General features: G+C 39.5%; 1 protein-coding gene across 2 annotated transcripts; it reads left to right on the forward strand.

Moving 5' to 3' along the window:
* The first annotated feature begins 13,404 nt into the window (after positions 1–13,404).
* On the forward strand, positions 13,405–95,971 carry GALNT1 (polypeptide N-acetylgalactosaminyltransferase 1). 2 transcript variants are annotated; one of them, XM_056484655.1, is made up of 13 exons: positions 13,405–13,602; positions 37,515–37,689; positions 52,945–53,173; positions 59,378–59,552; positions 72,769–72,935; positions 78,576–78,783; positions 80,279–80,449; positions 81,910–82,027; positions 82,980–83,160; positions 90,223–90,362; positions 91,292–91,390; positions 92,152–92,286; positions 94,619–95,971. In XM_056484655.1, the coding sequence occupies exons 3-13, from the start codon at positions 53,035–53,037 to the stop codon at positions 94,763–94,765; spliced, it is 1,680 nt and encodes a 559-aa protein (XP_056340630.1). In that variant the 5' UTR covers positions 13,405–13,602; positions 37,515–37,689; positions 52,945–53,034; the 3' UTR covers positions 94,766–95,971. The 2 variants fall into 2 exon arrangements, with proteins under 2 accessions (XP_056340630.1, XP_056340631.1); XM_056484656.1 differs by having other exon boundaries at positions 13,453–13,602; positions 37,520–37,689.
* Positions 95,972–144,179: the final 48,208 nt, after the last annotated feature.

The following is a 144,179-nucleotide window of genomic DNA, read 5'->3' on the forward strand; positions in this document are numbered from 1 at the left end:
GCAAGATGTAAGCGTTTTCCTGCAGATCATAATCCTTTATAATTTTAAGGTTTAAATTCTTAAATTTTGCCAGAATGTTAATGTACCTAGTCCCAAAGCAATGGTCAATATCCACTTTCCCACTTTCACGTGATTCTGATTGTTTAAAATTGTACATGAGGTTGAAAAGAGGGAATTTTGCTACCTGATATCTGATACCATGCATAGAAGAAATAAGCTTGGTTGGATGGGCTTTGCATTTTGCATTGTTTGAAGTTTTTTTCCTTTATTGGTGATCTTGAAATATCTACTGCTTTAAAATATGTAACTCCTGCATCAGCAGGGACACCATAGTCTTGTCTGCGTGATTTCTGTTTGGATGGAGCAAGGCCTGGTCTGGAAGCAGAGGAAAACTCTCCATTGACCATAGCAGGAGAATTAGCTAGAATTCCTGCAGAAAGAGGAGTAAGTTCACTTAAGGAGATGCTATTTCTCTAAAACTGGAAGTGGGAGCTCTGATGTCGTATGAGAAGGAAGTTGCAACCTGTGTGAAAGACTTCATTTCTAACTGCCCCCTTGCTTCATTGTCTTATGAATTCTTATTCCAATATGTGCCATACAGCAGTGATAGATTAGATTGGAATAAATATATGTATAAATAGAGACTTCAGTATTATGTTATTGGAAGTCGCATACCCAGACACAATTATGTATTAAAAAAAAAAGATAGCACATCTATATATACGCATATATAGAGGTATGAGTGAGTGTGCATAAGAAGACAACAGAGAGCTCTCCTATATTGTTAAAGCTTTGCTATGGAGTACAGTAAGTGAGTACATGCCTCCTCTTTTGCATAATTATTCTCCCAGTCTCAAGGGGAAGTTTTGTATCTTACATCTGCAATATGAAACTGATCTCACAAATACTCAGCCCAGAAGTGTTCATTTAATCTTGGAAGTAGTCCCACTGAATTTAATGAGCCCTTAGATGGTAAATTCTTAGGGCTCTTATTTTCCTTTGTGCCTTATTCAATGGTAAGAACAATCTCCATTAGCTTTTACATTAGCTTCTACTGTTACTTACAGCAAAAGGCTTTTAGGTTTTGGCTTGAAAATGTTAATTGAAACACAGAGGCACAAAAACTCTGAGGCAAACCACAACAATTAAATTAAAATTATTCCAAAATCACATTTAAAGAATCTGATTTGGCCCTCTGAAATTTCAAAAGCTATGTTTTTGAGTGCTGCTCCAGGAGCCATCTCATTTTGCCGTCTTTGTGGCTTTTGAGAGAGGAAGTATTACAGACCTTGGATGGGAAGATTCCAGCCTACTGACGAATGTTGATAGTCAAGGTAACTTTGGCTTCTCTGCAGCTGGGAGGAAGTGTAGAAGATCACAGTTTTTGTTAACTCTGATGCTGGCAGCCAAAGATACCTGCTTTTACCCATCAGAGTCCTCTGAATTCCATTCCAGCTAGCAACATTCTTCCAAGTGACTGCACCGGCCCTGGATGAGTCTTCTTTTCTTCATGCTTCCCAAATCACATGTGTGCAATAAGTTTTCTTCAGGCTGAGTTGGCTCAGTAGAATTGCTGTGGTCTGACCATATATTTATTAATAAGCTGTATGTAAAGCACAAGCTCATTCTAGATAATTGACACCTTTTTTTTTTTTTTTTTTTTTTTTTTTTTTTTCCCCTTCCCAGATGCTTTCAATCTTTGCTTTCAGAGCAGGGGGTAATTCAACCTTGCCAGCAGAGAATTTCTAAAACTTTGCAATTTTGTAAACTTTGTAAACTTTTTCATACAGTTAGAGCAGCATTTCTAGTCTAGCAGTGTAAAACTATGTCCCACAACAACCAGACCTTGGTTATGAGGCTGCAGTGCATGACCATATTCCTTTAGGACCATGCTTTGAAAGAATTAATGGGAAATTGTGCATTGTTTCTTAGGTTTCTTTCTTTGTCTTGAGGGTTACTCCGCTAGCATCTGCTATCTTGTCCTTTGAGAAAAAAGAGTAGGATAGGAAATGGGAGGAAGGGGGAGCAGTAATAAATACAAATATAAGCAATAAAGCCATTATGTTAGGAGAAAATTAGGTTAAATGAGTTGGTTTGTGTATTGGTTTTTACTTTAAATCTGTATTTGAAAGGCACATTATTTACTGTATTGGTTTTTATGTTAAAAAATGGTATTCTGGCTCAACAGTGCTGTCAAGAAGTACAATATGTCCCACCTCATTAAGTACTATATTTTCCCCTCCATCTGTCTAGAACAGCAGGAAAACTTGTTTTCAAATAGAAAAATAATCAGTTATGTCCATTTCCATTCTTTACCTCAGTGTGTGTGTATGTCCAAAAATTTGTTTGAATTTGAACAGGGAAGTGTCTCTAGATCAACAATCCTAATAATGACACTATTCAGAAGATTTATTTAGTAGCAAGATGATCAACTATGAGAGCCCAAACAAAAAAAAAAGTCACAGACTGCTTTGGGTTGGAAGGCACTTTAAAGATCAGCTAGTTCCCACCCCTGTGCCATAGGCAGAGACACCTTCCATTAGAGCAGGTTACTTTTACTGGACACATGAGGGAAGGCAAATCTGCCCATTTAATAAAAATAGAAAGTCTGGTTGACTGAGAGCATAGGTGAAAGAAATTTAGAAAGGGAGGTATTTCCTGCTCCATTTGAATAAGTAGCCAGGAGTTCATCACTGTTTGGATATTAGAAGCAGCACAGCACTTGTGCCTAAAAAAAGTGTGTTTTACATGAAAGCAAATAACTGTGCCATATACAGGAGAGTACCCTGGAGGTTTTTTAAATCATTACAGACAGTACTGTTGAGATTAAGGGCCTGATCTGCCAAAACAAAAGGGTAATACTGGCCACTTGCAGCAGCAAGCTGCAGGTGCTAGCTTTACTACTGGAACTAAGAGAAAAACAGCTCCAAAAGCCATGAAGAAAAGGCAATAGCAAAAATTTCAAAACATGGCCTATGTTTTTAGGTAATTGCTTTCACCACAATTCAGCTGTTGGGAATTCCAGTGTTCTTCAGATTAAAGTGATTTTCCTCATGGGACTCCTATCTGTGCCATCTCCTTATTCCCTGCTGCAGCCACTCACAGGTCCTGCAAGAAATCAATTTTAAGCCTGTATTGTCTTTCTGAAGAATACTTCCAAAGACTGAATGAGGAGCTCTGATAAAACCTTTCGCTTTCAGAGGCCTCAGATCATCCTGATAATGTTCAGCTAGTTTGAGAAGTGATACTGATTGAACAAAACAGCATTAACTTCAAAAGGTCACTCCTTTGCAAAGTCAGGGAGAGTGGCCATCGGCAGAAGTTGGCTGCAGATGAGCTGAAGTCCTACATCAAAGGTTGGGTAGAAAATTGTATTTTGCACCTGAGGTAATTACCAGAGGATACCACAGTGTAACTTTGTGAAAGAGTATTGTTTGCAATAAAAAAGTAATTTTTAAGAAGTAAATAAATACAGGTTTAGACAATGGCAAATAGGCTAGAATAATTTATTCTCTCAATCCTAAAATATTTACATCCTATTTCTGTTGTAGACACAAAAGGTAAGAGACCCCAGTGAGTTAACAAAAGAAGTAAGCATGCAAATCAATTTCAGACAAGAGACATAAGTTACAAATTTGCTGCTGGATGATGTTTAACAATTTGAGAGTAATGAAAGGAATTTTCAGGAAGAATAATTTACGTGTTCTGGGTTATGCGTGTGCTGAGGGTGATGTCATACCCTGAAAGAATAACTATGCAGACCATAAATAGTCTTTCAGCTAGAGATTTAACACTTACATTGGAACATGGGAATGTATTTTAGAAGAAAATGTTATTCTCTTTATCCAAAGGAGACTTAAAATCATAAGCTAAGTTTTATCATTAAAACTCTGCTACACAGTGATACATTGTAATGAAAAGTGAGATGCATGTAACAAAATAGAAGCGTGACTTAATAATGTAGCCCAGGAATTGGAGGCAGGGTGAGACCTTGAATCCTTTTGGCACCATGCCATCGACTTGCTTTGCAGCCTGAGGCGAGACCCGAGTTTGCCTCCTGAGAAGCAGGGAGGGAGGTCACAGGGTTGCACCCCGCCCTACAGGGTCACATGCAGTATGGTTAGGATTCAGTGTGGTGCCTCCTGGTCTTGCTGCAAGTGTAGCTGTCTGTCTAGAAGGGAATAAGGCACTTGCATCTGCAAAAGCTGAGAGCCTCAGGTTAAAAGCTGGGGGATGTGAATGTTTACTCAGCTAGAGCCTGCACTAACCAGTGCCAGTGCTCCCAATACTTAATAAAACTCAGATCTTGTGTACATTCAGATGAGTAGCAAAGCTAGACTTTGTTTAAATGCAAAGGTACAATTTTAAAACTGTACTTTAGAAATGATAATATTGTGCTTACTCCTGACTCTGATGATTAGCCCCAGAACTAATGCAGGACAACTGGGATGCAGTTAATAACCCCGAGCAGGTACTATTTTACCTTCCATGGCCACAGCCCATGCTGCATCATTCTGTTGACTGCATCAGACTGACAAGTTCACATAAAGGTTGTTGGATTTTGAAACGGTTCAAAAAGAAAAGGTCATATTCCTGCACTGTCTTTGACTTTCTTCCATTGTCTCTTTTCCATAGCAAGTTTCACTATCCCACTGGGACTTGTGGTACTTGGGCATTGTCTTAAGCACTTTATCTAAGCTCTCTGGAAATACCTACTTACTGAGCTGTACTTACACACATCTGCTCACTTATACTGGAAAGCTCATAGACTTTTCCCTCTTGCATTATGGGAAGCTGTCTCAGAAATGGCACTCTGGAGAGTTAAGCCTTTTTCTGGAAAAGACTGGAGGAAAAGAAAGGTATGAAAATAGATTCATATAGAATTAAATACATTAGTGGTGCTCTGTTGATTCTAGACTATATGCTCAATCTTTTTCTCATAATTTTCTAAAAGTATAGCTCACTGCTTGCACAGCCTCCATGTTTGTTACATTTGAGGAAAAGATCTTTCTTACTATCCACTTCTGCTAGAATTTCTGATATATAATTTTTAAGTATGATATATAGCTATTTATAATTTCTGAAAATAATGTGGTCTATTTTTAATTTAGTGTCATATTTATCTGGGGGATATAGGAGAGGTTTCTGTGGGTGTACTGTGTAATAGGAATAAAAACATAGCCTTTCTCTTGGATTAACAAGATTACTCTCCAGGTAGAACTATTTTCATCACGTAAAGGATGAGTTAACAAAGGCAGGCAAGCTGCAAGGTGGGAAGAAGCACATCAGGCAAATCTTCCTTATTTTGTCAGTGCCAAGCAATGCTGCTTTGGCTGTGGCAGCTGCTGTAGCTCTAGGGCTGCAACAGCAGCTGCCAAGTTCTGCCTTGAGGTGCTGGATTTTTTTTTCTCTAATCCCTCCATCCTGGGCTTGTGCTCAGCCACAGTGCACTCTGTTCCTGTACAGAATTTAAGAATTGGACAGTAAGCATCAAAATATCTCCAGGTGGAGGGATTTTCATCCACCTTGTCTAAAAGTGCAAGCTTGGAAGGGAGGCAGTGAATGTACAAAGATCAAAGATCATTACTACACAGCAAGACAGAAGGAAACATGTTAGCATGCCCTTATCACCTGAGCCAAATATTCTATACTTGTATATACTTTGATATTGTGGGGTAGCAGGATTTAATAATGAGAACGTAGCAGTAAAAATTTAGACATCTTCCTAATTCTTGAAAATTGTTAACAAAGAAATCTGAGTGATGAGTTATTTCTTGGTTACACAGAAAAACATCTTTATACCTTGAATAAATTATTTGACCCACGTAGATACCATCCACTGTTTCCAGAAATCAAGCCCCTAGGGAAGGTATGTGATATACCATGGTCTAGGAATTATCAAAATGGAGAAACTGAATTAAGACATAGATGTGGGTTTTGTATTTTGCTTTTGCCAGCAGCTTGCTTGTCTACAAAGTTCACCTGCAGCAATTGCATATGTCAGTACAATTCAATTAGGCATGTACTTCAGGAGAGACCTAGCTAAGGATCCTCTTCAGGGTCATTGCATCTGCAGACTCCTACAGGTTGTAGAAAACAAGTGAACTGCAAATTGTATTGAAAAGAGAAAGGAAACCCAAGTTCAGATGGAAGCTGAGGAGGTGTCACCATGTGTTTGTAGTGGCCTTTGTAATCTTTTCCAGGGTACTTATTTCGAGAGATGTCAGAGAGGATACATAGTTAGACACACCTTTGGTCTGTCCCAAACCATCCATTGGTGCAGGTGTAACTCATTTGCAATGCCATTTAGGTAAATGGTACATGTAATGAAATAATTGAATTGCTGTGGGTATTAATAATTTAAAAAACCCAGTTGAGAAATCAAACTGGAATCTACATTAGGGGTGGAGTACTTTACTGAAAATAACACGTTGGAATGCTAGTCAGTGCACAGTTTAGGAATACCAGACTAATGGAAAACTTATGCATCTTAAGGGCTTCTACCTGAAAAGTGAGTGGTAAGTAGTGTATTTTTATCACATCAGTCCAGTTCCTTTATCTGCCAGTAATTTCTTCTGATGCTTGTAACAAAGAAAAAGGGGAAATTTTCCTGCTTTCATCTGCTCCTTGTGCTTAACAAGCCATATATATAACAAATAGTGTTTTTCTAACACAACTGTTTATTAAGTTCCAATCATTGCCTTCACTAGAAAGCTGCTGAAGGCAAATGGACTATTCAGTTGTCACTGAAGGCATAATTTAATGATGCAGTGTATCTCTACACTGATGAATTCTGCCTTTTTATTCTGCTTAATCTATGATGTGTGAAGCAGACGGTAACTTTGCCTTGCAGACCTGTCTGTAGGAAGTCCATTTCCTCTCCTTTGCTCTTCTGTATGTGATAAACAGAGCCTATTTATTAAAGGAGCCATCAAGGCACAAAGAAGCCTCGGGTGCTGCTTTTGCAGTCCCTTTTCAGAAGGTACCTTCTCCTTCAAACAACTGGTTTCCAAGTGGCCTCATGCATTCCCTACGAAATTACCTTGTCTCATTTTTGGCAAAAAATTATACTGCTGACCCACTGTGTGAATAGCGATTGTAAATAGTGAAGGATAGATGGAAGCATTTGGGTGAGAAATCTGTGACAGGCTTTTATGTGGAAACATTTAGTATCTGCTCACTTTAATCGCTTATTATTTTTAAGTCAGTGACAAAAACATCCTGCTGAAATAGGAGCACTGGGATCCCCATCTGCAAGGAGAGCTGCTGGTGTTAGACAGACCTTACTATACTCTAGATGAGACAGTGTATCAGGCAAACATATTACTTGCTAGTTTTAGTGTTGTTTTTTAAGACTGCTCTTGAGAAGTTGCTTTAGCCAGGCTTATGAACTTTCATATGGTGGCATAAAATTATATCTTGTCTTTGTTTATCCATAACATAAAGTTATTGTGGTAAAAAATAAAATAGAGACTTCATCTTTTAGAAGTTTACTGTACCTTTATGTTGCCCTCAGGCTGCCTCTATTTTTCTTGGGAGAAGGCACATTCATATTTCTTCCAGAATGGGACTACTTTGTAAAGGCTGAAGGTGTTTGTGATAAATCTTCAGTCCTTTTGGTCGCATGTATATTTGAATGAAATCTAATAGTTATTTTTCTTTTGTCTTTTGAACAGCCACATTTTTTAGCTGTGGATTAAGTGTTTTGTAATATATTGAAACATTGCTGTGACAGTAATGTCCTAGAAATACAGGACTCAACTTTTTTTTCCTGTTACAGAACTTAAAAATAAGTAGCAAAACAAATTGTCACATATGGAATAACAACAGGCTGTGTAAGAGTGATGAACATGTTCCAGGTTTAATATAGATAGAAATGGAAGCACTTTCATACCTGCCAGAACTTTTTAACAATGTTTTGAAACTGGTTTTTACATTCTTTGAAATGTTTATATCTAGAAGCAACCTCCTATTTTTGCAAACTTTGTTCAAATCCTCTTGGACCTCTGTCAGCCAGGCTGACGAACATACCAACATGCTCTGATGTTGCCTGAAAGCTCGTTTTCACCACAGAATGGGTTTGCTTGAAAGGGATCACAGTGAATTGTCTGGTTCAACCTTGCAGCTCAAGCAGGGTCATCCTAGAGCACACAGCATGGGATTGTGTCCAGATAGTTATTGAATATCTCCAGTAAGGAAGACTCCAGCCTCTATGGGTAACTTATTCAATAGGATGGTGAAAAAAATAATTAAAAATTAAGGACCAGTATGTGAGAAACTATCCTCCAATGAGGAACTAACAGTCTGAAGATGTTATCCTCTGGTGGTTTCCTCCAGTAGGCCCAATAGGAAAGGTATAGTTTCAGTCAAGATGGGTTTTAGGAATATTGTCCAAAAAAATTTGCAAAAGTCACCACCAGCGTGCTCTTTTATCAAAAGCTTTCCTTAATGATTCATAGTCTCCTGCAACTCTGACCCTACCGTGATACAATATTGCCACAAAGATGTCAGGAGCACTGTGTCTGCTATGCAGCTTGCACATGATGCCAAATGATTTAATAATTATTGGTCTGTCAAACCCACATGATATCTTAAGGGCTAGGCTTACTCAGTCCAGTTTTGCAGGTTGAGTCTCACTGGTTTTCTGTCCTTAATTTTCTCCTCAGGTACAGGACAGTATCCTAGTTCCAGTCCAATATAGGGGAAGGAATTCTGTGAAGGAGATCTGTTCTCTGTCTAGTCCTTCCCAGCAAAGGATCAAAGCAGAGAAGGGCTGTGCAGTCATGGGCTCAGGGAGCATTTGTGGGAAGTGACAGTGCAGGGACCTTTGCACTCCTCACCTTGGGAGGTGAGACTGTTCTTACACTCCCTCTGGGTGTCAGCACAAATCCCAGCTTCTCCCTCCTTCCATCCTTAGAAGTTGCATGAAATCAGATCCAGCTGGGAGGTAGGACTGGGTTCATGAAGGACAGACAAGTTCTTGTGATGCCCTCTCTTTCTTTTTGCCATTTGCTCCAAAGGATGTTTTAATTGATATCAAGAAAAATTCATTCAGTACAGCCATTGTTCTTTTAGAGCAAATCAATGATTTGACTGAGGAGTACAGAGATTACCTCCTCCTGTTGTTTGGTTTTGATCAAAGGAGATTTACCCACCTTTATTCACTGCATGTCATGGGAACAAATGGAGGGCATAATGCACTCTGCTCGTGCTCAGGCTCAAGGGGGGGAAAAAAAAAAAAAAAAAAAAAAAAAAAAAAAAAAAAAAGGAGGTTGCATTTAGAAGATTGAAGCAAGGGATTCTAGAGTAGAAGCTGTGTATGATTGCCTCTCAGATGGTGCTCCATTTCAGGAAAAGTGGTGAAAGGACATCTGTTGGCAAATTGCCTTTTTTGGGTTATTGAAAGTAGCAAGTTGAAAAACAGAGCAGATGAGGATGTGTGGAATCCCAACTGACCATAAGAAATCAGATTGGACTCTTTAAAAGAAAACTGATTACCAGACATATTAAACTTTAATCTTATTTGCAGTTAGTAGCCCCAAAGAGAATGCTTTGTTGGAGACCTTCCAAGAACAGCTATTTCATACAGTTTATAAAGCAAAGACAATGCAATGGAAATAATGCAAATATAGTTCAACTTTTGCTGTAATGAAATTAGTTTATGACACCCTTTGTAACAACCTCAACAACAAGTGCATATTTCCTCATTGGTAATTAGCTCTGGTGAGACAAACTCTTCCCCAAATTTGATGTGAAGACAGTATTTACATATTTCTTGCTTTTGACAAAGCGAACTGTATCTGGCACATAAGTATACTTTTTATTTCTGAGGTTTCTAAGCACCATCTAAATACTGAATGAGTGCAAAATGACCTCCATTAAGGTACTGCCTATTTGCATTCAGTTCAAATGGGATGCTGCCTCAGATGCAGCAAACTGCCAAACCCTGGTGCTGTAACCTCCTTCAGCTAGGGAATATTTTAATCCCAGTTCTATGAGGATTCTTTGGCAAGGCTACTTCTGGCTGTTGTCCCCAGGACACTAAGTCATGCTGCTGATGTGAATTATAGTTACATGTGCCTTGCAGTGGGGTCTGCTCACTGATGCCTCCAATTACCTTGTAGGTAGCCTGAACTTCAGTTCCTTGCCTGGCAGCTTTGGCATTTGTCATGGTCAGTTCACTCCCATGCAGCAGTAGGTAGGCTGCAGATATAGGATGGAGACCTGTGCAGGGAACTGTGCCTGTTAGTGCCTGGTGTAGTACAAATTACACAGAGGGGCTCCTCTACTGTTTTCCTTAGACCTGGTACTTTGTGCGGTTCATGGCACAGCTTGGGTAAATGTAACCAAAGTAACAAAAATACTCAAAGTTTTTTCTTTTGCTTCCCTCCAAGCAATTCTGCAGTATTTTATGTATGTTAGAGGAATTTGAGAGTCTCATGAAATCAAAAGACTAGCATTGACTACCATCACAAATATTTTAAAAAGGTATTTATTTGTTCTCATGACATAATGATGTACATGATGTAAAAGATGCCTCCAGTGGTAATTTTACAAAGTTGACTTAGTATTACTCCACAATCCATAAACCTGAATCTCAGTATAATTCTCTAAATACAAATGCCTTAAACTTAGCCCTTAAATTATAGACTACATTTTTGAATGTTCACTTACTCCAAAATTGCATTTTTTTACTTACAGAGTTTAGTAAATTCATGTCACTTCTGAAAGTGTCTCTGGCTGTATCCAGACATCTCACATTGACTTTTTCTTTCCATGAGATTAATAACATTTTTGCTAAGTAAGTTTCCTGGACTTGGCTGCAATGCAATAGAATAGATAATTGAGGTGTCATAAAGAAATTCCACCAGAGAAACTTGGGATACATCCTATGGCATCAGCAATCATAACAGAACAAGTTAAATCAAGTTGAATCAATCATAACACAATGTATCTGCTTGCATACAACAGATCATAAAAAAATAGTGTAAATTTAAAACACTTTTTTCTTTTTTTAATAGGAAAGCCTGATACTTCTTGTATTATCTGTCTGTGTATAAGCACACACATATTTAGAGCTCAGCCTATAAATGCTAAATGAAAATGAATGCAGCCTGACAGCTCTGTGTGCATTACCCCTCACAGGGAAGCTACCTGTCACAGTACAGACACTGCCTGTGGATGTAGCAGCTGAGCAATACAGCAAAGCTCAAACATTTAAGTTGTTTAAGCACACAAGCAATCCTATTCAGCTTATGGAAGGTGAACATATGTGAGAGCCCTCCACTGGGTGAAGAATGCCTCCTTGTCCTACTGTTTATGCATTGGCTACCTTGGTATTTTCACAGGAATGTTTACTCTGTCACCTGACTACGTCTTCTCCCTTTTTTTTTTTTTTTTTTTTTTTTTTTTTTTTTTTTTTTAATTCAAGGTATTTCAGTCAATATTAGTCAAATCCCCTTTTAGTCAAATCCTCAGTGCATCCTGGTCTTCTCAGGAATCCATCCTGCACTTTTGACACTTCCCTAGTGAGGGGAGAAAAGGCAGATGGACTTGAAGCACAACCTCTGTGCTTCTGCCTGCACTCTGCTGCTTAAAGAGGCTGGGCCTGAAATAGCTTCAAAGTATTCACCAAAATCTATGGAGAAACAGAGTCCTGTATGCTGCCTCACAAACTAAGTAGTCATCCTTAGTAGATGTGTACATCAGGATTCTGAACTCGCTGGTTTTATCTGAAGAAAAAGCACCCTAAATGAATGGCTGGAAAAACTTAAGTGCCTTTAAAAAAGTCTAAGTTACTTTGGAGGGCAGGAAGAGCAACTAGCACCTGTAAATGTTGCAAAGAAAATAAAAAATAATTCTTAGGGTTAGATAAAATGAAATCACCATAGAGCAACTTCAAGTGTGTTGTGAATAAAGGGCTAGGACCAGCCAGTGACTGAACTGAAAGGTCTTTAAAGGGAGAAATAAATGGAAGCACCAGCAAAATTCCCCAAAAAATTATGAGGCATTGGTATGATGTGTTCAGCATTCACCTAACTTTGCACACTTTTCTTTTTTTCCTTTCTCTGTTGAAGTTCTACTTTGAATATAGGGTTTCTGCCAAGAAACTTGTTAAAAATGTTTATAATGAGCACAGCATGGTTTTTGGATTCTGTAAACAAATACCTCTTTAAAGTTATACATCATTTCAGAGACAAGATTCACTCCTCAAGGAAACCCAATGTTTTCTTCACTGAAACTTTGCGAGTTAGACTTTCTAAAGGGAACATACAAACTTTGATCTACAAACTTTAAAAAACTGATTTTAAGACTAGGGAGAAGATAAAACACTTCACAGAATTCAAGTGTCAGAATATATCTTGGTGTGTGTGTGTGTGAAGTAGTTGTATGGAACAATCTTAGAACACAAACGCGGTCCTAGGGCACATAGATAACATGATGCTTCCTTGCCCAGAGACCACTACTAAGAAGAGGCTTGTTGCAGCCTAATGATCCAATGGAACATTTGTTTCAGCTATGCGTCCCAACATCGCTGCTGGGGCACCACGTCGGCGGCACACAAGCTGTGCCAAAGCCACCCGTGGCCCAGCAAGGAGCTGGCACTGCTGCTGACCCCCATCACAAGGCACAGGAAGGACGAGCCGCTGCCACGCGGTCCCCGCTCGTCCTCACCGACCAGACCTACTTTTGAAGCACACGTAAAGCGCGGGTGCAGCAGGTGCCAGCGCAGCAGGGATGACACAGGAAAGCACCACACCTGCTCACCGGCTACAAAGCCTGCACGCCACGGAGAGCCGCCGCCCGGCTGGCAGCCACGCACCCGCAGCCCGCAGGGACCCCCGGCTCGGTACGTGCTGCACTAGAGCCCGCCGGAGCTCGGGGCAGGCGGGCACCGAGGGCGCCGCCGGCTGTGCCGCACCGAGGTGGGCGGCGGCTCCCGCCCGGGTACCGACATCCCGGCACGGCGACCCCCGCACATCCGGGGCAGCGGCGGGGCGGAGCGGGGCCGCGCGGGGCGGTCGCCGCCCCTTCCCTGATCCCGCCTCTCCGCGCCGCCGCCGCCGCCGCCGGCGATGGAGACGCGGCGCTGAGCGGGGCTCGGGCGGCAGCGGTGGTGCGCGGGAGAGCGGGCGGGGGCGCCGCCGCCGGCGGCAGCAGCGGGAGCGGCGGGGCGCGGGGCATGCGGAGCGGGCGCTGCCGGGGGGCTGCAGCTGCGGGCTCCGAGGCGCCGAGGGAGGCGGCGGCTCCTCCGCGGGGCTCCGAGTGAGCGCGCCGCTGCGCCCGGAGCGCGGCTCCCGGCAGCCGCAGGAAGAGCGCGGCCGAGGCGGCGGCGGCGCGGTGCTGCTCCCCGGCCGCGGAGCGAGGCGGCGGGCGGAGGCGCCGGCTCCCCGCGGCCGTAGCGGCAGCCCGGCAGCGCAGCGGCCGCCGCGGCGAGCGGGCGGAGCGCGGCTCGTCCCCGTCCCCGCCGCCGCCCGGAGGATTTACCCTGCGGGACTCTTCTGCTCGGGCGCCCGGTGACAGGCGCGGCAGCGGCGGGGCTGGCGGAGCCCCTCGCCTCGCCCCGACGTCCGCCCGGCGGCCGCGGAGAGGAGGGCCGAGGTGAGTGCGGGCTCCGGGCGCCTCGGGTTCCGCTTCCCCCCGCCCCGCTCCCGGCCGCGCTGGGCTCGGGGGAAGGGAAGCGCCAAGTTCAGGCAGCGCCGGGCTTCTCCCCTCTCCAGCCGCCTCCTGCGGGAGAGCCGCCGCCTCCGAGCGGGGTGACCGCGGCGGGGGACGGGCACGCACAGCCCGCGGCTGCCTTCCGGCGGCTCCCCGAGGTGCTCCTGCCGGGGACAGGGTCCTGCGGTGGGGACGTCCTGGTGCTGCTTCCCGGGCTCGGGAGCTGCTGTGTGTCTGCAGCCTCCGGTAGCGTGGCTCTGTGTCTGTGTGTGTGTGTGTGTGTGTGTGTGTGCAGGGGGGAGTACCAGGGCAGCATCGTCGGCTCTACCTCTTCGCCGCTGTCACACCGAGTTCGTTCAGTTGGTGTTTATTACGTAACATGTGACTAATATGTTAGACTTTATCTTCTGGGCTCGGGATCAGCCTTATTTTACTGCATTTTAATTCATAAAGCTGAAGAGAGTCGGGGAAGCTCTCGTTCTAATTGGTTGCCTAATGGAACTTGGTTTTCATGTGACTTTAGCCATGTTAACAGAGGGTTACTACCTCCTTCCACCCTAGGAAAGCAGAAGTGTGTGTCTTCTGCCCCCTCTTCCTCCGCCCCCCTTATATTATTAAGCATAGGCAAGTTTCTTTAGGTCCCGCTTGTTTTAGTAGATTCTGGAACCTGCCGCTTCGTGAACTTACAGCGTGAGATACTGAAATAGAAACTGGTTTTGTGCGGCAGCTGCTGAGAGAAATAACTTTTATGGCGATGAACAGGAGTGAAGCGGCCCCTTCGGTTTATATAAATGATGTTGGCACTACATGAACTGTAAATGAACGTAGCCAACAGCTGTGCAAACCAAAACTATGTAACTAACCATGTATTATTATACACTGCTGCTCTCAAATTCATTCCTTTGCAAAGATATTGAAGATCATGCTACCCTGAGCACTTGGAACACCACAGAACTCGTTTTTCTTGTAAATACAAAGAATTACTTTATCTTGAAGAAAGCATTTCACTTTCTAGTGCCAGCTTCATCGTTTTCTGTGGCTTGGAATCGTGTCTGTGTCCTCCTGTGATGCTGGCCTTTTTTTAAGTGGTATTGCTAGCACTTTGAATTTGTTTGCTGCATTTTTCAGGCTTACCTGTGAAACAGGAATGTAAGCCTGAGACAATTATTGTCAGTAGGGAAATTGTGGTAGCATGGTCATCCTCAGAAAAATGATACAAATGTTACTGGGCAAGGACACCATACACAAGTCACCCTTGAGATCAAGGTGATAAGGACAGCACATGGGCTATTACTGGATGATGTCTGTCTGTTCAGAACTGTAAGCTGCATGAATGAGTCTACCTAATTCTTAGAGGAGTAGGACAATTCAAAGACAGTCATGAAAATACTTTGAAAACACCATGTGACAGTTATTTTTTAGCCTAGTGGTGAGGTGGTACTGTTTCACTTTTATACAAAGATTTACTCTTCTCCCTCATCATCTCAAAGTGAATTTGTTCAAATGAGTTCAGGGGTAAGCTATACAGAAAAAGAATGGAGGTAATTTAGAATAAATTTCAATACCAAATTGCTGCTTTAGGGAAATAGTATCCTGCTGTCCTTTCATTGTTGCATATGTGTTGATAAGCTTTATGTTAGCTGTAAGCTTGTTAAATATTTTTCTTTATTCTATCACAAAAGGAGTGTAATCTTTGTCTCTGGTCTGAGAACAAAAAGTAGCTCCAGGGACACTCATCTAAAAATAAAGTACTTCCAAATACTTAAATCTTTTAAGTGCAATTTGCACCATGTTTTGTTCAAGAGATGTGTTTTGTACTTAACCAATCACTTAATTAAGAATTTTGGAGTTCCTTTATCTGTCTTAAATTACAACCAAAAATATGTGGTGCTGTCCTTCAGGCCAAGTTATAGTGCATCATTTGCACAATTTCAGTGTTGCTCTTTAATTTTTAAAGTTTGTTTGGAAAGAGGGGGTTTTGGTGCCCCCTCCCCCTTTGAAGGGTCGACATGTTGATTTTAGTATTGAAATTGTGACACTGGAGTTTATCTGGAGTTCAACTGGATGAATGGCTTATGACAGCTATAAGAGGTGTTAAAGAAGGCAAATGTTGGATTTCTGTGATGGTATGTGTCTTGCACCAATACTTAATAGAATAGGCTTGGATCATTACATGGGATGTTCTTCATCCCAGTCAAATTTTTCTGTCCTTTGAATATTGACAGATTCTTTATTATAAAGATGCACTAGACATAAGTGAATTTTCAGTTATGTATTGTATCAAAAGAGAGTATCTCTGGATTGTATACTTCCTGATTTGCTGAGCAGCATCTTAATTTTTGAGGTGTAAATTATTTTCCTTCTGTTTACCTTTAGTCTTCTTATAACTGTGTTTTTCCATGTTTTGTCTTCTGAACCTTTTTGTTGGATTTCTAATTCTTTACCTAATTTAATGCTGCAGCAGCCTTTTTCAGGTCATTAAGAATGAAGCACTAGTTTTATATGAAGGCACTTTTGCTAGTGCTTGCCACTGCTGCTTTTGAATCTTGATACTTTTAATTATCAGCAGCAATGTTCTCATATTGAGCTGAGATCTTCCCTGAGTTCCACAGGGATGCTTGTAATCCTCTTGTTTGTACTGGGCCTACTTAATTTAGAAGGTTGCTGACCATACTAGTAATTATTTAACTTTCAGTGGCTCTTCTTCTGCATTTATTAACGTTGACTTTTATGTGCAAGCATATTACCTGCCCATCATGGTTGATTAGCTTCCAGTTGGTTACATTTTTTGACTTGACTAACCTATATAACTATTAAGTTTTCTACTTTTTTTTTTTTTTTTTAGCTCAGTTTTTGGGGCCTTTAAATGTTGCTAGCTTTATGGATCCTTGAAGCATCCTGCTGTTAACCTTTTGCCGTGTTGAAGTTTGATTCCATATTCCTAGTTCAAACTTTCTCTTTCCTAGCTAGGAATAAAATAATTAAAGGAAAATATAACTGAAATCTTGAAAATGTATCTGCAGTGAAATCATGGCTTGTACTCAACTGTTAGCACCAGGTCTATTCCTGACAGAAGTACTCTAAATTTAGCATCCCCAAATAAAATGTTTTAACTGCTTGCTTGTCATAAAAGCACTTTGACACCATCTTCCACTAATTCTGGCAGAGCATTTTTTCCCCTTTACAGTCTTTCTAGAGAGCTTAATCCATTATGTGAAATCAGCCCATTGTAAAAATCAATGGAATTGATATACTTTTAGCTAATGTATTAAAGAGCTGGCTAACTGCTCTATTATTCACTTTTTGATTACTTAAATACAGTTTTGCAGTATGAAATATGAAGGTTCTTTAGGGGCATTTACTTTTGGCTAAATGGGAAGCTTGTGACTTTGAGCACTGCATAAATTATCTCATACACGTGCTGTTGTAGTAATTCCCAACTCATGGAGGCATTCTTACCATTGGGTTCACATAAAGGTCTTTTTATAAGCCACAAAAGAGAATTAGCTTGAATTCTGAAGCCCTGCACTATACATGCTACTGATGAGTGATGTTTTGTAGTTCCTAACAGGAAAAGTGATTTTGATTCCTCCTGTCTTTGACCAGTGGAACTGAACAGTCAGCATGGAAAAGGTGTGTTTAGCTCATAACCTCAGCTGTCACTGAAAGCAAATGTGCTTGGAGACTTGGTTAGTTGAGAAGAGGTACCCTTGGCAAGTTGGTCTTCATAAACTGTCTTTTGATACCATTTACCAACCTTGTTCTTGTGATCCTGAGCTTTATTTCCAATGAATAAAAAGCTCTACCACAGCATTTTTTTTTTTTTTTATGAATTTACTTCAAAATAGCTTTCTTTCCTTTTTCCCAAAGTATTTCATTTTGGTATTGGAGCGGTCAGTTTCATTTCTTCGGTATTAAAAAGTTATCCTCAAGAGTAAAAGCTTTCTAAGGGTGTCTTTTTGCTGGAATCAGTGTTCAATGACCACAGCAACTCTCATCGATGGTTTCAGCTCAGTTTCTCCTCTGTCAGACTGTCATTTAAGAGAGATATATAGGTAGGAATTTGAGCACTGCTTGTGTTGTGTTGCTGTTCTGTGTAATCTGATGGTCCTCAAGACATTTGTGTTTGTTTCCTGTGAGATGTACTGCTAGAGAAGAACAGTAAAAAGCAGCAGCAGTTTGCTGCTGTGGACATTCAGACTCTGTGACTGGCTCATGTAAAGCTGCTGTGAAATTCATCCTTAGTTAAGGAGGGAAGTGTTTTCATACTTCTTTTTTTTCATGTGCCATGCTGGTATCAACTTTCAGAAACTTTACTCTTTTAGAAAACTTATCCAAAAGATAAGCCAGTTGAGTGTTTTGCTGTCTAGTTGAAAGAACGTTAGCATCCTTTGGAGGCAGAATGTGTGAACTGCTCTTTTTTTCCTTAATTCTCATCTTGCTTTATAAGACTTTGTCCTGTAAATGGCAAGCCAGTGTTGTATTGTAAATTTTTTGGAAAATTTTACTTTGTTTTCACTAGTTCTAATATTGGTTAAGCTGTGCAAGTGGTAGAATCTCTAAGAATTATGTTTTTAATGGGTTTTCTTAGTGTGGATGAAATCTTAGTGTTTCTTGTACAAATAATATTTCTTTGTAATGGGATGCAGTACTATTTTCATGTTTAGTTCTAATATATCTTCCTGTAACAGAGTTCCTGATGTGTAAATGAAGTCATACAGCAAAATTTGTCATCCTGGTTATGTGGAACAATTGAGTCAGAATGATTTTGAGCATTGAAGTTGCTTGTGAAAACAGGCAAGTGAGAGGGTATGTCATGTTCTTTGACTTTTTATTTTTACAGTAGAACAGACCCCAAAGTTTCAGCTGGTGCTTCCTGTCAGCCACAGGAATGATGAAAATAACAGACCATGTACAAATCTCTCAATAAGTAGTTTGACAGGAGGCAGAAATACTGGTCTGATTTTACAGGCACCACATGACAAAGGCCAACAGAACCTGAAGAACTTGAATCCCAATCTGTTTATTTTTCCATAGCCACAGGTCATTGTTATCTTATCTCCTTTTCATGCCTTTTAAACCTGCACTCAGTATGCTAGCAGTGCTTTAGTGCAAATTGTGAAGGATAACCAGAATTATGCTGACAATTAAATGGAAGATGATAATGCCAGGATTCTTCCAGGGAGAAGGAAATATATTTTGGGTTGGGCTTTTGGCTTTGGTTTGGTTTTATTTTTTTTTTTTTTTGGTTTTTTTTTAAGTTTTGTTTGCTTGTTTTGTTTAGGGTTTTTTTAATTTGTTTTCAAATGTCTGTGAGGAGCAAACCAGCGGATGGGAATACTGGTAACAGATTGGAATCAATTATCAGTATATATAGAGAGATTTAAAAGTTCTTACTCTACATGCCTGAATGGTGAAACTGACTGAAAAACAGAAAAATTGATCAAATGACTGTGGATGTCTATAAAGACAAAGAGGTATTTAGTATTGGTCTGAATTGCAGTATATGCTGAGTTGGAGAGGATTTACAATGATCTTTGAGTCCAACTCCTGCCCCTGCACAGGACCATCCCCAAGAGTCACACCATGTGCCTGAGAGCATTGTCCAGACACTTCTAGAACCTGTCAGGCTGGTTGACCACTCCTGGGGAGTCCAGGCACTTCCAGTGCCTGACCACTCTCTGTGTGAAGAATCTTTTCCTCATGTCCAACCCAAACCTCCCCAGACAGAGCTTCAGGCCATTCCCTTGGGTCCTGTCACTGTCACCACAGAGAAGAGAGCAGTGTCTGCCCCTTCTCTTCCCCTCACAAGAGGAACTCAGTCTCCTGAGCAGACCAAGTGACCTCAGCTCATTTTGCTTCCCCTCAAGACCTTTCACCTTCTTTGTTGTCCTTGTTGTCCTCCTTTGGACATTCTCTAATAGTTTAATGTCTTTTCTATATTGTGGCACCCAAAACTGCACACAGTGTTCAAGGTGAGGCTGCCCAAGAGCAGGACAATCCCCTCCCTTGACCAGATGTCTCCACAATAGTGTTCAAAATGAGTTTGACTACCATGGGCAGGGTGAGCAAGGACTGAGATCAAGCTTAAAGCTGCCTCTCACCCCAACCACAGGTGGGTAACAAGTAGATGTCATATCATGAGGTCAGCTCTTCACTTTGCTAAAAACAAACCACATGTACAATAGGCTTCCAAATCTTCTGATGACCCAAATGCATATTAGTTGTGGGTGAAAAAATAAGATTGATCATAGTTGTCTTTTCACTCGGTGACATTCATCAGTTTGATTACCACTATGAATAATTTAGCATTAAGAACAGCCCAGGCTCTTATGTGCATATCCTGTTCATTATGTTTCTGTGTTAAATACATTCAGTTGAGAACATTCACTGATGGAGCACTTTTAAAGTATCTTTAAGGACTCATTTAGGTTAAAATTAAACTAATGGATTTATTTAATTTTCAGTTCATTATGTACTCAGGGTAATTGGGATTGATACACTTTTCAAACACAGAAGCTGAAACCTAATTTTAGGTGCAAACCCTAGCTTTTACTATTGTTTCCAGACAATACTTCTGTTAGGAATTATTTCTGTTTCTCCTGATTGGAATGTTAATTTGGATGTCCGGTTTGTGAGTTTGCCATAAAGAAACTAAGTATTCATTTTCACATAACTTGTTTTTTTCAGATGACTTTGTGGTTTTAAAGGCTACTGTCTATAGTGTCATGTGGATGAACCAAATATCTGCTGTCTTTATCTCTGAGTAATGGTTGAAGATAGCACACCAGAACAGCCCTGCTCCAAAGAGATACTTGAATGGCAGCTCTACTTAGAATAGCAAAGAAAACCCCCACCCCTGCTAGCAGTGTGTAATTTTGTTCACCCCTTTTCCGATATACTCTTGCAATTTTTTCTTCAGGACTTGCTGAAGTTTCAGAAAGCAAAATACTTAAATCAGTAATAGTTTAGTAAACTTGTTTTGTTTTCAAATTCTCAAGATAGTGTGGATCCATACACATCATGCAACAAATATTAAACTTCCCAGCATGCAGCAGAGGTGCTATGATTTAAATACACTTATTTGAAATATGTATTTCAAGAAAAAAGAAACTCATCCCTTAAGGCCCTTTGTCTGCAAAGAATGGTTTTAAAGTTGAAGAACTTTTTTCAGGCTGATGTTTAAATATTTGATTTTAAGGCTTGTTTTTGTGAACTGAAAGTCTCAGAAATGGCATGAAAAATACAAAGCTGTTCAATAACTTTAGGGAGTAGGAAAGCACAGTACCACCTCCATGAGCCTTAATGCAGGTCAAAAATACAGTATTTGTTCCCTCTTAGAATCTTTGAAAAGCCTTCAGGTTCTTACTGGACTTTTTCCTTGCTCTAGAGCTATGTGTGTATAAGCAGGGTTACAGAAATGATAGGAAAGTCCACTAAATTAAACATACATTTGCTTCAGACTTTGCTTTAGTCTAATTATCCGTCCTCTTAGGATAGCAGCTTGGTAACCTTTTGGAAATGTGGTCTGAGGTAGCTGTGAGAACACAATTCCAAGCTGCTCAGTGGTCTCTTTCCTGTGACTTCTACTGTGGTTTAATTGGGCACTGAAGTGAACAGGGAGCACAATGTGGCATGAAGGATGCTCAGGAATTCTTCATTCTTTGTCAAGTTCCCTGCTAAAAGAGAACAGAGTGGGGCAGCTGCAGATGTGTTAGATGGCATACTCATAAAAAACATTTTAGTTGTTAGTTTGGGGTTTTTTCAGCATCAGATTGGTTTTACATGTGGTACCACAGGTTTTATGAACGTTAGACTAAAATAATTTAAAATTGTATAGATCAACATCACCCTTGAGGACAGCTTAGCCTACACAGAGTTCCAGAAGTAAATGACTGATAATCTAACGTTCAAAACAACTGATATGATGAGAGCTTAAAATTATTCTCAGTATAGCTTTAGAAAAAATAGTGTTCATTATAGGTTTTGTGTGCTCTAAAATATGTATTTGATGTTTGGCTGTGAATAGATTCATTGAATTGCTGGGAGCTGCATTAATATTTTATCAAGTCTAAAGCTGTATTTTGGTAGTTAAAATACTACTTGGTTGTACAAAATGTTAAAAAAGAGAAAAGCATTGGTACCATGACTGTCCAGTAACACTAACAGACTTCTGCAGAAAATATTAAGCAATCCATCAACTCCTATGAAAGTGCAGTTGGAAGGTACTTAAATGTGGTACATCAGCCATCTGAAGAAAATCTTAATTTGGGTATTTGAAAGGCATGTGGTATAGCCTTTTTTTTTATTACAAGTTCATATGCCCTTTCATAACATTATTATCATTATTCTGCTATGGTGGCATGTCATCAAATGAAAAAGAGTGTTTAAAAACCATGAAGAATTCTAGGAGTCTAGTGAGCAACCAGAGCTGCTTAAAACATTTTGAAGCAATTGATACATTATGTATGCAGACTCAGCACAAAAGTTTTTTTCTCTAGCAAACTATACTTGCCAATTTCTATATCTAATTTTGTGCTGCAGTTCTAAATCATAAAATCTTTATACCTGCAGTAGTTAATTTAAAAAAAAATATGGTAACCAATGCCCACAGGAAACAAAGTAATCTTGGGTATTGAATTTGTTAAATCTTTTAAAAAAGAAACCCTATAAAAACCATTAAACCAACCCTCTTGTTGCTAGACATTATTTATTTTCTTTCCTTTCTTCCTCGTGTTTCTTTCTTCTGGTTGCTTTTGGATCTTGCAGAGCTGTCAAATCACATCTTTTATTCTGTCTTTCCATGTCCAGGAAAACTAATCACTCTTCTGCAAGCAGTTAATGCTTGAAATCTGCTGTGTGCAAGAAACCAATTGACCAAATCTCTGCTGGGATCTGATTCATGAAAGTACAACAATATGTAATTTTCTTGCTTTGGATCATATCAAAGCTTTCTTATGCAGTTTTAGGCTATTATGACTATTCATTCTTTCCTCCAAATTGTGCTTTCCCAAACACAGTAGGAGCTTCTAAGAGCTTGAAACAATGGTTTCTCTATATTTTGCAAGTGTTATGTATATTTGAGAGGCATCTAAGGACTTCTTTTTAAACCACATTTTCCTCTGTATGGAAAACTTCATAAAACATCTTGCTTTCTGCCAGGAAAACAATGCCTTTTATTTGTTTTTTTATAGCATACCTCAGTTATTTGCAGTAGAGTTGAGTAGCAATGAGTTGTGGTCACTAGTTTGCACTGATCTGCTAGTTTGGATCACGAGCATTTTTAATCAAAGAATCCACAATGGAGTGACTTTTAAGGTGAACAGATTTCCTTTATGACCAATTCTGTGCAGAAGAGTTAAATACCATGCACATCAGGCACTTATTTCCAAATCAAAAGTCTGACCTTGCAATTTTCATAGCTAAATTTTCAACTGCATGGCTGTAAAAATATTTGGAACCAACGTTCTTACAACCAAACCATCTTTTACTGCACAGGCTAATGGAATTATGTTTCACTACTGCTTCTGTCAGCAGGGATGAGCTTTATGGTGTATTTCTATGGAGAAAACCCAAGAGGAATTTCTAAGAGACTGTTTGCTTCTTCATTTGTCACTTGTGAAATGCTGGCTAATTGTTAGTTTAAAACAGTTTATATCAATTGTAAATTGTATATATTGTAGCACACCACCTTAAGTTTCCATGATTTGTGATTTCTCCTTTTCTTCCATTTGTATGGATATGTGATGAGTGGTTGGGTGTAATCATTAATTTTATTCAGAAGAATGTGGTAATAATTCAAGAATGAGAGTGGAGAAATGTATGCAAAGGAAGTAAAAATAATAGAAATTGCTAGTAATTTGGGGTTTTTGGTACATGGTTTCACATTTCTTAGAGATCTGGCTGTCTGAAAGTGAAGCTCAGTGTTTTCCAGAAAATCATCATTTTTAGTGTAACTCAAGTGTTTAAATTTAAAAAAAAAAAAGGAAATTACCTCAAAGTCAGCTAACTGAGAATGTTCATTTTACTGTGCTGGTGCTTGGAGACTATCCAGAAAAGATGTAAGGTTTTTTATTTTCTTTTACATGTAAGTTATTGAATAATTTAATTTACTAGAGATATTTCAATGTAGTTTGAAAAACTTAATAAGTTTCTTTAGGTTTTAACCATTTATCCAACTATTACATAAAAGGTAGACTAGGATATGTCAGGGAAGAGAGACAGGTTTTAAGACCAAAGTGAAGACTGGTGTATTTGAAGTAGATTCAATTCTAATTATTGTCAGGCTTATTGAAGAGGAAATCATCACAATGGCCTAACTGACAAATAGTGTGTTTCAAATTTCCATACCCAAGTCTTGCATTTTGAGGAAAGGAGTTTAGCTCTTTGGTGGTGGCTGGAACTGGAGAAGTTTAGCCAGTCTTATGCATACTTCTGGAAAAGGAAGATAATTCTTCAATAAGGGATTTGTTTCAGATGGAGGGGTATAAAGCCAGAAATATTTATAAAAACTTGAATGTTTATGGAGCAACATAAAAGAAAAGCCTCCAAGCTTGTGAAGTCAACTGTGAGTAGACTAGGGAAATTTTAAAACACTTCTGTGTTAAAACTGTGTATTTGTCTGAAAATCTTTGTATCCACTGTGAATGAAGGTTTGTGGAGGAAATATTGTTTTCTGTTCAGCTTCAAAAAGACAGCTTAAGATGTATACATATTTTTATTTTTTTTAAATTCCTTTTTTGAGAGAGGAAAGTTAAGGATGAAACTTTAATTCACAAAATTGAATACACTAAACTTAAAAACTTTTGGCTTTGCCTGGATATGTATGGATCAAATATCCAGACTTAAGTGATGGGAGGGGCATTTCCCTGGGTGTACCACCACTGGCTGGGATTCTGTTCCCTGCCTACAGTTTGTCTGTCTGGTTTCTGGTCCTGTGTAAAATGTGGTGACATTGGCATGTGGTAGTCCTAAATTTAATAGTTTTTACTTGAAGATTGCCTCAGGCAACAAAAATAATTTTGGCTGGAGAGGAGGAGTTGCCTTTTTGAGACAGTTTGATCTTCTGCTCTGTTCACTCTTAGCCCTCCCTCATTCTTACCCTCTGTCCCCACCACCTTCCTGTTCCAATTTGTAGATGGCAAAAATCCCCAAAATACAAATTGACACAATTTTGGAGAAAATTGAAGAAAGGCAACTCAACAAAACCTGTTGTTTTCTAGCCTGCCAGTTCAGCAGTAAGCCTTGCTTTTGACTGGCCAGATGGAATACCTGAACCTTGGAACAAACCCTAGCATCTGATGCCCCTTGATGATTTGTAATTAAGAGACATAGGGAAGATGCCATTGTGAAAGGAATGGACATTTTGCAGGTGGAGGAATAAAGGAGAGCTTGTAAGGGGCAGCAGCAGCAGCGAGGTGCTGAGGTTATTGTTGTCTGTGGAAGATAAACCCAAAGTTCTGCTTTCCTCAAGGCAGGATAAATTGTTTTAATAAGATCTCTTTGCAGGTAGACCATGATTTATTTCTAAGCATCGGCATTCTGTCAGTCTTTTTATTTGTTTGTTTGTTTGGTTTTTTAGTTAGTTTGTTTGTTTTTTCTTTTTTCTTTCCCCACTGTGTTGTGGCTGGTACTGCAGCTGGTCTTTTTAAATTATAAAACAAGTATCCAGCTGCTGCTCCAGGGTAATTTATTAGAAGGGCATAGTGGTAAAAGTTAAACCACTCTGCTTACAGTAATGAATGGTTGATCATGTTTCTTCTGCCTGAAACAAAGTTTCCACAGTTTGCTGAGGAACTGTTTGGTCTGAATTTATGGGAAAAATTATTTTCATATATTTTATTCATAATGGGAATAGTTGAAAAAGCTACCTGTACAAGAGACAATTAACTGATGAAGTGACTATTTTTTAACTATGGCATCTCCTGTTCTCTCTGTTGGAGAGTGGGGTGAGAACATTAATAAAACAACTTTCTGAATTTCAAAAATTAAATGAAGGAACTTTTAAATTCAGTTAGTTGTTGGATATTTAGTTATGACCTTATTTCTTTGGTTGACATGTTTCCTACTCTGTAAAAATAGTGTCATAGCAACTATTAAGACTGCTTATATTGCAAATAATAGAAACAGTATTCTTGACTCTCTGAATGAATGCTAGTAGCTGATATGATTTTAAAGACTTGACTGTTACTAAATTTTAGTTTAAGAATGGACATATTTTTAACATTGCTGTGGCCTTTCATTCCAGTTTTTACCTGAATTATCTGCTTTTATGCAATATATAGTAACAATTTTCTTGGCACAAACCAGTGTAATCAGGAAAGGAGTTGGTTGCTTCAAGCCTTTAAATTACTAGAGCCTAAGAAAAAATGTAGGTTGTCTTAAGGTGCATTGTAACTATTTTTTGATCTCTTGGTAATGGTATCTGAGTTATATGTTTATCTTGGTCTTTCTAACAGGGATTACACTGCATGTTAGGAAAAAAATTCCAAATTGCACATAATGTAAAACATCCTGCTATACTCAAATTTCCTGTTGTTCTGATGATGTTCATGAGTCACTGACATACTTTTCAAAACATTATAAGTAAATCACTGGGTCATGATATTGAAAAACTGTACTGTTGGCTCCTCAGCTTGGAATTATTTCACTGAGTATATACCCTGTAAATAGTTAAAGGCTAGGCCTCTGCTTAAAAAAATCATCCAAAATCTGACAATGAGACATTGCTTTATGGAAAACTATTGCAGAAGTAGATTGCCTTAAAGAGCAAATATTTGAGATTGGAGAGAATTGGGTTTGGATGGCATGAGTGTTGCTACCAAGCATCTTTTAGCAGATAAAAATAGTTTGCATTGTGTCAGAATTAGGCAAGTGTTCATCAGGGGCTCAAAATAAAGGCAGACAGGTACTGGGCAACATAAGCCCTATAGGAAAAGGGAACAGAAAAGTTACAAGAAAGAATAAAATGTGTTGCTCTAGAATATAACAAAATATATCAATGGCTAAATAATACTTCACTATTTCTTTTGTCAAATAGTCATGTTATGGAGGTATAGCAAGGTAATTAGTAAAAGAAATGGCAAATCCAGAAGTGTGAAGGGAATGTGGAAGTGTTGACTGGGGACAATTTACCTATTGACAGGTAAAAGTTTTGACTAGCATGGTTTGCCTGTCTAGGCACAATTTCACATAGGAAAAGATCATTTTGACCTTCTTCCTTCCTACCCCTCTTGACTCTGACAAGGGCAAAATTTGCTCTTGACATAGGGTTTAGTTTCCTGGAAAATACTAGTGGGATCTTTTCAAGATCTGGGATGGTTTTATGTGCCCCAGTAAAGTATAAAATATGCATGTTTCCTGTTTTCATTTACAGCATAGGGCACATCAATATAGTACTGGGATGTGTTGGAATAATTTTTGGGGAGCTGGGAAAGGCAGTATATGTATATGGATAAGACATGATGTCTCTTGAGCAAAAAGATACATGGTACTCCAAACCATGGGCCATATATAAGGAGTTAGATGTACATGTTCTTTAAATACTTGTAATTTTCTTTTACATTCATGTCCTGAAGATAACACTGAGCAATAAGTCTTTTACAAACATTTTGCCATATTCATTCTTGATGAATAAGCAGAATGTCATTATGGTTTGGAAAATCAAATTTAATTTTCCATTCTGTATGTAATTTTCCCATTAATATGGAAGGTTGATAAGGCTTTTGCTGAAAGGATTGTATTTAAGTCATCATATTTTTATTTAGGGTTTATTTAGAACTTGCTTTCTGGAAGTGTGCAAGACTTTTTGCTACAAATCTGAGAGCAATGCTGACAAATCACTGGTTTGAGCATTCTTGGTCTGTAGAACATTTCAGCTTGCAAAGCAAATGCCCATTCTCAGCATTTGCTATTCTTTTGAAGCTGATGAAGCACTTGAACTACTACTTATAAGTTGATTCTTCTTAATTTTATCTCGAAGTATTTTGAAGCTACATGTTCATTTCTTATCATGGGAACCCAGCTCAGGTATTTTGACAAATGGATGGTCTTCTCTTTTGGTGGGAGCCTCACAGGGAGGAATTTGTAAGCCTGAGGTTTTCAGTTGCAGAAGAATGTTTTAGAAATGCTGTTCGAGCTGGCACTGCCTTCTCTAGTTTAATTACTAGTGATGAGTTGAATTTGAGTCTTTAAATAGCACATTTCCTAACCTATACAAAATAGTTAGTTGATACTTTCCACCCAACCCAGTATGAGGAGTCATTTGCAAAGCATATAACTTTGTCAAACAGCTGAGCTGAGAGCTGAATGAGCTGGGAGGCTTTGTTTTGGTCTGTCATGAGGTTGGCAGAAGTGTTGAGAGCTCCCTGCTTCTTTTGCTGCATGACAAGTTAAACATCTTGGAAAAAGTGGTTTAAGACAGTATAATGCTTCCAAACTTTTTTTCCCATGTGACTAAAGGAATAAAAATAATTCAGTGTTGACTGAGGAAAAGTAGTACAATATCTTTCTTATTGTTTTTCATTTTTTCTTATTGTTTTTCATATTTTTAAAAGGTACCTTCTTTCATTTTGATGCTTGCTGAAATGTTCTTAAGCATAGCAGACCCACTTATAAAATAACAAGTTCTGATTTTCAGTATCCTGACATTCTCTTCAGTGTAGCAGGGGCCTAGCAGTATTTTAGCTTAAGTAATTTTGGTTTTAGGGGCTGATTAGAAACATAAACATTCTGCATGTGTTCATGTTGCTACCTAGCTTTTCATGTACTCTAGAATGAGCCTCTATATAGAAGATTACTGTTTAATCTTTTTCTGGAATATTCAAGCAAGAATTATTCCTCAACCCTGAATCAGTCAGATGTTTAGAGAAGCAACTCATGTCTTTCCAGTTATTGAAAATGCTAAATGGCCAAATGCATATCTGAATAACTGATAGAGATTTCCAGTAATGAAAGTTTCTCATTCCCTGAAGCATTCTGCCAAATACCAGATTAATAATTCTTTCCTCATGATGTTATGATGTAATTAACAGTGTTTGTGACCCAGCTGCTAAAGAGCTGGCAAAATTGAGGTGGAAAACTGATAGAGAATAGCTGAAAAATACTACAGAATTGGAGAAAATAGAAGATATAGTTATAATTAAGATATAATAGGCGTGTTGAGATTTAGTGTAAGAACAGTGGCAACTCTCAAAATTTAAGAATTAGGTTCTTAACTTCATATGTCTGCCCCTGCTGCTGAAGTAAAGTCTTTTCCTGAGGATTCTTTCCCTTCTTTAGGCAAGTATTGTGAAATAGATTGCAAAAATGTCTCGATTGCGGTATATTTCCGTGCTGAATTAGCTCTAATCTGTACTCAACTGTGACGTTTCCAGAAAGGAGTGTGGGGATAGAGCAAATGCTTGGGGAATAGGGGTGTTATTATGCAGTCCTTGAGCTGCAGTGCTGATTTTCAGCATTTTTTTTTTTTTTTTTTTTCTTTCTCACTTTTTTAAGCATGATATATATGAAAACTGCATACCTTGTTTCCTGAATACCGAGGTATCTTTTGGGTTCGTGCTTGTAAAAAGAAAGATGCTGCAAACAGCTGACTGACTCAGCAATTAGTAAATCAAATGAAGTGGGGATATTTCTAGGAAGAAACCTGAAGGTTTGCAGCATGATTTGGGAAGCTGTGGGCTGGATTGCTGCATTGCCAAAGGCTGCATTAAAACAGCAGTGCTTTTTTTAGAAGAGCTAATTCATTGGGTTATTGTCGCAGTTTCCTCATCCTTGTTTTGACAGTGTTAATGGCTCTCAGGATGCTGCTTCAACCACCTGAAAGTAGCTACTGACTTTACAAAAAAAGGACAAGAAAAAAATTGGGATCTGTATTACTAACTCAATCCATTGTTTTGGAAACTTGATCACGTAATGTTTCCTGTGTTCCTCCATGGTAAACAAAACTTCCTGAATTAGGGACCATTATCTCACCTGAAGCCAGAAAAAGTTTGCCTGCTTTATTGTAGGAAGAAGAAAGGAATATTTTGTTGCTGCTGTTGTTTGAAGTGATCTTGCTACTCTTGCAAGTGAGAAATGATAGTCATTTGTCAGCTCAGCCAAATTTCAGATACTGTTGCAAGCAGCAGAGCTTTGCCTGGAGGCAGATGCATATATCCGAAACTAGAATTTCTGTGGGAGGGTTAGTATTTGTGCATGAAGACATATGCTCAGCCAAGCAGTTTGTTGGTTTGAGTATATTTTCTCCTGTTGACACTGACAGACAGTCTTACTGAAAAGCTTTAAATCTGGCAGAAGGCAGAAAACCATTCCCTCTTCTCTATTTATTTCCCTCACCACAAAATTTTGTTTTTAAATAGAACATTAATATTTCCAAAGGGCTCAGTCCCTAGGCCAGACTTGATTATTTTCTTTTTCCTAGGGGAGGTTGTCTGTATTACTTCTGTGCCCTGGGGTAACTTTTTTTCTGAAGGTTTACTTTTGTGTACTGTAAACTTAACTGTTCCCTGAGTTAAAGTCCTCCTAATAAACAATGTGTTATTTTGGACTTTGGAGTTATGATACGCTTGCTCACCTCTTAAACAGCTGTCTCTGCTGGGAGCTAATATTGTACTGTGTGATAATGTAAGACTTAGTAAAAGCTTGTGGACAAGAAGACAATTTTTTCATTTTCCTCTTTGATTAACAAGTGCTAATTACATAGTGCAAGGAACTACTTCCTGTTAGATTTGTGAGGGGGTTTTTATAGCTTCATTTGGTTCCTAAGTTGGTAAATATATAAACAGCCTTTTTTAGCTCTGTGTACAGCCATAGATGATTTAATTTAGAAATCTAGTGTTTATATTTCTTTTGCAATGAAGTTATAGAGCTGAATAGATGTGGCCTGTCTCATGCCAGAGTGCTGCAAGAAATGATTTCTCAGTGTCCAAAGACACATAATTAGATGTTGTGGAGCAGTGGTTTTACTTTGGGAATTTTCTACCACTTAGCACTTTGTTTATTATCTTTGTGAGAAAATATTAATACCATGGATGCCCTTTGCATTGTGTAAATGTGACATTTGCTTTTGCAGATTTACCGGTTGATTTATTTCAAGTACTGCCTCTTGTGAATGGCAAGTCTTTGGATCTTGCTTGGTTACCTCCCCCTCCCACTTTTCTCACTCTAAGTAATGTGCTATAATTCCTGCTATAACACTCTGTGTGTGTGAACTCAGAAAATCTAATCCTTTGATTGGAAGTAGAACAATTCTGTAGTTCTCTTTCTCTGCATATAGGATAGGGCTGCTGTAAGTTTATTGTCCTGCTGTTGTTAACACTTGCAAACTGATTTCTTGGCCCGTGGAAGGCAGAGGTTGTGGTCTTTTAAGCACCATTAAAACAGTGTATTTGAATATCTGTAACTTTGCATCCCTCTGATCATCTCTGAGGTAGTGGGAAATATTTGTAGTTATTTCACTCTGTAGTTCCATTAGTAATTATCAGTGGAAATGAATATAATGGGTATGGGAATTACTGATATACATTCTTTTCCCTGAACTGTTCTCTTATGCCAGCCACACCCATAAGCTTTACTACTGTCTGGGTGTTTTGCATCAGATCAGAGAGGTTACAGATTATTCATTTCAATATTGACCTAGAATAAAACAGGCAGCTCTCCTGAAGCCCTCTGCATGCTGTTGAAAAGAGCATTGATCATAGGGCATGCAATTTTACAGAATGTAAAATTTATGAGGGCAGCTGTCATTGATTTTAATGTAGTTATGTATTTAGCTATTTTGCATTCATTATTAAGTAGGATGTTTTTACTCTGTAGGTCTGGAAGCATTTAGTCTTTTCTCATGAGTTAGGGAAGACTAGAAAATGTTAAAGCCCCGTCTTTCTCAGCTGAAGGGACCCCTGTTAATACATTTGCCAGTGTTAATATTAATTTTTCCAGCAAAGAGCAGTACTATGAAAATGGAAAGGGAGCCATATTTCTAAAAACTAAGTGAGGAATTTCCCATTGTTTACATGGCCATGCAGATGCACACAGGTATGGGCAGCTGGGGTTACTGCTGGTTTGTACCTGGAGGGGCTGATGCTTCTGCCTGGCTGCTGCTGCTTGGTCCAGGGCTGTTGCTATGCTTGTGTTTTTGGAGGAAGGTGACTTGATCTGTTAGAGTAAGTGATAACCATCTGATGTCTCCTAAGCTTCTTGTGACTTGTGGTGAGGAGTTGCTGGTGAGGTCCAAAGTCAGTGCTCTTTACACAGGAAATGTGTTGTCTGTAGTGCTGGGGATGTGCCTCTGCTGCTGGTCCCACCTGAGCTCTTCCCAGCAAGGGGTGAGAGGACGAGACTGGAGTTGAAATTGGATAGGAAGGTGAGGTTTTTTGAGCAAAGTATAGCTCAGTCTTTATGTTTTCATAGCCTATTACAATGGAAACATCACTGGAAAACTACACTACCCACTCTTTATAAACAAACAATGCAGACAAAAAACTTTAGTTGACACAAGCATTAATTTTTTTTGACTTCTGGATTCCTTCATAGTGAATGTTTTGTTAATGGAAGGAGCTGAGAGGTGTCTAATGCATTTTTCACTGTGGCTCACATCCTCCATCCACACCAGTGCTGGTTGCTTTGCATACTTGTGAAACAATGAGGGTAGTGTTTCCTGGTGGCTGAAGAGAAGGTGCAGAGGGTGTCTGCCAGCTCTCAGCAGTCAACACATAACTCTTTGTTGATAGTCCCACTGGAGGCAAGCATGCCTGGATTGATGCTCTGTGCTCCTACTTAAAGCTGATGTAAGTTAGTGCTATCAAAATAAACTGGTTTTGCTGATTGCCTTGCTAATGTTTTTGAATCGTGATAGTAAAAAAAGATTTCTGTCATCTTCACAAACCTGCAGCGCTTTTCCTGATTTGTGAATAATTTGGGTTTTTGTCTTTTATTTTTTCTTTTTTTTTTTTTTTTTTTTCCTTTCCTTTCCTTTCCTTTCCTTTCTCTTTTGGTGTGTTGAACAATCCTGTGTAAGTAGTTTGAATTATGAAAAAGCTATTTCTTACAGTCCAAAGCGATTTAATAATAATTGTGAATATGACAGTATGCACTTCACTGGTGAGAGCAGTATTGTATTTTTTTTTTTTTTCTGTTTTTTTTCCAGCAGTGTAGTACTCTCAAGCAACATGAAAATGAGCTTTTCAGTAGTCTTGATCCTGGTTGTACAGTTTGGGGTCCATTTTACAGTTGACTTCCAAAAATCATATTTAACTCAAAGTACCTCTGTGGGTTCAATCACTCTTGGTCCCTTTCATACACTGCTTGTGTTGTTTTGAGTCCCTGTCCCTGTGGGCAGCAGGAGGGCTGTGAGAGGAAGGTGCTGCTGCATTGTTTGCATGGCTGAGTGTGCTGCTGAATCATTGCTTGGTTGGTGAACAGCCTGCTAGTGAAGGCCAAGAAAAGTAATGACACACTTTAGATGTCAGTCTGATCAAAGCAACTGTTACCTTGACAGGTTTTTCCTAAGGTTTGGGGAGATAATATGATAACAGTGTGTATGTAACAGCTGTTAAACATAATACTTGTCTGTATGGTTTTGCTGATACTAATATAAATGATGGCTATGATTTTTTTTTTTCTGACAAATTGAATGCAGGAAAAAAAATAATCTTTGGATTGCACCATTAAGAAAGATTTACTCAAAAGATTTTTATTTTTCCTTGCTATTTTTCTGTATAAGATAAGGCCATGGAGACTTATGGAACAAAACTGTGGTTGTTTTGTTGTACACTCTGGGTGTTTTTACATATTTTTGGTCACTTCAAGAATAACAGGAAGATGATGTGGTTTCTCAGTGTTACAAATCTGTTTTCTTCAGAGTTTAATGGCACCCTAATAATTTAATGCTTTTCTGTTCAGTCTCTTTCACTGATTATTCTGACCTTGTGCAGGGTCATACCACTGTATTGGGCTGGAAGGAAAAAAAGTTGATGCAATGGAGTTGGCTCTGTATTTTATGGCATATGCATGATTTTGTGTGTGTGGGGAGGTGTTTCACTGAATACAGAAGAAGTTGCACAGACTAGAAAGGCATGGCTAAAAAATCATGCAGTCAGTCTGTGTTATATTTAGGAAGAGGTGAGAGTGGTAAGTGGAGTGTGACAAGTAGGGATAGCTGTTTCATTGGGCATAGATAGCTCTGCATGATTGTTGCTGTTTTTAACATTAAATGTGTCAGGAGGAAGTTCTGTGCATAATAGGAATGGAAATATTGAGACTATTCAGTATAGCCACTTACCTGAATATGAGACAGTTATATTTTGCACTTTACAAACACTGAGGCTGTGAATATGGTCAGCATATTACACTGACTGGCTAAAATTTGTTTTAGCTGTTGCTGTTTTAGTTGTTGCTAAGTAGGACTTACTCCAAGGCAAGGAACTTGCCATACCACAAAACATCATGCCCAGTATATAAGCAGGGGGCGCAGGGGATGGGGAATTGGCCTGGGATACAAGTGCAGGTTGTGGGGAGTGTTTTTGTTGATGGATGAGAAGCTCAGCATGCCCCAGCCGTGTGCACTCACAGCCCAGAAGGATGACCATGCCCTGGGCTGCATCCAAAGCAGCATGGGCAGCAGGGCAGGGGGATGGGGGATCCTGCCCCTCTGCTCTGCTCTGCCCTGGTGAGACCCACCTGCAGTGCAGTGTCCAGCTCTGGGGTCCCAGCACAGACAGCATGTGCACCTGCTGGAGGGACACCAGGATGGTCACAGGGCTGGAGCATGTCTCCTGTGCAGACAGGCTGGGAGATTTGGGGCCGTTCTGCCTGGAGGACAGAGGGCTCCAGGGAGACCTTAGACCTTCCTGTACCTAAAGGGAGCTAAAAGAGAGCTGAGGAGGGACTTTTTACAAGGACAGATAATTACAGGACAGTGGGTAATGGCTTTAAACTGAAAGAGAGTAGATACAGGTTAGATATAAAAATGAGTTTATTGTGAGGGTGTTGAGGCATGAGAACAGGTTGCCCAGAGATATTATGGATGCCCAATCCCTGGAAGTACTCAAGGGCAGATTGGATGGGGCTTTCAGCAACCTGATCTGGTGGAAGGTGTCCCTGCCTGGATATCTCTAAGGTTCCTTCCAATCCAAACCATTCTATGATTCTGTGAAGATCAGAAATGCATAATGAAGGCAATGTAATATCCTCTATAACAGGAAGCTTGTGGACTGCAGAAAGCCACTTGTGATACTGTTACAGAGCAAGCTAAGGAAATATGGCCTAGTTTAAAAACCTATTTTAGGATGTGTGTAAACTCATTAGGTTAACAGTAGCCAAAGGTTTTTTCACTAGTTCTTTTTGAGCAAGGAAAGCATATTTTATGGGATTTTGTATAATTGTTTCAGCTAACTGTTCTTGTTCATACTGGTAATTAGTATATGGGTATGTAATCTAAAGACAAGATGTGTTTGGGAATAAGTGCAGCTACACAAAGGTGGGGTGGCAATTCAGAAAAATCTTAAATGTTGGAAAGGTAGCCTGGGAGAATAGGATTTGATTTAGAGCAGTAAGTGGAATGCATTATATTTAGGTCAAAATAAAATGAAGAACATCTGTTAAATTCCTCCTTCCACCCCATTCCTCACCATGGATTATAAAATGAGAGCTGACATGCAGTATGGTTGAGAAAGAAGAGGTGTGTGTATGTATTGGCATGACTAATTGGTGGTGTAATCTGGAGGACATGGAGTTGAACCTTTTGCTTTGTTCTGTGTTGTGAAATTCAAATACTGTATCTGTTTTGACCATTGTACTTCAAGAAAGATATAGGCACACTTAATTTGCCTCAGGAGAGTAATGACTGATGATTTAGGAAAGGTGCTATGTGCAGAAGGAATGATTGAATTGGCATTTTTGTAACCCAAAGAAGAGATCAAGGGAAATCATAAGCTTTTAAGTGTGTGGAAGCTCACTACAAATAAGTGAACATCTGCCCTTGGTAGCTGTGCCTTGCTTACTAATGGCAGTACGAGCCATTCCCTGTGTGTCCTCCTCTCATTGTTTGGCTTTTGTTTTGTGTTTTATAAGGACTGTTTCTAGTCAGTGTCTGGACAGCACTGAACAAAGAGCCTGAATCTTAGAATCCTTTGAAGAAATATATAAGTAGGCAAAATCACTACAGGAGGGATCTTCATCTAACCAGACAGATATAGAGAGAGATACTTCTGTTAAACTTTAGAGCAGACAGAAGGAAATTTGCTCCCAGATTTGCCAGCCACTTGGCCAATAACAGACCTGTTTCCCTATTGGTAAAAATGTGTTCTTCACCCACCTCTGTAAGGCACCAGAGTTTTAGTGAAATGCTACACAAAAGGCTAATTTAACATAAGCAACACTCATCTTTTTTTTTTTTTTTTTTGTTTGTATTGCATGTTACAGTGGAGTTTGTAGAGCCTTGTCAGATATATAATGGAAATCTTTTTGACCTCTTGAAGGCAACAGCTAATTTGGTTTGATAAAGGAGGTTGGGTCTCTTCAGAATTGTCATAATCTCTTAAATTAACATGTTCAGAACAAACATGACTTATGTTAGGTTTCCTGCTGGATGTAGCATGAATCATATTTTTCTGGCCCTTTGAAACTTCCTTATTTTTTCAGATTTAGTGAAAATTGGTATAATTTTGAGATCTTTAGCCAGTTTCTATTAATAATCAGACTTTAAGCCAAGACATTTTCCCCTTCTGTTTTGGTATGAAAAAAAAGGGAAACTGCCAAGTATTAGACTTATTTTACTCGCTTCAGTATTGGGGTAATAATTAATAATTATTATTATTGACAAACACATTTTCTATCACTGCCAACCATACTGTCATGTTACCATGCTATCAGCATATTTTTTTTTCTCCCTTGTACAAAGTTTTTAATCAGTTTTTACAGATACCTAGAGGTAACAGTTTAAACAGGCAGAGCTAGAAACTTGAGTAACTTAGTAGATATAGTAGGGCAAGTGCAAGATACAAGCTTGAATATTTATGGCAAATATTGCCTAAGTGTAGACAAATTTCAATTGCATTAAAAATTGAACAAATCCCTCTTGAATGTTAAGACACATTCTTTACTTTTCAGCAGCTTAGAATTTCCTTCAGACATTGCTGTATTAACTGGGCAAAGGCAGAGATTTGAAGGAATTCATTCAGTACTGCTAAAGTTCTAACGAATAAGGCTTGGAAAGGCTCAGGCATCATTTTTCAGGTGTCACTTTTTTTTTCTAGAAGTGAAAAGACGTTGCTTCTTAAGTGGCAAGTCTGTTACTTGTAATAACACCTTTTTTTGCAAAAGCTGTCATTATAAATGCTAATGTTTAACTTGTGGGTGAGAGATGAAAGAATGTAAAACCCCCTACGTCTATAAACTAGAATATGTATAGGAAGATTTAGTCCAAGAGAGTGATCATCTGGGGAGCTGCTCATGTGAATGTGTGCTGTTTTTTGAGGAGGCTGTTTTCTTGCCTTTTTGAGAACAATTCATAGTTTGTTGTGCTAAGTATTCATGATTGGATAGAGGACGACATATATAGAACTCAAAAATAGATAACAACTTATTTGGGAGGACAGGCAGTCCTCCCACTTAAATCATATCATCTGGAAGGCTAAAAAATGTTGATGACTTGTTCCACCTCTCCACTCTTCCCTGCATATGTTGTTTTCCTCACAAGCACAGTTCACTGCCTCTTTTTAGAAACAGTCTTTGACTCTTTCTCTCTTGCATGGGATTTTAGATTTTGAAATCTTATATGGGAAACTTTCCTCCCCTTCCACCTCAAGCTCTGCCAGAACTGAGCTAGGAACTTATCTGGATTTCTGTTTTTCCTCTAGGACAGCCTTGAGACCTTGCTGGTGGAATCCCTCTTTCACTTCTCCGTGCATGTTGGAATGGCCTAGGCCAGTCTGCTGCTTTATGGTTCCTGCCACAGGTGCTCTGCAGCAATGTGTCAGGATTCTGCCACCAGTGCTAGTGGACCATCCAGATGGCTGTAAACCTGCAGAAGAGGTGAGTACAAAGTGTGTTCCAGGCTGCTTTGGTCAGGTCTGCCTGCTTTGGGCGCGTTTCAGAGCAAAGGGATCACTTAATGACTGCGGGTGTGCTTTGTCACTGGACTGTGCTGGGTTTGTGTGGAAAGGTTTGCTGGTGACTTGGTTATAGAGGTGTCTGCTCTGGGAAGCTGCTGGAGACTTCCCCTGTGTCCAGTTCCAGTGGAACCAGTGCCAGCCATCCCCCAGAGGAGCCTGCCCCTGGCCAGAGGTAGAGTCTCTGGGGTACTGTGTAGGGAACCCATGCTAGACCAGCTGTTCCTGAAGGACTGCACCCTATGGAAGGGACCCATGCTGCAGCAGCTCGTCAAGGACTCATGGCTTCTCATGGGAAGGACTCAGGTTGGAGAAGTTTGTCAAGGGCTGCTTCCTGTGGGAGCAGGGGAGGAGTGTGAGTAATCTTCCCTCTGTGGAGGAAGGAGAGGCAGAGCCAGGATGTGATGAACTGAGTGTAACCCTCATTCCCTGTTCCCCTGTGCTGCTAGGGGGAGGAGAATGTTGAGAAAACTGGGAGTAAAGTTGAGCCTGGGAAGGTGGGAGGAAAATTTTTTAAACATTTGGTTTTATTTCTCATCCTACTCTGATTTTATTGGTAATAATCTGAGCTTGGTTTCCCTGTCTTGAGTCTTGAGTTTTGCCTGTGATGGTGAGAGATTTCTCCCTGCCCTTTTCTTGACCCACAAACCCTTTGTTATATTTTCTTTCCCTTGTCCAGCTGAAGAGGGATGGGACAGTGACTTTGGTGGGCACCTGGAATCCAGCCAGGGTCAATACTCTGCATGCATATTCCATATTTTACTGTTCCTTCAGCATCCTGTTGGACCAGTTCAGTTTTCTGCAGCTATTAAACAAATATCCGTAAGAATCCCTTTAGATACTAGTGCAGACCTAATTAAACTGTTACTGTGGTTCTCTCTGAGTATTGGGAAGTATAGTATCCAAGGGGATTAAGGACCTTATTATTAGTTTTCCTAAATTCACCTTTACCCTCTCAGTATATCTTGAAAAGAGTTATTTACTCCAGTGAACTGGAATTCAGATCAACTTTCCATCCAGATGACCTAAGAAAGCCTGACTTTTATTCTGTGTTTACACCAAACACAGTACCCTTAAAGCATCCTTGTCAGACATAAAAAGTTGATTTATTAAACTACCACTGTGCAGTCATTGGCTGTGCAGTGAGGTGTTAAACAACTGAGTATTCTTGAAGCCTCCACTGTGCGTGCATCTCCTACGCTTTTTTTAAGCTTGATTGAAGCAAGATGGAGAACCAAAGTTGAATGGGATGGACAGGCAAAGATGTGGTATGACAGGTCCATTTCCTTTGGCAGAAAAGTTTAACTGTACTTGGAATAATTGCTATTGACCTTTTGTGCTAATTTTTCATCCCAATTTTTTTCTTTCCTGAGTCCTATTGGCAGTTTTCACAGATTAGTTTTCACAGACTGAGTTCTGAATGACATTTTGGGTCCAATTCTGAAGTTCAGGTTCAGCATGGTAAAGTGGGAAAAGTGTGTTTCATGTTTGAGTGAGTCCTTTTCCAGTCAATGTCAGAAGATCTAACATGTAGTCTTAAACTCAGTCCTCGAAAGGTGTAATTGGAACAAGTATCAGTATCAGAGGAGAGGAAAAAGCATATCCAAAATTGCTGCCTAATACTCTTTAGTAGTAGAGGCTGCTAAGAAAAAAATCTAGGGTTAGAAAGAAAAGTAAAGCATTTTTTTTCATACTTTTGGCCACTCAAGTGGTTCACTGCTTTTTTTCATGGTAGCCCAATCACCTCTTTTGTGGTTGCTGACTAATGTTGACTTTAATGAGATCACAGATTTGAGTAGAAATAACTTCATTTGGGGAGAATACCTGATTGGTCTGAGTCTGCACTGAGAGACTGATGTGGCTAAATAAACACAATTGTTCTTGATTATTTTTTGGTTGTGTCAGTTCTCTGATTGTTTCTTTATTGCTGTGTAGATATTTGCTGGCAGAGCAGAAGGCTGGCATGTTGGAGTAGCAGCTACTTACACAGTAATAGTGTGCTGATAGATCTTGAACCATGGCTTCTAATGTCTACCCTCTCTTCTTGTAAAGATTCTTTCAGAGCTTTCAGAGAAGATGAAAATCTTTCAGAAAAGATATTGAAGAGTAATTTTAAATGTCTTGGAGAACAGAATTTTGGAAAATGTTCTAAAAATCATTTTTAAAAAGATGATTTAATTTAAATATTGACAGTGATTTTATTTCTCAAATTCAGTGATTTTCAATTAATATACAGTTGAATTTTCAAAACAGTTCCATCATACTCCTTTCTTTAATATTTTCTGACAGATTGACGTTTTTTATGGTGACCTGTTTGTCTCTTGGCTTCTAGTCAGGAATTAATTTTGAATTGTAAAAAGGTTCAAGTTTTATATCTTCAAAAATCATTTGATGTCAAATTAAATACACTAGCTGTTTTTTCATGAAGTGCCTGACAGTTTCTGGGGAAAAAAAAAAGCAAAGTAAAAAGCATGAAAGTATTTGAAGAAATCTGAGCAATTCACAGAAGTCTGATGCATACCTGCAATACTGAATGTTCTGCTGATTGTTTTCCCCATGTAACCATGCTGAAAATTGTTATTCATCACACTTATATATAACTGGGGAAACAAGTGAACTCTTCCACAAAAGAATCTTTCTGCCTTAGATTGCATATCACACTCTTCAGATTTCTCTGGACTGATGTACAGTGCAACAAATCAAAATTATTTGCTTTTTTACCTTACTGATGCATTTTCTACATCTTGATATGGCTATTTTATTTGAATTTGTCAAACTAGGATGAAAATTTACAAGTTAGGCCAGATGAAAAACATGTTTTGGAATCACTAGCTTTAAGAGTATAGTCTTGAAATTTAATGTCTGGGTGAATCTACCATTTTTCTTTCTAAGGAATACTTAAGAAACAAAAAGAATTATTTAAGAAATAAATTTCAGCAACATTTGAAAAGTATTTAGTACAGAACAATGTCGCATTTTGTTTTGAAAATGACCTTGTTGAAATAATTTCCATGGTCTAAGTGAAAAATATTCTAAAGTTTTATTGATTTTTGTTTTTCTAGCATTTTCCTCCCATAAATAAACTCTCAAAGCATGGTGAGTTTCTTCTTTTTTTAAAAAAGTGCAGATTTTTGAGGCTGTTAACAAAATAAGACTTTTGTTTCTGTAGAACTCGATTTATCTTTTCCCTCATGCTACTTTTGACCAAATGTGAACTTGAATGTAAATTTTTATATTTTTCAATGAAGTTGAAATATGGGAAATTTCTCAAATTTGTGTTGTCAGTGATCTCTGAAAAGACAGAATTAAGAAAAACTGCATCCAAACCAAGTGAGTCTAAGGGAGAAAGGAAGGGATGGATGTGAGGAATCTTCAGTGCAATAGTGTGTGCATTAATTAAGGACAGAACAGTTGTTAGCAGCAGAAGTTACCTGCTGAGCACACAGCTTTGTGATGTGAGAGCAGGCTCATTGGGGAGTGTATGCTTAAAAGCTGTATGGCCTTTCTCTAGAAATACAACCTTTTTGCTCTCTAGGTAGACTTTTTATTTCCCTAGAGATCTAAAACAAAGGAGCATGGGTTTTTAGGAGAAACATTGCAAAAATTTCATGTATCCCAAAATTTTCTTTTTTTCTCTGTATCTGATATTTTCTTTCTAGAGAAAGATAAATATGCATATTTTGTTTTGGGTTTATTTTTTGTGTGTGTGGTTTTTTTGTTTTGTTTTTGAGGTTTTTTTTGTTGCTAGACTTTGTGAATGGAGATCTAATCTTTTCTCTATATTTCAAAAACTGTTTAGCCCTGCAAAAAACTGCTGACTTATTTTGATTAGAATTTGGGTGTTTCCCTAGACATGATGAGGTGTGGTACTTTTTTGATTTTTATTTTAAACTATCTGCAGTGGCACTTTTAAAGGAATGGGATGTAGAACTTGTTACAATTCTTTGCCATTTTTCATTCTAATTGCAATATCATTCTTCATTTTCTTGCAATAGTAGAGCCCACTGTGAGTTAGGTGATTGTCACCAGTATGTTTTCAAATGATATATCCCAGTTCTTCAAGTCTTAGTGACAATAGTCACATGTGTTATCCTTTCAGCAGTTTTAAACTTGGTATCTACCTGTATTTGATTTTTATCAAGTTCTGCTGTTACTCTGGGCAGAATTCAGCCAGCTTCTCTATGATAAAAACCCTATAGCCCCAGCATGTATGATGAATTTTTCTTTACCTGTGCTTTTTTCAAAGCTTTTCTTCTAAAACACTATTTTGGATATTTTCCACATATTGTGAAGGCAGAGAAAAAATGTTTCTCAAAGTCATTAGGTATTTCTTCAATTTTCCCTGCTGGATTTTTAATCTCTAGTAGAAAGTTTTCAGGATTAGATGTTTCTGCACTTACTCACATAAGGATGATTTAATCTATTGACTGCAATTTACCCAATGTTTCCAGAAGTCTCTTATATAATATTTTTTTCTCTAGTTAGTTGACTCTACTTTTCTTTAAATCAAATTATTGCCCATTAGTGATTCATCCTTAATGATGGCCATTTGCCTATGTAATTTTCTGCCATCTCTAAAAGTGTTTGAAGAATTAATGAACAATTTTATTCCACTCTAGCTTGTGTCTTTGATACATACCTAAAAAATAATCAGAAGCTTTATGGCGATTTAATGTTTTTGAACATTGAGTCTTAGCTTGAAAGATGTAATAATTTCTTACAACCTACAAGGAAGGTGTCAAGGATGTCTTGTATAAGATTTTTTCACTGGGTTGTTCAGAGCCTGCATAGGCTTTTGTCTATGAAAAATATGTAGCTAGTTTTGTGATGGTGAATTCACCTGACCTTCAAGTAGTGAAAGATTTCTCCTTGAAGTTTGTAATTCTTTCATACTGACACCTGAGTTTCTAGTTTTCTTCTCTTCTAACTTAATAGCAGAATAGAGAGTAAATTTGAAATTCTTTTGTCTGTGTTCATTGCTGTTTTCAAGAAGAATTTGCTTATTTCCTCAAAATACTTCAAAAGCAAATGCTGCCTGACATTTTTGAGTGTTGACATGTGCAGACTGAAGAGTATAATCTGCAGAAAATTCTATTATTTGACACATTTGTTTGAAGAGTGACCTATTGATAAGGATAGTATCCATTTTAGCTCAGTCTCATCTGGTAAATTCTGAGTTTGCTGTTAGACATTTGAATGCAGAACTTTAAAATGATTTTGGAAGATAATTTGATTTTCTGAACCCTGCAGAAACATTGTAAAGGAAGATGGAAAATATGAGCATTGAGAATATGAAACAGCTTACTGTGGTTTTACTTCCACATAGTCTAATCTAGTGCATATGATTTCTTAAAGACGCTTTCTCACAATATGAAATTTTTTACAGAAAGAATTTTAACTTTAAAAGAAGCCCTATCAGGTAACCTGTTCTACTTACAGCTCATCTGGCACCTGCCAAGTTATTTAAAATAGATTTTGGAAATGTGTGGGTTCTTGACTATTAGAAATTCTTGACTGCTTGCATGCTATGTTTCTTAGGCAGCCTATGCCTTGCAAGGCCCTGTGATGCTGCTTTTGGCTTCATGCTGTGTTGCATCCTGTCACAAGACTGAGTACCTAAAACATGTGGAGGACATGTGGAGGTGTTTATAGCTGTCCCTTGCAGACAGCTAATAGTGTACTAATAGCCTGGTCTCTGCTGCTCTGACACTACTCCACTGCAATATAGATTTTGGTAGTTCACCTTTTAATTTCTTAAAATACCATTTAGATCCAATAGGGAGCCTAAAATTACTTAGTTTTAAGCTGTTTCTTCTGAGTAATGGTAAACTTGCACAGTCTGTACCTCGCATGACAAATTGTTTTTCTTGAGGAAATGCAGGTCCTCACCTAGAGCACCTGTGTTGATGTGACCTCAATTTTTCTCTAAAAGTCCTGTGGTGTTGGGGTTCAAAGACCAGCTAACACAGCTCTTCAGGGAGTTATTAAACTGGAGTCAGTTTATAGCTCTGGGATGCTGATCGGCAGGAGTGTTGCTGTGCTGGAAAAGCTAAGTGCTGGGTCACCATCTGTAAATCTTCCAAAAAGAAAAACTATTCCAGTGGTTCTTGTCCACTTCAGCCTTCTAGGCTGCTGTGAAGGGTAGCAGAAGGCTCAAATAGGTCTTTCTGATGCATCTTCAGCCGTTAATTATTGCATGTCAAGAGTTTATGAGCTCAGTGTTTAAATCACCTCTTGCTGCTGTTAACAACAAAAGCTTTTCACTCATGAATTGCTCATTGTCTTCATGCTGCCTCTGATACTCAGTGATGAAAATACTGCCTGTATTCCCAGCTGGCTGTTTCTCTAAGTCAAGCACCCTCAGTAGCCCTCCCAGAGTGTGTGCAGAGTAGCTATGGCTTGGAAGAGGAATGTTTGCTCTCTGTCAACATCTGAGGTGTCAGTAACCCAATTTAAGACTGCAGTTGTTTCAGGAAAAGAAATAACTGTCTTTTGGCTTATAAATCTGCTTTCCAAAAAGGATTGCCTATTCTGCACCTGTCACAAGAGGCAATTCTGCTGTTCAGTCTAAGAGGGAAAAGATTTGAATAGTAGTGATTTGAACTTACTTGCCAGGGCTTTAATAGCCAATAACTTAATGCCCATGCAAACACCTACTTCTCTTTGCTTCAGGGTGTTATTTATCTGTGTATTCATTTTCTTATGTGTTGCAGTTAACCTGGGCTGATGATGTACTCCAAATATTTGAAGCAGTTCTGTAAAAATATTTATAGTTCTTTTTTTTTTTTTTTTACAGGATTGGCAGTATTAAGTAATGTATTCTGATTTCTCACTGGACATAATGGAAGTATATTTTAAATTTTAGAGCATTTGAGGGAATGGGAATGTGTGAAGAATCCTTGAATGAGATGTCTGGTTTTAGATAATTTTTATTCAACCTGTAGAACAACAGAGAAATGAAGTTGTTGCATCAGACATTTGAAATCTACTTGAAAGTCATAGAATAGACATCTAGTGAATCTCAGCTGGTTACATGACAGCAGTAGTCTTTGTACTTTTATTGTGTTCTTAATTTCCAAATTTTAGCTATCCCCTTGAGCTCTTTTCAATATTTATAGTGATATTCTGATAGGGAATATTTCATCTCCCTTCTGGATCAATTTATTCCGTTTTTGCATAGCAAAAATTGCTGTGAAAAAAAGAATGTAAATCCAAAGTCTGTGCATTGAATTGGTTTGAACTTTTATTATTTGATTAAAATATTGTTCATCTGGTCCTTTGAAATCTTGCCCACTGCAGTTTCTTCCTGCAAGCAAGACAGGGTTTTCTTAAAGTCAATCCAAAGAGGTCTGACTATAGCTAGGAAAACGTGTAAATTAGGTGATGTCAAAGGCTTTCATTTGAGCAATTGTGTAAATAATCTTTTGTTCCATTCTCCAAAATGCTGTATTGAGGAATTTGGCATGTTTCCAAACTCATTTGAGAAACCATTAAGCACTGATTTGCGAAATTATAAACTGTTTTCAGAAGTTCAATGAATATAGTTATTTCTGAAAACTATAAGTACCAAAATAGCATTGTATATTCAATTAACTTTTTTGCATTAACTGAAATAATTTGTTTTAAAAGCAAACTTTTTAAAACCATTTTTTTTTCCAATTAAGAAATGTTATTTCTTTACTATGTAGAAATATTTAGATCTAATCATAAAAGTTAACAGGTTAAGTAAAGACTACTTGGGTGAGGAAGTCCCCTGCAACCCAAAGTATTTGATGATTCTGTGATTCCAGAGAGAATCAGAGGTTCAGGTACACAGTCAAATAGCTGTAAACACAGCTGTAAACACTTTGACAGTTGTAGTTGGAGTGCATAACTGTTGTTCCATTTTTGGTATTGCTTTTCTATGTGATGAGAGATTTTAACCTCACAAGAGCTTTTACTTTTGTAAGTATAATGATGCATTCTGTTAATTTGTAGTAAAGGAGGTATGAACCAATAGGTTCTGCCTTTCTGTATGAAGTTCATCCTTGTTTGTCAACTGTAGCCATCTACTTCTCTGTTTGTTATTCTGCCTTTATTCCAAGACCCACCATTGTTAGAAATATAATTGATATCTTTGTTCAAATGATCAATTAAAAAACTGACTTAGGAATTTAAAAATTGTTTCTGAGTTAAAAGTGTAGTCTTCCTACATGGAGCAAGAATAGACATTTATTTTACTGACCTACATTTCTCAGATTTTTCTGAAGTGCAGGTTTGCTTTTAATGAATTGTTTTCATACTGTTCAGACTAGTATGATCTGCTTTCTCTCATCACCTCCTTAGAACTTACTTGCTGAATTGTACTGAGCAGATGAATACTAAAACCTTTCAAAATCCATCAAATGAGCATAGCTCCATGAAATATTCTTCTCTTACATTAACTTCTGAGAAGAAGAGTACTGGCTTCCTCAAACTCTTTAGTATTATTTTGCCTGTAGAAATTACTTTGTGTTACTGGGAAAAAAAATGAAGAATAACCTCTTTTCCACAGGTGATGGGCTGACCTAATTTAAACAGCTTTTTATCTCTTGCTTTCATGGCATTGAAAAGTAGTGCTTTGTTTATCCTCAAACTGACCTGTTTACTGATGTTCTGATGGTAATGAACTTTCTGCAAATAAGCACTAGAACCAATTTAGAGCATGGGCAAGTCAAAAAGAAAACCAAACCACATCAGCCCTGTAGTTCTGAAACCTGACTGTTGTGTTGGCATCACTTCTCTTTTCAAATATGGATGTAACCAATGGGATTGGCCTCATTAATAGTTCAGATATAGAGACTTGTAGACATCACTCACAACAATTTGAATTGGCTTAATTTTTAGATGTTTGCTCAAAAATCCATATACATGCCTTATGTTACCATACAATATGCCAGTTTTTCTCCCTCATTGCTAAGTAGACTGAGAAGCTGAAAATTCAGTTTTGTGTAGGCCATCAATCTTTCCTTAGATGCTATTGAGTTAATAATTTTCTATTTGGTTTAAATTGATATTAATAGCTTAAACATAGCAAATGTTGTGTCAGGATTTTGATGAGCCCTTATTTTGTGCCAGCTTCTGTTTATTCATAACTGAAATTCTGGAAAACAAACTTTACATCAGCTTTGTCTGGTTACGTGCTGCATCCAGTGTAGAATCCTGATTTAGCTGAATAATGGCAATGAATTCCTTTGTCAAGTCTGCTACAAAGTCATATTGAAGACTGATCACTGGTATAAACAGAGATAAAGTTGATCCAAAGATAAAAATGACTGACTGTTTGTATGCTGTACTGAAAAAGAGTGAATTTTCTTTCCCATGCCAACTGTGTTTGTAAAAGAGGTTGTTAAGTGAAACAATGCTCTTTATGTGAGCAGCAATTTTAAAGATGACCTTTTCCTATGGTGTCAGATGTATCACAGATTTTGTCACAGGGAAGAAAAATTCACTTGACCTTCAGAAGTAACAAGACTTGAATGTACCCATTTTTCCTCTTTTCACTTTATTCTTGATAAAGTACAGCCTTTGTTCCTACCATTTCCAAGGTGTTTTTAATACCCTTATTTCTTCCACAGTATAAGGGTTTTGTAATCTATAATCCAGTGTTTTGAAGGGATGAAAAATACTTGATATTGCAAAAATCTTCAATTCTATTACATTTCTCTGTAGGTAAATGCAATTATTAAGTCTATGCATTTGTGGCATTATTTCTGTGGTTGCTAGGCTGGTTTATAGATGCAGTTGACTTTCTTTACCATAAGAACACACTGCTGATTCATTTTGAATTTGCTCTTGAGCTCCAAAGGTTTCTTCCTTCCTAGCATGGTGATACCCAGCCTATATAAATGATAATAGTAGAATATTAAGATGGTTTGGGTTGGAAGGACCTTCAAAAGTTGTATTCTAATTCCAAGCCCCTGCTATAGGCAGGGATGCCATCAGCTCGATCAAGTTGCTCAGGGCCTCATTCAACCTGACCTTTAAGAACAGGAATTTGAACTTTTTAGTTACTGAATTGTTGAGGTTTTAACCTGCCTGCTTTTCTAGCTTTTGGATCTCCCTTGAACTGGCCACCCAGACCCATTCCTGCATGTTGTTTCAGGGTATTGTCTGCATGCTCCAGCTCAGCTGGGTGTCACCAGCAGCCTTGCTGAGCCTATTTTCAATCCTATCCCTCAGTTTCTGAGTAAAGACAAGTACCAGCTCCAGTTTTGGCCTCAGACAGCTGCCACCAGTGGTTGTCTGTCAGCTGGACTTTGTATGGCTGGTCAGAACCCATAAAGCCTGGTGGTCCAGCTAGCAGTCCACCCCCCTGGTAGCCCACTTCTTTAGATTAAATCTCATTAAGCTCTGAAAAAGTACTCTGGAAGACTGTCACAGTCCCTGTTGACATTAAACACAAAAACCATTCACTGCTTTTCCCTTGTTTGCCAAACCAGTGCTCACCTTGAAGTGAGCTGCCAAATTGTTCAACTATGGTATGGCTTTGGTGTATCCTTTTTGGTTTTTGTGTTGTGCTGATCTGGTTAGGTTTGAGTTTGCTTTATTTTGCTGTTTGTTTTTTGATTTGGGTTTTTGGGGTTTTGTGTGTTTGTATGTAAGATTTCTTACATAATCTTTGCAAGGATTGAAGTGAGACTAACTTAGCAGATGATTCTCCAGATTCTGGAGGATAAAAAGAGGATAACTTTTTTCTTAATCTTGAGGACTGGGAAGCTCTGGATCACCATTTCAGACCTTTCACAGACGACAGAGAGTGGCCCTGCAGTAAGATCAGCCTGTTCCTTCAGCACTCTCAGATGCCACCTTTCTGGTACCATGAAATTGCACCTGTCCAAGTGGTTTAATAGATCCCTGACCCAGGCTGTGTGTCCTGCATGTGAAGTTTCACTCTTGCAGACTCTGCCACTAGGTTCCAATAACAAAGGAGATGGAAAAGGCTCTGGGTATCTTAGCCTTTGTCGTGGCAAGCACTGGGTCAGCATTGTTCTCAGCCTATTTTTTATTGTTATTTTTTATTTTTTATTTTTTTAATCCTTAAGGTGCCATTCTTGTTGCTGCTTTTGCTTTGTACCAATTTGTACTCCTGGATTATCTGAGAAGATCCTCACATGCTCAGGAAATGTAACTCTGGCACATCCATCAGTCTTCCAGCAGCATCCCAGGCAGTATCATTGTTCTGGAAGGGCACATCCTCAGGCTTTCCTTCTGTTGCCACAAGTTGCTAATTTCCTGGATTTGTCTTTCTCAGCCCCTGTCTTGGGAGTCTCTATCCACTTATCCTTTGAGTGCAGTGCTTTGCTGTCTCTTCTGTTTTTGCATCGTGGGGCTCAGACTGGTGGCACTCCAAGGTCTCAGTCGAGATGCATCCACCTGCTGTTTGTCCTTGCTCCCTTTGCTCCATAGCCTCTTCCACTGAGAAAGCAGCACTCAGGAAGAGTGTTCCTCCTGTGGTTGAGGCCACCATCACCTCTCCAGCAGCAGAGGGAGGAACCAAGCACACAGCCCAAGCCCTGGATGGCAGAGCCTCTTCCCAGAGCTCTGGGTCAAGGCTCTGGAATGCTAAGAGCTGTTGCTTCCTTTGAGTTTCTGAGCCCCTCTGCTTCCCTGCTGTGCTGGAGAAGGAGACAGAGGGTGTGCTGTCATAGAAGCAGGGTAAAAATGCAGTGTAATTTAGGAGATGCTAGGCTGCCCAAGGGAATGAGAGCCTTCATCTAAAGGTACAGGGAAGGGCCTTATCGATGGAAAACTGCGTGTTGAACTTTCACATCGCTGTCTTTTCATCACTTCCCCGAACCCTCAAAGGAGTCAAAGGGTTCATAAACTGTCTTTTTGACATTTCACTACACTGACAAAGGAATTTTCTTTTGTTAGATGTACTGCCAGGCCATGGATTCTAAATAGAATGAAATAGTCGGTATTTTTATGAACGTCGGTCTAGTTTGTGGTTCTCCTGGTGTCTTGCTAATTTGAGGACCCCAAAGCACTGTGCTCCTGTGTGTTTTATGCTGTTTTACAGCCTGTGATGTCTCACAAGTCTGAACTTAAAGAAGTGTGAAGTTAAAATAATTGCTAGTTTTCTTTCAAAACAAGTATTTTATTAGCATTTGTGTTCTTCAAGTACAAGCAGAGTGCTGAAAGTGTGACTTGATTCTTTGCCAAATCATTTCTATGGTGTCCCAGTCTGGACCAAAAGAAACCGATTGTATGAAGAGTTTAAGGGCAGTCATGCACTATGTCAGAGAAATTTTGTCTGTATACAGTATTTGTTTCTGCCAGTGGTTGATATGCATATCTAGGGCAGAGAACAGGGGAAACTGGAATGATACTTCCTTGCTGTATTCTCCTGGAATGCAGTGACTTGAAGCTCACAGTCAGGGACTGCCCAAAGTAGGGATAAGGACTTGGTGTTTAATAGCTGATGAAGAGACTTGCAGCACAGGCAGGTATGGTGGCAGGCAGCTCCCCTGGATGGGTACACACTGTAGGGAATGCATTCCTTTTCTGACTTTTAACCTTTTGCTGCTAAATTTGCTTGATTTCTGCCAATACAAGAAGAAGGAGTAAAAGGCAACAGTCGATCTCTATTTACCATCTCCATACAGCTTTTGATTTTATAGACCTGCCACTTGATTTAGGTTACATCATTTCCAGCCAGGAAAAATGCTGCTTTTATCTTATAATGAAGCTGTTCTTTGCTGTATTCATTCTTTTGCACTTCTCAGTTGTTCCTTCTAATCCCTCTATATCCTTTTTGAAACGACAAGACTGGATGTTGACACAGCACTCAAGATGAGAAAGCAGATACTGTGTAATGGAATAGGGATGGTTTGGTTTCTGTTTTCTATATAGTAGTCTGTAACAGATTTATTTTTCTTTCACTGCTGCTGCTGATTTTGCAGAACTTCATAGTACAACTCTCAGGATCCAGAGTTCAGGTCTATCCTCCAGTCTATTTAAAAAAAAAAAAAGACCAACAAAAACCAACCAAAAAACCCCCAACCAAACAGCCCCTGAGATTTTTTCATAATGTATGTCACTTAATGTTTCATTGTGATCATTTAATCTGTTATTTTATAATCAAGCTGTTAGTTACAGATACTTCCTAATACAGTTCCTAATTTTTTGCAGTCATCCCTGTACACCAAAACTATAGAGATGCAAGCTGGGATCCCAAACAAAATTCATTCTTGGCATTTGATGTGCACCTATGCAGGAAGCTTTGTGCAAGTGGAAGGCCACAGGGTCCTGTGTTGCTTTGCCATCCAAATCTGTATGACTTCAGTGTAAAGGGGTGCAAAGAAAAAATAAGCTGTATTTAGAAAAAGGGTGTCATGGTATTTTCCCTTAGAAGGGTGGGGGGAGGCAGGGGTCAAATTATGGCAATGCAATACTAAAGGAAGTGCAGTCTTAGTGATGCAGGCTTTTAATGAGGTTTTTGCATAGTCACAGGTGATGTGCTTTAACCCCAGCTGGCATCCAAGCCCCATGCAGCAGCCACTCACTCACTCCCCACCACCCCAATGGGATGGAGGAGAGAATGGGAGGAATGAAAATGAAAAATGAGTGGAGCTAAAGCAAAAGCTGCACAAACAAATAAAACAAAACTAGGAGTTAATTCACCATTTCCCATGGACAAGCAGATGTTCAGCTATCCCCAGGAAAGCAGGGCTCCATCACATGCAATGATTACTTGGAAAGACAAAAGCCATCACTCCAAACATCCCCTCCTTCTTTTTTCTTACCTGAGCTTTATATGCTGAGCTTTATATGATTCCAAATGACTTTATATGAGTCCAACTGACTTTTGTGTCAGTTGAGATCAGCTGTCCCTGCTGTGTCCTCTCCCAGCCTCCTCAGTGGGGGGGTGGGATGAAGAGCAGAAAAAGCCTCAACTGTGTGTAAGCCCTGATCAGCAGTGACAAAAACATCCCTGAATTATCAATGCTGTTTCCAGCACAAGTCCAAAACATGACTTCTACTGATTGCTGTGAAGGAAATTAACTCTACCTCAGTTCAAACCAGCACAAAGGCTTGTGATTAAAGTTCTCCTTTTAATAAATTCCTCAGTTTTCACTGAAAGCATGCAAGTAAAACTTAGTGTATGTAATTTGTAGAATCCTAGCACGTCTTTGAAGTCTCCTTATTTTATTCCCTTCATTTTTTGTGTGAAGAGTGTCTACAATTCTGGTTTTGACTAGTATGGTGTTCCCACTGGTAAACATTTCAGGAGTACATTGACTTGAAATATGTCAGTGGTAGTTAAAAAATAATTAAAAATTAAACCCCTCCATATTTTTTAGCATGAGGAAGCTCAAAGCTGTTCTTGATTCTGCCCTACCAGTTGTGGAAATATGCAGTCTTTGTAATGAAATCTGTAATTTGAGTAGGGCAAAGGAGAGTTTCAAAGGTTGGCATTCTAAAATTGTAATGTGTACACACTGAAAAATGTATAAAGGTTTGCTCTATAATAAAACATTAAGCTGGTAAAGGCAGTTTAAATGTCAGAATTGCTAGCTTAAGCTTTGAATACCTATTAAATTGTCATGGTGGCTTATGGGTACTTTGTTAGCCTTGCCTACTGTTTAATTTTACCAAAAGAGTTTTTATTTTTGGTTTGCTGAAAGTAAAGCCTTTGTCTGTGTGATGAATGTGTAATATGCCATTAGTCCCTGTGCAAAATCCTGCATTTGTAGCCAGCATTCCTAGTGATGGACCCAGAATGTCAGTGTGTGCTACATGGGAGAAGCATGAGAAATATTAGCCATGGAATTCACACAGTAGAGATGGACACCCTACTTCTCAAGATTCCTGGTTTTCATTCATTTAGGTTGTCCTGGCTTCCAGAGGATCCAGTTTCTTCTAGTGTCATGAGCCACCTTCTTTTCCAGTGGTTCAGCAGAGGACTCTGTTTTGGTCACTCATTTTAACGTTTCAGGTGATGAATGTTAACATAATAAAGGACTGGAATAATGCTGCTATAATTGACCCCGTTCCCTTATTTCACTGAAGTGCATAGAGCATTCATTTTCTTGCAAACATCATAAGGTAACTGAATTGTTACCTTTAAAATGGAGTTAAAATTTCTTGTAGCATTTTGTCCTAAGGTAAATTTTGTGACTTCTTTTTCTTTCTTTTTTTTTTTTTTTTTTTCCAGATATAGAACGTCGTCTCTCAAACTGGACTAAAAAAAGCTATTGATATTTTTATTTATACTTTTTTATTTTTGTATTTGACTTAAAGTGCCATGAAAAAATTTGCATATTGCAAGGTGGTCCTTGCCACCTCTTTGGTTTGGGTTCTTCTGGATATGTTTCTATTGCTGTACTTCAGTGAATGCAATAAATGTGATGAGAAAAAGGAACGAGGCCTGCCAGCTGGAGATGGTAAGTTTCCTGCTTGAGTATTCTTTAAATTATGCTCCTTTAAAATTGCACTACTTTTAAAGTTTTGAGATATTTTTTTCCTCAACAATGTAGCATTGTGTCAGCATTTAGGTGTCCACAGAATGTTTTGTGTTTCTTTGAATGACTAGGGAATGACCATGTTGCCTGAGGTGTATGTGGCATACTTAAAATACTTATGATGAAGAATTTTAAGCACTAATGTGTATGAAATAACCCTAAAAAACTATGCAACAAGAAGTTCAGCAGTGTAAGCCATGTTAATGCAGTCTAAAGCATTTTTTAAATTTCCATGAGTGTGAAAGCAAAGGCATTATTAACTTAATTAGGCCTGCTAGTAAACCAAGCCAGTAGCTAAGCTTACTTGTCTGCCTGCCCCTGCAAAAAAAGACTTCAACTAACCAAATTGAAAAACACCCCCTTCTCCACAACCCACTGAATCCAAAATTTGGACAAAGACTATAGCAATAAGGCACAGTAAATATTGTAATGAGGTTTATGATAATAGAATGAACTTGGATGTAAAAGTGACAAATAGGAGCACATTCTTGTGTACATAACTTTTAAGTGAGTGCTGTATTATTCAGTACTAAAGGTTTTCAGAGAAGCTTTCAGTTTTGTTATTGCCATCTTAGTCTTTGAATACCAATTAGATGAGCTGAGTGTGGGATTGTTTTGTTTTGGGTTTTTTTGACAGCACTACTATTGATGTTGCCAACTTTATTTTTAGGAATTCAGCATAGTTGGTCACATGGGAGGAAGAATTGGTGCAGGGAGATTTCTCATCCCTGCAATGTCTCAGCATGTGCATTTAGAACTGCAGGCAGCTGCCGCCTCCAGCTTGTTTGTGAAACATCTGATTTTGTAGTTTGGTGTCTCTCCCACTGAAAAGGCTGTGTCTGTGTTTCACTGCTGGCATTGGACACTATTCAGTGATGATAATTGTGAAGTCCAATCAGTGAACTGCACTCAAGGTTATTGCTTTCCATCAGGAAAACTTTTTTACCTGTTGACATTGGGTATGAACCTCAGCCTTCCTGGGAAATTTTCAGAAGTATTGTAAGAATAATGTTGCTCTGTTACAAAATAACACTGGGGAGATATTTAGGAAATGTCAGATTTGGTTTACTTGTTTTCTTTCCCAGTGATGAAAACAAGCCAATAAATCTCCACAGAGAGCACTGTGTAGAATGTAGAATTTTTGTGCTCAGCACCTCTGGACTGCTGTTTTCACAACTGCATGTGAACATTTTACAGGGGTTCTAATCCACCTGAATTTTGCAGAACTAACTTAAATTTTCAATTGCTTGCATTGCGTTTTTTGGGTTTCTTGTTCAATAAGCAGAAAGGAAAGTGGCAAGAAAATTAATTAGGCTCATGTCAAAAGAATGTCTTCTACATACTGTCTTTGTACTTTTTTTCTTTTTTTCCCCAGAAGTTTGGAAATTCTTATATGGTAAGACAATGACTGATGTGTTGTTATGTAGGATTAGATCTACTTTCTGGCTTCCCATAAAGCAGATAACTTATGCCAGCAAACAGGAGGTGAAGTCAATATCTATCAACTTAGTGTGATATATTGATAATGTTGAAATTTCAGATGACTTTACACATGAAGTCATTTGGGGGAACCTTCAGGTGAGGGAAAGTCTTCCATTTTGATAGATTAGTATTATGACTTTCCCTGTGCAACACTAATTTTACTTAGTTGAGTACAATCTTCATTCTGACCTTTACCCAAACCTGTGTGTTAAAATTCTGGATATATTTTTAATATCTCATAGTTGGCTGGTAAACAAACAAGTTAAAAACCATGCAAACAAAACCTTGTATATAGCACATTTTCTTGTTTGTTTGTTTGTTTGTTTGTTTTTAAACAGCTGATTTGTAGTAAGGTATGTGCAGGAATAGGTCTGCTAGAAACCTTGGTTGACCCTGTGACATTTCCTTTTAACCCAGCTGCATGCCTGATCATAGATATTTTTACTTGTTCCAGTAGTTTACTGACTTGCAATCTGTAGTGGATTTACTCCTGCTCAGAGTGCCTGAACTCTTCTCAGATAACATTGAGGCTGTTTTGTCTGTGAAGCTTTTATCAAAATCTGCTTTTTCGCTTCACTTTTTCTCTGCTTTTAATTTCCATAATTGAATTAGTTTTCTTGATTCAGCATAAATTATGCTAATGTTCTGAATTTAATAGCCTCTTGTCCATGTCACTCTGGTATATAGCTTCTCTTTGCAATTCATGGAAGAATTCCATGGCATTTAATGAACTTACTCAACATAGGAGTGAATTTTACTGAAGATTTTATATTTATTTTAGGTTTTACTTGTCTAATTGGAAAAATCAGCCTTTAGCTATTTCAGCAGGAGCAAAAGGAATTTGAGGACAACTTTGGACAGTTGGGGCTTTCATGAATTTAGAAGGATGCTTTCCATAGATCTTTAATACAGAAAATGGAAGGATTTTCTTTTTATAGAATTAGGCAAGAGCCATAACCAAAATTGCCTTTGGGAAAAATCTTTCTCCTTGGTATTGATGGCATAAGATACTGTCATCTTAAATCAGTAACTTCAGGGTATGTATCTAATATTGGATTTTAGTTATACTTCTGTAATATTTTAAAATTGCTCAAAACCCATCAGCTGTGGGGGAGCCTGTGCTTGTGCTGGCTGATATTGCTGCTCTTTCTTCTCCCTGCCATGACCACCCCAGAGGGGCTGGGAGAAAACTGGGGGAAGCAGCTCTGTCCCAGGGCTCAGCTCTGAGATTGCCTCACCTACTCTGATGTGGATGGTGCACACCCCTTATCCAAAATGTCACATGTGTTCTTCCTGTTGCCACATCTTCTGGGTGGTGGTTCCCTTTTTGTAATTCCTGATGATTACTCAGTAAAATTCACAAAGAGCAATTAATTGTTGTCTATGGAAGGCTGTTGCTGTAAGTTTAAATGTTGCTATGAAGTGGAAAGAAAATCACTTAACCTTAGTAAGCATCATCCATGCTGTGTAGTATTTTTTTTCCAAATCTAAAATTCATAGGATAGTTACTTGAGCATTATTGTTTTCATATGGGGATTGGCATTACAATTTAAATTTCACAGCCTGGAATAGAGCTTACTTAATAATTGTAAATAAATAAGTTCTAGACTTAAAGAGAGTGTTCAATTAGGGACCATTATTGTAAACAAAATATGCCTAGGTAGTACTGTGGTTTTACTAATAAAGTAATAAAGCTTTGGGGATTTTTTTTGTGTGTATCTGTCGTGTTTCTAAGAACCCTGTATGTCATCTCTAAGGTCTTGACTTAAATGAAGATGAAATGAGTAATTCCTTACCCCCAGTTATGGGCTTTTTAAAGGTCTGATTTGGCACTTGATGTGGTTTCTAAACAACTTTCAGATATATCCCCTTCCTTTTTTTTTCTTTTTATTTTTTCCACTACATCTAGGTGCATTCCCCTTCTGTAATGATTAGAAGCCCTGGGCACTGGGGAATCTTTCAGAACTAGGACTGGTGAATTGCAAGAGTCATGTAATAGCTCCTTGCTATTTACACTTTTCCTGGAGCAATGACAAAGTAAAACTAGGACTAGCCATTTTTGTCAATTGTCAATCAAGACCTTGCATTCTGAATTTTGAGCTCTGATAAAGATGGAATCTCACCTGCATGAAAAAATCCCAAGAAGAAAATTGCACAATTTCAAGATTTAATTATTGAAAATCTGAACCATTTGTCTTAAATCAGTCTTGTTCTATTAAGGTTGATGTGTGTGTAAGAGACAGAACTGCTCTGAACTTTTACCTGTCCAAGCAGCTTTCTTGTAATTATGGTGATGCCTCCAAAGGTGACTGGACTTTGCATTGGTCAGTTTGCATTAAAGACATCTCACCAGAAGAATCCACCCCTTTTTCCTGCTTTAGATGGTCTTAGATATTGAAGTATCTGGTTTTCATCAGGCATATTGCTGGTAAAATAAATTTGTAGTCTACAGACATAAAGAGTTCCTGATTTTTTTTTTTTTTTTAATGAAGATCTGGAAGAGATCAAGTCTTCTTTGAAACTAATGGTTTACCGATACAAATAAGAAATATCTGGAAATGCATTACTAGATTTCTTATTTAATCAGGTGGTGATTCAGTCATTCATTTAGTTCTTTTTAGTTTAGCTATAAATTAAATTTCTGTTTGTTAGAACAATGCCATCAGTCCAATAGTCCATATGGTCCTTCAAAGGAAATTTTTTTTTAATTTAACTGACAAAAGAGCACTGTGGTTTGAATTGTTAGTCATTTTGGGAGAACGTTGTTGGTTTGTGTTTATGTGAGAATTACACACTTCTGTGGGAAAACAGATAACCATAAAAAACCCCAAGAGAAGACAGTTCTCAGAAACTTGAGGGAAGATGGTTAACTTTTCCTGAAAAGTCATTGCCCTGCCTGCACCTGGCTTGACTGTCTGCATTAAGTGAGTTGCACAAAATATCTGGATCTAGTTAGCTGTTGCTAGATTTTTCTGCAAGGAGAATGGGGTACTGAGGTAAAATGTGTAATCCAGCAGTATGTATTTATTAATGACATTTAAAAATTCAACTGGTGAATTTATGGAATTTGTACACCAGTATCCAAGTCACGGAAGTGCTAAACTCTCATCTTAACAGGAAGATCTGCAAATGTGAGAGATGAGCTTCTGGCTGATTATTCAGTTTAACTGACTTAGTGAAAGTTAAGAAAGAACAGGAAGAGTAAATGAGACAGGAAATTATTTTTTTTTTCTTCTAAGTAGGTAATTTGGGTAGGATAAGACATTCTCTCTTCAGAACTCTGAAATACATACTGCATACAACTGTATTCTGATAGGGTTTTAAAATTGTTTTAGGCATGTGGACACCCACTGTTTAATCATTTTCTGTCTAAGTAAACCTGTGTACTCATTGCTATGCACTTAAGAAAAATTGTTGTGATAGCTCACATAATAATACCAAGCTGAATGTATAAAATTAAGCCCAAATAATTACTTCATTGTATACCATAATTTTAAGTTAATTACCCCTCAGAAGGCACAAATTCTGGTTTAAAAGGTTATGCAAGTGCAAGTCAGCATGTTTTGATGCAGGTCCCAGCCACACCTTGTGGAGAGGCAAAGATGCAAAGCAAAGTGCTTGCTCAGCTTAGCCCATGGCAGAAACGAGCACCTCGGCACATCTGCTCAGGATTTGCTCAAACACACTTGCTCCATCCACTTCCAGTGGATGAGTGGCTGGCTGGCAGCTTCCAGGGTTTTATTGCTCAACTGGCAATCAAGGAGAGTTTGGTAAAATGGAAGCACCCTTGTGATGGGAGGATTTTCTCTGCTAAATGCTCCTGTGTGAATGCAGCTAATGCAGTCACTTCAGGTACTTGAAAATGAAAGTTTCTCAAGGAGCATGTTGTGCTTGCTACCAGCTAGCACTAGATGCAGACCACCAAAAAGCCTCATTTATTAGTAATATATATTTAATATATCTTAGTGTTTCAGCAAGGATGAAAGGCTCAGGCCTTCCATAAAAAATTATTTTTATTCTTTACATGGCTGTTTATTCTCTGCCTAAGGTTTAATTACACTGTGCTATCCTAGATGCAAATTAAAGATAATTTGAAGCTAAGCTTGTTTCTTGGGGATTTAGTGTCTTTATTTTAATATACTTTCTGTTCCTCTGTTTAGATTTTAAATTGCTATTTTTTAAAATTAAAACTTTTGCTGAATTTGTAACGCAGTAATACACCTCAAATACAGTATTTGAGCATTTCTGTTCAGAAGAAAAGTGAATGGTACTTGTAAAGAGAAGTGTAACTTTGTAAAAACTGTTCTGAATTTTTTTTTTTGCATTTTTGGTTTAAAACCCTAAATAATTCAATAATTTTTCATTATAATTCAATAATTTTCCATTACAGGAACACTATAAAGTCAATTACGATGTAATGGTGGATAGAAATAAATCCTTATTGGTTTTTTACATGAATTGTGGTGTGTAAGAAAAACACTTAACTATTTCTGTTAAACTCCCAAATGTGAAGATTGGTTTTCACTTTCAAAACCTGGTGGGTTTAGGACTGTTCTAAATGTGAGCTCTCCTACAATGTAAATTAATGAATAAACAAATGAAAACAAGTTTAAAAGGAGTTAGTAACATTTTATTTCTTCTAAGTTCCAGAACCCATACAAAAACCACATGAAGGACCTGGAGAGATGGGGAAGCCTGTGGTCATTCCAAAAGAGGAGCAAGAGAAAATGAAAGAAATGTTTAAAATAAATCAATTTAATTTAATGGCAAGTGAAATGATTGCACTCAACAGATCTTTACCTGATGTCAGGTTAGAAGGGTAAGTACTTTATGTTCTGTTAAAATGTACTCTCTTTAATTGAGCAATGTGCAAAGAATGTTTTTGACTAATCCAAAACAACAGTACAGGTCTCTTAAGATATTACTGTTCAAGCTAGCAGTTGGAGAATTTCCTGTATATAAGATACTTATTTGTAAAATAAGATGGAACAGCAGAAACCAGTTTTCTTCAGTGTAATTTTACTTTGAATCTGATTACAAGTATGAGGTCTGTTCAGGGAATAGAAATTAATTTCATTGAAGGAAAGTTAAGCATTGGCATTTCAGGAAAAAATCACTTGTTTAAAAATCTCATGCCCTGCTTGTAATGAGGCAGACTAAAATTCTGCATTAGATAAAATAAAAGAGATTGGGTGATGAGAGAAATACTTCAAAAATTTTCTTACCTAATGAAATGTGCAAAGCCTCATTTAGATTGCATTATAATGTTTTCTAATATCCATCTGGTTTGTTTTTGATCTTGCCTCTAGAATATTGATCCTTTCAGAGCTATTTGAGTCATGAGTAATTAAAAAGAATATTGTAGCCTTGTTTTAACAAAAAACAAGATTGCTTTACTCTCCTGGGACTGCTCTGACAGGATAGCTGATGACTCCTCCCACCTCAACCCTTCTTCTTTATGAAAGGGACATTCAGGCTGAATAAAACTTATGAAACAAAATTCTCCTGATTATCTACATTCTCTTGCAAGAATCATATCCTGCAGAAACCCCATTTCTTTAGAAACTGCTTTGCTGCTGTATGCACAAGGCCTAGCTCCTGGATGAATTTATCTCCTATCTCAGAAGATAATATTAGCAGAGTGAGATGAAGCTCTTGCTGCTTTTCATTTTTAATGTCTGATAAAGAACTGGTTTGTAGGTGCCTTCATCTGTTGTGATGAAAGTGATTCTGCAAGTTCCTGGTAGTGCTGATGTTCTTGATGGTTTGCTGCTGTTTTTAGTTAACGGAGGCATATTTTTCAAAATACGATTTCACAAGATTGAAACAATGTAGGTTTTTAATCGATTTTTCAAATATAAAAACATACATTTGAGGATCTAAAACATTGACTTAATCGTAACCTTTGTGAGGTCTATACTTTGAATTAGACAAAAATGGAAAAAGAAATTGTTATAAACTATTAAAAATTATTACCTAGGCATCACTCAAGTTTGCAAGCGATTGAAATTGCAATTTCAAAATCCAGTTTAGATAAACAGGAATTTTTGTCTTTCACATTTGGCTATGCTCCACAGTTACTGTGTTTCACAGTGAGGCATGTACTATAAGTTTTGTAATGCTGCATTTGCTTCTCTTTTCCATTTTGTCTGGATACAATACTCTCACTATACTCTCTGTGTGAAAGTGGAATCTTGGTATAAAATTTTAGGTATAGTCTCAGGACAGAGCTGTATTTTCCTGTTCTTGTAAATTCCTGCCAAAATTTTAACATTTATATGTGTATGCATTTTTAGTAGTTTTTGAGAGGAAAAAGCACTTTCCAAAAATCCCTTCAGCTTGTCATCTTTTCAAGGTGTGTTTTATAAGGTCATGCTAATTAAGAAGTCATGGAGTATGGTAACATTTCTTTGGCAAATTTGAGAACAATACTGTGTTTACAATGCAAGGGTATCTTAATCTCTCTGTGTGGATCAGTATTACTCTTCCAGAGCACTGTAACCACTTTCAAAGTTGTGAACACTATAAATATACTCTGGTGTTGTGTATATGTCTGATGAAACTATTTATCTGATTACTCAAAATACTCCAAAGTCAGAAGCACTCTGTGCTGCATTAGTGGAATTACTTCTGTTATAACTTGTTCTATCTATGTCCCTGGTAATATGGAAATAGTTTGTGGAGAAGGAGAATGGGCAATTTTTAATCATTCCTCTCCACATTTATGTGCCTACAGCACAGCTGCCAGTAGCACTTTCAATCAAGGTTTTGAAAAAGCAGGATATGTTCAAAGGCACGCTTAGCTGTTCAACCATGTAATTATTTTCTTCACAAGTTTTGTGAGTTGCTTCCTTTAATGTGGTGTGGCGGGAAGAAGTGATTATTTCAAGTCCTCTAATTCTCCAGCATGTCAGTTTTTCTGAAGTACAGAAGCCTGCAGAGGTTTTGCCTAACAGTTAATCATCACAAAGCTGGTGGAATTAAGAGCACCAGGACCAATTTGCCACATTTATTTAATGGGAATGGCATGACATGTCACTGGAGAGCAGTTTTTGAAGCAGACTGCTTTATCCTTCAATAAATTTCTAGTTCTGCCAAGCCCCTATCACCTGTGCAGAGACAAGTGTGTTCATCCTGGAGTGCTCAAAGGTTAATCTCTGCAGATGATCCACTCTGGGAATCCTGTTTCTGTTTTGGCCAAGAAATTTTGTTTCCATACTAGAAGAACAAAAATGTGATTTTCTTTAATAATTTCAAGGCACTTCTCCAGCTAAGGGAACTCCTCAATACAAGACATCTACAGAAGCTGGCGTCTCTGTTCTGCCAAGTGTGCCTCGGTTGTATTTACAAGTTTTTTTTATTTTTATTATTTGGCGCAAAATTACCAATGCACACTGACACCTATAAAATCATTGATGTGCCAGAATTGCTGGTGACTTTGTGTCTATAACTGGGAGCATTGCTCTACTTCTCTTTATCCCAGCTGAGTGTGATTTGCTCAACAGAAAAAGCTAAACCAGAATAAATTCTTTTAGCCTGGATACTTCCCTGAATCTGGGCTGGGACACTCTAGTGTAACAAACTAATACAATGGACAAGGCTACAACCTCTGGAGGAAAGAAAAAGCAGCTGTGCATACCAGATTGGTTTTAAGTTGTTAATAGAATTATTCTTGCAAGCATGTCTTATTCTAGCCTGTGAATCAATCATCAAAGTGGGAGTTGATTCACAGTTGCCAGGAAAATATGCAGCTGTGGGCTTGACATGACAGCAAAGAGTAAAAGATGGATGATCAGGATCACTAGAGTCTTGCCTTGATTTTGCTGAAGATGAGGGAGGCAATGAATAAAATAAGTACCAGTGAGTAAAGTACATGTTCAGCTGTGCCTGTGTGCCTTAGGTTGGTGTTCAGAGTGGAAAGTAGGGAGGTTGAAAGCATGAAATTTGCACATGTTATATGACTTGGCTTGGCTCTCAGTGCGGTTGGAGGTGACTTCAGAAACTGCTTTGCAAAATGAAGAATGAGTATTGTGCTCTAAGACTGAGCTTTCCAGCCTGAACTCATTACTTAACAATTTGTGGAATATATAAAACTTTTAAGTAGACATTTGTTCTCTGTTGTGAGAGTTTAAACCAAATTCTGAGATTTTTTTTTCACTTGAAAAGGGCTGCTTAAAACACTCTGTTTTTTCAGGCACAAGCAATCAAGTTTTCAAACAATGAAGGCATAGCTGCAACAAAATGATTTTGTGTTCATGTAGGCTCTGGTCACCACTGGAGCTGGTGATGCAGTGCTAGCAGGGTGTCATATTTTGCAAGTTGATATTTCTTGGAAAGGTGATGGGCTTCCCCAAATAGACCTGCAGCAAGCAGGAGTGTCCACCCTCCTTGCTGATCCCTCAGCAACACTTTCTCCAAGGCTACAGGTTCTATACAGTTTGGCATAGAAGATCTTCCTTTTCCTTTCTTCCAGTTGGTATAATTTTGCCAGAATTAAGGGTATTAGGCATCTTATTATACCTCAATCAGTTCTGCATAGAGTCTGTGGTCTTTTAATTATAGTTTTCTCAATCTGTCTGTACTCAGGAAGGGAGGTGTGCTGACATTTTGAGTGCTATAAATCATGTTAAGGTGTAATCAGAGTTTTTAGCCAAATGACCTTACATATTTTGAGTCAGCTCTGTTTAAATCCGTACAAATTGCAACTTCAGCCACTTCATGGAAAAAAGAAAGGTGCATATATCTGTGATCTTCATTAATAATGTCAGATAATTGTTATTGAAGGGCTTTTTTCTGGATTGAAGTACCCTGCTGAGTTCCTGCTGCTGAGCTTACTTCCACAACTGGGAGAAAGTAGACAATTTTCCAGGTTGAAAGCCATTCTTCTAAGTTACATGTATGTTGTGGAGTTTTGCTGATCTTCTTTCTGAGTAAATCTAGTAAAATAGTAATTCTGACTGGTTCTGTCATATCTTTGGTTAGAAAGAACAGAATTTAGATTTAGGCACTGTTAATTAGATGATACAATATAATGTTTTTCAGTTACCACAGTCTGGTTTTCATATCTGTGCTTTAGAAATGTAATGTTGATTTTAAGCATGACATACGCACGTGAGAATAGATTGGAATTTGGATTTTTTGCTTCTCAAAGCAAATTTATTTGCTCAATACTTTAGGATACTGTAGTTGAATCAAAATATAACACATCTATAAAATCAACAAAATCTCATTGTGAGGAAAATAGCTTGAGTAGAACTATTCATAGTAGAACAAATGAAGGCACACATGCAAGTGCATGCTCTTGGAACTCAAGTGTGATATTTCAATGAGTTTTTAAAAAGACTCAAGGTATTTGCTTCTATGTGTGGCTTGTGAAAGTATGCTCTCTACCTAGTTATTTTAATTCAGGAGAATAGCTAAGGGTAATTTTATACTACGTATAATTTGGTATAAATGTGGAATGCAGATGAAAGAAGTTTTCTTATCACTTCTGTTGATACTAATCTGTTGATTGTGTGGCCTGGATGGACACCAAAAAGTGGAAAAAAGTATAGTTTGTTGATTCAGCAAACTGAAGTAACGTGCACAGCAGCCATAGGACCAGATCTGGTGGAGAGAAGGGGATGGGACACAACTGTAGTGATGAAAGGTGGGTTTATTGCTTTTGGCAGCAGCCCAGGGTCACACTGGATTATGTGGAATTTGGTGGGGAGAAAAGCTTTCTTAGAGAAGCTGAGCATTAAAATCCCCATGAGGCCATGGGGACTTAAATAGCTCCATAAGTTGTGATATACTTTGTGAACTTTGGGTATTTGTTTAGCTCAGGCCATAGTAATGTAAAGACAATAAAAAAAAGGGCAGAATTGTCAACACAAGTGGTGGAAGACTCAGGAGCTTTTGACTCACACTAGAAATCCAGGCTGTTAATTAACTTGGCATCTGTAAGGAAAATCTGCTGACCTCATCACCAGCAATGTAACTTTCAGCAATGTCATGGAAGTCTGAAAGCATGGGAGGTATTAAAGACTTTACTGTTCTTTCCAGCAGGAATGTTTGTTCATCTGGCTTTTGTGGTGCCTATAGCTTGTTACTGGCCCCTTGTAGAATCAATGTTTGGAATTGTTCTTGTTCACATTGATTTAGTGAGTTAGCTGAAATAAATTCCCTATAAACCTTTCCCCTAGAGAAAGCTTAGAGGGGAAAAAAGGACATTAAAAATCAGCTTGCTTTCTGTAAACTGGTTTTTTGGGGGGATGGAGGTTACACTACACACACACACACACACATATACATATATACACATATATATATATATATATATATATATATACATACCCAGATGTATATGTGCACAAACTCTTGGCAGTCTCATTCTTAGTTGCATTCTTCTTATTTGTGCTCATCCATTTTGGATGAGCTGCCATATCCTTAAATTTATTCAGATTGTTAGGTCAGGTATGGAAAATAATTGGTCTAGAGATCTTAAGGTTCAATTTCAGTCTCTGAGGACAGAATTGGCTTTGGTTCTGTCTGATGCTTCTCTGTGATTGCTTTCAGGATAAGGAAAATAGTCAATTGCAGCTACTATTATTTTTGTGAAGTTCTGCTTGAATTCTGTAACCACAATGGTTTTAAGAACCATTTTGGATTTTGTTTTCAGGGTTTAAGAAGATTTCTACTTGACTCATGAGATAATGCGACCTTTCTTATATCCAAATCTTTGAGATCAGAAGAAAGGAAAATTTCATACTCTTGATGTCAGGTAAATTATGTAATGCTATTGAAGGCAGATATTAAGCAGGCTGCATTGAAATGTTTAAATAAGGATGAGGGATTTGCCTGCATCCAGGACACCTGCTCAGAAAGAATAATTGAAGTTGTGATATGAATTGCAGAAAAGAAGGCCTCTTCCTAAAATGAATTGTTCTGATTTGATTGGAAGAAGCAGATTCAGGGTAGTGTGAAGTTTTGTTGCAACCTTATCCACAGTGCTTTATTTTTGTCCAGTTGCAAGTTAAAACCCTGGTTGTATGCAAAATCTGAGTAGTGAAATGTGATTTGGCATGTTACAGTAGCCAGTGATCCCATATCTCTCAGAACTGCTTTTAGTCTTTTTAGCTGTATTGCTTCTATATGAAAATCAGATCTTTATCAAGCTTGATTGTCCTCAATTTAGGAGCTTGGAGTGTTCTTAAAATTTATGTAAAAAACAGGTTCATTAGCACCTGTCTTAAATGACATTGTGAGGCTGCTGCTTACTCTCTATGGTGGGTCCCTTCCAACTCAGCATATTTTGTAATTCTGTGATCCAGGAAAGATCAAGTCAGTGTTTACCAGAAAAACACCACATGACTTGAGTCCTGGTGGTTCTTGATGTAGTGTTTTGGCATTTTCTCTGACACCCTGCTACAGAGCGTTCTCCCTTGATGGAAATGTAGGTCAGTCTCAGCCTCAGCTTCAGGGTGGCTCTCAGAACCTTGTTTCAAAACTTGTTTTCACCTGTGATTTGAGTAGAGAGGAGGTTTCTTGTTGGGCATAGCTGTGCCTCAGCTCTGTAACATTAACTTTATTGTCAGCTATAACTTAAGGCATATGAACAGCTAAGCAATGGAATACTGACATTTTATAGCACAGCAATGATATTCATCAGATATCAGTAATTAAACCTGAGGTTTCATGAGGGGAGTTCAGATTTTCTGATTTTGCTTTCTATCGATCTGGAATTAACTTTTGTAACCTCAAAGGAAAATAAATGTGTGTTTTCAAGTCAAAGGATCCTGATGCTTACTTTCCAGGGAGACTCAATATATTTTAATACTGAAATGTGTATTGTTGGTACTGCATCAGTAACATTAAACAAATTTATTACAGAGGCTGTGCTGTGTAGTATTTCCTCAATACTTCAGCTCTAACCTGATTTTCAGCAAGGCTTGGATTACTCCTATGTGTCATTGTCAAATTTAAGTCCTGAGATGCAGTTTATTTATAACTGCAGTTTTTATTTATAACTGTTGTTTGTAGTATTCAAGATAAAAGATTGTACTAAATTTGTAAGATGACTAAATGTGCTTCCCTTCCTGCCCCAATCTGTTGCTAGTTCAGCTTTCAAAAATGCATTGGCACTGTTTTATCATACTGCACATACAAGCACCAACCTGAGCTCCACTGGGATTCCCCAACTGAGCTGCTCAGTGCACAGGAGACACTTGTGCTCCATCCCTGTCCTTTATCAGAGTGCTCTGGGCTGTGTGCACTGGGCTAGAAAAAAAGGATTGCACACATGTTTTACTGCTGTTAATGTTTTTGAGCCATTGTAAATTATTGCTTGTGACTTGTTCCTTTGAAAGGCTGGTGGAATATGGGAATAAAACTGGAAACAAGTAGAGCAAATCATGGCTCAGGTAGTGTCTGATTCTGTTAATTTCTATGATTAGATAAGTAGCAGTGGCCTTGTTTTGCACAATCCATTTTTAAAATAAAAGTTCCAATGTGTGTCTTGTTCTCCCATTTCTCCTCTGTGGAGAATAACATGTTGGCAGCATCAGAAGGGGTAGAGGTCTGCCCTGTAGTATTTTAGAAATTTAGCATTTATTTCTAATGCAGATTATGATTGAGGCCTCATCTTTCTAGAAAATGACCTTAAGTTTATTTCATGTTTTGCCTCAGTGAATGAGATTTTCCTCATTGTGTCGCACTGCAAAAGCATTATGGTTGTGTCTAACTGATTTCCTACAAGATCTCTTCCTTGTTTGTAGCTTTGCTTGGGGTGTGATTGTTTTTTTTTAGCCTATGAAAAGGTATTTAAGAACTGTCCAAATAGTAAAGCCTTGTTTTTCACTTTCAGAAGTGATTTAGCATGCCTTTGAAAGGTGTACAGAGATCACTGCTAACATTGTAAATATATTTCTTTCAAGATTTGCTGACATTACACATGTAGCACTCAATCTTGGGTATCAGAAATAATTTCTAAGTAAATTGATCCATGAATGCAATTTTATAATATTGATAAAATGTCAACTGCTATTCTATAATTAGATGGTGCACAGATGCAGAGTCTTTCTAATGTAATATTTGGAATATTTGTCAAAGACCTAACAGTAAACTGAGAGAGGCAGCCTGAGGACAGCACAGGTGATGTCCCAAGTTTCTGGAGTTTCTGCATGCCTGGCTGTGGCTAGAGTGGGTGGGCAGCTTTTTGATCTCTGAGTTGGAGGAAATCAGATAGGTATCAGAAGAGTTTCACCTGCTGATGAGTTCCATTGAAGCATCTTGTAGGATCATCTGGTAGATTTCTTCTGCCCTTGCAGTGGAGAAGTGCATTTGTTCCCTTACTCCCTCTGGGTGAGAGAATAGATGCTTCCAGTTCTGTCAGATGTGGAGAAGGATTGAGTGTGTATGGTTGTGATGTTGTAGAAAGTACAAAATGAATAGTTGTTTTTGTCTTTGCCTGCAAGTTTGTGCTGAAACAGAAATTAAACTGTGAGATTTAATGGCTTAATTTTATTTGGACATAATTGCCTTACTTGTTGTCTCTTCTGGTTATTTTTGTAATGTCTCCTGTGGACTATTTGTACTCTGGTCTGAAAGAGAATGTAGGAAAACAGTTTATTCAGAGGCTCTTCAGATGCATTTGAAGTAGCATCAGGTAGTTTTCAAGTGCTTATACTTAATCCATTGAATAAAATTCTCTCAGGTTTTTTTTCTGAACATCTTCCTGAGTAAAACCTGCAGAGCTTCTATGAAAGATTCAACTTGTACCTTCACAGAGAGTCACAAATAATGACAAGCAAAATAAAACTCATGGTATCTTTTAGCCTTTCATTTAAAAGCTTTTGTAATGGATTTAAAACTTTGAATTCTGGCTACAGGGTGCAAAGGACAATAACATTTATTTGGTTTTTGCTGCCATTGTTCTTCTTTAGCAGTGTTACAGATAAATGTTAGGACCTGTCTACCTTTGTTTGTTTTTAGTCCATTAAACTTGATTTCAAGTTATAAATTATTCTGACTTCTAGCACTGTGTTCTTGAGGAGATGTGGACTAACTGTGTAGTTGTAATGACCTGGGCCAAACTATTCTCATAGAATCATGGGATGGTATGGTTTGGGTTGGAAGGAACCTTAAAGATCACCTACTTCCAACCCTGCTGCTGTGAGCAGAGACACTTTCTCCTGGACCAGGTTGCTGTGAACACTTCCAGGGTCATCCACAGCCTGTTCCAGTATTTCATCACCCTCACAGTATAGGATTTATTCCTATTATCTAGTCTAAACTGACTATATTTCAGCCATTTAAACCCTTAAAGCCATTCTCCCTTGTCATGTCATTACAGAGCTTTGTAAAAAGTCCCTCTCCAGATCATTTATACCCCCTTTAGGTCCTGGCAGGGGCTATAAGGTTTCTCCAGGCTGATCAGCCCCAGCTCTCTCAGCCTGTCTGCATAGGAGAGGTGCCCTTGGGTAATCTTTGGGGCTTTCTTCTGGACTTGCTCCAACAAGTGCATGTCCTTCTTATGTTGAAGGCCCCAGACCAGAATGCAGTACTCAATATTCCTAATATATGATTCAAGATTGCAAAAGGTGAAATTCTGTGAAGAGTGTGAGCATCTTACAAAGGTCAGAACAGTCATGTCTTTATAGCTTTAAAAAGCCTAAGTGCTAAACTTAATTATTTTTTTCTCACATCTGATTTTGATGGGACATTAAAAGTATTTGATAATTTAAATACTGTTTCCTATGTAATTTTCCACTTTATGTGTATTTTCCACTCATTTCTATTGTTGTTTGACCCCAGCTGGCAACCAAGCCCCATGCAACTGCTTGCTCACTGCCCCCACAGTGAGCTGGGGGAGATAATCAGAAGGCTAGAAGTGAAAAACCTTATGGGTTGAGAAATTCAGTTTAATCAGGAAGGCAAAAGCCACACACAGAAGGAATTCAGGCACCACTGCCCATGGGCAGGCAGGTGTTCAACCATCTCCAGGAAAGCAGGGCTCCATCTCCTCTAACTTGGGAAGACAGATTCCATCATTCTGATTGTATTTTAACAATCTGGCCTGTTCTTTTTCTGTGTCTTTAGGTAATAGGACAGAAGTCTTTGTTTGTGTTTAAAATATATGATGTTTTTGGGGGGTTCTCACAGGCTAAATAATATATGGAGTCACATTAGTTGAGAGTTTGCATGGTGAATGCTGTAGATAATGGAAAGGATGATACATTGTATGAGGAGCAGACATTCTCAGCTGCTGTTTGGAGTCTTCATTAAATTACTGGAGATGGTATGCCTTCCTAATGTTATGCACTCAATTTTAAAACTGTTTGAGGCATGATCCAACAAAAGGAACATAATGTATTAGTAGCTCATTAAAATTCAAATTGTCCTTAATTCATAGCCTTTGTGTCATACCCCTCATGGCTTTATTCTGCTTCTAATGTTGCATAACATGGTTGAAGCTAATGCTTTATTTTAAATTCTATAGTACTGCTTTCTGGGATAATTTGTTTTCAAATGAAAGACAAAAAGAATTCTTAATTTAAATGTTTGTTAATAGAATAAAACATGAGGTTTCTTTAGAACGCTAATGTCTAATCATGGGCATCAAGTGTTCTATTTTATTTGTCTTATGTTCTGCAGCATTATATTCCTGGGGAGGGGAAGGAGTTACCAGTGTTTTCAAAATTAAAAACAGGAGGTGTTATTTGTAAGTATTCATAGCAATTTGTACAGATATGGCTAAAAGGTATATGTAGAAGGCCAGGTAAAAGAAATATTAAAAACCAGGTTTCAAGCCTTTCATTTGTCTTGCCTGCATCAATGAATCTTTCCAGAATAATTTCATACCAAACACTTTATTAAGAATAGCATTCAAAAATGCCAAGCCAGTTTTTTTTATGAAACCACCCCTGTGTTATGCCTGGCAGCTTTTTACATGTTGGTAAATAAATGTCCTGGGTTAAACCCAGCCAGCAGCCAAGTGTAGGGTCACTCCTGAACTGCTCCCCCAGGAAAGGCTGGTCGCTGGGGGTGAGAATAGACATGTTCCACTATGGCAAGGTGGAGATTCACCTTCTCAGGACAGAGCAGGAGGCATGCCTTGCAGTGGGGAGCGGGGTCCCCAAAAAATTCCTGTAAGCTTCTTCCTGTCAGTGCTGTAAAGTTCCCCCTCAACGACAGATCTCAAATGTTTTGATATATTTATACTTCAGACAGTGTAATGTTGTATAAACATTGTAGTGCCTGATCACTTGGCTATGGTTATACCAGTTCATTGATTTGACCTCAGTCTAATAAAATCTTCTGTAAAACCATGATAAAAGGCAAGGCTGAAGATGAGAGGTTTCATACTACAATGGTAGATCCTGGACTATCCCAGCATGATATTCCTGGTGAATGGCACATTGTTACTACTTTTCATAGAAAACTGGCCTCTCTCAACTTTTTTACAAATGTTCTTGCAAAAAGTAGAGGAGCAATTGGTGGATTTGTATTACCATTGTAGCTTAAGGTCTACAATCAAAGACTTATTTTCTGGTCTAGGGAGCAGTGCAGCAGAAGAAATAAAACATTTTGGGTTTTAAGTAGCAAGGTAGACTGAACAAGTGGCAAACATGGGGATAAAATTATTTGGCTTATGATTGAATTTTTCATCTGAAATTCATGGTGTTTTTATGAAAAGCTATTTTATTTTTCAAGGGATACCAAAGAAGTAGCTTTTTCAGTTGGCATGATTTGCAACTTTATTTTATATGTGAAATAAATCAGCATAACATAGGGATAACAAGCTTTCCATAAAGATTTTATAATGCTCAGTTCAGTGTGATGAATAATTAAATTAGGCATATTTGTATAATAAGTAGGTAAAACATTGAAGGCAGATAGTGCCTGATCCAACTGCTTCAATTCTCAGAAATGATTTCACAAAAGCTCTTCTAGGTATTTCTTCATTTGCACCTGGACTTACTGATCCTTTCTGAGATATCCGTGCATGCTGAGCTTTTGTCACCACCTCAGAGCTGAAATGCTGGTTTGCTGTCAGAGCTGTTCTGAGAAGAGCTCTGGCTAAATGAGTTATCCAGCAAATAAAATACTGATGTTGGGAGCCTAGTTCTGGCTGACATCCCTGGTGTAACTGTTTGGCATGGTGTTGGATGCTGACACTGTGATCCTGTTGTATTGGCAGGCTGTTCCTTAAGCATTGCTTTTGTGTATTTAGGATAGAGGATATGCACTCTGTGCTTCTCAAGCCTTTGGACAGTGCTACTGTTAGAATGATAGTCATGAATACTTGTTAATGTATTTTTGTAGCATTTAGATCAGGTTACAGTACAGTGAATTGACTCAACAATTTGGGATCTAATAAAAGCTTTTTTCTTGGAATGGAGCTCTGTTGAATACATTTCTGTTTCCACCTCGGTGTTTTCCTTTTGTTAGATCTGCATATATCTCTTTAATTTTGATTCTTAAAGGATTAATAGCATCAAATCTTACATAAGTAACAGTGTCATTTTTAAATGTGCAGGAGGAGCAGTTCTGTGCAGAGAACCCTTACATTTGTGCGGTTATTTTTCAGAGCAGAATTGGATTTTTTTCAGACTTCTGATCAGTACTTTGTGTACAGCGCATTGATTTTTATAGAAGATAATGAAAACGTAATTTGTTTTAAAATAGCATTGCAGAACGTAAAAATTTTGGCTGCATGTGGGGTCACAGTTTGCATAAATGCCCTATATATGCTGTTAGGAGAGCTAAACCTATGATTTTCCATGCTAACTTTGAAAAGTGAGTATAATATATATAATATATAGTATAATATATAAGTGAGTATATATATAAAGTGAGTATATATATATATCCTTTAATTTGGTGAATTTTATAGCACTTAGAGCATGTATAAAACGTGCACTGTGCATTCCTTTGTCACACTCCACCTAAAATGGATCTATCAGGGATGCAAGCGGCGATACTCAGGAGAGAAAGCTCAGGCTTGCAGCTGTAACTGAAGGCTTGACTTTACGAACCCCTGCTTTGGTTTGCAGGTGTAAGACGAAGGTGTACGCGGACAACCTGCCCACGACGAGCGTGGTGATCGTGTTCCACAACGAGGCGTGGAGCACGCTGCTGCGCACGGTGCACAGCGTCATCAACCGCTCCCCGCGGCACATGCTGCAGGAGATCGTCCTGGTGGACGACGCCAGCGAGAGAGGTGAGCTGAGCTGAGCCTGCTGCTGCTCTCTGCATCTCAGCAGCTGCCTGGGGTGGGCTCCTGAGCAGCCACAGCACTGGGCAGGGGGAGGCAGAGGAATACGGATGGATCGTTCTGCACGGAGAGCTGGTGCGACTTCATCGTCCGGTTACTCCTCCGTAGGCAGCGTGGACTTTGTGTTTGCTAGGGGGTTTGTTCTATTACAGTTTTGCATTTAGCATTTTAGCACGTTCATACAGCTTGAAGGCGCTTTGAATCACCTGGTGAATAATAGCAAAGGCAACTCTGTCGCACACACTTAAATTTACTATCACTGCCACTGCTTGGTTTGGTGTTCAGAGGGATCAGTTTTGATTATTCAGTTCATGGGAAGTTAAAATTTCATTTCTGTGCTGCTAGAGGTTCAATTTCTTCATAAATAGTGCTCCAGATGAAAATTCCACACTACAGAATGAAACTTGCCATGTGCAATAAGCAAAACATGAAGCTGATTTTTTTGTAAGGTATAATAATATTATTTAGTATATCTTTATAATATCCTTATATTAATATTAATAGTATTTTTAAATTGCAGTATATTAAAAATAAAAATTATATTATTCTATATAATACTTAACATTTAATTTTGGTTAATAGTTGATATTTGGCTTGTTGTTTCCTTAATATTTCTTGCTGGTATGGGTTATGAAATACTTCTTTTCCTTGTGTTGGCAAATGGAGCTGAGTGGGTAGTAGAGGTTTACTAAATAAAGCATGTCTATATTTTTTTATTGATCCACTTTTTTTTCTTCTATTTCTATTTTGAAAGTTTTCTACCAGAACCAATGGCTATTAGGCCACTAGAGAAAAGGTATTGACAGTCACCAGTTGTAGGCTGTATCAGAAGGAATTTCCCCGTGTCAGACATAGAAGAGTTTTGCAGCATCCTGTCATTTCAGCCTGTTGCTTCTCATTCCAGTTTTGTTGCCTATGGTAATTCCAGCTTCAGAGTAAGGTGTCTGACTGTTGTTCAGATGGCAGGGTCTGCTCAAGATCTGTGTGTGTGAAGAGAGGCACTGGATTTGCCCTAAGTAGCCCCATGATACACGGGTTGCAGTGGCTAAAGGGGGATGGTTAGGAACCTGTGGTTAACAGGAGCTTTTGAAGCTGAAGAGCACTAGAAGTGGATTTTTGCTCTACCTCTGAGGTGGTAGCAGACACACTGAGCTGCTCCTTCAGGTGATGTGTGCGTGCATGATGCCTGTCCCACGCTGGGTGGGTGTGGAGCAGCCAAGGACCGATCCCATCAGCCAGCTGCACTCTCACTACCCTGCTTTCCTTTCTAGGGTTGTGTTTGCTCCTGTCCTCTCTTGAGCACTCTCACTTGCTTTTGCTTTTCCTTTCTTACCCAACTGTAAGTGCTTCAGCTAATTCCAGTGCAATTTGGAAGAAAGAACAGAAGCATTAAATACAATTACATTCCGCCAGCAGAGGAGAAATGCCTATGCAAAGAGCCACAGAAATGTGTTTCAGATTAAATGAGAGGCATGATCAACTTTTGCTTTTACAAAGGCAGGATATCAAATTTTTGTTTTTGCAGATGTGCATAATTTGTAATTATATTCCTTGATTTGTTGTAGTTCTTTAACCTTTATGTAAAAAAATCTACATTTTATTTATCAAAACAGTTCTTGGCACTAATTCAAATCTGTGCTAATTATTATTTGTGACAGGTCAGCTTTCAGTATGACCTAGAAATAAAGAGCAAGCTAATATTAGAATATGTAGACATCATATTACTTATGTTTTGCCTCTTCAATTTCTGTTTTAGAAAAAATCAATTTCAACACAGCAATAAGTTGTCCTCACTATGAATCATAGAATTATAGTCCACATAAAAAAGCATGTGGCTTTCTCTGGATAAATTTTCTGTTTCTGGGCTTGGTAATAAAAACAAATTAACTTAATTCCAGGCTGAAAGATAAAGCATTTCATACTTTCTTTGGTGGTGTTACTGAACCTGTTCCAGTATTTCTTTTTGAAGCCTGTGATCTTCATTTCAGATCACTTAGGCATCTTTTATTTGTTGTTCTTTTCAACAATTACTGAGAGGTTGTTTTTTTTTTTTTTTTGTTCTATTTTCCAAGAACTTGTTATGGTTCCATTAAGCATGCTTTTACATTAAACAAAACAGAAGGGTACGATGCCTGAAGATGTGAAGGGTTTGTGTTTGCTACTTAAGCATTCTGTTTGTGTTGAATTAAAACAGCATGCTTTTCCAGAAAAGGACAATGTTCAGCCTGAGTATTGTATATTGAATTCTAACATCAGAGTCATTTTAATTGGAATAAAGTAAGCATTCAGTCTGCCTGAAGCACACTTTGTACCTGCTAGTGTCACACTCTTAGAAGAATGAATTTGCATAATAGCATGCTTTTATTTACACCCAAAAGAAAAGCATTGGAGAGAAACAAGACATATCTGTATCATGGTTCTCTAGTTACTGATCAGAAGTCCAAGTTTAGTTTTTAAGTATTGATCTTTGGTAACTAGTTGGAAAGAGTTAACAGGAGAAATCATTCTTAGCTGGTACCTCAGACTAGGTCAGCACCCAATGTCCAAGAGTGGTAGGCAGGTTCCATCAGGATAGACCACATCCACAGAACTTAGCTACAGAGATACAGGTCAAAGCAATGTGATTGCAACTAAAGCCTGCCAACAATACTTACAAAAATATTCATAATTCTTAAAAAAACATGTTTGCATGCTTATCAAAATCATAAACCTGTGTTTTATTGTAGTTTAATTTTAAAAAAAAAGCTTTGAAACCTAATTTTTCACTTGTATTCATATCAGTGTGACTTGGTAACAGAATTGGCAAGGTATTTTTCAACTAATGCACTTAGTTGACTTGAACTGAATATATTTGTTCTTTTGGCTTCCTTAATTCTGCTACTTCCACAGAAGATGCTCAGTCCTAGGTAAAACTAAAGGTAAAACCTTTTGACAGAGAAAAGCCTTGGAAAGAATATCCACCACAAAGAGTTATAGTTATACCTGTGAAACAACATGAATTCTTATTATTCCAAATTAGAAGTATTGTGGAGATGCTTGGGGTTTTTTTAATATTATCAAATCTCACTCTGTTGGTAGTGTATAAAGCAATTCTGAAAAATTAGTCAGCTCTAATCCTGGGTCACTTACAAGCAGTTAACTCTGTAATGCATAAAACTTCTCATCTCAGTCTTCAATATGGAATTTAGTATGACCTATAGATTTGTTTAAAAAAATCGTCTCCATGGCTTTATCCTGATGTTTCTTGTAGGCCAAAATGTATTACATTCATTAAAGGATCATTCAAATATTTTTTTTTTCTTTAAGAGAAAAAATCAAGTCTTACCTTATAAGAAACAATTACTAGTTTCTGGATGCATGACTAATCAAAAAAGCTAGATTGCTGCTACTTGAACAAAGGGAGCAATTGGTAAGGGATTTGTATTGCTTTTAGAGAGTGTGTTCTGGAGGGAAAATAGCTGCTTAGATTTGAGCATTTTACCCTAACTGCTGGTAAGAGAGGAACTTCAGAATTCTTGATGCCTGAATTATTTACTGTGCTGTTATAGGGATGAGATATCAAGGTTTATATTTTCTGTATATTTTGCTGAAACTCTAGTGATATTTTAAGGACACAGTTACTGGAGGTCTGTTATGATGTTTTTTTTCTGGGAATAGTCCCTTCTGAAGTTTTGAACATGGTGATAGTTCAAAAGAATGTTCTTATGGGCATGGTTAAACATGAGAGAAGGACTGTTCTTAACCTTTTTCCCCACTGTGCACATCTCTGATTCTTTCTTAGAGAAAAAAAGTTAAAACTACTTGATAAATTGAAATTTTAAATGCTTTACCAAGAAAATGTAGGTAGGACTCAAGATTTCCATATGCAATATATTGAGCATGACTTTCTGTAATGTAAGTTTGTGTTCTATGCAAATTCTTGACTGGTTGCAGTTGCATTTTTTCAATCTTTCTCTCTTCCCCCGCCAGAATTTCACTGTTCTGTTAATGCAGCTACATTCAAGAGCCAGTGTCACAGCCCATATTAATTTGAGTTTAAAGTGTATGGAACTACTTTAAAAGCTTATCAGTACTCCACCTAAAATGTGCAGAGAAACATGTTGATTTGTGTGACTAGCTCATCAGATGGTGAGCATAGAGAGAAATGCTGCATACTTTCTCAGTTTATATGATGTATACATTAAAGCTATAAACACTGCCATACTAGTTCTTTTAAATTTGTGCCTTTGGAAAGCTACACTGTAAAGAGATGAGGCTATATTTGCTACAGACTCAGTCATGATCTCTGTGCTCAACCCCAAAAGCCTTGCAAAATGTTCTGACATGTACACTTGGGTTGTACTAAGAAACATGCATTAAATCTCTGCTCATATGCAAAATAAGAATTAACTTGCTTTGAGTTTCTCTGGAGATGAATATTTAGATGTATCGAACTCTTACTCAAACTTTTAGCTTTCAAGACATGTCTGAACTTATTTATGTGGGTGTTTGTGGCAGTCCAACAGTGCACAGAAAAAAATGAGAAGGCAATTAGAGCTCATTCATCTGGAGAAATGGTGAGGAATGGTAATCACCTTCAAGTGAACCCTGCCTCTTGAGCTTTACCAAAGAGTCACTAAGAGTTCATGCCAAGCTTCCCCCCATCACCCCTCCAGTGTCACATTTATTTTTGTATGAGGTGCTTTCTACCTTATGTGAAATCCTGCTACAGGCACTGTTGTAGTACAACTTTCAACTCCCATGTGCTTTGAGTGTACAATTTAATATTCTGTAGCTGTGCATTAAGACTATTTTGCCTTTTTTACACATTTAGGAGCTGTGAGTTATTGCAGAAGTCTGTTTCTGTGACTGTCCATTGCATTGTCCCTCACATCTTTGTTCTTTGTTTGGCATCAATCATCACAACCCAATAACTCTTTGCAGTACAAATAATTTTGAGTCTCTGGGTATATGGTAATTGACTGTTGTATTTTGAGTAACTTGTTCTTCATGATTCATGCTATGTTGAGATTTGTTGATGTTACAGATTCTCATTTATATATAGCTTATTATACTTTTCTAGGAGTCATAGTGATAATCTGATAGGAAAAATATCAACCAGAAAATCCTAGAGAAAGTACAATTGAAAAATCAGTTTGATTGTGTTTTAAACATCTCACAAAGAAATTATCTGGAAGTTGCATTACTGTAGGAGGCAGTTCTATTCAGCTAGTCAAACCATTTCTGTATTTCCTTAGCAGAGAAGTGTTATGTCCAAGAGCACTTATGCATGTATTTGAAAATAAATATCAGATCTTCTCCCCAGCAAAAACTTGGGAATCCCCTCTGGGTTTTGTGTAAGCATTCTACCCTCTCTTCCTTTTTGTGTTTTCCATAATGAAGAAATGAAGAGGAGGAAGAACTTTCTGTGCTGTTGAAGGAAGCACTTGGGAGATGTAGAAAGGAGTATTGTGTAGAGGAAACTAGCTGAGAAAGAAGAAAAAGGATAGACAAGAGCAGGAGAAATGTGTCTTAATTCAAGTCTCTTCATTAAGAAAAAAACTGAATGTAGCTAACAGTTGTTATTGTTTTGATCATTCTTTACAGATTTCTTGAAAAGACCATTGGAGAGTTATGTGAAAAAATTAAAAGTACCTGTTCATGTGATTCGAATGGAGCAGCGTTCTGGATTGATTAGAGCAAGATTAAAGGGGGCTGCTGCTTCTAAAGGCCAGGTCATCACCTTCTTAGATGCTCATTGTGAATGTACAGTAGGCTGGCTTGAACCTCTGCTGGCAAGGATCAAAGCTGACAGGTAATTATCCATCTATTCGCCCAGGTTGGGTTTCTACAGTTATTAAGAAATTTTCCAAGTATTACAAGATAGCCTACAAGCAAGTATCTGCTTTCTGAAAAGCTGAATGAATTCTCATTGGTGTAAAGATAAAAGGCTAATTTAGTTAAGCTTTTAAAAGTAAAACTCGGTTTCAAGTGAAGTCTATATTGGGATGCATGGAATAATGTGTTAAATACCAGGAGCAATGAATGAAGTTGAGGAATTAGGGAAAATTGAGGCCTTCAGTCTGCAGCTGGGCCTATTCCTTCATGAATTTGGGAAGATGCTCTTGAGAAAGAAGTCAAGCCCTGATCTCATGTAGCACCAACCTTGTGAACAAGAATTGTTTTCAGGCTCTCATTGTGATTTCTTTATTACATGATGGTTTTGGTTGTGGAAATCTGGGCTGTGCTTTGGTCTTCTGGGATGTATTTTCTAAAGTTAGAATAATTACTGGAATCATGCTGATCTACACTTATATACAGGATGGAAATTGTATTGGGGACGAAAGTGAGAGAATAGTCTGCTTTATAAAATATTCATACAGCTGAACAGGAGCTACAGTTGTGCACTAGTCTGTTAGTAGACAACATATTAAACAGAATAAAAAATAGTGCTAGAGATCCCTAGGTTGTTTTTTTTTTTTTGTTATAGATAGCAATCACACTCCGATATTTCAAAATATAGTGTTGCATGATGAATAAGCTACAATTTAATGAAGAATATTTGTTCAGAACTGTGCAAAGACAAAGTAAACTTAGTTATCATTATTCAGGTTTTGTGAGACTAGAATACATACATTGTTACAATTTGTGCAAATATCTCAACTTAAGTCCTCTGAATTAAGTTGCAAGCAATCTCTGAATCTTTTCACAGAGCTTCCCATGGGAGGAAGCCTGCTTTGAGCATGGTTACTTAAGTGTCTGTAAGATGATTAGAATTGGTTTCTGTGAGTATATGTATTAATAACATCAGGACAGCAGACAAGGAGGCCACTTTCTGTCAACTGTAATGCAGTAGTTGAACATTGTTAACAATTACTATCATCTCTTAGTCTTGAGGATGTATAAAAACACTTACCCAGGGTTAATATCCAAGTTTTAATTTCAAAACATGCAAGTTACTTTGGCCACTCAACTGGAAACAAGAACCTCTTATTTTCTATCTAATCACTATGTAGCAATGACAAATTATTTCTGTCTGCAGAGGGATGAATATTTATTACTTGTAATAATGCAAATATGATTTTAAAAAAGATCTGGCATTGCTAAAATTGTATCAGATTTACAATTAGCAAGACAGAATTTTAGTATGTTTCCTGTTAATAAGTTATTGAATAATGTTGTTAAGAGATGGTATTATAAAAATTTTAACTGTATGTGTTAAAACAATATTAAAAAATCCTTTTTATCCTTTTGATTAATAGATTTTAATAATTTAAAATCTAATAATTTTGCTTCTTTTCTTTTTCTAGGAGGACAGTAGTGTGTCCCATCATTGATGTAATCAGTGATGACACCTTTGAATACATGGCAGGTTCTGACATGACCTATGGTGGATTCAACTGGAAGCTGAATTTTCGTTGGTACCCTGTTCCTCAGAGAGAGATGGATCGGCGGAAAGGAGACCGCACCCTCCCTGTTAGGTAATGAGAAATTATTGAATTGGTTGACATCTTTGTCTCATACTTGCTTTTTATCATAAACTTGAAAAGTTTATGATAAACTTGAAAGTTAGGTTGTTAAGTACTTAATCAAGCATTGTAGCATCTTTTTTTGTCTGGTTGAAGGAACAACATAAAGGTTTTTGCATGGATCGGTTGTTGGTAACTTTTGGCAGCAATAAAAGAATCAATCACTTTGTCACTTTGGAAATATTTTTCAGTTCTATGTTAATTACTGCAGAATTGCTAGTTTTCAGGTAGCACACAATGATGCACAAGTTTTTAACAAAGCTTTTTCTAATTTTTTTTTAATTGAATGTTATTCTTATCTTTTATTATAATGAAGTAAACTGTGTTTTGTAACTCTGCATTCATTTTTGTTATTTGCATGTGTATATACATATTTGTGTATGCGCATTTATATGCAAACTTTAAGTCTTAAAAGGGGGGATGGGAGGTGAATTTATGGTTGGATGTCATGTAGGTTTATGAGAAAGGTAGTGAGGAAGATAACTTGTATGTAATGTGCAATTAACAATTGCAAATATACATTTTCTGTCCTTACTTTCCTGAAAACTAGGCATTGTTTACTTACAGTAAAGTTCAGGATCTGGTCTTTGCTGGTTTTTGTTTGTCATTAGTTTAAGAAATTAAGAGGTCTTCTCAGGATATGGCTAATGGTAATCCTCTCTTCTCCCTGTTTCCTTTTAGTGGGGGAAAAGGTATATAAGTTGTTAGTTAGCTTGTGGCCTAGCTTGTATTTTGTGTGTCTTTCAGCCCTAAACATTTCAGGAAAATAGCTAGTGATATAAAATCATGTATTCTAAAAGTGTAAATAACTGAACTACAAAGCTATGCCATTGGCCTAACATGTAATTTCATTATTGTCTACTTGTTGTCTAAAAAATTTGAAATGTTCTATGGGAGATGTTTCTAAAGTTCTGGAAAACTACTAATCAAGTTTTATTTTTTGTATCAATAATGATCCTGTAAGGAAAATCTGGATGTAACCCTGACTGTACAATTTTCTTGTATGAAGCAATAAAAGTGAAAGCAAGCAGACTGCTTAAGACTTCCCAAAACTGTTTCAAGAACAGTAGCCTGAAGCATAATTTTCCTGTGTAAAACTAGTTTCTTTTTTATGAGTTACCAGCATTGGAGGCAGAAGTCTTTCTCAGGAATGACAGCAGCTTTCTAGGGACTGTTACTCTATCCAGACAGCAGTTTGAAGTGAGAAAATAAGGAGAACTGCCACTACCTAATTCCATCTCTGGAAAAATTTGAGCTAGCAAGTACACCTACAGTAACAGAGTTTGAAGGGAAGCTAACTGAGAAGGAAAGTGTTGGGAAATAAACAGCTATTTTGTCAGTATAAGTGTGAAATGTATCTAAGTATGTTTTTATAGTGACTGATGTGATTTTTTTTCTTTTTCTCCTCCCAGGACACCTACAATGGCAGGAGGCCTTTTTTCAATAGACAGAGATTACTTTCAGGAAATTGGAACATATGATGCTGGAATGGATATTTGGGGTGGAGAAAACTTAGAAATTTCTTTCAGGGTAGGTAAAAATCTGCAGTGCTTTATTAATCATTAATTTATTAATCAGGAGAGTGCATCTGCAGTCCTGTAAAACACAGATCTGTCACCTTCACCAGTGTCTTCTTCTGCAGCTGGCACGTCCTTTCCTTGTTAAATTCCTCCAGCAGAGATACACAAAGACTATATCTGTCAGTAAAAAGGGAATGATGAATTGTTGATAGAGCTTTGTGATTAAAAGATCAGGATGGTTATTCTGAAGAATGAGTGTTAAAAGGAATTCATGTAGGAAAGCTGTTGTGGAAGCATCAGTTACAGGTGATGTCACACCATTTAACGTGCCAATGAAATGTGAGCACCTCTGTTACAAACCCTCTCTTGCTGCTCTTTACTAACTTCATGATTTCACGTGTTCATTTGGTTGTGAACTTAACCAGTGTTATTGTTAATTTTGTTCCTACCAAATAGCACCATTTCCTTTCATTTTTACTACTTATTAGCAAAAAGCATGTAGGTGAGGATTCTTCTGAAGTACTTCAGCTTTCTGAATCTGCCATTTTTCAAGGTCTAAGATAAAACTGAAAGTATTTTCAGAGATTTGGGAAGTGCATGGGTTCTTTTACAAGGTGGTTCTGTTATATAATGGACTATTTTAGACACCTGTTAGTTCCTGTGATTCATGCCAGCCTTTTCCTTCCTTTGTGGTCAGCTTGCCCCGTTCTCTGGCTGTAATCTCTGGCTGCTGTGGCGTTGCTCTGGGGGCTGATATGCTTTCCTGTGCTGCCTTGCTTGGGCTTCTGAGCATCTGTAGCTGTTGAGCAGAAAAAAGCATGCAGTTCTCTTCCATGCAGTATGCATTTGTTCTAGACCTCAGCTAATGTTGTTTCCTCACCTTGAACCGAAGCAAGCGATTAATGTTTTGGAACTTCTCTTAGCAGCTTGTAAATATGCAATAATTGTTCTATTGCTTCCAGATCTGGCAGTGTGGTGGCACTTTGGAAATTGTAACTTGTTCACATGTTGGGCATGTGTTCAGAAAAGCAACACCATACACTTTCCCAGGAGGTACAGGGCAGATAATCAACAAAAACAACAGGCGGCTCGCAGAAGTCTGGATGGATGAATTCAAAAACTTTTTCTACATTATTTCCCCAGGTGAGCAGGTCTTTGGTTATGAGAAATACTTATTAAGAATTAAAATGTTGCTACTACTGGGAAATGATGTGAGTGTTTATATAAAAATGTGATTGCTTTGAAGTTTAAGACAGAGCTCTCTTAAAGGTGTACAAAAAGTAAGGTCTTAATTGAAAAATAATTTTGTTAGCCAGAGATGTGCCCTGAAGGGGTTTTTGTTTGCTGGCTTTTTAACATGAACATGATTTATGAATGAGCTTCCTGTGCAATAGAATTGAAGCTCAGTGGAACATCAAAGGAGTCAGCTGTGGTACTGAAAATTAGCCATCCAAAGTCATATTGTAATGGGCTGAATTTTGGGCTCTGGCTTTCATGTTGTAAGCATACCACGTTGAATAAATCAGAAATTATTTTAGTGAAACTCAGAAGTAGAAGTGGCAAAAGTTAATATCTTCTGTCTTGATAGAATTTGTATTTCACTATCTAGAGTATAGGGGCAAGTTGCCAATATAATTGACTTTATGACGATATTTATTATATTTCTTTATGTGAATGTTAGCAAAACAAGGAGACATAAGTTATGAGAGAAAATTTCCCATTAACTCAGTTTTTCTGAAAAAAAATTAGGAGAAGAAAGGAAGCCTGCGAAATACTGAATTATTACTTTCAAGTACAGGTTATTTTTACTGTTATATAAAAAGACAATGATACTACAGGTAGCAGCAGCCAACCTTTCTAAATACTTGAGACATTAGACTTTACATACTAAGTGGTGGTTTTATATGCCACATCTACTTTTCCAAAGAAATTTCTTTAAAACTAGTATTTCCTTATGACCTGCTTATTAAACCTACATTACTATTGACATTTAAAAGCTGTAATACAATGTAGTATGAGTCTGAACAGTGTCAAATTTAGATTATGGGTTTTACAGATGCTTGTGAGAGCAACTGACAGTGCAGCTTTATGGTGGCTTTGTATCAAAAGAACGCTTTACTCAAATGAGACTGTGTAAGACTTTTATTTTAAAAAAGTCTTGCTACTATTCAAAGCTTTTTTTAGGTGAAATCAGGAGCTAGCAGCTTATTGTTACTGTAATTCTGTATTGTTTTGTAATTAATACAGCATTATGAATTCAAACATGAACATGTATAAATATTCAGAAAAGTTGTATATAAATAGGTGCAGTCTTTTTTGGTAAAGATTGCTCTTATGCATCCATGTCAAGCTGGATTTTAAAAGGTGTAAAGTTGCAGGAAGACCTAATCATAAAAAATTACCAAATTCTTTTAAAAATGTAAATTACTAATAAGCCATGACAAGGCTCTGCTACTTTATGTATCACCTCTGTATTCCTTCCATTTTGTGCAGTAGGCATAAGCTGCAAAAGGAGTTGCACTCTTTGAATTTGGTAGGATTAGGTATTTCTGATAGGACTTTCACAGCACTGCAGTATTGTAGAATATGCATGCATCCTCCAAAGACAGTAAAAATTCTGAAATGGTGGAAGTTAAGAAATTATCTGTAACTGCTCTGTATATTTTCTTTCCTTTCAAAAGATGCATGTCTGCATGATTTGTATGTCAAGGCCTGAGTGATTGTTGGATAGGGTTTTGCTCTAGCCAAGCTGCTCATGAGCATCTGCACCTGCCTCCCGTCACACACTCTTGTTTGTGTCCCCATGACTGCATTGACTGCACACTGAAGTTCCATGCCAGAATCTTCAAGTGGCTAGGAATAGGATAATATTGTATCTGAATAATCTGGGTTATTTGGAGATTGATTTGTTGCCTGGGGCTGTGAGGAGATTGCCCAGTACTGTGGTCATCCTTTAGCCCTGATGAAAACCTGTTGTTCAGAGAACGAACACACAAATCTACTCAGAGCCACTCAAAGCTTTCACCCTCCCAAATCCACATAACTTGTGAGAGCCAGTAGATGTTAACTAACAAGGATTGCTATTTTGGGAAGTTTACAAACTTATTCTTGTAATTCTGGTGTTTCCAATCTTAGGTGAATGTTGCAGACTCTGATTTTACCCATTGACAGCAAATAGCATCAGTACAGGTTTCAGTAAGTCTCTTGTGAGCATTGGTTGTTTAGAAACTCAGTGAATCTCTGCTAGCTTGGTTCACCTAGCTTTTCCAGGTATCCTTCTAATATAAAAAATTAAAATTATAGTTCTTACAGAATGCTAGTAATGTGTAGCAATCCTCAGGCAGAACAGAGTGTGCAGCCTGTGAAGCTGTTTGTTAGTACAAATGTGTACTTTCAGTATTACTGTGACAGTGTCACAAGTCCTTGCAAGGAGCAAGGTGAGGATTCTTAGGCTGGTGCTAGTTTGCAAGACTTGGGTGCAGATGAATGAGGAAAACAAGCAATCCTCTGTGCACCCAGGATTTTTCTCATTAGTTGATATGGATGCAAAAAATTGGGTTTTGAAGGAGATAATATACTGACAAGTGTCGCTGAGCCTAGCTAACAAGACACTTGTTTCCTCCTTTATATTTTCTTTTCTGTTCCCCTAAGATAGTGATTCACAGAGGGATTCATCCAAGAAAGCAAATGTAAGATTCTCAGTTAGCTTCCCCACTTCATGTAATCTGTGTTGTCTGGGAAAAAAAATCTTGCTGCTTGAATGATAGGAACTCAAGAGACTTTTTACTATTGATGTAATGTAGTTAAATGGAAAGCTGGCCTCTTGAAAAGTAAGCCTGTAATCCTTTCCTTCTTTTATAAGTATAGCCCAGCAGAAACTGCTGTTTCAGGCTTGTGTGCATTTTAGAAGCCATCCCTCTGCTCAGGAGTGGCTAGGTACAGATGGAGCTTGGGCAGGAACTTGTTGCAGCTGCTGCCCAGCCAGAATGAAGCCTGTCTCTCTGCAGGCAGCAGCTCTTCTCCCCAGCAGTACAGGCACTGGCTGCAGGCATTTCTCATTAGCTGGAAGCTTTCCTTGCAGTCATGTGTTACACCAGGGTCCCATTTCTCTTTGGCTTTCAGAAAGCAAATCCAGCATGTGAATAATCTGTTTCCTGGCTCCAGTTGTTCTTTCTGTGGACTCTGCCATTCTTTTTTTCTAGTGCTGGTCATTCATGACTTTTTCCAGTCTAAAAGATTAGGACTGTATTGTCCAAATTGAGGAGGCTTCATGAGATGCTGATGCCTGTCTCTCAGCTTGCCTTGCTTTTCATGGCAGGTGTGCTGGTATGGCAGGTAATAGGGCTTCACTCCCCTCACTTGCTGATCCTTCATCTGCATCAGCTGCTTCTATGCAGCTGGATTTGTCAGGGTTGTTTCTCCTGGGTTAAGTTAGAGTTTGTGTCAGCAGAGCAGGTGCAGCAGGAATCTGAAGGTGAGCAAGGGAGAGCTGCCCCTTTGGCAGCAGCAGCTGCAAAGCATTAGGCTGGCCAGCTTTGCCCAAGAGGGTGTATTCTGAGATATATTTTGGATATACCCAGCAGGTGCATTGTCCTGGGACTAAGTGGGCAGCACAAACCCTGAAAAGACAGCACTGTGGAATTACCTAAGTAGGAGTCATCTAGACAGAGGCAGGGGTGTGTTATCCTGAAAACTGGATCCATAGGCTTCATTTCTAATGACTGCATGCCCTGGTCTCTACCAGGCACTCTACCAAGGTTCAGTGTGTAGAGACTGGAAATGGAAAACATTATTTATGGTTGATGGGGAGGACAGAGGAGGGACTGAGTTCACATCTTGCAGTGTAGCTAAGCCTATGTTCAAAGTACCTACTAAATGTTTCCACGTGGTTTTGTGTTCAGCTGCTAGTCCCTATTAGCATTAATTGGGAATGCAAAGAATGTAGCTATTCAAATTGGTCTTAAATTATTATTGCTTATAGAGTTTCATAATAATAAGTAAAAACAAGTTATATTATTTTTATCAGGAGACTAGATTTAGATGAAATAGTTTTCATACTCTGCTTTTGAAAATGACTGAGCAATTTATAATCAACAGCATGCTATTTTTTATTCAAAGGAGTTTAGCATAAATATATTGACACACATTAAACTTGGTCAAGGAAATCTTCAACTCTTGAAATTTTGAGGATGGCACAACTGTTGCAACATGGTTGGTGCTGGTATGGCTGTGATTTTAAGTAGATGATTTCGTGCATTACCAATATTTATATTTTGAATATGTCTTATATGTGTGGGGAAAAAAGCATGTGATTGTCCCACAGCTAACAGCAAGCTGAGTGACAAATAGAATCATCAGAGAAGCCCAAACTTTTAAATGTTAGGGGCAGAGAGGTTGAAGAAAAATATAGTTCTGGTCAAATAAAGAAACAGTAGCAAAGTTTCTTAAATGCCATTTCTGATTTGTGTAATGTGGATACCCCATCCCTGAGAATGTTCAAGGTCAGGTTAGATGCATCTTTGAGCAGGCTGGTATAGAGAAAGATATCCCTCTCCTTGGCAGAGGGGTTAGAATAAGATGATCCTGAAGTCCCTTAGAACCCAAACGATTCCTAAATTTTTTTTTAATGGGCCAAAGGTTTGAAAAAAAAGTGGACATGACTTTCTTTCTCACAATGCACATACCTCTGGAATTTGGTATAATTGTCTCGGAGGAAATCTGATCTAAATTATGTTTTGCAGTTTGGTTTTTGTTTTGTTTTTTTAGCTGATGCTTTGGAAAAATGTCCAAAGCCCCTAGAAGCTTATATGTCACAGTTGTAGGTATACATATAAATGTTACTGGTGTATGGAAGAAATAATGATTTAAACCTGTACTTAATTTTTGGTATGTTTTATACTTTGCTGCAGTTTTCCTTGTTTTCTTCCATTCTTTTTTCCCCAAAAGAAATTCCCCATAATTAACTGGCACTGCACTGGGTAGAAATACTCAAGCTGATTTAGAGTAATATCAATGAGGTACCAGAAATCTTGGAAACAGAACAATTCAGCATTACTAGAGGACACCCCTAAGGCAACTCTACCTCTTCTGCTCTTTGGTCCATCTTCTAACCTGCTGCTGACTGTAATCTTTGTGTATGGTTTGGTGAAGACCTGACTTCAGAGAGGATTTTAAAAAAACCTTTCTGAATAAAAATGGTTTAATGGAGTACAACAGAGAAAAATCGGCTGGCACTTTTTTGTATGTGTGTGTGGTGACATTTAAAGCTACTTTAAGAAACAACTTGCTTGTATGCTATTAAGTCTCACTTTACATTTAATTATTTATGGATGTGAATTTAATTCTTATTGCCATTCAGTGATGTGACCAAGCCTTAACAATGCTGTTTTTGGGAGATCAGTGTAGCAACCTGAGTATGTTTTGAGTGTTGTAAGGTTGCTTCAGGAGTGGCATGATAACTGTTTCATCCATCAGCTGCTTTCTCATTCACTGAAAAATGAAGAATCCAGTACTTAGCTGTGGTTGTAGCCTTTCTGTTCTTGCATTAGCTTTTGAGAGAGTGCTGCTTTTCCTGTAGAGCAAATAAAATACTTGCTTTCATGAAGATAGAGCAGCAGTCTGTGGCTGTGTTGTTCTGTTGTTGGGGTTTTTGTTTTTTGTTTTTTTTTTTTTTTTTTTTTTTAATTTGTTTTGTATTTCTTGGTTCTGGGATTTCATTTGTGGCTTGAAAGCTGAGACAGAAGTTTTCTGGGATTCTATACAAACAAGATTTCCTTGGCTTTCATTCCCTTACCAGTATAGCTTTCCAATATACTTATTAAAATAAAGTCTTTAATTAAAATTAAAAAAAGCAAAAAAAAAAAAAAAAAGCCTAAAACCCTGGCTAACATATTTTTCTTTCTAGAATATTGAAATTGTGTTTTTCATTGGCATTTACAGATAGTTAGCTAAAGTTTGAGCCAATTATCTGTCTCAATTGAGTAGAAAGACACCATCTGCTGGCAAGTGCATTTAATGACACAGAATGCCAGCTCAGAAATGTCTCAAACTCTTTACAAGGTCAAGAATTTTAGAGGTAACTTGTAGTCCTCCAAATGGAGAGATTTCTGAAAAATGTGTGCAGCTGGATATCAGTAGCATGGTGGCCAGCTGAGCCATATTTGTAGTCTGTTAGGGGAATTTAAATTGCTGGGGCCATGGTTTTTTTTGGTTTTTTTTTTATTTTTTTAATTTAGGTTTTTTGGTAGTGTACTGCATTTGACCTGTGTGATATGGAGTTTGGTATGGAAAAGAGAAAAAAGACATGATGCTTGAAAAGTAGAAATTATCCTATTATTATTATTATTATTATTATTATTATTATTATTATTATTATTATTATTATTATTGGAGTATTAATTACAATAGTGCTGAATTCGGGTGAGGCAAAAATATCTACTGTTCATGCACACCATCCTCAACCCATCTGCAGATGGGACTCACACAAATTAATTTTCAGAAGGAATTAAAGCAACCATAAAGGAGTGGGAAGATACAGGAAGAAGGAGGACTTTAATAAATGAGGAGCAAAGGAATAAAAAGGCAAGCAAACTACCAGGAAAAAATGATAACAGCCATAATGGTGAACATACTTCCTGTGAATGCTGTGGTTATATTGAACAAATGCTGAATTATTTAAGGTTTAGTGCTCTGTATGAAGGCTGCTTTCTGCCTGCTTCTTTGTGCAGTTAGATAGATGATGAAGAGTCCAGCAGGTGGTACCTGGCTTACAGAAATAAATTAAATTGGAATTCTGCTTGCTCCACAGAAGGAGACTGCTGTGTTATGCTGCATAGATAGGCACTCCAGTTACCACTGGGGATAGAATGGCATCAGTGACTGAAAAGGTTTCAGCCTTTCTCCTCTATTAGCTTAGTGAGAAACTACATTCAAATTGATCCACAAACTGCAGGTAAGGAATTGCCATGCACAGCCCAGGTGTAGTGATTCTGCCTGCTGTGGAAAAAAAGTCACAACAGACATGTTCTCTCTGAGTATAAACAACATAATTCTATATTTAGCATAAACCCCTTTGTATAGAAGTGACTTTTTAAAGAGAAAGCCTTTCGTGGAACTAGTAAATTATACTGATGAATTTTCTTCTGAAGTGGAATTAAATGCTATTTATTGGCAGCCATTGAATACAACTTTCTGGTTTTTTTTCAGGAGTTACTAAAGTTGATTATGGGGACATATCATCACGACTTGGGCTAAGGCGCAAGCTCCAGTGCAAGCCTTTCTCCTGGTACCTGGAGAATGTTTATCCTGATTCCCAAATTCCACGCCATTACTTTTCTCTGGGAGAGGTAAGATTTTATCATTCATATTCATCTTTCCTATGTGAAGTACATTGTGCAGTAAGTTGTGTTTGGAACTGAGTAGTGCAAGCAAATTGTCTCCAGCAAAGTTCAAGTATATTGCACTTTTGTTTCTGTCACATGTAGAATGACAAATCTGGCTTCTCAGTGGGGCAGACAACTGAACATTGGTACAATACTGTAATTTGAATTCTACTACAGTACAAAATGTCATATAAATGGCTTTAGAAATATTCCTTCAGCAATGTAATTGTGCATAACTTTCTGTAGAGCGTTCTCTACACAGAGTACGAGTGAAGATTTGCTTTGAAAGCTATACCAGGTCAAGCAAGGTCTTTGCCTAAAAGCTGTTCTGGACTTTACCCCCAGAACCCTCACCAGTGACCAGCAAATTCTAGTGACCTCTAAGCCTTGATGGACATTTCTCTTTTTTCTTTAACCTTTTTAACTGCAGAAACAGTTGAACTAAACATCAAGTTTTCTGTAGAGTGATTTTGTACTGTTGATTTTAAAAGAAACACTTATAGCAGAGTGTGCTTCTTCATGACTATCAAGTGACTTGATATTCATACCTGCTTACTGTATTGTGATATAGAGATTAATACTTTTGAAGGTTTTGAGCTGCAGACTCAATTGTGTCCATTCTGTCGTAGCTGAGTCTTTGAGCAAAAAGTGCCCCCAAGGTGGATGGATCCCCCAAAAAAAGCAAAGAAACAATCATGGTTCTGTAACCTGGTAGCTTGAACATTTGCTTGAGAGTTTGAGTCTTGGGCAGTGATGCCTCACTGCTAGTATGGGTCACTTATTTCATGTAACCTCTGGTGTATGGAGAGAAATGGTGCCACTGTGGTTTGATATGGACCTAATCCTCTTCTAAAAATAGCAACCTTTGGTGATCTGCTCTTTTTCTCTCCTAGATAAGAAATGTGGAGACCAACCAATGTCTGGATAACATGGCGAGAAAAGAAAATGAGAAAGTTGGAATCTTTAACTGCCATGGAATGGGTGGCAATCAGGTGACAGTTTTTAAAAAGGAGTTTTCTTAATGTGTTATTTGAGACACTACTGCTCATTGAGACAATTCTTGGATGTTTTCAATAGTTATCTTCAAAATATACTTAAGAAACCCTCATTAAACAAAGAGCCTGTGAGAGGCAAATGCAAGAGAAGATTTGGTGGTGATTTCTGCTTGTATGTTTTTCAGGCCTGATTGTAATACATTTTAGATCAACGTTAAAGTTAAAAACAAAATGGGAGAAAAATACTGCTAGGAGCTAGACTTCACCTCCTGTAGGTCCTTTAGAAATGCATTCTGGTTAGAACTCCTGATTGGCATCATTACTTAAAAAAAAAACGAAAACAAACATGCCTATACCTGAAATATATTTTTAATATATCTTTTTCTGAGTGTCAGTTGTGGGATTTAATTTTCATCTGGTTTTTTGTTCTACTTTCTTAATAATTCTTGAATTGTTTTCACATAAACAGAGATTACCTCTGTCTGAGGATTCTCCTCTTCCTTCACAGCAAGCAATCTTAAATTCAAAAAAAGTCTGTTTTGATTGAACAGCTTGTGATTGTATTTCTATTTGTCCTCCTCGCTACTCCCCAAAAAAAAAATTTAAAATCTTTCCATGCCTCGCTATTATGAAAGGAACAGAAACCAAAAGAAAAAAAATAGTGGGTTAAATGAAGTAATGGTCCCCTTTCCCTCACTCCAGGAATCTTTTGGTTGAAGCAGTTCTTTTTCAGTTCCTCTCATTCTTTTCCTGTGTAGGTTTTCTCATACACTGCCAACAAAGAAATTCGAACAGATGATTTGTGTTTAGATGTATCCAAACTTAACGGCCCAGTAACAATGCTCAAGTGCCACCATCTAAAAGGAAATCAGCTTTGGGAATATGATCCAGTGGTAAGTCTTCTAATGACTTTTGACTGTAAAATGAGGCAACTTTGCCTTTTACATGAGCCTGCAGAGCAACATATTCCAGTGTGGGACCACTGTTGGACAGACAAAAACAGGAAACAAAGTCAGGGTTATTGTTCCCAATTCACTGTGTAGTCACACAGTGGACATCTGTGTTGATTTCATCACCTGGTGAGTTTTGGGGGAGCTTTTGGAAGAACATTTTGCATGTGCTTTGGGACCCTCTGGAGAAATATTGTCTGAAAGTGTAGTGTTGCATTAGAACCAGATCAAAAATGGAGAAGTATTCCAGGTATCTGGAACTGGACCAAAAAAAGATAAGAGTGATGATTTGGTGACTAATTTAGCACTTGGTGTCTTCTCTTGCACAAAGTTAAAAGGAAATGCTTCTCTAATTAAAAAATGAGCATTGCAAACATATAAAGATGATTTTACACTTCTAATCATGTTATGTCTAAGGTATAGATGCTTAAAACACCTTTATTTAAATCATGCTCTTTCTTCTACATAATGTTCAAATTTACTTTGAAATTCATATGTTGAACTGCCAGATCTAGAAATCATTGTCAATTGATCAATTCATCATTAATTTGATTTGCAAGCTCTAGAAATGGTTTAGTGATCGAGTAATGCAGTCAAGAACTCTGACTTCATGGATAGTTAGAAAAAAAGTAGTTCTCAAGGTTATTATTTTAAAATCCGTTATTAAAAGACAGTTGTGAGACAATTTGTGGATGAAGAATCTTCCCAGTATTTGCAATGACTATTTTCAAATAGAATTTTCAAATATTTAGCTATTAAAAAGTCATTGCACTAATTAAAAAGCAAGGTGAGGGTTATTTCTGCCTGAATACACTTGCTATTGACTTCAGCAGCCTTTTAGACCAAGAGCAAATATGTGTGAAGGATGATTTTGTGATTAGGATGGCAGTTAATGTGGAAGACAGTGGATCTCTGCTAGGATTTCTGCACATTGCTGGCAACTGTTGATAGGACACTGAAGAAAGCTGAGCACTTGCAGGATTAAATTAGTTTTGGGAATAATTCATTCTGGGTTTTAATGTAGTTAGTTTACCTGACTTAAGCAAATAATATGAATAATATTACCACCTACAGTGATTTACCAAAGAGCAAGTACTTTTCATTAAGTTTCTACCTTATCAGGGATAATAAAAATGTATCTTTAGAGACTTAATCACAATAATCTGTCTTGCAGTGATTGTCACAGACTTTCCCTCTGTTGATCCTCAGCCATAAATTTGTTTATATGTGTTTTTTTCTCTTTATTTTGTCAGTAGAAAATCTAGGCAAATTCTTCAGAACTAACTGAAAGCTGGCTAATAAAGCACAAAAAAGTTATAGGGCACTTAAAAAAAAACTCCTGCCCACATAGTTGAGTGATTTTTTTTTTTCTTTTTCCCTGTGTTTTTTTTTTTTTTCCTTTCTGCCTCTGTTCAACTCTCTCCTTCACTCTTCAGCACCTCTATGAGTGCAGGAGATTGACATACTCAGGTTTTTGAATTTGATTTTTTTTTTATTACCCTTTGCTGCTTGTGCACATGAGGCCATGACTTTTCAATCATTCCAGTGTGCTGGCTGAGCTGCTGAATGAGAGAAGTGGGTACTGATACCTGTGATACCATAGGCAAGTTGGTGCACTGAGGAGTATCCCTAGTACAATGGCAGGAAATGCAGCTTCTGAGGTGTAAATAGAGTGTTCATCAAAGCTTGCATAAGTGAGATTAGTAGGTATTGCTAAAGATACACACTTATGTGAAGTTGCACATACTTTTCATAAAAGAACATACTCTTAAAAAATAGCCCAAAAAGTGCTGAAAGAACATAGTGTAAGGTCAGTATTGTGTCCCCAGCTAAGTAAAAAAAGTACTTTTGAAATCATTCAATGTATTCAATCTTATCTGATAAAAGCTACTATTATAACTAATAACTGAAGTTGTATATCTTGTAATTTGTAGTCTTGTAAGTTGTATAACCTGTAATTTCTAACTCTTCAAAGATTACTGTATAGCTGTATACAGCTGTATAGCCCTATTTAAAGAATGGTGGATATTGCTTGACAGAGAACATAATTTACAACTTAAAACTTTTGTTTTCCATAAAGCACTGCTTTTAGTGTCTACAAGGTCATATAGCATATTTAAGTGTTTTTAGGATTGGGATCTGCAGTCAGTAACTACAGGGTCTTGTCTAGTTCCTACTTATCTATGGGAAAGTTTTGATGCCAGCTAGAAATTTTTTGGTTGCCTTATGCGTAGTGATTTTTATAAAGCTAATTTCTTTTTATTTTGTCTTCCAGAAATTAACCCTGCTGCATGTGAACAGTAACCAGTGCCTGGACAAAGCCACTGAAGAGGACAGCCAGGTACCCAGCATCAGAGACTGCACCGGCAGCCGCTCCCAGCAGTGGCTGCTCCGCAACGTCACCCTTCCAGAAATATTCTGAGCTTCTGAGGAAAAGCAAACCTTGACTGGGCTACCTCGGCTGATACTCTGGCTACACTGTTAAGTAGCAACAGAAGAAACTTCTGCTCAGCAGAATCCACAGTTCCTCAGCTGTTAGAACTTCTCAGTCTCTGTGAACCAGCCTTCCTGTACAAGGGTGTGGAACTACCACACACAGCAGTGAAACTGTGCCCACTGATGTTTACAAGATTGAAAGAGTTTCTTCCAGCAAATAATTTAGAGAACCTTTGGACAGTGGAAACATAATCAGTGAAATAGTCTCTCTGAAGAGCTACATATCGTTTTAGTTTGCTTGCACATCAGTAACCTCTGCTGAAAGTGCTGTTGTAATGAAGAAAGTTTCAAGAATTCTGTTTTTCCTGGTTAGCAGTGGTAACCAGACTACTAAATATAGATCCACAAGTAAATGAAAGAGAGCTGGAAACCAGATTCAGTATCATGACATAAGAATTCTGTGGTTTAAAAGCAAAAAGTAAACAGGGTTTGATGAAACTAAATCAGAACTATGAAAAGTACAATTTGTTATAGTGAAGTATCAAATTTATATGTAGATTTTATACCTCAGTGGGGGGAAATAACCAAGGCAAAAGGCAATTGTTTCTCTTTTTCAATTGTGTGATAGTCCATAAATACTTTTCTTTTTTCCTGGTGAGTCTAAAATTATTTTGGGCGCAAACAAAATGAGCATAAGAATAAACTGAGCTCTTGAATGTCAGATCCACTTCTCTTTTAATTTTAATTTCTTGGCTGTTGGAATTGTATCTTTTTATTACTGTCTGAAAACTGGAGGTTAACATGCTGTCTAACTTTTGTTTTTTCCAGACCTGCCATTTCAATTTATACTTGGGTCAGTCAGCTTATGGACTTTTATGGCCAAACAAAAGATTTAAGTAAACTTTGAAATGAAGTTAACTTCAATATGCTTTAGCGCCCAAGACTTGTACTACTGTACTACAGTTTGTTTTCATAGCAATAAATCTTTTGTTCCTTGTTTGATTTCATTCATCAGAAAGCCAGAAGAAATGATACATGATTTGGGTAGAAGAATTGGCAAAACTGAAGGTTTTCTGGAATCTTTTTTCACTTCATATTCAGATGTGCTTCATTGTCAAGTGCATATTTAGATTAGATTCTGAATTGTAATGTTGATCTGCTGCTTTTTTCTAATAAAACCTAAAGAAAAATAGTGAAATTGGCATGGTTTTTAAAGTTAACATAGCCAAAAGCAATATGACTATGTCATTACATTGGTCTGCATTTTTTAACTGAATTGCTTTGTTTTGTTAAGAAAAATCTGTGTGGGCTGATCTTGAAAATGAGCCACTGAATGCTCAGAGTATACATTGAATTTTCTTTTGGAAAGAAAAATGAGATTTACTTAATGGAGAGGATATTTTTATGATAAATGTCATTGTTTGGCCGACTGTCCTGTAAAGCAAATTAAACCTAGACTCATGCAAAAGTTGTGTGAAATTAAATTTGGCTGTTAAGGCCATTTTAGATTTACTATCCCAAGTTGCTGTTGTCAGAGTATCTCCATTATTCCTGCAGCAGTACACAAGAGTTTTCATGTAGAAAGCAGGGAAAAGGTTAACAAATTGTACTGTTACATTGCTACTTTAAAAATACCTAGGATTAGACAATGTGGGTTTAATATTAGATAAAACATCCAAATACCTAACTATCTTTTATTGATCCTTTTGTTTGGATAGCCCTACAAATCTTATGAGATTGAAGTGGATTTATGAAAGTAATTTATGAGAATATATTGAAGGGCCAAGATAACTGGAAAAAAAAAAAAAAACCCCAAACAGGAAAAAGTCCATCTTAATGCTTATGTGGTTATGTGAGAAATGTGTGAAGTGTTATTCCTTTCTTATGGTCAATGAAGAGGAAAAGGTGGGTGACAGTATTGTCATTGGTTTTTTTTAATCTTAGCAAACTGGCAATTTTTAGGGCATGTGTGTGTGGTGGTACCAAAGAATGTGGTATCTTTTACAATTTCCCAAACACAAAACATCCCTTTAAAACCATTTCCAGCAAAGAGGCTCTAAATCACAGTTGGGAAAGCTTTCATGGAATGAGAAGCAGGGACATCAGAAATGCAGTGTGAAAGTCCTGTAAGTTTTAAAAATTTCTTAATTTGTTTCAGATTTCATGTGCACACAGCACATCACTGAACACCCAAAACACATTTTCACTTTGCATTTGCAGCTCTTATGATCCCTGCTGTGATATCCTGTTAACAAAACTGAAATGCCATGGCTTGGCAGGTGACTAAACTTGTAGGCAGGCCTCAGAGTTACTGTGATTCTTCCTTCTTAGTTCAACAAGTCATTTTACATGTTGGTCACATAAAACTGCAGTACACATAATTGCACAGCTTAAAATGCACGTATCAAGTTGTCAGCAAGCTGAAGGAGCAGTCAGATTTCCAGCCTATACACTGCCAGGTCTCACCTGCTGGGTATGGGGAGGGGAAGCAGCAGATCCAAGAGGTGTTTGGCTGCAAACCCCTCATCCCACCAGTCCATGGTGGGTGACTGGAGCTGGTTAGGGACAGTGGGCTGTGCTTAGCCTGTCCATGTCTCCATGGCATGTGCCCAGCAGCTGTGCTGTGTTGGTGGACTCCTGCAAAAAATCCCTGTGCATTTCAAATATTCTATAAATATATTATATTAAGCACTTTCCAAACACGGCCACAGAGCAGCTTCCCATACTCAGCTTCCAGAGTTATCTTAGAGCTTCTCTTGCCACAGCAGTTCATGTCACCAGAGCTCCCTGATCTTCCTCAGAGCTCTGCTCAGCTGTAGTCACCCAGCAGTGGTCCTGCACTTACAGGCATAGTGCTTCTGTATACCAGCTTTGAGCAGGAATATTTGAGTTGGCTCCATCAGTTACAGACATATTTCATTGCTTCTCATCTTGTCTGTCTTGTACTTAAGTCTTCAGATAGAATTTTAAGAACCTCTGTATGTATTTTCATTTAACCCATTCAGAAAAAAGCCAAAGCATTGCCTTTTCCTTACTGTGTAACACACATGTATTATGAGATGGATGAATAGCTTCCAGTAAAAAATCACTTTTTAGTTCCTCAGCATTTATGGCTCTTCAGATCAGATGTAGGAGGGGTTAAAAAAGACCAGTGCTGTCTTATTTGACCTTGATAGCAAATAGTTGCATGGTAGTGAAAAAAAAATCAGTGGCAATATTTTGAAGAGAATTGGTAAACTCTCTTGTTGTCCTTTGTCTGTCTTGTGCTCAGTGTATTTAACATAAATTTCCTATGCATGCTGTGAAGGCAGTGTTCTGTTCTCCATCTCTTTTCATTTGCCTGTCTGAAGACATTTATTGAGAAACACCAGTGGCTTTTAACAGAGTTGAAGTAAATTACACATTATGATGCAAACTTTAGATAACTAACTGTGCCTGGTCTAATTAGGTCGTCTTGAGTCTCTTCAGATACTGAAAGTCACAGAAATTATCTGTGTGTACATATGACTATAACTGTTGTCTCAAATTGCCAGTTTGTTTTATCAGTATTAAGTTGTATTTTAGTAGCATTATTTTTATGGTAGTTCCATTCAAAGGGGCTTGGCAGTCACTTTTAATTTTATCACAGCAATGGTTCTCATCTGAGATATGTACTGAAAACAAAAAAGAGGATCTGTGTTACAAGTTAGAAACAAAATTAAGATGATCCTTTTTAATTCTTGCTTGTAGTTCAAGTAATGCAGTACATTCAGAGAGATGAGCAAAACACTGGCAGATTTATTCTGCTATATTTCCCCTTCAAGGTAAGTAAGGAGAAATGCAAATGTGCTTCAGAAGATTACCTAAGAAATAGTAACACAAAGCTTTCCTTCACCACATTAACTGCTCCTTCATGCTTTCAAATGAAGAAATGTAGGGAAACAAGTGCTGCAGAATAAATTTTGGTAGCTTTAGGAGACTTGTATGTGATTTGAACCAAATTGTAAACAGTAGTAATTTAGGGTAGGAGAAGAATGTACAAAGTTAAAAACTTGCACTGTGTCAGACTGCTGTTTGCTCTCAATTCTGTTTAGCATTTCTTACAGTAATTTTAAAGTAAATATTTGTCAGGTTTGCACCTTACACTGTCCACTGATGACTGAGAATTGTTCAGCTAAGCAGAGTTGCAGTATGTGAAGGTGGTGAGGATGGTGTTTGGTTTTGTTTGAACAACAAAATAGTGCTTTTATGTAGTAAGTTTCTCGTGCAGAAAACAGAACTGACACATAACTAATAGGTCATCTGAAGACTGGAAATTATGACATGGAGATGAAAACTAATTCACTACATTGCTCACTTATTTTCTTTATGAATCTTGGAGGATGTTTTTGGAGCATTTTGCTTGCATTTCATACAGTGTCATCTGATCCTTACCTTGCCAGGTCATTCAGCTTGGTGGTGCTGCTCCATATCAGAACTGAATTCTGAGATGAAAGCAAACTGCTAGTTTTGACAACAAACCAGGTAATTGTCATAGCATTGGTTCATAGACATAGACATAGTAACCTGCCTCTGAAACAATCATGACTGGTTTCCTCACCCCTGGAGGAAATAGTAAGACACATAGAACTTCCTTCAGTTTTAAATGCTTTTTATTTCTTTCTTTCAGTGGATGGATGTCATTAGGAGTTCTGATGTCTCTGATGTTTTTCATTGTTGTATTCTTCAGGAAAGCCTTTTGGCCTCACCTTTTGTTAAGTCCTGTCTCATTTTCATCACCTTTCTCTGTGGTTTTTTTTTTTTTTTTTCCCCAGAGGTTTGATTGTGGTTTTTAGGATAGTGATGAGGACATGTATATTGCCTTAGACATGTGCATTATTTCTGTGTTACTCCTTAGGTGCATTAAGTAAATGTTTTCAGGAAGTGATCCTCAGTGGCATTTTAGTCTTCTGAATATTTATCTTATTGTATAGGACTACAGAAATAATTTTTGTTGCATTTAGTTGAATTTATAGTTCTTTGCTTTCTTTCTGTGTATGCTGTTGAGTCACCTAGCTTTGGTTATTTTGCTGCCTTAAATAACCTGGGACTTCTTCCTCAGTACTTAATGATAGTGATTCAGTCACACATTTTGAACATTCCCACTTTTGCTTTTCTCTTGGGTTGGAACAGACCTGGGCAGGTCATCTGGCCTAAACCTTTACAAAAACAGGGCTGACTTCAAAGTTAGGTCGAATTGCTCAGGACCTCACCCAGTCAGCTTCTCCATGTCTTGTAGGATACAACCCTCTGGCCAACCTGTCTGTGTTCTGACCCCTCTTGTGGTGACTAATCCCCCAACTCCCCACCAATACCTAGTCAAAATTTCCTTTCCTGCAACTTTTCTGTGCCTTTCACTGTGCATTTCAAATTTCATAAATCTTTATTTTGCAGACAGTATCTGCAGTCATTTTCCTGCTTCTGGGACTATAACTAGTTAGCTGTGTAAAGTTCATATACTGAGAGTGTACTGCTATAGAACAGAGGTTAAACCAGTGTTTTAAGAGACTTCACCACTACTTCCTTTAAATTCTAGAAATATGCCTTTCCCAAAAACCTAAGTTTGGCAAAGAGAGGCACCTATCCTATGAAGTGGTTTAAGAAAAGCTGTTGAGTCCATTTCCAGTCCACAGGAAGTGGGAAAGAAGCCCAGCTATTACTGCTGTGGTGACTTCAGAATTGGAAATATTCAGACCAAAGAACTTGAGAGTAAGTTTTGTAGTTGCCTTGGCTGCCTGATGAGATCTGAATTGTTTCAGAGCAAAAACCGTGTTTCAAGTTCAGTGAAAACAGGAAGAATTTTCTAGCTGCTGTTTTCTCTCCTGGTTTTGATGTTCATTAATTGATTAATCAGGGTATCTGAGTTTCTAGTGGACCTTTTTGGTCTGAAAATGTTTTCAGGTAGCTGACTAGATTAGCAAAATAGCATTTTCAGTCTAGATCAGTTAGATAGACATGGCTCAAATGACCAGGTCTGGTGATAAGTATTCCAGGATCTTGGGATGTAGCAGCTGTCACTCTAGATGATTGCTGTAATATGGTAAGTGATGGCTTGTTGAATGGCAATGACCCTTTGCTTGCACTTTCTCCTGTACTCGTTTAGTTGGAAGTGCTGGGAGTGGGAGTATCATTTCCATTGCCCAGAGTAAACACTCTCCCAGTGTGCAGTGATGAAAGAAATGTATGCTTGAGGCAGTGAGATCAAGTTACACATATAGTTCCATTTAAATGTGGTTGTACTTACATAGTGAATGAACTGGAAACAAAGTCTCAAACCCCCAAATCCTCTCTCACATTCCCAGATGCTGAAAACCACAGCAACTGACTGTATCACCCATACTTAGAGCATGCTTGAATATAGTAGCTCTCAGAGTTACCCTTTGTAGTCAAAGCCAATCATTATTCTGATCTGAGCTGGGTTTTTTTTGTGATCTTGAATGTGAATTACAAGATGAAAACAGAGAATTATTCAATTACAGATTGTGCATATGTGCGTATTTATGTGAAGTAGTTCAGACAAAGCACATTAAACTACTTCAATTAGGACTGAAGTGGAACCCAGCAGCAGGAGCATGTACACCCAATCTGCATCAAGAGGCTGTTGTACAACTTTGTTAGATGTTGTAGGCATGCTTAGTTTTGTTTGGTACAGATATTGGTCAGTGCCCCTCAACTCTGCTCAGTCAGGTCCCTGGAGTGAGGAACACTCCACTGTTCCCATTCCTTTCCACAACTCTGGGCTGCCACAAGGCATCATGTGCCACTTCCACTTTTATGCCATCTTGTCTTGGAAAAATGCATTTCAATCCTATGCAACAGTGCTGGAATGTAACTTGGAGGAAATTGTATCTTCTGAGTCATGGCTTTTGTAGAAACCAGATCCATAAGGTCTGGGTTTTTTCTGACTATGGACTTGCAAGGGCTGGGTCTCCTGGGTAGAGTGGTAGAATGGGTAGAGATCAGTCTCCTGCTTTGTTCCTGGACACTTCAGTCCAATTGGATCAGTTCTCTTCCAGCTTTATGCAGGCTTCAGAATCCATTTAGGTATAATCCATTAACTGTTGGTTCCTGAAGTCAGATTTATGACAAATAAATCTGGAGTGATCTTAAATGATCACTGACATTATTAAATTGTTTCTCAGTGTTTGGTCAGCACAGAAGAGGTTTTTTACCTTTACCAAGTCAGTAACTAGAGATGACTCTTCAGTAATGCTCAGGCATTGGCATTTTAGAGCTCTGGTTCACTGCAGCTCAGCTCACCTGCTCTGCTCTGCAGTTGGTTTTGGAAACCACCTGCCTGAGAGCACCTCTGCCTGCGTGGTGCTACCTCTGTGCAATGTGGACATCATGGAGAGGTCAGATTATGCTGGACAGTAAACAGGCAATGCCTTTGGCATGGTGCAGCTGGCAGAGTGACATAACCAGCTGGTGTAATAGCCACAGCACAGCAGCCCTTGTGTTTTGGTGTAGAAGCAGTTAACCATTGCTCTCTTGGTGCTCTGAGCCTCACTTTTGCTTCTGACTCATTTATGCATACTCTGAATATTCTGGTTCAGGTCACTGTATCTTGTGTGGGAAATATCAGAGGAATATGTAATGGACTTTCTTTCCAGACATGGGGTTATTTGAGTCTGCCCATTAATTGTGTGTTTGACTTGGACAACAACAAGACACAATAATTGTTCTCATCCTGTCAGTGATGTGTGGGAAATTAAAAAAGATATCCATTAGATGTGATTCTGGCTGTAGGACTGGAAAGGCTGATGTAAAAGGTTCCTTCATTTTTCAAAGAGGTGACAGAACTAGAGCCATAGTAATGATGGCAATATGGTTTGGTGGGGAGTCTGGTGGTGGTGGGAATGCCTTTATCACTCTCCCAAATCTGTTCAGTGCTGTTGTCCCTTCTCCCAGACCTCCTTTTGGAGAACTGTGGAGCATTGTGCCAAAGAGTTCAGTGCTTTATCCCAGGCATGGATGTGAGGCAACTCTTCAGATCAAACATCTCTTCTGCCCTGCAAAATACTCTTTTAGCAGCAATATTTAGAAACAATTGTATTGTGTATAGATTTTTATGATTTTTCATGGATTGCTCTAACATGGATTGCTGGTTAAAGCAGTAGAACTGAAGGAGGCTGTGGTTTGTCCTGCTTTGTGGACATCATTAATGAAAGGAGTTTTGTTTTTGTTTTGTGGTTTTTGTGTTTTTGTATATTGTCACACTTTGATGTGTTAACATTCCATGATATTACATCTCCATAAGGATGTTACTTAAGTCCTATGCATCCTCTAATGGAACCTGTCTGCAAGGACAAATTGTACCAGAAACACAGAGAAGGCAATAACACTTAGAGATAACTCCCCTGCCCTGCACCAGCCTTATCTGAGCTTTTTTTGAGATGTGCAGTAAGGAAATTCATTGTTAATTTCTTCCTGTAGTCATCTGAGGTCCATCCACTCTAATTGTCACATAAAGGTACCTGGTTTGTTTTTTTTTCTCATTAAACCCCACACCACAAAAGCTGTACTTCAAATTATTGCCATAGACAGTTTTGCTTTAGCTAATGGTGTGAGGTTCTGGTGTGAGTTTCATTAGTCCACCTAATGTCTGTAGAATTAGATGTCAAAACTAGTAGGACCAACAACAGTGTCTTCACTTTTGTGGAGTTCTTCATGGCACTTGTATTATCAGTGTGTTTTTACTGTGTTCTTCCTGCCCCTTCTCAAGCAGGTGATGTTAGGATTAGGGCTGATGTGTCAGTGAGGTGTTTGTGAGAAGCAACCCCTGAGAAGCAGCTGTGTTGGGCACTTCACATTAGCACCATAGGTGGTTCCACACATACTTGTTTTGAGAATAGAGCAGTTTAAAACCCACAGGCAGAATCAATCCACGTGTCTTTGCTCATTTTCCTCTCTCCTTTCCCATTCCATGAGAATCCTTACTATTTGAGGCTAACAAGAAACTTAGATGGTGCTAGGCACAATTGTACCCCAAATATGAGGAGAGAGTTACTTTTCCCACTATGGATACTAGAAATAAAGAATGGTGATATGTGTGCAACTGAGACTTAAACTGCAGCTTGAGGAAACACAGTTAGAGGTAATTTCACTGTATGCAAACTTTTCTGTGTTTTTTTTAAAACTGATGAAGTGAGCTTTGACTTCTGACTGTCTTGATTATTCAGAGCATGAAGCTTATTGAAAGCTAAGCTGTTGCAAAAGGCTAATGAAGTGATTGTTCCTGCATCCTGTGGATGTAATTTGATGACTGTAAAGTTCAGCTCAATTTTTTTAGGACGTGCCTGGACTAGGAATGTTAAATAGGTAAAATAGATTTAATACAGCCATATATAATCAAGGAGAGTATAAGTAGAAGCTCATATTCTACCCTATAGTGTTCAGATTAAAAAGTTATGGGGTAAATGTGACTTGTTGCTCGCTGACACATAAAAATGGAAGAAAAAACAACACAAAAAAGCTGCAGGCCTGCTAGTTGCAATACTATGTTTCAAGTTTTGGCAGTTATAGGGATAGTAAAAAAAAACCTCAATAAACAACTGCTTCTCTGATTTCCTGAAAGATTAATGTCTAATGTTTCCCTACTTACTGAAAGCAGGAATTTTCTCTTACAAAGTCCAAGTTGCTGTATCTTCTTAACCAGTTTTTGCTGTCTCTGCAACCACTGCAAATGAGAAATGTTTTGGGTCAGCACAGGGGCAAGCTGTGCTTTCCCAGGAGTCATTCTGTTGGTTTAAGTAGCTTACAATAGACACATATAGCTGAGTCCTAGAAAAAAGCAAATTATTTTTCTTAAAGTTAGGAGAGCCAAAAAGTGTATCTGATACCTGGTGGAAAAATGGATGTGTTCACAAGTTTGAGGCACATTTGAACCATTATTTTACAATCCTTTCTCTGAAACAAGTGACTGGGCTCAAGCTCATGTGCTTCTTACAGACATGTTACTAATGTCTGCCACCTCTGTGAGCAGCTGCCAGCTCAGTGACATGTTCTACAGCAGATGCACAGGGAGCTTTTGCTTTGGGCTGCAGAGCACAGCCCAGAGATGTGGACTCCCAGTTTTGTGGTAGCCACAGAGAGAGGTTATTAAAAGACAAGATAAGAGGTCTATTAAAATGTGATGACAACTGGGAACAGACATGAAACATTGTGAACTGAAGAGGCTCCCCCTGAAGATTTTCTCATCCTGACTCCTTGTTACTCACACAGCATCACTTGTGTCTGCTCCCCAGGAGGGATTTCTGGATATCCTGAGAGAGGTGGGCATGCTGAGGCTGGGCTATTTCTAAGGGTCAAAGCACCACCAGCTCCAGGACTGGAATTTTGATGATAGCACAACAGTGCAGTTGCTCCATGCCCTGTTCAATTTTCATTCACAAAAGGGATAGCCCACAACACCATCCTTCTAATCTCATTGAGAAGATTGTGCTCGTCTTCCTGTTCCTTTTCCTGTGCATGTGTGGAACAGGGTTATTTTTAAAGAAAAGGAAGCTTGCTTAACATTCAAAGGATGTTGTTAGATTCCCTTTTCATGAAAAGGGAGTGTGCAGGTATGGGGAAGCAAGCAGAAAGTCTCAAGATAATGTGTTTAGACTTAAATGTCTCTGGTGAATTGCATGGGAAGCCCTGCTAGTCAGGATTCTGCCACTGTCAGCATGAGTATCTAGTTCACAGGAAAAAATAATGCATAAAGCAATTTTTTAAAGAAAAAACCCAGCAAACAAACTAACACTTCTGGTGTTGAGATGGCTGAGTATTTTGAAATCTTCACCCTTAAGGGAGAATACATAATACAATTTTGCAAAAGAATTGGCAAAATATTTTGATGATGACAGCTAAATGAGCTCACTTTTGCCTCTTTGGGGGTTTATTCTCCTTTTGCTAACACTGCACCATGTATTTTCACCTTGTTTTTCCCTCCCCCCTTGTCCTGAAGGCCAAAAATGTGACTCTGTGGTTACATCTGAAGTGTAATGCTGGAGCAGAGCAGGAGACAGGCAGGTGTGGTGTCTTGCTGCTCTGGGGTTGCTCTGTGCTTTCCTGGGTTGAGATTATTCTTACAGTGGTGCCTGCTGCCATTTCCACTGTTACAGTCACTTTGTGTGGCTTTTCCCTCACCAAATTAGAGCAACCACCCCCCCTTCTCTTTCTGAACTCAAACCAGGGATAAACAACTGCATGGAATTTCAGAACCTTCCCTACACAGTCTGCATCTCACTGACTATATTTCCTCTCTGCCTTCCCTTCCTGTTGCACAAGTGTTTTGTACTAGAGTCTGAGCCCATGGGCTCATCTGGCTTCCCTTCTGACTGAATCACTGTGGCAGGCACAGCTAAAGCCTGGGCTTTAGCCCCTGCCCTCCTCCCCCTTCCTCCAGTGACACACAATGCCTCAGATCACTTGTCTGCTCTTGGCATCAGTGGATTTTGTTGCACCTACCTGTAAGGCACAACCCTGTTCAAAGTGGCAGCTTAAAGCCATGGCAAGGGCAAAATTGGTTGGTACCAGGATTGGTTCCACATGGCATACAAATTCCACTTTGTTTGACAACGTTTTAAAGGTGTAAAAGCAAAAAGCCCAGCAGCTGCTTCCTTGGTTTTGTGCTGTGTAGGGTACATGGGTATCTCCCAGGGATCCAGACAGAGGCTGTCAATTATCAGCAAGGCTTTGGTTGAGCTAGAAGTACCTATGAAAAGCTGACTTAAAGCCAGGGAACACTGATCAGCCAAAACTACATCTCTTTCTATAGCAACCTCCTCACTCTTGAGCTGAATTTTGAGTTTCTTCCAAGATGTTGTCTTTTTTGTTTTCTTTTTTCCTTTGCATAATGAAAACCTTTCAGAAAACTTCTGGGCACTGCAAGGAAAATCTTTTGTGTAGCAGCAAGGGATTAAGTCTTAGAGAAAACCATTAAACAATTGTTTTAAACAGATTTGAAGTGTTTGTATTGGACCACTTTTTGGCACATTCTTTATTTCTTCTTAAAGCCAGGAGCATCAGTTACTATGAGTACAACTGTGCAAGGCCACAGGCAGCTGCTAAATCAAATGAAAGAAATGAAAACCTCTTTTCTGGACCTAACAGTCCTGTAAATTCTGTGATCTGAAATTTTAGAAACTTGTAGGGTTAGCAGTTATAATCAGCAGTCCTGTCAAACTCTGTCATAGCTGGCTTAAAATGAAGAGGGAAGCATGGAATTACACCTGCCCAAAGCAGTCTGCTCTGGGGCCTTTCCAAAAGCTGAGGAATACAAAGAATGAGAAAGCAAATCTTGCATGCTTATATCAAACAGCTTTCTAGCTGTCACTGAAATATTTGCAGCTGCCCATGTAAACCCAACCTGCCACTGGCACCACATTTTGATGCAGTGCACAGTGGTAAAATGTTCACTAGAGTTATGCATGATTTTTTGTTTAGTTTGTAGATTTTGCTTTGACAGACAGCAAATGCCCTAATTTAAAGAGCAGAGGCAGCTTCAGTTTTTAATTTGCACTGCTGATAAATGATCTCTCCTGTGCTTTACTGGATAAGTAAATTGAAAGTATCTATGATAAGTTTCCTTCTTCTTCTTTTGTTGGTGTTGTTTTTTGTTTGTATGTTTTCATTTTCTTTTCAGCTGAGGGTTAGGAACACAAGAGTTTCCCTATGATTTAAAAAAACCCTAATCTGCTTGTTTGGTTTTCAGCTTAGCTACATAGGGCTGAACTTCAGTCCAGGAGATCAGGGTGAGTACAAGTATTGTGCTTTAACTCTCAATGTGGTTTGTTTTAAAACAAAATAAGAAATTTGCAGGATCTTATGTCATTTTCACGCTGATTTTAAGGATGAAAATAATGGTGGTTCCTGGGAATTTTCCTTTCTGTGCTTATAGTTTACTGTGCTTCAAGAATAGGCCTAGAATTGACTTGAACTTTAATATCACTCAGCTGAAGTTGGCAAGTTTTCAATTATTTCCAATAAACTGAGAAGGCTGAAAAGAGAGAGGAAAGGATTTGGATAAAATATCCTTGCCTGCTTTTAAGTTAGAAATAACAGTGCTGCTCTGAACCTGTAAGTGAAGGTTAAAGAAAAACCTCTGAAAAGGACTTTGGTTTTCTACTGTGACACAACAGGACCCATTTCCTGATGCACAACTCTACCAGAAAAGCTTCTCTGGGCTATAAATGTCATCCTATAAATGTGCCATGTGCTGAAGAATTAAGATGGAGAAACTGTTTCAGACGACAAGTTTGACTTTTTTTTAAACTTAGATCAGGCATATGCAGGCAGCTCCTGAGCTGAGTTTGGATCCCAGCAGAGTTCAAGACAGAAAAGTGAGGGGGAAGGTGCTGAGCATGTGCCTGTCAGCCCCTGGTGCATTCAGGGCCATGCAAGTAGCACAAGTGTTTCTTCTCCCTGCTTCCACTTTCCTAACTGTGTTAGGACTGTGGATTTAGTGTGCTAGCTATGGTTTAAGTAGGTTGTTTAAAATAATTACATTTCAGAGACCATTACTCAGTGTTTTTTACTCTTGTTCATGTCACACAATGGTCATCATCTGTTTGAAATTCAGGCTTCATATAGAAACAATCCAGAGTGCAATAGCTGTACTCTTATTTGGATGTGTTTCTGTTTTTTTACACATCTAGTTCTGTCAAGAAAGATAAAGAGAGAGATTACAGCAGTATTTGGGGTATTTCATTCTCAGAAGCCACCCATAGCATAGCTAACTTCAGTGAAAGCCTGACCACCAGCTACCAAATAAACGTGCATTATTGCTCCTCTGTTTAAGCAGCCCTTCCAGTGGACTTTTCCTTCATTTATCTGCATTGTGCTGATACCAGCAGTTCACTCCCTGAGAGCCCCCTGAGCCTGCCAGGCAATGTTTCCATCACACTGCAGGTGGTTTTGCACGAGGGGTTTGGCAGGGAGTATGTCAGTGCTGCCTCTGAGGAGGCAGGATGTTCTAGCCAGCTCTTTTCTCCCTCCTTGCCCTATCTCCTGCCTTTTCTTTCAAGGAAGAAAACATTGCACAATGTGAAGGTGAAGTGTAAACAAAATTGTTATCTTGGGGCTTTGAAGGATGGGTAGGTTCCTGCGGGAGCATCCTTTCCCAGCTGAACCCAACTTTGCAGGCTGCTGTGATACACCACCAGCTCCCAAGATTGCACCTGGTTTTACTAGTGGTGTTCACAAAATTTGCAAATTGCTTCAGGTGGCTGCCTGGGCTTGCAAGTGAAACAGCCTTATCTGTTTATTGAAGCACTCTCAGGACACTTAAAATCTGCTTTGATTGTTGCTGGAGTTGCTTTTTGGGGAGCAGGAGTTCTGTGCTCATCCTCTCCTGGCATCCTCCTGCCCTGAAGCTGAGGGTAGCTGTTATCTCCCAGGGCACACTCCTCTGAGTGGCAAGCTGGTGGCATGGCTGCTGTCTGAAGTCCCTGGTGTCCCCAGAGGATGTAGGCTTATGTTGCAGAAAGTGGAGGTGGGACCTAGAGCTAAAAAATTTTGGTAGAGCTTTCGATGAAGATTTATCTGTCTCTTTCATATCCATAAAAAGCCAACTGCTCTAATACCAGCTTTCAGCATCACAGCCACCCTCTTGACATTAACACACATTTTTAACCAGAAATCTGTCATATTGTAGATCTGCTCGTAATTTATATCCATCCTAAACACATTTCAGCCTAACATCCATTATCAGTCGCTGCTTCATTATTTAATACAGTTCCCATGTTATGAAACTTGTCTTGGTTTATATTTGAGCTGGCTGCTTTTTGTTTTGTTTTTTTTTTTTTTTTTTTTTTTTTTTGGTGGTTTTGTTTTTGTTTTTGGGGTTTTTTTGTTGTTGTTTTTTTTTTTTCCTGCTGCCTTATATTTTAACCAAATGAAGTGTTCATTCTAGAAGGAAAGTATTTGGAGGGTAAAGTTTTGCAAGATGTAGTTTTGTATTGTCATGATGTCAAGGTTTATATATTTAAACTGTTGGAATTTTTCTTCCATGCTGCAGCAAGGAGAAGGTATTCCCATCCTTTATCTTTTAAAGGTGAGAAATGGTTTTCCTGAGCACTGGTACAAATATTCTCTCCTTCATTAATATTGATGGTGGTGCAATCATCAGCATCAAGTTCCTTTTCTCCCATTACAGAACAGACTCTTCACAATAAACCCTGACTCCCTGATAAACTTTCAGAGCTTGGAACTTTTTTCCTTTTAATACTGTTGTTTCTGACAACTGACTTTTAGCTGGGCAATGGTGTCCAGTTGAAAGTAATAATCTCATTTGCTTTTCAGAGTGCCTTGCAGCAGGCTATGGACAGATTGTCAGCTCCCCTTAGCTAGCACTGCTTGAGGTGATCATTTCTGTCCACTAGGTATTTGCCAAAAATTATGCAATCCATTGCATGCCTTTTTTTTTCCACCCTATGTAGTAATATTGTCTTGACCTGTGGAGATCAGCACAGCTTGCTTGACTGGTTTTAAGCTCAGCATGGCTTCCTGCTGCAGGATTTGGAGGCTGACAGTCCTGACTGCAGCATCAGACCTGTGTTCCAGGTTGTGTGCAATCTCCAGAAACTAAATTGATTTATCCAGGGATAAGTACAGGTCTCCCCTAGGGCTGCTGCTTTGGCCTCCCACTGCAGTCTGATTCCTTTTCAGGCACTGACAGTGTCAGAGAGGCTGGTCAAGATCATCCCTGGATCTGTCACAAACTCAAAACTGTGCTGTTTTCTCATCTCACCCCAGCCCCTCTTATCACCTTCCTCTGCCTGCCCCACCTGGCAGTTGCTAAGGTACCACACACATCACTTTTAATGACTGAGCTCCTCATTGCTGATAGCAAGTTGCCACCTCATTTGCTGCTTAAATATTTCCATTCCAGTGGGTCTCTATGTGCTCAATACTACAACATTCAACTTCCTCAGTCTTCCAGGTGTGTGTAAACACCAACTATTCTTCCCATCAGCTCTTCTTGGGGCCTGATGTTTGAGAACTGCACAGGGCAGAAGGTGCTTGGGCACATGGTTTTGGTGTCCAGAGAGCTGGTCCCAGGACACACAAGTGGCTGAAAATGCATTTCTGCCTGATGGGACCCCCCCTTGCTCAAACCAGGCCTCTAGCAGCCAAAGCACCTGCCTGTGGGCTCACCCCTGCCCTCTGGCCACTGTGTACCCATGGATCCAGCTGCTGCCCTTTGAGAGGAATATGGTGGGAACAGTGTTTATTTTGCAAGCACCAAAACCATTTTTGTGTGCAATAATGTGTAACAAGTAGTTACAGCAGAAAACAGCTGTAGAATCCTTTTCAGTATAAGTCTCTATATGCATATTAAGTATGCCTATATACATGTAAAAATAGTGACAGTATATTAATATGTGTCTACATGGTCATTTTGGTGGGGTATTTTACAGAGGGGTTATGGTCTGTGGATGACATTTTACAGTTAGAAAAAGATAATTAAGTCACAGTCCACACTTATTGATGAAAGTTGTATGCTGGCAGGTGAAGTTATTTTTAGGTTATTGACAAATGGCCTGTAAAATGAAGTATATCCAAATAGGAAAACTGATGTATGGATGTGTTTAGTGCAGTCTTTGTTAGCCCACTTGTGTGTGTGGGTGACATTAAATGGGCACTTTTGTGTTCAGTTGCTGTTGCACCCAGAGGCATAGAAGCAGATTGAGTATAATCTCTTGCCATTTACTTTGCTAATTGGCTGTTAATCAACGCTCAGTGTGTATTTGGTTCATCTGTGGAGTTTAGCAGTGACATTTGATGTGTTTGGCAAAGCAAGGTGCATTGTTCTGAAGAGCCAGCTGTCCTCTGTGGCTTGCTGGCCCAGCTGTGACCACACTGGGTGCTGCAGGGTCCAGCTGGGCACCAAGGCAGAAAACAGCCTCTGATTGGGGGCTGGGATCCTTTGCCCATTAACCTCTGTCTTTCAGCAGCTGAAACTCACCCATCACAGACCTTTTTCAATAGGAGTGTCATTATCCACCAAATTGATAGGGGTTTTTTTGTCTGTTCAGGCACATCTGAGGTTTTTTCAAGAAGATAAGAGATTTATAAATTTTGGGTTATCATACCCAAGGAATGCAAGGCAGGAACTTCATTTCTCAAAGTTTGGGTTAGGACAGTGTGATATCAGCAGGGAGCTGTGCAAGATCATCACTCTTTGGGAAGGAAAGATGCTCCTGTATTTTGCACAGAGACACTGAGGGGACAATAAGATGAAAGGACTTCTTCAGTTCTCTGGGGACTAGCAACAATAGAGGACTGTCTAGGTGAACAGACTTATTTCAGCTTTGAAGGCCTGTTTGTGTCCCCTGAGCTTCACTCCAGGTTGTGTGCAGCTTGCAATGAAGGAATTGCCTTACCAAGGGATAAATATGGTCTCTTGGCAATCTCTCTAGGTAGTGTCTGTCAGTAAAGGTTTCAAGGCACCTCTGTGCTCCATTACCCTTCTTTCTGCCCTGCTCTCCTTCTCCACACTCTGGCATTTACAGCTGCTTCCATGTAACTGATCTGTTGGTGGGATGTAAGGAATCAGGAAATGGGAATATCCTGAAGGCATAGGGGTAGCCAGCAGGCTTAACACTTTGCTTGGACCTCAGAACACTTTTTGATTTCTCTGTTTCTGCAGAAAAGATGGGGGGTCGGGAATGGAGTTATAACTTTCTCTGGATTATAAATGGTTCTTAAAAAAAATCAGAAAAGCAAAATCCTGTGTTAAATCAGGTTTGTCTTGATACTAGCTTCCCAGTTCTCTTTTTCTACATGTTTAAATTCAGGTGTTTACTGGTTCAAACTGAAATCACACCTTCCCTTTGGTGCCCTTCTTGACTGCTTACATCAGTATCACAACCTCAGGAGACACACAGTCTCCTGGAGGTGGGCACTGGTAGGACCTGAATGGTGGTGTCCTCCTTGTTGTGCCCTGAAGTCCTGGAGCTGCAGCTGCTCCTGGTTACGTGCCAGAGGTGACCACATGTGTCATACAGCACACTGCTCTGACTTGGGGGGTGCTGACAGGGCTCAGCAGAAAGACTTCCAGATGAAGGAACATTACTGGAACCCACTGGGGACAAAATTAAAATGAGAAAATCACCTGGTGCCTTCAATTCTGTGTGATTGCAGGGGTGTGCAAAGAGGAAAGATCCTTAATTAAAAGCTTTCAGAAGTCTTAATGAAATCAGATGTATAATCCTGGAGGTAGAGCTGCTTTTGACTAGGTAAGGCATATTGGCCTCACATGTAGAGAAGGAACTCAGCTGAAAATCAGTTCTGGTTCCACACTGAATGAAAGTCTCCAGAGATGGAAAGGGGTTTGAATAATAACAACATTCAAAAATAGCCATAGTTTTTTGAAAGTGCAGCTGTATTATGAAAGCAAAGTTTGGATTATATTGCCTCTATCAATGCAAGGTCCAGACATAAAGTCAAAACCTGTCAGCAGGTGAAGCAAGTGGTTGTCTCAAATGCACATTGTGTGCTCCATGCAGGGATGGATGGATGGATGGATGGATGGATGGCTGTGCTCATCAGTCCACATTTCTGTTTAGCTATTGTGCAGCCCCCGCATTTTCTCCCCTTTCCTCCTCCCAAAACAACCTCCACGAATCTGATTTGTCCTTTGAATGTTGGCAAAAATAAGTTATAGGTGGAAAAACAAAAATAATAATTTCTTTGTCCATTTTACTTGATGTTCTGCTCCCTCAGGCCATAATCTGCAGTTTACAAAGTCTTCATCCTGCCTGGGTGTTCCTTCACTTGGCTGGAGGTGCATATTCATATAACCTGTCAAGTATTAGCACAAGTTCTCCAGAGGGCAAGAAGCATAAAAGAGAAAAGGAAGCTTAGCAAACTAGGAAAAAGTACCTATAGGAATAGAAAAAAAAAAAAAATAAAAAGGCAGACATATCAGGAGCAGGCATAGTGCCACACTTTTAGCTCAGTTTTGTTTAAACCAGCCAGACTTTAAGTTCATTTCTTCTGAACCAGTAATGTGCAGCACACTGGAAGTAACATAATATCCATGTGTCACACAGATTTCTGCAGCAACCAATATTGCACTCATGTTCATGGATAAAATTGACAGTTGTCACATATAGGTGGAATTAGTCCATAGAGGCTATTTTTATTGTTTTTTGTTGAAGTAGTTCAGAACTCAATTCTGAGTGATTCCATTTCTCTAGAAGTTGTGGGTGGTGGCAGAGCACACGAGATCACAGAGATGCAGAGACACACTGTCCATCCTTCATGTCTGTATTCTACTGAGAAGCTGCTGTCAAAAACAAACCAAAACAAAAAAAGCTCCAGAGATCAGGAGCAGTGTTGACTTGTGTATGTGCAAGTCCCTTGCTTCCTGCCTTCCCCTTTTTGTGGATGAGAGGAACAGCCTCCCTCTTTCTCCATTTATGCCCTTACCTTGTAAGTGGTGTCTAATGGGGATGCCTCATCTGTGGAAACACAGGTATCAGGAAGAGATAATACCCTGAGCTCATGTGGACAGAATTGCATTAAGAGGATGTCTTACAGCTAACTACTCTGGTGTGCTGTGATGGGTAGACAGAAAATTTCCTAAAGTTTGAAGTTTGCTCAGTTTTATGGTAGAAGGAGATGTGCTCCCAGTTTCAGCTGGGCACCTCCAAGGGCATGAAGGGCATATGGATCTCTTCTCTCATTAAGAAAGGGGCAAAGGTTAGAAGCAAGCACCAGACATGTCTCATATTTTTGTAGATGAAGTGGAGAGGAATAACCAAAAAATCTGGGAGGAGCTGGTATTACAACACAGGCTTCTTAAAGTGGTTGTTAATCAGAGCTAATCTGCTTAAGGAAGTAAAATGATGAAAATACCCTTGGCTTGTGGATGGAAAATGTCTGTTAACACAGATGTAGCTCTCTTTTTTAAATTTAACAATTCACACTCTTTCACCCTCACCCCCAACAAATCCATGGATCAAAGGAGCAGAAAGTCGTGGCTCAGCCTTACTGCTGCTGAGGCTTTGAAAGAGTGAGTGAGCTGTCAGGATGCTGCAGTGCACAACCACATCAAAAAGCTGTGGTGATATTAACAGATCCTTTCTATCTAGGTTTCTAGGTAAGTATTTTCCAGGGTTTATCTAGGATGGCACTGGGCACCAGCCTGTTTTGACCTGTTCCTTCATTCATCTCCTAAGAAATTCCTCAGAAAGTATCTTGGCTGCTGAGTAAAGGAGAATTTGTGTAATTCCTTAAAGGGGAATTATAATATTGCTCCCACATAAATGCATCATTGTGTTAAGGAGGTGCAGTGGGTTTTAGGTAATCATTAACTTATGAAAAAAAAGTTATTGTTGGAATGAAACAAACAGATTTGGTGGGTGTTTGCTTGTTTGTGGGGTTTTTCTGCTGGTTTTGTGTCTCCTCCCACCTCCACCCACCCCACAAAAGTCACAAGTTCATATGGAGTCAAAGGTGTCTGTGTTTTGGTGAAAGGTTAGTGCTTCTGGAACTAAGCATCAATACAATTTTATGTGTAGGCAGCACCTGTGATTACTATTTCAGATGGCTGAGGAGTAACTGTTGTTATCTCTGACTCTCCATACTGAAGTTGTAAAACAGGCCTGAAGGTGCAAGACATTAACTGGGACTAAATGTCGAATTAGCAGAATCACAGAGGTGATTACTTGTGTTGTAATGAGTAACAGGCTTTGTAAATGGACTACAATTCTAGCTCTGACTCTTGAGATTTAATGCTTGTGTGCTTTCTTGCCAGCCTCTCCTCAAAATTCTTTACTGATATATGCTGTTAGCAAATTATAAATTACACCCAGAAAATTTCTGCAACCCTCACAGTCTCTGGGATAGCAAAGCCAAAGCCCCTAGTCTCCAGTTCACCAATCTGAATTATAGAAGGCTGAGCTGCCTACCAGGTGTCTGAGAATGAGACACTTTGGTGAGCACAGTGTAATGTAGCATGATGCTCAGGTATGTAGTTACCAAGAAGCTCTTGAAGGTTTTACCAGTGGTGTTAGTGCTGTCTTAGTGCCAGACATGCCTTTTCCCACCAGTGACCTGGGAATTCTGCCTTCCAGTACTTGCCAGGGTCAATGTGTCCCTCATTGTTATCTTTGACATTATCAGCAGACATACAGAGCATGGTTTAAGTTCTTTACTGTGACTAGAATTACCCTTCTAACTGAGAACTGGCATAGGAGAGATTTAATAAACCATTGCAAACAGCCCCTCCCTTCAGTTTTGTTCATTCTCTGTTACAGACTCAATGCAAACCAGATGAACACATTACCATGTTGTTGTGGCATTTTGCTGGAAGAGTTGAATATGCAGGGGTTTTTATTGTAGTCTGGATTTCCTGCTGTTGAAAAACATGTGACATAAAGGCAGGGAGCTTAGAAAATATTTTACAGGTGCTTATAAGAGGGAACATTGTTCTTCAGAGTTTCTCTATCCTGCTCTCCCAACCTGTTCTCTAAATCAAGATAACAAAAATCTCAGTTAAACCTTTATATGGACCAATGAATTGAACCCCAGTGTGTTGATGGTCCTTTCCCAAATTATGTGTTCTTTTCCTATTCTCTGTCCTAAAGTGTGAAGGTAAAGATGCTGTATTTTTAGGATGCTGACAGAAATGAGTGTGGTTCCCCATTATTCAATTAAGATGAAATGCACTGTGAATTATTAACAGCATATTTCTTGTATTTTGGCAAGCAGCATGAGGTAAGGTTTGCATTCAGATTTCACTCTGTGTCATGTATGATGCAACTAGATTATCCAACCAAAATTGTAGAAGTTCTCTCAAGTCTTTGAGGCCTGAGAGGGAACCTCCCCACCAAGCAGATTTTAATCCATCTCAGCCTTCAGCTACTGCATTACCAACATGCTGCATTCATGATATGTGGGAGCTTATGCTGGTTCTGTGGCATAGTGGCCTCATTTGAAGATGATTGCTAAACTTTAATGGTTAACAGGAGGGGCTGTTTAAGGAGACTATGTAAGCCCTTCCTCTGGTATTAGTCCAAGCTCTTTGTAGTTCTCCATTATCCAAAATCTCCATCATAAAAATTATTCAGAATGCAACTTTGCCCAGTCCTTTCAGAAATCATTTATATATTGTCTGTGAATTTGGTTAGTTATTTTTTAGCTGGCTGATACTATTGACATCCACAATCTCCTGTGGCAGCAAGTCCTCACTACCTTCTGTGTAAGGAATAATCCCTCAGCTTTTTTAAGATAGTTTCCAGATTATTTCCTTGAGTGCCATCTAGTTCCTGCAGTATGGGATTTGGGGAACAATGGTTTGGCAGTCAGCATGGCCACCAGATGTCAAATTATGTCATGATATGGATATTGCACCGTATGATATCCCCCAGCTTTTCCCTTTGCAAATTGAAGAGTCTCAGTCTCTTACAATCTCTATTTTTTTGGCAATTGCACTGTCCCCTTTATCACAATAGTCACCCCTCTTTGTACTTTCTTTAATTTCACTATATCCTTCTTGAGATGCAGAGACTCAAGCCACACACCGTTTTTATGTGGTGGTAAAATGTTCTTTTCTTGTTCTTGCTACTCTGACTGATGATGCCCAACATGTTGTTTTCCTTCTCTCTGATGAGAAGCTGCTGAGTTGGAACCTGAGAGCTGTCAATGGTCGCCCCAAGATCTCTTTTCTCAGTTGTAACTGCCTTTTCCAGACCTCACATCCTGCGGGCACAGGTAAGTTATTTTTCTTTAGGTGTATTTCCTTGCCTTCCTTGACACCAAATCTGACCTGCCATCTTTTTGCTTGTTCAGCTCTCCTGAGCTGACAAAGTTCAGTGTGGCGTGTGGATCAGAGTCTGTAAACAGGAGAAACTGCCAATGAAGTGAGTAGATAAAGGAATTGCAAAATGTTGGTTCTGAGTGTTGACAAACATGCCAATAGAGCCTGTGCATCAGCTGTGCTAGAGAAGCACTGATGGCTGGGTACCACGCCTGGGTTTGTCACAGAGGTCAGGCACAAATAACCCTGCCCAGTAGATAGGGAGAGCTGGGATCCAGAGCCAAGAAGCACAAGAGGTCCCAAGCCACATCTAGCTGCCAGCCCTAAGATTAACTGGCTTCATTATGTACCTTCTGGAAATTAAAATGATTTTTAAAATAATTGACCTGAATGCACTTGCAGTAAATCTGCAAATCTACCTGCTCCTTAAGCTTGGGCTGTTATGGCTGCACCATTAATTTCAGAGCTAGCAGTAAACTAATGAGGTAAATTACCCAGTTGGTCTCATGTGGCTGTAGGGACCACCCTGACACAGCAGCCAGCTTTCTTACTTTCCCTAGAGACTACACAAGAGCAGAGCTGAAAGTCTGGCTTTGGTATCTCTGCATTGCACACAGTCTGCAGTGTGATGCTGCAGAGGTGTATTAATGAGTCCTCAGAAAGGTGGCTGTGACTGGGATAAATGAAAACAAAATCTAGCCATTGCAAATATGTTAGAAAACATTTACTGTTTAAAGAAAAATGCTTGGTGGATATTGTGGACCAGTGTTGGGGGATTTTGGAGATGTACATGCTGTCTCTACACATTCTAATGCCATGTGCTACAACATGCTAGTGTATGAGATTTACTTTAAATGGTGTCTTAATAAATAGCAAGTGATTAGGCAAGACTTGTGATATATAAAGAAGAATCAAGTTTTTGTTTGCAGTTGCTGTAATGCTGAATCACAGGCTTGGCTCTGGACAGAAGAACATACAGACACCAGACTCAGATTTACCAAAACCTAAAACCAGTATCACAACACTTAAAGAGCTCATTTCTTCAAAGGCATGTTGAAATCCCCAGATGCAAACTCCCTAAGTGAAGTTTCAGAGGGCAGCCTGGGACCCACAGGGCAGTGAGTCTGACTCTCAGCAGCAACCAGATGATAGAGCTGATATTAAGGCTCAGAGCACTGCACAGGCAGGTGTAGACACAGCCTGTGGGAAGCAGCACAGCTATTTTAAAGGGCAGCCCTGCCAGTGCAGCCTCCTGGGTCCTACTGCACCCTCCTGCTGGTGGTGTCATAAGTGTGTCAGTAAGTAGGGCCCAGGAGGATGTTGCATGTGGATTTTCAAACAGCATTAGTTGAGGGTTCACACCAGAGGCTAATAAAAAACTAAGTTGCTGTGGGACTAGAGCAAAGATTTGGTAATATATTTTTTAATAGACAGAAAGCTGTTTAGAGGATGAGATGCTCTCCATTCAAATTTTGGATGCTTTGAAAATGAAGTAGAGTCTAGTCTGAGGCCACAATGAAAATTCACATTTTTTGTTTCCCTGTGAGACAAAATGCTTAATGAACATTGTGTGGGACAGCCTTCTGGTGAGCAACCACTGCATGAATGTCATCAGTGGTGAGTCTGTGACCTGTTCCTTCCAGGGCATATGTAGTCAGAAGGAAATTGATGGCCCATGGACACAGAAGCCAAGCACATAAAAAATGAATGGGTTTAGGCTGTTGGTCCCTCACAACTGATGCTGATCATGCCACCCTGCCCATCTGTGAGGGATGAGACACTGTGACTGAGCTATCAGGTAAAAAGATGTAAGGAGAACATAATTTCCTTTCTTTTATTTCTCCTTCCTCTATATCCTAAATGGAACCTCTTCCTGGCCATTATTCAGACTCTCATTCCTCCAAATAGCATTAATACAAATATTTCTGTGGTAGGAAAAGGTGTGTATGAAACTTCAGCCCTGAGGACAGATGCTACACACAAGTGGAAATTACTTTTTGCATTGGAAATGTTTGTTCAACCTTAATAGTATTCACCAATCCCATGAAACAAAGCAGGGAGAAAGAGCAAAGCTGAGTGAATCCAATGCAAGTTTTGCCTGTAGGGTTTTTTCCTCCCTCTTTTATTCAGAGTTGAATTTGATCCATTTTCTTTTATTTGCTGTGGAATAACAATGATCCTCTGCTCCCCCAACAGTAAACATTGCAGCCTGTGAACATCAGGGTTCAGCAAGCAAACTTTGAAAAATCCCTTTGCAGGGTAAATGTCAGGCTGTTGTTCAATTAATTATTTTTAAAAGTGAATTCACATGCAGCAGTGACCTTTAGCTGTGCTCCACACACACTGCTGCTTTTTATGATCTCATTTGATGTTCCATGTCTTGGGCTAATATGAGGGACTGGTGGTCTGCACAGCAGCAGAAGAGATGCCTGCAATGCTGGGGTGGGGGGAGAGATGCTTCCTTCACCCTGCTGGTTTTGGGGAAGGGGATCAGCAAGAGCCCCAAACTTCAGCAGAAAATCTACCTGAGAAATGCTGGGACCACCATGGTCTTGGTCAGAGTCACCTGGGCTTGGGGAGGGGCTGAAATGCCTGATCCCACCTGTTATCTTGCCCCCTCCTCACTGGTATCTTCTGTCACCTACAAATAATTCACAGCTGGGGCTCTAGTGCTGAAAGAGACAAAAACCTGATGGGGTTTGGAGTCCTGTAAATGAGACTGGGCTGTCTTGACCTCTCCATCTGGCACGGTTTGTTGTCTCACCTGGTGTCACTTCAACATTTAAATGAGAAAATAACAATTCCTCTTTGCAGGTGGACTGAGAACGGCTTTCTTGACAGGAGGCATACATGTGCATCCCAAGGGAGCAAGCAACCAGCTGGGAGTGAGTGCTTTGGTGTTGCAAGTTTTCTCACAAAGGTCTGGATTTGCCAGTCCTGAGAAAATATACCCAGAAGCAATAAGAACATTCACCTGAAAAAAATCTGCTTGAATGAAATGAATGGGAAACACCAGTGATGGGGTCCAAAGTAATCCCAGAGAGGTTTAGGGCTCTTGCTTGCTCTGCAGGAAAATAATCAATCATCCTCACCTTGCACTACAGCTGCTCTCCTGAACTCAGAAGCTTAAAGAAAATCATACCTCATGGGAAGCAGAAAAATATTTTTTTTAAACTCCTGAAGCTGCTTCAGCAGGTGATAATGTTAAAAATTTTGATATTTTCTCACAGATGCATGGAAGATCACCAGCCATAATGAGAAAGAGAGAGAATGATGGCAGGAACCTGGACTGCCATGTTACACAGATGGGGAAGTGCTGGAGCTCCAAGCAGCTGCCATGCACTGGCTGGAGACCCAGCAGACTTGTGTTTATTTAAGTCCACTGGAGATTTACACAACTGACAGCCTTACTTGGCTCTTTGAATTTCCCAGATTCTACTGGCTTCATGTTTTGATTCTCTTCTGCTATGGAGTCAGAGATTTTTTTTTGTCTAGGTACCACACTTCAGCAAATAGTGTTTAATGCATTATTATGTTTTCTAAGACAAGCTCAAATGTGGGGTTCTATATCAAAATTTTATGTTTGTCTTCCCCTCTTTGCTCTCTATCATTCTCATGCTATGTATTGTTTATATAAATATATAGAACACAGGTTCTAGAACTTACTGTGAAAGCAAAAAACAGAGGAAACACATTCAGATTCATCTATGCTCTTTGATCATATTTAGCCCTAGTGCTCAGCTGTTCCTTACTTGTGGCATGTATATTCTGATATTCCTTAATCCACTTAAAAAACTCCAACCAAAATAATGTAAATACTCAAAAATGTAATTTCCCTATTTCTTGCCATTTGCACTGAAGAGAAAAAAGGAAACAAATTGCTAGTAAAAAAGGATAAAACTTGCAGAAGGAGAAGAGTTGGAAAGTCTTGTTGGTGATGAGCTAGACATTATATATATGCATATATATATTCCAGATACAGTAACTCTATTTGTGATTTTTGAAGGATCCTCAGTATAGAATCTTTCACTGCTCATTTGCAATTTATTCTCTTTTAAGACTGTGGTAATTTAATTCAGATTCAGATTTGCTGTTGTGTTTAATGACAAGCTAAAAGGGCAATTTTCTCATTTATATTAGACTTGTGCCCAAATTTGTGTGACAGCTCAGGACTTGGCTTTGCCCTGCTGTGAAGAGGAGACCTGCATAAATTAGTGGTCATTATTTTGGCTCCCAAGTTAGGATCTCTCTAGTAAAGCCACTGCTGGCATTTGGCAGGTGAATATCATGGGGGTGCCAGGGGGCAGCTGGGGGAGGATGGGAGCAAAGGGCCTCAAAGCAGAAGCCTGTGAGAAAACTTCCACCTCGTGTGCTCAGTCCTTCCTGACTTACTGAGCCTGATAACAGCATTCCCTCTTCCACTGCTTTTGTGGTCGTGCAGCATCATCAAGGGGTCAAGGTAACTGTTTTAGCAGCTATTAAGGATGATAGTGGAAAAGGTTCGTGACCAATGCTTCCCCTGAATATTATTTAATTGAAGAGCAGAGAAGATCTTTGTAGCAAGAGACACTTAGTATGCAGAGCATCAGTGCCTGGGTGCATTTCCTTTCATTAGCCTTCCTGGAAGCACTTTCTGTGACTAATGTGACCCTTTTATACAGAGTGGGGTCATGCAGTTTGCACCCCCTGGCAGCAGCAGGTCTCTGAAGCAATGCCACAGCAGCTGCTGCCAGCAGGATGAAGGGGGAGAGGCTGAAGGAATTGGGGCTCATCCCCCCAGGAGTCTGGCAAGAGGGGGAAAACAAAACAGCTCTAGGTAACAGCAAGCTGACTAGCTCAGGGATAATGTCCAGTTCATACCCATCTTTGTAGAAACAGGGCCCATTTTCTAGGAGGGGATACCAAGAGGAACCCAAAACATCTCTGCCTCAAGGGTAAGACCTGGCTCCCCCCGTGGCATCCCTGCAGATGTGCTCCTCTGGCTGTCTGGCTGATGAAGTGTGCTAGCAAGAAAAAACACACTCCTATTGTCTGCCACAAATTTAACCTGGAGATCAATACAACACCTCAGTTTTCTGTGTTCTCAATGTGACATTCAGACCTACATTGCCCTCAGAAGAGCATGCAGACCCCGAGCTAGAGCTCCAATGCATTTTTCCTGGTGTTTTTGTAGAGCCTCAAACACACAGTGTATCCTCAGCCTGAGCTTTGTCCTGTGAACTGGACTGCTCCTTCAGAAGTGTCATTAAGGGAATTCATTTAAATGCATTTTAAATGGCTGCTCTCCATTTTTGCTTGTTGAAGCTACCAGAAAAGCATGTCTCTGCTATTGATACATAGGCTTGAAAGGCAAAGGTCTTGTTCCCAGGGTTGCACCTCTTGGGTGCTGCATGTACAGAGCTCAAGTGATGCCCTTCACAGAAGTTTTTCAGTCAGTGCCAGGAATAGCACTTTTCTTCAGGTCAGAACACATTTTAAAATCAAAATTCAGCCTCATTAGTTGGTCACTGGGGTTGTGCTTGTGCACAAAGGCTAACTACTGATGTGGATTTGGAAAAAAGAGCCTCTGGACAGACTAAAGTTGGCTGTGGAGAAAAATGGAATGTCTAACACAGTGATTTCCTTGTCCTGTGATTTTTTTCTTAAACACCATCTTCAAGAAAGGAGAGTCTGAGAGTGCCCACTGAGTCCGGAAGCAGGGAGGGATATAGGTCTAGGTTAACCATGCACACTTGGAGAAGACAGACAAGAAGCCAGACATGACATCATGATAAACTGAATGTAACAAGGGCTTCCAGTGGTATTAATATTAGATGATAATGTTGGAGTGCAGCTGGTAATTAGACAGGACAGCTGCCAAGGCCAGTCATTAGCAATGTTGATCTACTGACTTGAAAACCAGAGAAAAGGTATTGCAGATGTTTCTCTGTCATTTTTGTTTTGGCTGTAATGGATACGATAGCTCATTGCAGGTGGAAAGTTCACCTTCCTGCAGAACAGCCTTGGATTGTTTGAGTTGCCACAGGATGTTCTTATTCCTTACTTGTTGTGTTTGGCCCACAGCTGTAAATCACAAACACCAGGCTGGGTAATTCTGACTTTTATTACGTTAATGTATTTTAAGAGCAGGAAATCTATAGACTCTTGGCTCAGTGCAGCAGGAGCAGAGCATGGTGGGTACTGTGTGGTCAGGAATGTTCTCAGAAATATGCCTCTTGCTGAAAAGGTGACCTCAAGATAATCTTTGCTTGGCTTCTGGGCTGGGAAAGGAAGGACATCTCAACCTCTCAGCACAGGTGTGACCTGGGAATGGGTTCTGGGTGGAGAAGGAATTTGTTCCCTAAGCATAAGGAGGGAGGAAGAGAAGGGTGAAAAAAAAAGTTGTTAACTTCAGTGCTGAGACCAGCCTGTGTATGCAGGATTCTCTTCACACAGGGTCATTGCAATACTCTTCATTGAATGACATCAACAGCACAGCTGAGATACCAGGGGAAGGCTCCTGATTCCCCACCCTGGAGCCTTTTCTACTGAGCCCTGGCAGCAGCTTAACCTCTACCTGCACCCTCTTCAGGAAAAAAAATAATCCCCAAAGTACATTGATAGCTGCACTGAAGCATTTCCTTAGTCTGTTTCTAGGCATTAAGCAATTTTAAATAAACCTCATGTGTTTTGGGAAGCTCCCCTCCAGCCCCACTGAGTGTCCACAGTATCACAGCACACAAAAGTGATCTGCATGTTGTCTGAGGCTGGAAAAGGTGATCTGTTTTGAGACATCTTGGGGCTGGGAGTGAGTGGCAGGAGGTGGGTCAGCCTTGCTCTGGGGAGGGGGTGCCCTGCCCCAGCCCCACAGTGTCTGTCAATCATGGCATGCTGGTGGCAGCCCCAGTGTCACCTACCTCAGCCCCCAAGAGGTGAGAGATGAGAAATCCCTCCTGGGAAGAAGGCCAGGATGGACCAAGGCTTTAAGAAGCCTGACCACAAGGCAAACACATTGTCCCTTAACTCCACCTTCACCTTGGAGTTTTATATCACTGCAACCCAGGAGCTGGTAGCTATGTGTCTGGTTTTTTATATCTTTCCTGTCTTTCTGTTTTTCTCCCTTTCTTCTTTTAATTCTCTTCTCATGGAATGTAGTCTTAAATGGTTTTAAAGGTTTTCTGTGTTCAATGGTCTGTCTATGCTGTGATAAATGATGTTATGTTGTGTTTACTCTTCTGTCAATGTTCATTAATTTTCTATTGTTTGCCATATAGTTTGCCATAATTTTTTTTTTGTATGTGTGTTTTTACCTCTTGAGAATATTTGTTTGGAATTTTCTCCTTTGTGTCTACCCAGAGCAGAAGAACCTTGGTTTGAGTGATCAGTATGTAACACATGTGCAGCAGAAAAATCCCTCAGACTTGTGGCTGGCTACCACCAGAATCCATATTATAAGTGCAGGTGAACTCACTAATCATCATGGTCTTCTCCCTGAGAATTTTCCTCTCTGCTTTTGCACAGCTATTTTAATATGGGGAGAGGGAAATCAGAGAAACCAGATTGCAAAGCACTTGGTCTGCAGGGCCAAGATTGCTCTATCCATTTAGGGCAGCCTCTGGGCCAGATTTTATACTGCTGTACCTGGAGAAAAAATTCTCTCCCATGTGAGCAGCCTGACCTGAGAGATCCCTGTCAGTGGCATTCAACGGGCTGTGTTATACCTGTGAAGCTGCTGGTGAATACAAATATTTGCAGGAGGCAGCTTCAACAAGCATCCATCTTTACAAAGGCATAAAAAGTGAATTGCTTCTTTATTTTATTGCTTCTGAATATCCTACCCTGGATGTACTTCTTGCCTTCAACCGTGAAAGTGTGCTGGAGAGTCTTGAACATAAGAGTCACGTTACAGCCCTTGATCCTTCTCATCCCTGAGTTCCCTGCCTGCTCAGGAATGCCTCAGGTAAGTGGTGCTGAGCTGCTGGGCAATTATATCACTGGGATACCTTTTAACCTTTCTTTTAGCTATCATACACTGGGAGAATTACACTAAACCAGGTCATAACAGAAATGTTGTGAAATGGAGATAAGAGAGATGTGCTTTAGTAAAAGTGAAAGTGGGGATGGAGTGATGCAGGGGGAGATTTGAACTGCATCTCCAGGTTCAGCCTCTGAAGAGGAGAGCTAGTGGAAGCTAATGCAGTGAAATGAGCTGTAACAAAGCCACACCAGGAGTTATTCAGCTGTTCACAAGAATTTTAGAAGAACTGTAATTGGGAAATGATGTGAATATCAAACAAAATGTCACTTGACTGGAAGCCTTGAAAAGAGGGGGAAATAAAAGAAAACGAAGAAAAAAACCTGCATGCATGTCACCCTCTTAGACACAATCTGAAAGAGTTCCCTGCTCTCCACTCAGACCTTTTGGCACACTATTGTGTAGCACTGTGTATTTCTGTGTGGGGTGCTTCTCCTTGAAAGAAATTAAAATGATGGGAAAGCTGGCATGTCACGTTAAATAACATCACATGCTTTTCTATTGGGGAGCAAAAAAAAAAAAAAACGGAAAGAAGTACTATGCTGAGTTCCAAGAAAATAACTACTGAGGAAATGAGTGCAGCAACCAGCTCAGATCCTGTCCCTGGAAAATAGCAGCCATGCCAGAGCAGGGAAACGTGCTCTGTGTCCTGGCAGGGTTCAGGAGCAGGCTGGAATTTCTTCTGCATGCTGTTTGCAGGTGACCTGCAGACCAGATTGTCCACATCTCTGATCTCTCCCAGCTGCCCATAATGATTTTCAAGTTCTAGTATTAGAGATTTTTTTCTAAAATTCGAAATGTGTGTAAAATTATCAGGATTGTTGACCACCATTTCTGTTCTTGTTAGCTGATATTGACTTTTTCCTTCTAAATTCCCTGTCTGTCATTCTTGTCTGGGAATAAGCCATCATGAAAGCACTAAGGCCCTTTCTTCTTCCTCATCATTATCCTTCATAGGCAGAGAGCACCTCTGGGCTCCTTGATGTTCTCCTCAGCACTCACAGAAGAATTGTCCTTTGGACGACCTGCAGCTCCTCTCTCTTTAATTTAGTGTAAGTTTTTGTCTGGAAACACCAAGAAAACACCAGCTGCATGTAGAAACATCAGGACCCTGTGGGCCATTGAGCCCACTGCATGCCTGGAGAGGGGAGGAGGACTGGGATAAGGTTTGCTTTGAGGTTACCAGAGTGAAAAAAATCCTCTTTTCTCCTGAAAGGAGAAGATGACAGCGCTGTGGAGAAATTACCCATCAAGAAGACAAGAAGAGCACTCTGATTTTGATTAGGCAGAATTTCTCAGTGGCCTCACAGTGCTCCTTCTCATCTCAGATATTCTGCAACCAGGAACTTTAAAATGAGGTTAATATGGGTTTTGCATGCTTTACTTGCTGGGGCTATATGGACAAAAAGGGATGGTACAAGGCACTGCAGTAAAACAGCTGTCTGATAATAGATACTGTTATCTACAGTATCTAATAGTATAATTTTATGCACATAATTATATATACATTAAATGTATTAGTAATAGATACTACATTTTTAGTAATATTGTTATGCAACTGTCATGATTTGATAGAAAGCCCTTCAGGTAAATATTCTTAAGGGCCTGACAAAACAGATATGTTGATTTCTATCTGTAGACTGTGGTGATTTTGATGGAAATTTCCCAACTTGTTTTTTAAAATAATGCTTCATACAGTAATCATAAGAAAAATCCTGCCTCAGAGCATCACAGGAAAACAACACAACACTAATCCCTGTTGTATGTTTTCTTCACCTTCATGCCTTCACTACAGAGCTGGGAGACACTTGCCAGCTTCAAAAGCAGGGAAAAAAGTAAATTCTGTCTTTTGCTGTGAATATCAGAAAATGAGGCCTGACAGTAAGATTTTAGGTTTCTGGTCAATATCTTCTTTGAATGCATACTTGAGTTTTTTGAAGTTTGGTTGAGTTTTTGGATTTTTTTTTTTTGTCTGGTGCTGTTTTTAGTCAGTGAGCCATCATCTCTCAAGGCAACCCCTCTCCCCACCTCCCCCTTCTCCCATCAGGCTATGTTGGGGAGGAGTTAGAATAAAATACACATGCAATCAGAGGTCCACAGGCAAGTGAGTGTCTGTACAGCCTTGAGGAAGGCTGGTGGAGAGCTCTTGGCTGAGCCTGAGCAGTAGTCACCAGCTGCCATGCCAGAGGGTGGCTGGGCAGGGGTCCCTGCTCCCCACCATGTGCCCCTCAAGCACACAGGGAGGGTGCAGAGGTGACAGGAGGCAATTTGGGCACTCATCACTGTGGGCACTTCACTCCCCAAGAGAGGACCCAGTCAAATGGTGCTGAAGAACCAATTCAGGTTTAAAAGATCCAGAGCCACAATTTATTTGGAGAAGCTGCTACTGCAAAAACAAAGCAATAGGGCAACTCAGCACTAAGAGCCAGTTTTATGAAACCTCTCAGCAGAAGGTTTTGGTATTTGCATGTTTCTCCCTGCTTTCTTTCCCATTAAGAAGGATACATGAAGCAATGAAGATGATTTGTGGCCTATTCTTATTCCTCCTACAGAGAATAAGTGTTGTTTTCAAGTCTGAGCAGGAGCAGGTCTTGTATCTCCCTCAGCTGTACAGCTCTCAATTGTTTTTCTCCCCTCACTTAAGGATCTCACAGAGGCACATCTCAGGTGTACTTGTGCTTTTATCTCTGGTCTGTGTTATTAACAGGTCTAATAGCTAACATTCTTTGAATAAGACCTTATTAATCAAAGACTGCCTGCTCTAGTAAAGGTCTAATGGTATTTCAAAGCTCTTCTTCCAAAGGCAGAGCTTTGCCTGTGAATCATTAACCAAAGGTTTCCCCAGGGCTCTCCAGTGTGCTGTCAAGCACTGCCCCTTCCCCTTGCAGGGCTTGCTGCTTTTTGGTGGATCTGAATGCAAAGGGCAAAATCAAACTAAAATATGAGCTCAGTGTTTAAGTTAAATAACAGTGCTGTTGCTATTCTGAATTAGGTAGTGTTTCCTGAAATAAATTCCTGGGAAAGGGCTTGGCAGACTTTACTTTCCATCTCATACATGTATGAGCTGCTCTTGCTGCTTTGGAGTGACTGAATGGAGGAGGTTTGCACACTGTGGTGTGCTTTTGATTTCCTTTTTTTATTTTATTCCTGGTTTTTTTCCTCCATTTTAAAAAACATTATAAAACACTATTAATTCACTTGAAAAGCACTGTGGGTTTTTTTTCTCTGTTATGCTATACAAAGATATACCATCAAATATTACCCTTCTGTGGGACACTCTCCTAGCTGACTGCATGGCAATGCAATTGAGGGCTTGGCTAATACCAGCAAGTAACTCTTGATGTTACCACAATGCTCTGAAAAGCTCAGGATAAAGTGGTTTTCAGCTATGTTTAACTGCAATGCAAAGCACAAAAGAAATATTGGAGTATGACCAAACAGTTCCTGATGGTTTTGTTCTTGTGCATGATATGTGCTGGGGGCAGAAACTGTTCAGGTTTCAGTGCTGCTGCAATGGCTCCCTCTAGTAATGCATTGGACATTATCACAAATTGAATGGCAGCACTTGCACTTGTGAATTGGAGTTTTGCACAGCCCTGGTAGCAAATTCAGCTACTTCATGTTCTTGAAAAGCCTGATGTGGTGGTGGGGGGAGGCCAGGTCAGCAGGTTTCACCTGCAGAGGAGGGCAATAAGCCAGTTTTTGGGGAGGTGGGGAGCAGCAAGGGTCTGGTGGGGAATGCTGCAGGCTGCCCTTTGTCATATGGGTGGCTTGGTACCTTGGAGGAAACCTGAAAATAAGGAGTGAAAGCAGCTTGTTTCCTGTCTTCTTACAGTGGGGCACTTAGAAGGAGAGAAATGGGCCTGTAGTTATCTTAGGGTGACTCCTCCTGCCCCCTGCTCTGTCCAGCACTCCCAAAAGCTGCCACTTCCCAGAGCAGTGCAGCTGGGCACCACTCAGCATTACACTGGGCATCTTGCTGGAGGAGACAAAGACCTGCCTTGGAATGCCCACAGAGAGACACTGCAAATAGCTGGAAGCATCCCAGGACAAACAGATGAAGTGGATGTGCAGACATGGGGTAATATTATAAGAGGATTGACTGTATTTATGGCAGGTATGAAAAGCACTATTATTCCAAAACAAAGAGGTAACCTGAGGAAGCTGCAGCTGTCAAGGAGGAGCAAATCAGATGGGTTCTCCTCTTCTTTAAGCCACGACAAAATGTGCCAGGGGCTTTGTGAGCAAATAGAAGGTGGGGCCCTGGGGTGAGCAGCTAACAGTTTAAGGCTAGCCCAAACAGTGTGTGTTTGCAGGTAGCAGTCTGCAGGTTAGGGAGAGGGGAGGGGAGATTAGAGAGGAGATAATCTACCCTCCCTAAGGGACAGCACACAGGCTGCCAGATCAGATGGTTCAGCTACCACAATAAATCCCTTTGCTGTCTATCTGGATTACTGTGTGTGTTTTTGGGATGGGCACTGCCTTTGCTTCTGGAGCAGTCTGACCCTCAAACACCCCTGCTGTACAATGTGCTTGGAGGTGGGGCAGCTCTGAGTGCTTCTCTCAGCTTCCTGATGAGAAAATGCCATAGACTCTGACCCTGAGGGAGCCTGGAGCAGTGCAGAAAATGTTAAACCCTGGGTCTCTAATCTAGAAAATGCTTCCTATCACCTTATTTCTGGAATAATATCTGCATATTTTAAAATTATTTTTGACTGCAATGTTTGATCTTGTAGCTGAGACCAATCTTCTGGTGTTTTTTTCTAGGCTCTCAAGTCACCCTTGGAGCTGTGTCATCCAGGCAGATCACAGGTAGAACAATGTTGCCTGTGTTCAGCTAACCTGGTGTAATGATACAAGCTCTAACCTGTAAAGCAATGCAATATCCTGCAGCCAAGAGATTTTTATGCTGGTGCAGTTAAATCAATAAACTTGGTAAGTTAGGCTGGTACAGATATTTTTAATTGCACTCCCTACAGACAGCCTCACAGTTCCAATGTCTAATCACAACTGCAAACTGTTCAGAGGAGTTTTCTTTGCAAATAAGGTTATGAGTAATCAATAGCTGGGTGTTTGTGTGTGTGCACAAATACTCATTTAGCAATTCTGGCCTGTGAATGCATTCATTAACCTGACTGCCTGATGTTACCCCAGCCTCCCTCCCCTCTTCACAGACAGGAAAAAGGAATGCATTCATTGATTATGCTGCCTTAATTTATTTGCCTGGTTGTAATCTCTGCACAAGATAAGACTGCTGAGAATTGTCAAATTGCATGCTTTGGAGAATTGAAAAGGCCACTTCCTCTCTATTTCCTACCTTATATGATAAGGCAAGATCCACGGGAGCATTTTTGCTCTCCATGCAAAACATTGGTTAATGGATATAGCTTTTAGTGTCACTGTTTTGTGCCAGTATGTCCCATCATTTATGAACAGAGAAATTAAATAAATAGTTAATATCAATGGAATTCAACTGGACTTTGAGTAAACAAACAGAATTACCTATCTTGTTTTTGGGAAAGGCTGGTCCTGATTAAATAAAAGCAGATTGGTCCTGTTTGATGTAAGTAATTTTGACTATGTCATTTTGATGCTGAAGGTTTATTTAATTACAGTTGTTTTAATTCTGTCTCCTGTGAGTTATTGCTGTATTCCTCCCCCAGACTCCTTAGTCCAGTGTTGCCTCTCAATGCCAGATTACTCTCTGCTTGATGTGCCTGTTGCTTGCTGGTGAGAGTAGGAAAACCTGTGCAGCAGAGCTGCTCTTTGGTGGGTGTTGGAGGTGTGTTTGTCATCAGTCCTACAGGAACTGCTGGTAAGGCAGTGCTGGCTTTCACATGAAGTGGGTTCTGCTTTTGTTTCAGTGGGAAAGGGAGACAGCACAGTCAGTGCTGCAGGTGCAGAGCTGTAGGCAGATGTGGATCCAATAGCTTGCTGGGCTTCACTGCACAGAGGATAAATTACAGGGAAAAAGACAAGTTGGAAGAGGGAAAGAGAAATGTGAGCAGAGAGAGATGAAGTGATGGAATGTGCAGGTGGACAGAGGAAGGAGCAGCAGCAAAGGCAGCAAGGAGGGAAAAAGGAGTAACCTTCCATGACCTCAATACTCCCAACATGGAGTACCCCAAACGTGGCACCCTCCTGGCTCCAGGCACCTGGAGATGAAGACCTGGAGGCAGCACTGTGCTCTGTCCTCCCTTGGAAGATGATTTGGCATTCCTTTCACTGTGGGGAGCATCATGGTGTGGCTGGAGAGCTTCCCCCTTCCACTCTGCCTGCACCATGTAACAGCTACAGATTGTCCATGGGGGCATTGATGTTGTGCCTCAGCTTATTCCTGATAAAACCTGTTCCTGACTTGCCCATGAATAGGCCCTGTTGCTAAGCTTCCCTGATGCTGGGGTTTTTCTAAAGCCCGAGGGGTCCTGGTCTGGGTGAGGGGAAAGGGAGGGGTCTGAGTGCATGGTGGAGCCATAACAGTGTGCCCAGCTTGCTTTTCTGTCCCTTATTGTAGGTGCCTCTCATCATTCCCTTGGTTTTCCCACATGGATCTGAAATGCAGTTGTGTTTCCTTTGGGAATTGATGAGGGCTGGCTGTTTCTGTAGTGGTGGAATGCTGCTGCACCTTGTGCTGGTGGGACCTGTGTGCCTTTCATCAGGTTGGGTCCATCTGCAGAGTTAATGGGAGGTCCTGCTTAACCTTACAAGCCAGGGAAGAGACTTTCTGCTCTGCCCTGGTGAGGAAAATGGTGAGGAAGCTGAAATACCCACAGGACCTCCTGTCTTATCCCTCAGGTCATGAACTGTACAGGGCTCAGACAATAGGGGGCTTCATTTCTGGTTGACTTCAGTGCTCAGATAAGAGTAGAGAAGTGCTACACCACTGTGACATGGAAGATTTATTTGTCAAAAGTGTCCTGGGTATTTCTCATCAACTCTAAAGTCACATCAACAGACCTAAAATTCTTTGTGGTTTTTGGTTTTTTTCCCAAGTGGGGGTAAAATAAAGATCAGAATCAAAGCAGAAATAATGTCTCCCTGCCAACACTTGCTGTGGTCAGCCCAGGTGCACGATTTTGAAAGCACTGATGGCTATGGTATGTGACAAGCCCTCGTATGCTCAGAATGGCTGTGTGCTCTGGGAAGCACAGCTTCCTCCTGAAGGCCATCAGAAAGGAAAGGGGAAAGAGAGGGGGAGTGTTGCAAACACCACTTACATGTCTGGGAGATGAGCTCATCCTCTTCTGTGCAAGTGGGAATCGAGAGGGTCCATGAAAAAAAATTAAATTCAATTAGCCTTTTCTGAAATGTAAAGAAAGCACTGCTCACCTCTGGTAATGGGCTTAGAGAAGGAGGAAGCTGGGATGCTAATGTGCTGCTAGTGTGTAAACATCTCTCTGGTTTGTAAAGTTAAACCTGCAAAATTCCCATATTTCTGAGTTTCTAGCCTCCTGACCACGGTGTGTGACTTCTGCTCATCAATTTCCACTGCCAGCTGAATGATAGATATCCCCTACATTTGGGAACACACACCACCCACCACCAGCTAGACACTTTCCCAAGGAAGGAAATTGTTTAGTCTATGGAGTAGGTCCTCTATTTCCCCATAATTGCAGCAATTCTGTGTTGGACAGATGGCCAGGTCTCTGCATCATGTCAGAGAAGTTCTGCTTATTTGTCTGTGCACCAAACTTTATTACAGCACTTCCAGACACATTTATTTTAAGTTAACTTCAACCACTCTGGTGCAGCATCAGAATAAGACACATTTTCACAGCAGCACCTCCTGCTTACCCCTGCTGTCTGTAAAAATCCTTCCTGCTGCTCCTCAAGCAGACTTTGCTCGATGTTTTACTCCCATCTAGTGCTTCTTATTGAAACTGCTGGTGCTGAGTTTCTGCCATGGGACTAGTCTGAGCTGATCAAACATCACCTTGTTTCTAACCTAGGTGTTCACTAAATTTCTTTCCATCTGGCTATGAAAATTCACAGCTCTTTGATCCTCGCTGGTGTAGTGGAGGTACAGGAAGGAGGGAGATCCCTGCGGACTTTTCCTTCTGTCAAAAGTCTTTTGTGTCTTTCAGGTACAAGATACTTCATTCATGATTGTTTTCTTGTCAGATGAATCTTGACTTGTGTTTGTTTGAAGATGGTTTCTTAAATACATTCTTGTAGATATTGATGGGAAGGGGAAGGCTGCTGTATGAAATATGAGTTGTGATTTCAGTGGTCTGTATTGGGACCACTGTTATTTAATATCTTCCTTAATGACATAGACAGAGGGATCAAGTGCACCCTCAAAAATTTGCAGATCACCCTAAGCTGAGTGGTGCAGCTGTCACTCCTGAAGGATGGGATAACATCCAAGGGACCTAGATGGCACAAGAAGTGGCCCCTGGGAATTTAATCTGGCTTTACCAGTCCAAGTTCAAGGTGCTGTGCCTGGGTCAGTGCAATCCCCGGTACCAGCCCAGGCTGGGGGATGAACAGATCAGAGCAGCCCTGCCCAGAAGGACCTGGGGGTGCTGGGGGATGAGAGGCTGGACATGACCCAGCAAAGTGCAATCAGCCCAGAGAGCCAAACATGTCCTGGGCTGCATCCAAAGCAGCGTGGGCAGCAGGGGAGGGAGGTGACAGACATCCCATGTGCCTGCATCACTACAGGCAGTGGGAGAGCCCTGGGCTGAATGAGCTGCTGGGCCCAGAGGAAGCTGATCTGTCTGTCTGTCTGTCTGTGCATTCAGTGTGAGACATATAAATAAAGAACCCTGAACTCTTCCAGGGAGTAGCTGATGACCAAAGATGGGTCACCCTCTTCAGGTGAGCATGTCAGGGTTTTCTGTTGGTAGCCCCCCATGTGGGAGATGAGCATCCAGGGCAGTGAGGTGCTGGCAGGGTCCCAGCTGTGTGTTATTTGTGTGCTGTTAGTTCTTACTGTGACTGTGGTATGTTCTTGATACAATGGCTAGCAGATTAAAGAACATTAGAAGAGGTGACCCTGTGGTGGGGAGCCTGGCAATAAAGCCTGACTCCTCAGGTGGAGGATGCTGTGTTTTGAAGCAAAGCAACTTCACGTGGGTTAGCGTGACTTGGTGGGGATCCTGCACAAATCCCATCTGGGCTGTGCTGCCCAAGTACTGACATCCTTCCAGCCTGCATTCCTCTCTACTCTGTTCTCTCCCACTGTTTGTTTTCTTCCCCAGCAGGGCTTCATGGAGCAGGCTGAACATGGAGTGACCTGGTGTCTCCACATTTCTCTGACGTCTCCGTTTGTGGCCTCTGATAAATCTGCTGGTCTCCTGGGTGTTGAACTTTCAGTCACGCCAAAAATAAATGGTTCCTTTTTTGCACCCATTGCTGAACTGCACTGAGAGGTTTTGCTTTTCCTACTGAGATTCTACAGTCTGTTGCTCACTTTCTGTCCCTTGTGCTGCTTGTATCACCAATTTTTCCAGCTTGGATTGATCCAACCTCTGTTTTCTGCTTAGCTAGCAGCTGTTTTTTGCTGAGTGCTTTGTTCCCCTCTGGCACCCTCAAAGACCTCTTCTGCCATCAAAACCTCAAGCTCACTTCCACCTCTGGGTGCTGCTACAGCACTGACCCTAAATTTTCTCCTCATCTTTCTTTTTCCTTCTCCACATTCCCATTTCATTTGTCTTCCAGCAGGATACACCCTGCACTGTTTTCATCCCCCTATTCTTCCAATGAATATTTAGACAAAGCCATTTTGCTCTCTGCATAGTATGATGTGGTCTGCTCTCTTTTTTTCTTCACCCTTCCTTCCCTCTCTTCATGGTCAGTTAAACCACATCAATGAAACTTCAACTCTAATCCATCTAGGAGCAGAGACCATATTGCTCAAAGCTATAAAGTTCTGTGTTTACTTAGCATAGCAATGATATATTTTGCAAGTAGGTGGTGAGACTGCAGAATAAGAGTACTTCCAACAGACAAAGATGCACAAAGGCAGGAAAAATATTAAGGAATGTTTGTAGGCAGGTAAATATCAAATACAATGCTCTGATTAATATTCCAGAGGATGGACTTTGATAAACTGGTTTTATTTTGCCATTCTGCAGGTTTTATTTTTAACAGATGGGAGAGAAAAACAACATTTGGTCTAAAGCCTCTGTCTGTCTGAGTGAGGTTTTGCTCATTTTGGGGGCTGCAGCTATTCTAAACATGGCAACTTGATTTAATTAGCTGACTGGGATCCTGCTTTGTCAGTGTTTTTTTGTTATTGTTGCTTTGTTGATTTTTTCCTTGTTGATTTTTATTTTTTTGCCTAAATGCACTTTCACAAAACTGACAGTACCCAGAGCTCCCAGACTTCTCTGGCCAAGTTTCTGTCTGAAATGTGCAAACAGAATAGCTGACAAAATAATACACATGTCCATGCTGGAAACCTCTCTCTTCCCTTTTTTAGGGAAAATTGAATATCTATTGATTCATTGTCTCTACCAGATGGGGAGCACAGCAGTAATTCCTTTGTGGATTTGAAAGCAGTATCTTTCACAGAGTTTGCTTCGGCTGACACGTTATTTTCCCTCTGATTTGAATCTGTCTTTAATGTGTTCTGTTGGGGTATTGACTACACGAACAGACAAGCTCTGGTTACAGCTCTTGCATGGCTGCCAAGGTCCTGCAACGAGCAGGGAGCTGATTTAGTCTGTTCCCCTTGAAAGCTCCAGACTTCCTAAGGATGGAATAAAAAGCCCTAGGTCCATTAAGCAGAGATTGTGATGCCTAGGAGAGATGCAAAGGCCATCAGGCTAGACAACAATGCTATGTCCTTTGTGCATATTTAAGTGTGGCACTATAAAAGGGCTCCTGCCAAGTCCATCTGAAATGTTTGAGGACAGCCTTACTGAAAATGGTTTGTTGTCTTAAATAAGAGTTCCAATTACAGCACAAATCCAGCATTATGGGTCTTCTCTTTTGGGCATGTTGTGCTGAGCTAAGCTTATGGGGGGGAGAAGACAGGGGAATTAACCTGAGCTTACTAATTTTATATTACATTAATGATGCAATATCAAGTTGCAGTATCAGCCTCTCCCCACATGGGAGAGATACCCACATGGAGTGTTGAACCCAAGGAATGGTTTTGGGAACCTGTCTGGCCAGCTGTCCCAAGCCTTGTGTGACACATGTCCCTGAGTGTCTGTCCTTTCTGTTGGCTGGGCTCAGTCTCATTTGAAATGGACAGCAAAGTCCCCAGATTGCAAAGTCCCTGTTGACAATCTGGGACCAACCAATGAAAAAAAAGTCAAGAAGGTTTTCAGCAGTGCTTCAGTGTATGTGATTGTGTTTTCAAATCAGCTGCCACAGATGTTTCACTTTCTTAGTGCTATCAAAGCATATGAGAGCAGGCAGAAGCAGTTACTGCTCCTAGAAGGAAAAGAAACTTTATGGGATATGTCACAAATCCATGGGAAAGAAAGTTTGACAGTTTCTGCTGTTCACAGGTCAGCTACGGTATTTGGTTGCTTTTTTCTTTCATGAAAATTCTGAATTGTTATGTTTGTTTGTTTGTTAGTTTTCTGGTTAATTTATTTAACATTAAAAGTTGTTAAAAACGTCAAGCAAAGCAGAATTTTTGTCCAGCAGTTTTCCCCTCTGCATATTCCAGACAGCCCCTTCTCCTCAGAAGTGTTCCCAATGCAGAAACCAAGGCAGCAGGTTGCTGGCTGAAGAGCAGGTTTTCTGCAGGGACTGGAGCCATGTGTGTGAGCAGTGAGAGCTACAGCAGTGCTGAACCTGGGGAGAAGGTCACAGCAGTCCCACAACCTTGTATTGCTCATTTAGTAGCTGCAGACACAGCCACCCTGCCTACACTGCAGTTTTTTAATGCACTTGAAGACTATCATTGCATATATTTGCATATATTTACACGTGTATGGGAGCATATGCCTTGTTTTGTGAACATGGGGCATTTATTGCCTGGGCTCAGTGCTTGATGGCAAGAGCATCTGAAATCCACAGCCAACATCTGGCTGGTACCAGCACACAAGCACTCACTGTCAAGTGTGGGAAGGGCCCCCTTAGCTCCAGCACAAAACCCTTTTTGCTCACAGCAGCCTCGTGCAAGCAGAGAGGTCATGCATGTTCCAGTTCTTGCCTGCACATCCACACTCTGGGTGGCTCTGGTTAAAAACCCAAGGATCTCCTCCTACAGGTGCACAAATGAGGATGGGAAGAATGTTTTGGGCTCAAACATGACCACTTGGGAGTTAGGTCAGAGAAATATAATATAACTGTAACTTGGAAATATAACTGTAAATGTAACTGTAACCCTTTGTATGCACAGTAATTAGACTTTAATTAAAATATCATGTTCTGTAATTTTTTTTGCAGATGGCTGCCTCGGCAGGTGCCCAACAGAAAAGCAGAAGAAACTAATGAGAAGGAGCAGGACTGTGTAGTGAAAGCACTTTCTGTCTGGAGAACTCTGGCTTTGCTTGCTGGAGAAGGCTGCAGATGCATAATGAATGAGGCAGGATGCTGCAGAAAGACATAAAATGGTCTCAGAGGGGATGCTTGACGCCTTTGTGGAGAACTAGGTCCTACAGCTTGCTCAGCCACAAACTGTCTCTCTCCCATAAACAGAAAAATTGACCACAAAGTGCATGATTCTTTTTTTTTTTTCTGTGTCCAAGTTAAGATATACAGGAGTTATTTGGTTTTTTTAAAGAAGAGGTAACAGCAGAGGCAGTTGGTGGGACCTTTATCTGGTTGCTGAGCTATGAGAAAGTTCAGTATATTGCAAAATAGGGGTCTCAGTTTCATTATTCAAAATTTGCAGGTGCTATTGCTAGACCTATACTTAAATTTTTGCATCTCTTATTCCTCTGTTGGTAAACTGAGGGAAGTGTTTCTTAGATATTCTAGTCAAACTACAAGGAATTAGTATCTGCGGAGTACAAGATGCTGCAGTGGTAATAACTGGAAGGAGAGCACAATTTTTTTTTCTGAGGCAGGATTTAGATGATGTAAAGTAAATAAAGATAAGGGATGTGCGTTATAGTAGCAGAGCAGAAATAAATAAAAATATTTAACCACTGACTGAGGAAGACAGGGCCTTTGTATAAAAATATCAGCTACAATCACGTAATTAAAAACTGTATTTTCACTCGAAGCTGAAGTAGGGAAGCTGCGTGGGTGGTTTTAGCTCTTACATTTCTTAGTCACTGAGTTCCTGCTTTAATAGGTAGCTTTTCATGTAGCTCTGTTTGTAATGGCATGGTAATAACTTCCATAACATAAGCTTTGCCTCGCATTAGAAGCACACATCTTACTTTATGCAGCTCAGTAAACAAAATAATCCACTTCTCTCACTGGCACTCATCTCCTTCCTACATCCATCCCTCTGTCCCCCCTGTGCTCTCTGGGGCAGAACATGTTGGCCAGAGTCATGGGTTTCCTGCAGCTTTATCCAACCCCAGTTTATCCAGCTGGCACCTGAGCCTCCCCTCTGTGCCTTTGGACCTGCACAGCCCCTCACAGCAAATGGCAGCTGACAGTTTCAGAGCTGATGCTTCCCTTGCCAGCCCTGCTCTCTCCCCAGCTTTTGGAGCCTCCATGGCACCCAAAGCTTGCACTGGCATGTCTGTGCTGAACTTGATGTCTATCAAGTCAGAACTGAGTACTGGCATTGATTATTTTATTATTTTATTTTTGCTTTGCATCAAGTGCTCCTGAATTCTCCCATTTAATCCCACTTGATAGGAGTTTGTGTTTATTTTGTGTCATTTTCTTGGCATGCACTGCCTTTGTCCAGCTGTGGTTTGTTACAACAGTACATGATTTCTCATTCTTTCTCTTGCAGGGAATAAGGGGTGATGAGGAAACAATGCTAGCCACTCACCACCACCCCACTATTGCAATTTTCAAGGCCCTGGAGTTGTGTGCACCTGCAGAAAGGAGTGGTGCTAACTGCAGGAAACCTGAAGCCAAGATATGCTTTACAGCAAGGCACTTAAAATGCAGGATCGTAAGAAATGTTTGCATTTTAAAATGTTTTATCTTATGTTTAAAGGACAGTGTTTCTGACAGGGGAAAAATATATAAGGGCATTAAATTGCTTTCTTTGCAGGCAATTAAACAATGAAGCCAGTATGAGGCATTTAAATAATTGTAACAGATGTTTATTGCCTAGTGCAGTTTACTGCATCCTATTATTCCCTTTACATACAGGAGAGAAGAACACATGACAAACTATACCGTAAAAGAAATTCTTTACTGCCCTGTGAGCAATGTGGCTGTTTCTCTGACTTCTTAATTGAATCACCTTGGGAACCAGTTGGTAATAAATAGTATTTGGAGAGCAGGCAAGTGACTAACTGCCTGAAGGAGCAGCAGCAACTGGTGTGCAAAGACCTGGGGCTGGCAGTAAATACCTCTGAGTAAACAAACTGCAGTGGGATTGCTCCAAGAGGGATGCTTGCCTCACTCTCATTAAGGATTTCAGTGCCTCCCAAGGCTGTGTGTTTCTGGAGACTCTCCTTGCCTGAAATCCGTTTTGTGTGCTCTGTTGAGAGAGGAAAGGTAAGATTCTAGGTCCTTAGATGGACTTTTTGTAGGACATTTGCAATCCCACATTACTACAAACCTTCTGTGCAGCTTTATTTCCTGCACCCCATCCCAATGAGGTGGGGAAACATTTCAGTCTGCCCAAGATGTCACATTCCATGTAGGAATGGATGTCCTCAGCCAGGCCAAAAGTGCACAGAGCCCCACTGCCTGTGATGACCTCTGGCAATAGCCTCTGAGGGATGACTAGGAGATGATGAAGGACAAGTCTGTGTATGTTGTTTCCTCCAAATAGTCTCCAAATATTTATTTTGCAGAGCCAGATATATTTTCTGTGTGTTTAATAATGTATTTTTTTGACCAGGCAATTAATCTGTGTATTTATCAGTGATGTTTTTTTTTTTTATCCATTCTTCCCTTGAAGAATGTCCTGCAGACATTTACAGTTCAGAGCAGTCTGTGTAAGGCTGTAGGATAGTAAATGTTAGATAGACTCATAAGCTTCCTCAGCTAGTAAAAAAAAAGGCTCTACCTTCTCAAAACAAAGAGAAAATCTTCAGCATTTCCCTTCCCAATCCCAAAGCCCCAAAATCCTATAGACATTTTAACTCTTGCCTAGTATCCCTCCTGTTGTCCTATCCCTGGCTTTGTCTAAAATTTGTAGGGTTTTTCACTGAGTATTTCTTTTCAACTTTCTGGCTCAGTTCAGCCAAAGCTGTTTTGTGATTTCAGGTCAAATTTGGCAAAATTTGAGAATTTTCAAGAGCCTTAAGACACTTATATTTGAGGGGGTATTTTAGGAAAATTTCAATGTTTTTAACATGCATAATATTTGGACACCAAGCTTTGATGCTGTAAATAATGAAAGAAAGAAAACCTTTGCTTTCCCAGTGCCCTGTGCAGGGAGGAAAGTGGTGCAAATGGTTTAATCACTTCTTTTTCCTTCCTGTTTTCTCCCTCTGTCATGTTTGATTTGCCATTTTGATTCTAACACCCTTTTTGCTTGTTTCTCATTGTCTGCAGCTCCATGTTATGCTAAAACTTACTATATATGTTGCCTTTTAAGTGTGTTAGATCCTGTGTCTTGTTCTCACCTCTAGAATTAGTTTTCTCCAGCCCCAGATCTTCACTTCTTCAACTGGCTATCACTGAGTTGTTGATAGCTGTGGGATCTCCAGGCCCAGTCTGTGTTCCTTTTGTTATCATCCCATACCAGATCTCCTCTGTAGCCCCTCCATTGTGCACTCTTCTCAAGGTCTCTGTCCTCTCTAGTGCATCTTTACCTTAGAGTGGTACACATCTTGCTCTTTATAGAAAAACTTCTTGTTCAGTGATCTGTCTAAAAGCGCTCTTGTATCATGACAAGGTAAAAGTAAAGCAAATTATCATCAGAGAAGCTGCTGTTACAGATGAGCTGAGCTTTCTGAATTGCTCTGGTCTGCTGGCAGCTGCCCTTTCCTGGCACAGCATTCCACCCCCAGGCAAGCTGCTGTTACCCACTGACCTTCAGAGGGTCTGCAGCAGAGACACGCCTGGCTGGATGCAGGTAGGGCAAGGAGCAGGGGGGGCAGGGAGAGCCAGCCCAGCTGCAGGATGTGGATCAGTGCCTCTGCTTCTCAGGGCTAGCAGGAGCTTTTATGAAAAGTCCTGTCAGTTTGTCAGAAACCCTTCAGCAGGTTTTGATCTACAGCTTGTCCTGGCAATGTGAGTGGGCAGCAGATGATAGCTGAACTGAGAGTGCTTAAAGTTTCTTTCCTCTCTCTCTCTCTCTTGATTATTGAAAGAAGCCTTCACTGGAAAAGCTGAATCACTTCCCAGATGTCTTTGGAAAGACCATATCCCTTTTTTAAAGCTAAAGAAATCCGAGTGTAATATCTCAGCTCTGATTTGGGGTCACTCCTAGGCGAGCCACTGGGCTTCCTTTAGAAACAGAAACCAGCCCACATGGATAGGGATGACAGAAAAAGGACTGATGGAGACTGACAGGAATAATTTAGAGAGGAATCACCTATTTAAGGATGAGGACAACCTGAAAGGCCTCCTTTTGGAGGTTGCTTACACTTGCCTGTGCAGCACTGAAGGGGGTTCTCTTCTTTGGAGAGTCTTGCCCATGGCTTTTTGGATACATCAAGCAAGAGCCTTACCTGCCTCTGTATCTCTGGATCATCCCCACAAACAGCAGGACACCTTGGGGAGAGGGGAGTGGTGTGTGCAGGTCTCAGCTGTGCTGAAATCAGAGGAAATGTTCATGCAGTGGTGGAACCTGGAGTCTCGTTCAGAGCAATTAGGTGAGCCCTGGTCTCACCTTGTCTGACCAAGGTCAGTGGTGGCACCTGGGGACCAAAGGGTGAAAGAGCTATCTTAACCCTTAGTTTTTTCATCTCCACCTTTCCCATAACTTGCTAAAACCAGCCTTCTGTAATTTCTCTGCTAAGTGAGACTCTTAGCAACAGCCTTTTAGTATGTTAGAAAGCAATAATGAAATCAGTCTGCCTTCTTGCTGAAGCAGAACAAATCCATGGCTGTGTTCCCAGCTGTAAACAAAGGTAAACAGATGTGGGACTCTGGTCATCTCCTTCCCAGCAGGAGGGATTATCAGAAAAATTCCATAAATAATGAAAATGTAAATGGGGCATAAAATTCATTTTTAGATGAAACTGGAAGTCCTTTGTACACCCCTTATCCAGTTTAGGTAGAGAACAGTGCTTGGCTCACCTTATAAAATTAATTTTCTTCTTGTTGAATATTTTAAAATTTTGAATTCTCATGAATTCCCCTGTCATATTTGATTGTTTGTTTTCCTCTTCTTTTGTTTGCTGGCTACTTAAAATGAAGAGGTTTTCTTACCAACAATTACCTTTTTCCTTTTCCTTTTTAAAAAAATGTCTTTTTTTCCCATTTAGAATGTCTCTTACTCTGCCAGATCCCTCAGCTGCACACTATTCCCTTTTCCAGATTGTATCTCAACCTTTTAGGCACCAACTCATGCTTGTATTTGTGTTTTCACAAACAGTATCAGAGTAGCAGCCAAGAGGAAAACAGAAAATAATATAAATTTGAGGCCAATACAGCTGCAGTCTCACTTCATGTCTCATCACTGGACGTAGAAAATGGTATATTGTATTATTCCCTATGTGCATTGTTATAATTATTGCCATTTGCAGATTATTTTAGAGACTGAGCTTGTCTTCAGGGAAAAAAGAACCAATAAAGCAGAACAATCCACCCTCCTGCTGTACCTCCAGTCCCAACACAAAATCTGTTGTGGTGGATATTGAAACAATGACTGCCTTGAAATCAAGGAGGGGCTGAAGTGCTGCTGGCTGCCAAAAGCCTCTCTGGAGGTTGTCCCAGAGCCTCTCTAAGCTGTGGGTCCCCTCTGGAGTTAGGTGGTTTGGGAGATAACTGGGTTTCCTTCACCTGCACAAACACACCACCTCTTGTTTGGGATGGGACATGCCTGAGCTCCTGCTCATGAGCTTCAGGTGAAAATCATGTTAAACTGAGGATGCTTCCACCACATCTCCACATAGCAGTAGATTTATTTATTTTTTTAGCAGAAGATGGTATCAGGGAACTCCTGATGACTGAAGGCAGATCCCAGAAGATCTCAGGATAGCTTTCAGGAGGTACCTCTGCTGGAAGCCAAGCACTGGGCAAGCAGTTAATGTTCTTTAAAAAACAAGCTCTTGAGAAGCATTTAGACTGCATTCAGTATTGCCATAGCATGAGGTCCTAGATTTTTGAGAAAGGAGAAAGCATAACTGCACAAAAAAGCTTGGTAAAGGCACCTAGACCTCAGGCTGCTGTTGTGAACTCACTGAAATTTGCTGGGGGATGTTAAAAAAGCAGCCAAAAGACCACCCCATCATATGGCTCCTTTCAAAAATAGATCTTAGAGTGAGGTTTCCTCTTTCCCTGGAGCAGCACCACTGCCCCAGGAGCATTCCCCACAGCTCCTGCAGTTAGAACCCATCATAATCCATGAGATGAGAGGCATTACTGCCACATTTCTGTGCAGCATTATGGATTATAACAATCCTGTCCCTTGAGAAATTTATTTTCTTTCAAAACGGACAGAAA

The sequence above is a fragment of the Oenanthe melanoleuca genome, chromosome 2 (genome assembly GCF_029582105.1).
Source record: "Oenanthe melanoleuca isolate GR-GAL-2019-014 chromosome 2, OMel1.0, whole genome shotgun sequence".
NCBI lineage: Eukaryota > Metazoa > Chordata > Aves > Passeriformes > Muscicapidae > Oenanthe > Oenanthe melanoleuca.

Coding starts and splice junctions, on each gene's coding strand:
- GALNT1 (XM_056484655.1), top strand. CDS start 53,035: ATGAAAAAATTTGCATATTGCAAGGTGGTCCTTGCCACCTCTTTGGTT. Junction 72,936..78,575: donor GGACGACGCCAGCGAGAGAG/GTGAGCTGAGCT, acceptor CATTCTTTACAG/ATTTCTTGAAAAGACCATTG. Junction 80,450..81,909: donor GACCGCACCCTCCCTGTTAG/GTAATGAGAAAT, acceptor TTCTCCTCCCAG/GACACCTACAATGGCAGGAG.